The sequence below is a fragment of the Molossus molossus genome, unplaced genomic scaffold (assembly GCF_014108415.1).
Source record: "Molossus molossus isolate mMolMol1 unplaced genomic scaffold, mMolMol1.p scaffold_m16_p_8, whole genome shotgun sequence".
Taxonomy (NCBI): domain Eukaryota; kingdom Metazoa; phylum Chordata; class Mammalia; order Chiroptera; family Molossidae; genus Molossus; species Molossus molossus.
In genome coordinates, this window is record NW_023425402.1 from 47,114,393 (window position 1) to 47,258,571 (window position 144,179).

Genomic DNA, 144,179 nt, shown 5'->3' on the forward strand with positions numbered 1-144,179 from the left:
AGACCAGATGGCTTCATAGGCAAATATGACTAAACATTCAAAGAACTATTTTTCTCAAACTATTCCAAAAAACTGAAGAGTAGGGAAGGCTCCCAAACTCATTCTATGAAGCCAGCATTACCCTGATATCAAAACCAGACAAAGACACTACAAAAAAGAGAGAAAATTATAGGCCAATATTCCTCATGAACACAGATGCAAAAATCCTCAACATGCTATTAGCAAACTGAAATCACAATACATCAAAAAAATCATATACCACAATCAAGTGGAATTTATTCTCAGGATGCAAGATTGGTTCAATATCCACAAATCAATTAATATGATACATCAAAAACAATATGAAAGATAAAAATCATATAGCCGTATCAATAGATACAGAAAAAGCATTTGACAAAATCCAATATCCGGCTATGATAAAAAACTCTCAGCAAAGTGGGGATATTGTGAACATGTCTCAACATAATAAAGGCCATATAGACAAACCCACAGCTAACATCATATTCACTTGTGAAAAGCTGAAAGCTTTTGCTTTAAGATCAGGAACAAGACAAGAACGTCCACTTCTACTACTTCTATTCAACATAGTATTGGAAGTCCTGTCCACAGTAATCAGACAAGAAAACAGAAATAAAAGGCATCCAAATTGAAAAGGAAGAAGTAAAACTGTCATTATTTGCAGATGACATGATATTATATACAGAGAACCCTGAAGAATTCAACAACAACAAAAAAAAAACTATTAGAACTGGCAAATAAATTCAGTAAAGTGGCAGCATACACAATTAATATTCAGAAATCAGTTGCATTTTTTACACCAATAATGTACTATTAGAAAGAGAAAAAATTTTAAAAACCTAATTTACAATTATATATTTTAAAAAATACCTAAGAATAGCCCTGGCCCATTTGGCTCAGCGGTTAGAGCACTGGCCTGCAGTCCAGAGAGACCTGGGTTCGGTTCCCGCAAAGGGATCATACCTCAGTTGCAGTTTGTCCCCGGCCCTGGATGGGTTGTGCAGGTGGCAACCACTCGATGTGTCCCTTTCACGTCGATGTTTCTCTCTCTCTCTCTCCTCCTCTCTCTCCCTCCCACTCTATCTGAACAAAAATGGAAAAATGTCCTCAGGTGAGGATTTTTTAAAAAAATACCTAGGAATAAATTTATTAAGGAAGCAAAAGACCTGTACTCAAAAAATTATGAGACAGTGAGGAAAGATATTGAAGAAGATACAAATAAATGAAAAGCTATACTGTGCTCATGAATAGGAACATTGAGCATCATTAAAATATTTACACTTCCCAAAGCAATCTACAGATTCAATGCAATTTCTTTAGAAATACCAATAGCATTTTTCACAGAACTAGAGCAAATAATTCTAAAATGTATGTGGAATAACAACAGACCCCAAATAGGCAAAGCAGTCTTGAGAAAGAGGAACAAAGTGGAGGTATCACACTACCTGATATGAAACTATACTACAAGACTACAGTAATCAAAACAGCATGGTACTGGCATAAAAACAGACAAATAGATCAATGGAGCAGAATAGAGCCCGGAAATAAACCCATGCCTATATGGACAATTAATCTATGACAAAGGAGGCAAGAATGTACAATGGGGTAGTCTGTTCAATAAATGCTGTTAGGAAAGTGGGACAGACATGTGCAAAAAAATTAAATAAACCTCTTTCTTACACCATAAATAAAAATACATTTAAAATGGATAAAAGAGACTTCCGGCCAAGATGGCAACATAGGTAAATGCAGCACTCACCTCCTCCCACAACCACATCAAAATTTACAACTAAACTACCGAACAACCATCATTCAGAGCTGCCTGAAATCAAGCTAAATGGAAGTCCTACACCTATGAAAATAAAGAAGCAGCCGCATTGAGTCTAGTAGGAGAGGCAGAGGTGCTGAATGGCTGGTCCCACACCCACATGTGGCAGATAAAAATCAGGAGGGATAACTCAGCTGTGAAGGTCTTCCCTGAGTAGTGAGGGGTCCCCATCCCATACCAGGCCCCCAGCCAAGGGTTTCAGTCCAGAAAGAGAAATCCACATAACTTCTGGCTGTAGAAAACAGCAAGAATTGAGGCTGAGGGAGGCTGAGGGTTCTGGAGTCGCAGGCAGCTCCTCTTAAAGAATCTGCACATGGACTTTATCCAATTCACTCCCTCTGAGCTTCAGCTCAGGGACAGCAGCTTGAAAGGCACCAGAGACCTATGAGAAGTAACTGAATTGTTTGGCATCAGAGAAAGGGGCAGCTTTCTCCCATATAGAAAGGCTGGAAGAGGCCATTGTTCCTTTGGTGAGCCCTCCCCCACAGAGCCATCAGATGGGCACCATATCTGAGACTCCATCAACCTGGCTCACATTGTTTGCCCCTGTCTAGTGAGTCCCTGTGAACCCATCCCACCCAACTTTTGAGTCCACCCAAGCTGTTTCCAGTGGCTTTACTGGAATGGCGTTTTGGCTCATGCTTCAGATTTTCCTAATCTCTCTCCAACAAACAGTATCTGGCCTCAGCAAGCTTCATACCTCTCACTAAGGCCCAGCACTAGTAGTAGCCAATTTTGGTTCATAGCTTGGCCTCACTTGGGCACCTCCAAGCCCAGCACAAGGAGCAGCCATCTGCAGATTACTTTGTAGCTTACGCCTGGTGTCCCTGGGCAGAACACAGGCAGTGGTTAACCTTGGCCTGCACCTCCTGGGAGACCCAAGAGCCAGCACACCCAGTGGACACCTTCAGACCATGTCAAAGCACCACCCCCCAACCACCTGCATAAGTGACACACTTAAGGGTGGACTCAGTAGGTTCCAGAGCCCTACTGAAGTAAGGCCTGCTCAGTGTGGTGGGTCCCTGCACAATTATCCTCCAGGGTGGTTGGAAGTCAGTGGTCAGTGGTCACAGCCAGTCCTTGAAGTTAATCAGCTTCAGTAAATCCCTCCCATTGACATGCCAACAGCAATCAAGATTCAACAACAACAGGAGGGTGTACAGCCCATACAAGGGGGTGCACCTCAAGTGCCTAGCTGAGGTGATCAGGGAGGCTGTGCCACTGGACCCTACAGGACACCTACTACAATAGGCCACCCTACCAAGCCTGGGAGATGTAGCAGCTCTACCTAATACATAGAAACAAACACGGGGATGTGGACAAAATGAAGAGACAAAGAAACATGGTCCAAATGAAAGAACAGAACAAAACTCCAGAAAAAAAAAAAACTGAACAAAATGGAGATAAGCAATCTACTAGATGCAGAGTTCAAAATACTGGTTATAAGGATGCTCAAGAAACTTAGTGAGGACCTCAACAGCATAAAAAGAACCAGTCAGAAATGAAGGATGCATTAACTAAAATAAAGAATAATTTACAGGAAATAAATAATAGAGATGAAGCTGAGAATCAAATCAGTGATTTGGAATATAAGGAAGTAAAAAACACCCAATCAGAACAGCAAAAAGAAGAAAGAATTTGTAAAAATGGGAATAGTGTAAGGAGCCTCTGGGACAACTTCAAGCGTGCCAACATTCACATTATGGGTGTGCCGGAAGGAGAAAAGAGAAAGCAAGAAATTGAAAACTTATTTAAAAAACAATTACAGAAAACTTCCCTAACTTGGTGAAGGAAACAGACATACAAGTCCAGGAAGCACAGAGAGTCGCAAACAAGAGGAACCCAAAGAGGACAACACCAAAACACATTATAATTAAAATGCAGCCTTGGCCGGTTTGGCTCAGCCGTTAGAGCGTCGGCCTGTGGTCCAGAGAGAAGACCCAGGTTCGGTTCCCACTGGGGGCATGTACTTCAGTTGCAGTTTGTCCTCAGCCCTGGTTGGGTTGTGCAGGTGGCAGCCACTCAGATGTGTCCCTTTCACGTCAATGTTTCTCTCTCTCTCTCTCTCTCTTCCTCTCTCTCCCTCCCACTCTGTCTGAATAAAAAATGGAAATATGTCCTTGGGTGAGGATTAAAAAACAAAAAAGCAAAATGTTAAAGACAGAGAATCTTTTTTAAAAATTTTTATTTATTAATTGATTTTACAGAGAGAGAGCGAGAAAGGGAGACTGAATTGTTATTCCCCTTATTTATAAAATCATTGGTTGATTCTTGTATGTGCCCTGACTGGGGATCGAACCCGCAACCTTGGCACATCGGAGAGGATGCTCCAAACAGAGAATCTTAAAAGCAGCAAGAGAAAAACAGTTAGTTACCTACAAGGAAGCTCCCATGAGACTGTTAGCTGATTTATCAACAGAAATGTTGCAGGACAGAAGGGAGTGGCAAGAAATATTCCAGGTGATGAAAAGCAAGGACCTACAATCAAAATTACTCTACCCTGTAAAACTATCATTTAGAATCGAAGGACAGATAAAGAGCTTCCCAGACAAAAAAAAAGCTAACGGAGTTTATCACCACCAAACCAGAATTACATGAGACCTTAAAGATCTTTAAGAAGGAGAAGAGAAAAGAAGACAAAAATATGAATAAAATGACAATATACATATCTATTAACAATTGAATCTACAAACAAAGTGAACAAACAGGATAGAAACAGACTCATAGGTAGAGAACTTTTTGTTAGTTGCCGGATTGGAAGGGGATTGGGGTGGAGGAATGGGCAAAAAAGGTGAAGGACTAAGAAGTACAAATTGGTTGTTACAGAATAGTCATGGGGATGTGAAGTACAGCATAGAGAATATAGTCAGTAATATTCTAATAACTAGGTGTGGTGTTCGACGGGTGAGGGATTTATTGAGATGATCACATATTAAGTTATGTAATGTCTGGTCACTGGGGTGTACATCTGAAACTAATATAATGATGTATGTCAACTGTAATTGAAAATAATAAAATGATTACAAAAATCATCACATTGTATACTTTAAACATAAAAAAATAAAATGCATTGAAGACTTAAATGTAAGACCTGAAACCATAAAACTCCTAGAAAACATAAGCAGTAGACTGGACATCACTCTTAGCAATATTTTCCCCAGGCAAGGGCAACAAAAAATACACAAATGGGGCCCTGGCCGGTTTGGCTCAGTGGTTGGAGCATCGGCCTGTGGTCCAGACAGACCTGGGTTTGGTTCCCGATAAGGGCACGTACCTCGGTTGCAGTTTGTCCCCGGCTCCTTGGGGTCATGTGGGTGGCGACCACTCAATGTGTCTCTCTCACATCAATATTTCTCTCTCTCTTCTTTCCTCTCTCCCTCCTTCTCTATCTGAGGATAAATGCAAAAATGTCCTTGAGTGAGGATAAAAAAAATTAAATAAAATAAAGAATAACTTCAACTCAACAACAACAATAACAAAACAAATAACTTCATTTAAAAATGGCCAGGAGAGCCCTGACTGGTTTGGCTCAGTGATTAGAGTGTTGGTCCAAGAACCAAAGAGTCTCGGGTTTGATTCTGGTCAAGAGCATGTACTTTGGTTGAGGTTTGATCCCCAGCCCTGGTCGGGGTCACGTGGGAGGCAACCAATCGATGTTTCTCTCTCACATCAATTTCTCTCTCTCGCTCTTTCTCCCTCCCTCCCTTTCATTCTATCAAAAAATCAATGGAAAAACATCCTTGGGTGAGGATTAAAAAAAAAAAAAAATAGATTTGCACAGACATTTTTCCAAAGATGATATACAAATGGCCAACAAACATGAGAAGATACTCATCATTACTAATGAATAAAGAAATGCAAATAAAAACCACAATGAGATATCACTTTACACCCATTAGGGTGTCTGCTATCTAAAAACAAAACAGAATATAACAAGTGTTAGCGAAAATGTGAGAAAATTGGAACCCTTATGCACTGTTGGTGGTCATATGAAATGGTACAACCTCTATGGGAAACAGTATAAAGGTTCCTCAAAAAATTAAAATAGAACTACCACCCTGGCTGGTTTGGCTCAGTGGTTAGAGCATTGGCCTGCGGTCCAGAGAGACCCGGGTTCGGTTTCTGCTAAGGGCATGAACCTTAGTTGCAGTTTGTCCCCGGTCTTGGTTGGGTCATGCGGGTGGCAACCACTCGATGTGTCCCTTTTATGTCGCTGTTTCTCTCTCTCCCCCCCCCCCCATCTGAACAAAAAAGGGAAAAATGTCCTCAGGTGAGGATTAAAAAAAAAATAGAACTATTATATGATTCAGTAATTTCACTTCTAGGTATATACACAAAAGAATTGAAAGCAGGATCTCAAAGAGAGAGTTTCACACCCATGTTCACAGCAGCACTATTCACAATAGCCATGAGGTAGAAGCAATGAAAATGCCCCTTGATAGATAAATGTATAAACAAAATGTGGTATTTATATACAAGGAAATATTATTCAGCCTTAATAAGGAAGGAAATCTTGACACATGCTACAACACAGATGAACTTTGAGGACACTATGCTAAGTGAAATAAACCAGTCACAAAAAAGACAAATTCTTTGTGAGTCCACTTATACAAGGTATCTAACTAAACTGGTCAAGTTCATAGGAAGGGAAGGTAGACTGTAGTTTCTAGTGGCTGGAAGGAAGGGGAAACATTTGGAAGTTGTTTAATATATACAGTTTCAGTTTTGCAAGATAAAAAAGTTCTGGAGATCTGTTACAAAACAATATGAATATACTTAACACTGCTGAATTGCACAGGTAAAAATAGTTAAGATGATACATTTTATGTTGTGCTTTTTACTACAATTTTTTTAAAGGCAGGTTGATAGCTCCAAATAGGCCAGCTTGTACATGAGTCTGAGGAGGAGGAATTTAGTATGTGGGAGAACAGGTATAATGGTATTCCACCATGAGTTGTTATATTAGTTATAGTGAGGGAGCTGTTTGGGGCGGGGGGATTTGATCTTTTTCTTTTTCACTGAAAGTAGAATATATAGCAATGCTATGGATAAAATAAAGACTTCGATCTTTAAATGTTTATGAGAGATTAGCTCCTCATACTTAAAATAATGTCAACTATTGGAATGAATCTACTATTGTGCACTTAGAAATCAGACTATAATAAGGTGAGTGTCCCCAGCAATGTTGCTGACCTGTAATCAGGGATGATCCCCAGATTAGAAAAGCCCTTGGAAAATCCATTGGTTTCCGGGAAATTTAAGTTTTTCCTGATAGGTTCTGAAAGCCTGTCTAGTCTGTGATGCCTGCCCTTGTCCCATTGGTCTTGGTATTTTGTAGGAGGAGTGGTGGGCCATTAATATCAGCTATTCTCCAAGCAGAGTAGCAAACCTACTTTAATTTCCAAATCTGCATTTGGCTGCTATTGGATAACAACAGTAATGTCAATTTATTTGGCTGTTACTACTTCTTCAGAGGTCAAACTTATCCTATAAAGAATGGTGAACTAATAAGCTATCATCATAATGTTGTAATTTATAGCATACCTCCTACACATCAGGCACTGTCCTGGGCAATTTTCCCATTTAATGTTTACCCCTAAACTACCCTATAATAAAATAGGTATTATTCTCATTTTATAGCTGAAGCTCAAGAAATTAAGTTACTTGTCCAAGATCCAAGCGGGAGAGAGCTAGAATTTGAACCGAGATCTGCCATACACCTACGCCTACACTCTTTCCCGTACATAAAACCTCCCTAGTCATAGAGAATTACAGTGAAAGGATTGTCTGGTCTTGTGATCTTATTTCAAATTAAAAGAGGTAAAATACTCCCCTTTTCTTCTATTTTATGTATTTAATAAAGAGTAGATGGCCCAAAGTGGTCTTCCCTATTTTTTTTCTGCTTATTTCTCTTAATATGACAACCAGAAAAATATGGGTGCCTAACCAGAAAATTACTATTAGATGACATAAGGATTAGTATGGACGCTTATGTAGCAATGTATTCCTCATAGCATTGACCACCATTCTTTCTACATACAAAATCTAATAGCCTTCATTGCAAGGTTCATTTAACTACTGGATTGACAAGCACTTCAATTCCAGAATTATTAAATCGGGAGTATTGACTAGAGAATAGAAGAAAAAGTCATTTACTTATAAAATGCATGCGTATTTTTTATCTTACATTTCTCATAGCAGAAAGTACATGTATATTTATTTTTCCATAATACCTAACAAAAAGAAATGCTTATTTCCTTTAAAATACTTCAACTACTAACATCAGTACCTGAAAAGCTTTCAATATCTGTTAATACTTGGAGAAAAAAAGTTCATGTTTGTTACCATTTCTTAAGAACGAAGGCGACCTGACTTACTGTTTCTGGTGTTCATTTGCATCACGTTAGGAAGAAGGGAAAGGCAGGGGCTCCAGGAAGCTATGATGAGCCTGAATTCGGCTTAGAAGCTGCTGTGCCACAGGTCTGAATTCTGTTTCCCAGTGGAGTTTGTGATAGTTTTTTAGGTCTTGGTCAAAACTGCCATCCAGTGCTAGTTCTTCATCTGTATCAGAAAAAATAAAATTACAGCAATTATTTGAAAATATAGTCCTATTGAATAAAGTTTAATTTTTGATGGCATAAAGTCAAGACATCCTGTGTCACCCCTAATTCCAAAAAGACACAGAGTGCCGATGGTGTTAAAGGCTTTTCTCTGGTTTTGTTTATAAAGGATTTTCTATTGGATAAGTTCTTTATTTTCTTCTGTTCTTTATGAATATTTTTAAATAAGTATGTTTTAGTCCCTTAATAAAAAATAAAAAAAAGACAATAATCTCAAAAAATTCTACATGCATTGAGCTTTTATTTCAATGAATCCCTTATGTGTGTAAGTCCACATCCAGAAGTCAGATCGCAGTTGCTCAGAACAAAGTATTAATAGGTTACTTCCTTACCTGTGCATTAAAAAAGTTAATTACTTCAGTGGTTGACAGATATAAAAGGAGTCAGGAAATCTCCTGGGAAAGTAACATGGTTGAATTTGACACTTAAAACTTAACTAAAAGTCAACTTTGCTATCTTAAAGCAGCCTGGACATACTTCCTTAAAAACACAACTACCTGGCCCTGGCCGGTTTGGCTCAGCGGTTAGAGCATCATCCCGTGGACCAGAGAGTCCCAGGTTCGGTTCCCGCTAAGGGCACGTACCTCGGTTGCAGTTTGCCCCCAGCCCTGGTTGGGGTTGTGTGGGTGGCAACCAGTCAATGTATCTCTCTCACATCGATGTTTCTCTCTCTCTTCCTCCCTCTCTATCTGCAGATACATGTTAAAATGTCCTCGGGTGAGGATAAAACAAAACAAAACAAAAAAAACCACAACCACCTGTCCCTATGTTGTGATCCATAACAGTGAATAGTGGGAGACTCTGAGGATTCCAAGGAGTGTAAGAATCCCAGGTGAGTCCATGGATAATGCAGAAAAGCACTTGGGAAAAAAAAGTGCAAAATTATTTTAATTTGCTCCTTAGTCCAAAGGCATCCTGAATTCTGTAATCATAAGTATATCCATCCAAGTAGGGAGATGAATGGCCGTTGAGGTTTCTTCGCTGACCTGCCCTGTGGTTTTACTTGTTTATATTGGGCCTCACGCCCCACGGGAAGTCCTTTAGGAAAACGCACTGGCCCGCTGCTCAGAAGACTGGCCCTGCCGCGTCCCACGTCTGTGGCTGAGGCAGGCTCTCACGTGGTAACCACCAAGTTCTAAAATGACCACCAATATTGCTACTTACATAATTTGGAAACTTTCCTCATAGAGATAATGAAAATCCTAGTCCAAACGACTTCATTACTGTTTATACCAGATTTTCTACACTGAATATTTCTGTACACCCTGTGTACTTGGGCACTGTTGGTGTCTCACCCAGAACCAGATAAGGGCGCCTGGAATCCCAGTTTGGACCTTCCCCTCCTTCCTCACAACCAAGACAACAGCTGTGCAGCCGTGAGGTAAGTTCTGGGCACACACTTCAGCAGGGTTCTCCATGGAGACCCCATAAGCAAACCGGACCTCCCCACCCACAAAGTAATCAGGCCCTGAGGAGGACAGCCCTTCCCACTGGGCTACTTCTGGACAAGAGGAGGCTCAGTGGTTTCAGAGTTCTAGATCTTCCTCCCACTCACTCTTTTCCAGATTTTCTGAGCCCTCAACTTCCATTTAAAAATGAATTCTCTGGTGTTATGCCCTTCTTTCCCGAGACGCTGAGGGCTGAGGGCTGCCCTGCACCTCACAGTCCCTTCCTCTGCCCAGGGCTTTGGTTGGAGTTGGTCTGAGCAAATCTCTATTTCGGTGCTTTTTAAAAAAAATCTAATATCAAAACTGTCACTTTTCTTGAGGCTCAGCCTATTATTAGTTAACCTATACTTGGACCCTATTAATTCTAAACTGAGTTAGACAAGAGAATAGAAGAGGCCAAACGGCTACCGGCAAGAGAAAAGCAGGCTGAAATTTCAAAGTCCAGCAAACACGTTTCAATGCCACGTTACACTAGGTATTGACAATCAGAACGTGTGGCACAGAGGGGCAGTGGCTAATGCAAGAAAAACTTAGACTTTTATGATTTTCAAGTTTTTTTTTAACCACAATCTAAGAAATACATACTACATTATAACTGTATGCATATTTCTATCCAAATAAATAAATGTTGTATAATAGAATACTTATCCTTACTACATGTTATATATTGTGATAGTTTCTTTCTTTGCGACTTCATTTTTTAAAGATGCTGGTCACCGTGTGAAAAGCACCGCTTGAGAAAACCAACCCTCCCTTCCTAAGCGCCTTTGTGCACAGCACACTTCCAAATACCAGCACTCGAGGCTGCCTGTTAGAAAGGATTAAAGGACTCGAAATAATAAATTTGTCAGTGATCGTCGTGACACCGTCTCCATTACAGCTTAAGAGTCCTGTAGCACCGATAACCGCGTCTGTTCACTGCACTGTTTCCTAGCTCGCTGCTCAGCACCAGGAGGCTCCTTGAGGCTTTGGTATTGCCCCGACTATTGTCCTATAAGGCACAGTCCTCAATGCTGCAGAAGCACCTGCTGGCTCTTTGGTGTAGGCTGGACCACGTGACCCTCCAACAGGAATGCTGGGCCCCACTCCACCCCTTGTCGTACAGCCCAGATGCTAAGTCCTATGTACCTTATAATGAACATAAAAACCTAGTGTGTCTTACATTCACAGTAATAACCTGCACGCACTGACTGCCCATTGCTGGCTCCCCTGAGAGACGCTCACGTAGACTAGTGTGCCGGGCACACCACTGCAAACGTCAAGGTGAACACACTGCTAATGAGTTCATAAGAAGTGATTGTAATACATTAGGAAGTTTTGGACAACATTCTTTTTTTAAAAAAATCTTCACCTGAGGATATTTTAACACTTATCTTCAGATAGAGTGGAAGGGAAAGAAAGAGAGAGAGAAAGAAAGAAACATCAATGTGAGAGAGACACACTGATTGGTGGCCTCCTGCACAACCCTGACCAGGGGCAGGGACCGAACCGCAGCCCCGGTAAGTGCCCTTGACCAGAATCGAACCCAGGACTCTTTGGTCCACAGGTCGACGGTCTAACCGCTGAGCCAAACCGACCAGGGCAACAATATTCTTTTTAAACCACTTTCCAAAAATACTGTCAACATCCCGGTGTCCCAGCCACGTTGCTGATCACTACTTTATCCTGTTTTTCCCCCGTCACCTATCAAGAAAAAGCTGGGTAACATATTACTTCATGGGTTGCTTTGCCATTATTTCTAAAAACAGGGCTCTGTTATTAAACAGCTCACCCTGTTTTCAAAATGGCCTGCTTGGTAGCTGTCTTTGCAAAAGAATTGAAATTCATATACTGTCGATCACATAGCATTTCACGTGCTACCACCCTGTCGGAAGTAAGGGTCTGAGGCCAACGCTGCAGAGAGAAGAGCCAGGAAGCAGCCCGGATCCCAGGGTTCCTAAGGAGGACTTGTGATCACGTGAGAAGTCCTGACACTGTGCTGGTCACTTGGCTTCCTTATAGGCTGTGTTTACTTTTGTTATCCGTGCCACAGCCCCTTCCACAGGGTGGGGTAAGGGGATAATGGAACAGCAGAGAAACAGGGAGCTAGATGTTTATTTTCTGATGGAAAGTCCTGGCTTTCCTACACTGTGACCTTAGGCAAGTCACTTACCCCTTTTAGACCTACTTTCCTCATCTGTCACGGAGCTGATGACCTCAGAGAGGTCTTATGAAGCTAGAAGGAATATGCTTTTAAAAGAATACAGCACTATTAAAACAAAGGTACCGCCAATGTGAGTCGATCCACAAGCATCTATCAAGAACCGACTTTGCACGAGGCAATACCCTTTCCCTAAAGTGGCTCAGTTGGACTGGGGAAATAAGATAAAAGATACAAAACAATAGCAAAGGAGAAGTCACGCAGCTCATGACTCATCACTATATAAGTGCAGATTTCCGATGATTAGACAGGGGGCTTGAAAAGCTATACGAGGAGGGTGGGCAAGGACCGGCAGCTCTGTCAGGGATGCACGCTAAGGTGCAGAGGCCGGGGAGGCCAAGCAGGAGCCCGACCTGCCGGGAAGGCTGAGGGTGGGGAGGAGTAGGCAGCAGGCCCACCGTCACAGTGCCTGCTGGGTGTGCTGCCCCTGCTGAGGAGCCAGCCATGCCCACGCCCCCTTCTAAGCTCTCCTTGTGCCCGATGGCCCCACCATCCTCTTTACTTAGGACTGATTGCCCCAGACCTGGTGCCAAAGGAAGCCGCAGAGAGCCTGCGGCCGAGGCAGCTGCTGCCGAAGGCACAAAGCCCTGCAGCCCAGGAGTGACTCTCGGACCCAATCACACCTTCTCCCCAAATGGGAGACCGAAAGGTGCGCCAACAACAGAGGAAACACACGCTGAGCACAGTAGAAGCGGCCTCGGGTAGTTGAAGCCCTGACCGAACAGGAGCCTAGAGGGAACAAGGGGGAGAAAGGACTTTCTCCACCACAGAAGAGGCAGAGCGGAGCGGGGCCCCAGCAGAGTGCGCGAGGACACCTGATGCGGGGGCCCTCCTGCGACCACCTCCCGCTGACCCCTGGCAGACTTTGGGCTCTGTCTGGTTTCCTGGCTTCCTTTCTCTGTGCATCCTCCCCTGAAACTCCTTCAGGAACCAGGACACAGGTTCTGAACCCTGGCTGCATAGCAGACTCACCTGTGGGACTTTTAAAAGTGGGATTCACGACCTCACACCAGAGCTCCTGAATCAGAATTCCTGGGGGTGGGGCAGGGCAGTGCGTTTCTTCCTTTTTTATTATATCAAACATTAGAAATTTTACTATTTTTTTAAAAAAGAGTTTAAAACAAAGGACCAAGTTTCAAGTTAGAAGAAAAGTAAGGTAGTGAATTCACTGATAGTTTGTTTATCCTTAGTAATTAAACAGCTAAAAATTTTAATTAATCAGTTCTTCCTAGTTATAACTTTAATCAATCACCTAAATCCCATCTCCTGTTTTTTCAAATAAAGTTGTTATATATATATATATATATAAATCCCATCTCCTGTTTTTTCAAATAAAGTTGTTATATATATATATATATACTATATTAAGAGATTTATTTTAAGAAGTTGACTTGTGATTGTTTAGAATGAAAAATACAAAATCCATAAGTCTGGCCGGCAATCTCAAAACTCAGGAAAGAGTAGATGGAGTCTTGGGTCCAAAATTTTTAGGTAGCCTGGCAGGTTGAAAACTTGGTGAAAATTGACAAATGTAGTCTTGAGTAAGAATTTCATTGGGAAACCTCAATCTTTGCTCTTAAGGCCTTCATCTGATTGGATGAGATCAACTCACATCGTCAAAGCTAATCTTTTTTAAATTTTTTTATTAATTTATTTTTGTTACATATGTTTCTCCTGTTTTCCCCATTGACACCCTACACTGCTGGTGGGTATGCAGACTGGTGCAGCCACTATGGAAAACACTATGGTGTTTCCTCAAAAAATTAAAAATTGAACTGCCATTTGACCCAGTGATCCCACTTCTAGGAATATACCCTAAGAGGCCTGAAACACCAATCAGAAAGAATATATGTACTCCCATGTTCATAGCAGCACTATTTACAATAGCTAAGATCTGGAATCAGCTCAAATGTCCATCAGTAGACGAATGGATAACAAAGCTGTGGTACATATACACAATGGAGTACTATGCAGCTGTGAGAAGGAAAGACCTCTTATCCTTTGAGATAACATGGAGGGATCTGGAGAGTATTATCCTAAGTGAAACAAGCCAAGCAGAGAAAGACAAATATCACATGATCTCACTTATTTGTGGAATATAATGAACATGACAGTCTGAGGAACAGGGTAAACCCAGAGATGTGGAAGTGGGGTACAGACTGACAACCCTCAGAAGAGGGGGTGGGGGGAGGGAAGAGATAAACCACAGAACATATATGCATGTACGCATAACCGATGGACATGGTCAGTGTGTTTCTTCAATTCTGCAGCTGATCCGTGTCTGCCACAGGGGACCTGAATGAAGGCGAGCTGAGTGTGCCTTCTGCTCCTGGTACCCACGTGAAAGTTTCCCTAGCGTTTCCAGAGCAGACTGTGAACCTCAATGGTTTAAAACCATGCACATTTTCCCCTCCTTTCACACACACAAAATTACATTTATCGGAAAAAGCAAATTTCCCATCAACCTAGCAAACCTTCCCGTTCTGAGTTCCTGGTTAAGACCAGGCCGCTACACTTAGGGTTTAGGAAGCGCTTCCACCACCACATTTTGAGGGCTTGCCACGTGTCAGGCCCCCTATCCAGCTCTTTCTACACGTCAGCTGGTTTATCACCCTGACAGCCCTGCAGCGTGGACACCAATGGCCCATCTTAGAGATGAGAGACTATAAGCTGAGGGGGCTAAAACCTCCCTTGCAAGTGCTCATCCAGGCACTTACACTGCGAACTGACTGCGCCTCTGGGTCTTCCCTGTGTGCTCTCAGGATGTCTGTTTGTTCCTTGAGCTGGGCAGCGATGATCAGGTCCCCATTTTAGAGATGAAAAGACCGGTTCTGAGAGATTCTCTTATCAAATGACGCCACCTGAACCCCAGCTTCCGAGCAAACGGCACCCTGCCACAAGCCCTTGCTGACGCAAAACGGTGGCTGGGCACGGTAGGTACTTCTGCATTCGGGGGAAATGGTGACTGAAAACTCTCATTATCTGCTCCCAGTCACTGTTGTTAGCCCTAGCCCAGGATGCAAACGATTACTCTAAAGCTTTTAAAATGAAAGAAGCTATCCTCTTTCCTCTGGTTTGTATCAGGGATTTCCCACCTTCCAAGGTACGGACCACACTGAAATATCAAATAGTTTCACGGCCCTAAACAGATGCAGACCAATAAAGCTCGGGGTTCTCCGGTGATAATGAACACAGCTGCTAATTAAAATGTGTAGATTCACTTAAAAGCATTACGTAGTCCAGAGTAGCTTTTAACCATGTTTTCTCAATTACAACAATGTGTACTGTACACACTTTTAAACAACAGCATCTTGTATTTATGAAACCTATAGAAAATGCAAAAAAGAAAAGAAAAAGCCACAGAAGAAATCATGCTAGTACCCAATGAATTAAAAGTTTGTGTGCCCCCATTGTAAATAGCATTCAGCCTCTTTCAGATATTTCTAAATTATAATCATCTCTAACAGGCTGTTGTTTTAGAAATATGGCCACCCAAACACATACCAATATTTATCCATACAAGGCATAGAAAAAAGATTGATCTCACTTTGATAATACACAGATTCACAGTGAGGAGGCTTACCTAAAAATGATGACAGCAGCACCAAGAGAGTGTTGGTGTCTTCATCTCCAAAACAAGATGAAGCGTTAGTGATATTTTCACTGAAGTTCCATAATGTTTTGCACACTAAGCAGGCCAGCTGCCAGTCGGTAGGACCGAAATCTCTTAAACAAGCCACTAACCTGAGTTAATGAAAGGCAAATTGAGAAGTTACTAGGTCAGAGTCTCTAACTTTCATATTTTTATCACAATAATGATTATCCTTTGGTAATATTTAATATGTAATGTGTATAATTCAGCGATTATTTAACATATTTTCATAGTTACAAAATCACAATAATCTACTCCTGAATTATTTTAAGTGTCCAGAGGGACCTACATCTCCTCTTCAGCCCTCACTAGGCTTTTCCAAATGTTGAAATACCTCCATCCTGGAGGAATGCCGAGAGGGACCTAAACTCCCTGGAAAACCATGTCCTCTGAATCCTGAGAGAGTCAGAACTCCATGCCTCGAAGCTTACTTTTTAATGCCGCCTCCTTCTTTTAGGATGGCACGCTTGTCTTTCTCCACAGTGAGATTCAGGAGAACACCGCAGGCAGAAAAGCAGACATCCTGATGCTTCGCATCCAGCAGCGCAATCATGAACTTGTGTACTGCGGACAGAGAACAGACGTGCACAGTGAGCGCGGGGTTCTCAGCTGTATCGCATCCCCCTGATTTAAAGGGAAAGGGCAAAGGGGAAATGGGGAGTTGCTTGCAAAACTGAAAACCCGACTAGGGGATTTAACCCAGCAGTGGGCTCCCCAACACCCACCCCATGGAGAACCTGCTCCCCACTCTGCAGGTCCTCTGTGCCCAGGTCTTGCTGTATCTGACCCGGAGAGCAGCTACCTCTCCTAGGCGGTGGCAGAGTCCCTGCCACCTCCAGCCACACAGGTGACATTCTGAACATGTCAAGGATCTTTGGAACCTCCAGCAGCAGCAAGCCGTGGCCAGTCATCTCACCCCAGCAGAGATAACTCTTCCCAGTTTGCTGCTGTGCTTGTTTTTCTCTGCGTATTATCTACATTTTCTATTGTCAACATGGATAATTAGGTGTTTGTGGAAGAAAAAGAGGTGCTGTAATAAACTACAAACTCCTACTGCAAACTGCAGGTCTTAGTGGGCAGTCAGTCATACCCCAGGCCTAGAATTTCTTTACTAAAAGGTTTTTAAGCCAGCCCTGTCCATTGTTCTTACACATCGAGGTCAACACACCTTTGAGGTGCCGGATGAAAAACCCCTCGAAAGACTAACCACCTTTAAGAAAGCAAATAACCTTGTAATCCAGGCCCCACTTGTTTCTCCACCCTCATGTCATTCTCCTTAATTTCAAATGCATAAGGAAACTGCAAATTATTGTTCTCAGGAGTATTTGAGATCTTGCTCGCCAGTATATGTCGTCAGTTTGGCCCAAATAAGCTCATCAAAATTCTCTAGAGGTTTGGACATCTCTTACTCAAACATATGTTTAGTTATTTTTCTTACATGAAATATTTGAGACATACAGAGGATGGTTAGCATACACTCTTGTGTATCTGCCACCCAGTTTAAGAAAGGTGTGAATTTGCAAAGGAGGATGGAGATCAGATGCATTCAAAAGAAAAAGGACTACTGTATATATGACATTTTCTTTTTCAAGAAATAAACATTACAGATCCAATTTGATATCTAGGCATTCCGTTCCCTCCAAATATAACTTCTGTCTTAAATGTGGAGTTTATCAGTTCCAAATACCATTTATACCTTATACTGTTATTACATTACATAAACAATACCCAAGATTGTTTTGCATGTTGCAAAACTTGCCTTGTTGGCATTATTCTTATTATACCCCCCTTTCACTAATGTTTTTGCTTTTAGATTATAAGTGGTTGAGGATGATCCATGTTGATCCATGAACCTCTAGTTCACTTATTTTCACTGCTGTCCAACATTATGTGGCACGAATATACCATAATGTATTATCCTCTTGCCTGTTGATTAAGTTGTTTCCATTTTTTGCTATTACAAGCAGGACTATAATGGACATCCTAGTACATGAAGGAGACTGTCTCTTGAGTCTATTCCCACGGACAGAAATGAGAGGATAGATAACTTGTTTCATACATTCTCCCTCTCCCTCTCCCCCGCCCCCCATCTCAGAAGTCAGAAGACCTCTAAGGAGGCAGAGGGAACGGAGAACACCGCCTAGTCCATCTTGGCTCCTGAGCTGACATCCTCACATACGGACGATGGAACAGAATGTAAAACACTCACTCGTCCCAAAGCGGAAACAAGTATCACATTGTCATGACCCAAGCTCCCAGATTGCCCCCTGTTTACTGGCACGAAGTGTATGCTTATGAATGTAAGTGTCATTAACTCACTGTTCTTCTGCACAATGAAATTGCAGATGTCATGGTCCTGGGAGAGATTTCCAAAAACACGCACAGCCTCCAGAATTCCATCCATGTTGTCACTCCCAAGAAGCTTTAAAAGCACTGGTTTTGGTGACCAGAGAGATCAAGTCAGTGAATTTAAGTTTTGATTTAAAGGCTGTTAGAAACCAATATCATAGCTCAATAATCATAGTAAATACTGACACTGATAACTGCTACTGATCATTCAAAAATTAAAAACGATAATAAAATACAAACTGGAGGGGACTTTGGCAAGAACTAAGAAGCTAACTTTTCCACATAGTTTAATTTCTCAGGATCAAATCAGGCTCTTAGATATTTGTGCCAGGAAATCGGAAAATGTGAATGCTTCTAGGACAGTGTTTAGTTAGTAAAGATCAAAACCTTAAATAAACATGCATCTACCCAAATCCAACTCTCAACCTTACATTCAGCAATATGTAGCTTTTGGTCTTGAATGATAGAATTCTTCACTTGGTAGTAAGATAAGTTGTTGATTGTTGCTATCGTGTTGATCACCAGCTCCTCACAAGCATCAATTGACTTGTATTCTGAAACAAAGTAAGGGTGTCACAGACTCATAGTAGGGACAGGAACAATGCCATCCTCACTGCGGCAACAATCCCAGCTGCAGCAGGGACGCGCTGTTGTCCTGGGCAAGGTCTGTGCAAGGGCACCGACTCCCTGCTGCTTGCTGCTTTATCTCCATGGCTCTTCCTGCAGGGAAATGCACCAAATGCAGGGCCCACTCCTGCCCAGGGTTTAGAACACTCTCGGCTCCATCCCTCCAGCCAGGGTTCTGGAGAAGCTGGGCTGACCCAGGCCCTGTGTCTGTAGTAAAGCAAAGGTGCCAACACACCAGTGAGCGCAGCTGTCTCTAATCCCCCCGGTTTATCCTGACCATAAACACTCAGCATCTGGTCACTTCTCACCTGCTCTGCTACCTTCTAGCCCATCTCTCAGTCCCTAATTGGCTTCTTTTCATCCACCTCTGCCTCCCTCAGCCTATCCTCAGCATGGTGATCCTTTAAAAGTTAGTCAGATGATGTCATTGGTCTCACTTGGCCCCCAGGCCTCCCTGGGCTGCCCCAGTCCTAACTTCTCTGGCCTCACTGTGGTATTCAGATGACAAATGTCGCTTAGGCTTTGATGACGGTGGAGATGGAGCACAGTGGACAGACAGAAAAACCGGGAGGACAATGGACAGTATGTGGTAAAGACTAGATTGGGGGCTGGGGGAGAGGAATCACTCAGTATGATCCCCGGGTTTCTGGATTACATAACTCGATGGACAGTGATCACATTCTCTGAATTAAGGTCATGGGAAGAGGGTCCAGTTGGGAGAAAGGTCATGAGTTCGGCTCTAGATACATTGAAGTGCCCACACTGGGTGAGGGGTAGGACAGTTGGATACATAGCCTGGCAGTCAGGGTAAAGTCACACTGGTTACACTGAACTAGTCACAGTAACTTGAACAAGCCTCTGCCTCTCACCTCCGACCCAGCACATCCTCCACCCCCCACCCCTGCTCCGGAACCACCTCAGCGCCTGCACACACTTGGGACCTTGCTTGGTTAAGAAGTGCCTTCTACCTCTTGTATGAAACCAAACTTCGTCGGGGAGGAAGAGGGGAGCTGGGAGCTGCGCGGGGGGCTGGGCTAGCTCTTATGTTCTCTGATCTCATTCCTTTTGGCCTTCTCTTCGTGAAAGGTAACTGCCTTTTTGCTGCTTACTCCAGTCAAAGGAAGATTCAGTCGTTCACATGCTACAGAAAACACATACTTATTCTTTCTTTCTCCAAGTACTCATGGAGCGTCTGCCATGCACTGACCCCCATGCTGGCCTCTGTGGGTGGGAGGACCCTGGCTGAAGGACCCGTATGTGTTTTAGGATGTGACGGAGTTACTTGTTAGGTTTTGGACTTTCTTGGGACCTGATGACCATTTCTTTTTTCCCATTTCTCCCTTTGGAATGAGAATGTCTAACCTGTGCCTGTCCCAGTCACTGTGTTTTTGAAGCACGTAACTTGCCTGGTTTTACAGACTTATGGCAGGACAGAAATTTTTTCTCAGGATAAGTCGTACCTCAAGTCACGCAATATCAGATTTAGATGATACGATATTTAAATGAGATTATGGACCTTGGACTTTAGAGTTGATACTGGAATGAGTTAAAATTTGGGGGGCTGTTGAGAAGGAATGAATGTATTTTGCATGTGAAAGGACATGAATTTGGGGGTAGTAGGAGCAGAGTATGATTGACTGAATTGTGTCCACTCCCCTAAATCCATCTATTAAAGCCCTAACCTCCAATGGGATCGTATTTGGAGACAGGGGATTTAGCAACCAATTAAAGTTAAATGAGGTCATAGGGGTAGAGCCCTATCAGATAGGACTGGTGGAGTTATATGAAGAGGAAGAGAGAGGTCATTCTCTCTCCCCATGTGCACACATCAAAGAAAGGCCCCGTGAACACATAGCCACGTGCAAGCCAGGAGGGGGGCTCTCACCCCCAACCACACAGGCCAGCACCCTGATCTTGGGCTTCAAGACTCCAGAACTCTGAGAAATAAATTTCTGTTTTTTAATCCAACCAGTCTGTGACATTTTGTTATGGCAGCTTGAGCTGACTAATACAGGGGGAAAGATAGCACCTAAATTACTGTGGGCTGTCATTATAGACCATGTAACAGCCTAAAAAATAAAAAGATAAACTTTAACCATGTGGACTAACCATGGAAAAACTTGGGATTTTAAACTATTTGTGGTTATTTTGGCCAATCTTTGGTAATTTGATTGGTGTACTTTTCAAATATTGTGATGTAATTCACATACCATAAAATTCATCCTGTTAAAGTGGGTTTTAGCAACAATATGTGTTACTATTTTTTCATTTTTTAAAAAATCTGGATTTCCTTTGAGGCAGTTCTGAACAGAAGAGGAGTCTCGTTCACAGGGCTGAGAGGTCGCATTAAAGTGAGCTAATGAAACCCTCAGCACACCCAACCCACTGGGGACAGCTGCCGCCTGTGCATGCTGCCGGCGGAGGGTCTTACCCAGCGTGGCAAGGAGCAGGCCCACCACCTGCGGGCTGGCGGCCAGGGCCGGCCCGATGCCCGGGTGGATGGCCAGGTTGGCAAGCACGCGGGTCAGCTTGATGAGCACGTCCTCCCCCTGGGCCTGCGGCTTCTGCGGCGTGGGCTGCTCATCTCCTCCACCTGCTGGCCTCCTGGGATGCAGGTCCAGTCTGTAGAACGTGTGGAATAATGACAGCAGAGCTGGGATGCTCCCCTTCTCCTTGAAAAACTGTTCACGAGCCTGGTTATTTTTTGCGGTCAGGTTGCCAAGAATGAAAACAATACGAACGACTAAGTCCTGCAAATCGATGAAAGACAACGAGTCACAAGTGCACATTGGCTGGGACAAACTGTTGGGAAGAGTACAATATTTCATTTATTCACGAGTTAATTAATAGTAAGATGGGACACATCTGGCTTCGACTAACTTGTACAGGATTTGATTCCCAGATTGATGCAGATCGACAGAGGCCATTAAAGCATTTGGCAGCTTTGAAAGAAGACAAACTGATTGATGCTATTAGAAGGTCTATTAACTTCAGATCCTTCCTCTGAAATTCTGGCTGGCCTTTTTCTTTTTTTTCCCAGGGACCAATTAGTTGAGTGGGATACTATTACTAAGATCAATGTGTTATGTAATCTAAGTTTTGATAATGACAGGTTTCTGGAGCATCCAAATCTTTTCCTGAAAGGTCACATCCTGCAGAAGCAGGTTGTGTTTCTAACCATCAGGCAGTAACGACTGGTCAGACTGTGTTACAGCGGGGTGTTACCTGGGCACTGCTGGCGTTTGGGGCTGGGTAATTCTTTGCCTTATGTTTAGCAGCATTCTTGGTCTTACTTCTAGGTGCCCATAGCACCTCTCGGATGCCACAGCCAAAAATGTCTAAATGACCACTGGGGACCACCCCTTCCTCCAGTTGAGAACCACTGCCTTATATCTGTGCGCTGCTTTATTTTTTTTTAACTCATCTTTTTTGTTGAATGTATTACAGATGTCCCTCTCTTTTTCCCCCACTGACCCCTCTTCCCCAACCCTGCCCCCTCCTGCCTTCCCCACACTGTTGTCGGTGTCCATTGGTTATGCATATATGCATAGAAGTTCTTTGGTTTATCTCATCCCGCCCTCCCCCGCCCCTTCCCTTCGAGGTTCATCAGTCTAACAACCAATTTGTACTTCTTAATTCCTTTATCTTTCTCATCCATACCTCCAGCCCCTGCCCATCTGGCAAGCAACAAAAAGTTCTCTGTATCTAGGAGTCTCTTTCTGTTCTGCTTGCTCACTTTGTTTGTAGATTCCATTGCTGACAGATGCACACTCATTTGTGCATTACTTTAAAGCAGGACTATACCTGTCTTGACCTGGGCAGTGGGTACGTGGCTGACATCTTTCCAACTATTTGCTAATTGGGACATATGTGTTTCATGAAGCTTTCTGTATATATGATATATTTCCTAATAAACAAATAAATGCTTCTAAAAACCCCAAGATGAGCCCTGGCAAGTTTGGCTCAGCGGTTAGAGCGTCGGCCTGCGGTCCAGAGAGACTTGGGTTTGGTTCCCGCTAAGGGCACGTACCTCAGTTGCAGTTTGTCCCTGGCCCTTGTTGGGGTCATGCAGGAGGCAGCCACTCGATGTGTCCCTTTCACGTCGATGTTTCTCTCTCTCTCTCCCTCCCACTCTACCTGAACAAAAATGGAAAAATGTCCTCTGGTGAGGATAAAAATAAATAAATAATACCCCAAGATGAGAACATTTTACAAGTAAACCAGATACAGAAACAATTATTCGTAATTCGACAACAGATATGAGTATGGTTGGCCTTATGTCCGTTCGGTGGTGAAGGAGGTCCTGGCAGGGGGAGACTTGAAAGGAAAACTTACAACCGGCTTGGCTGCTAATACCTATTGTGCCGGGTGCTGTGCGACTTTCCAGACAAGAGACAGGCGTGGGGAAGTGTCGGGTCACACGGCCAGTGGGCATGGAGACGATTACCCAGGTCTGGAGTCCTTTCTACATCCATGCCCTCCTTCCCACACGTTTGTCACTTAATAATTTCTTCCTTGGACTTGCCTTCTTTCAGAACAGTTATGGAATTATCTCCTTTTGAAATGCAAATATGTCAGGGAGGGATCCCAATACACCTTTGTTTATCAGATTAGTAATTAGCAGCAGCCTTAAGGAAAAGGGACACGCGGCAGAGGGCTGGGCTGTCGGTAAGAGCAGGTTTCCTTAGGGATCATCATTCTTCAGAACACAAATGACGTCTACCCACTACCACAGGTGGTCTAATCTGGGGAGACTAAGTGCCGCTTTCCTTTGACAAATTCCCTCGGGCCCTCCCACTCCTAAGATTCTTTGATTCCAACATCTCTGTGGCCCTAACACAGCCCTGATCAATACGACGGCCTGGGAAGGAGGAACTGGAGGCTCCAAAGCAGAAAGAGTTAACACTGCTGGAATACCTCTCTCCCTGCCTACAGAGAGAAAGGAGGGGGTGGTTCCTGGCAGCGCTGATGCCAACTGCGGGATGGCATGCGACATCCGCGAATGGGGACAGCAGATTGCGCCGTCAGCAGCAACAAACTTTCAGCAACTGCTATGCTTACTGTTTCTGTCCCCGTTCTCAGGGCTGGCTAGAGCTCCCTCTCCCCCTCCCCCTCCTCCAATAGATTCTCCGCGAATCAAGGGAGCGCAGAACAGGCCAAAATAGAAGCAGTCTCAAGGAGGTTGGCAGGAGCAGTGTTTCCTTTTCTCCAAGCCAGCACTTGTCTCGACTCATCTGGAATCCTGAAAGCGGAGGCTGAGCAGGCGGGGGCTGCGGGCCGAGCTCCCCCGCGGGCCCTGCCCGTGCACAGAGCTGCGCGGGGACCGTGCTATGGAGAGGTCACTTATTGTTCCACAGCCACAATTCATCTCAAGTCTCCAGAACATCACTTAATTAAAATCCTCTAAAGACTTGAAAACCTGGACAAAGGCCCTAATCACTAATGTGCAGAGACCACCAATTCTACAGCAGAAAGCTCCATGTGCAATTCTCTCTTGAGTACAGATTCTCTCCTCTGTTCTTGGGTAATCTCAGAGAGCCACATATAAATCAACAGTACAGTTTTATAGCATTTCATTAAATTTAACACAAAGTTACATATCATAGCTATGAAACAGCGAAATGAAGATGAATCAGGAGAGATAATTTTTTTTTTTTTTTTAAAGAAGGCAGTCTAGTATAACCAGTTCATATTAACTTTCTAATTTTGCTTAAAATGGGATCAGCCTAGCAACAGCTACGGCCAACCAGAGCTCAAACAGTGAGAAGCCTGACCTCAACCGTGTGCTCCAGTATAGCCCGTGGGATGTTCTCTTTGCTTTCACATATGTTGTGCCCTAATGAGTAAGCATTACTCAATCTGAATGAGCTCCATGGGGCTGTAAATAAAATCACTTTAACTGGAACAAAACAAGGAGCAGGACACTGCTGAGCAGAATGGTCTATGCCAAGTTCTAGCCGTAGTGGTAGTGGTTATTAAATGTCACTTTCCACATGAGACAGATTGGCCTGCAGTCAATAAAGGAGATTCCCCCTTACTCAGAGATCTGGAAACGGAGGCTTTAAGGGGTCACTGATCCCAAATCCATCACAGGTGAAGAGAAGAGGCAGGACTTAGATGGGTCCCACAGCCACGTCAGCCCCTCTCTTCACTTCTAGTGACCATCAGCTCCCCAACCTGCCAGACTCAGACCTGGGGACATTTTTGATTCCTCCCTGTCTCACCAACCAGTCACCAAGTTCCCTCCATTTTATCACCTCAAAAACCTCCTCCAACTCCCTCCTTCCTATGTTCACTCTGGTTAACCTGTGGGGAGACTCTTGTCAGAGACCCACGGCGGGCTCCTCCCTGTGCAATCAACATTAACATCACTTCTTGAAGCACAGCTCTTACGTCATCCCGTTGCTCAAAACATCCACTGACTATCAAATGTCAAAGCCGGTATCTAATGTACCATCTGGCCCCATGCGACCGCTTCTGCATTACCTCATGCTGCTCCCCGCCCACCACCAGCCACAGTGAACACATTTCTCCCTGACTCCCACACCCTTCCTATCGTACCTGAAAATAACTGATGTGCAAAATGTTGACCATGGGAAGAAGCCACCTTGTGCTGTCACGGAAAGAATCAAGTCTGCTCAGCAGACTTCACTTAGGAGAGGACTACTTCCAAGTAAAGAAAAACATTTTAGAAAGATTTTCAAGAATGAGTTGAAATTGAAGAAGTTGTAAACGTGCTTCAATTTGGAACCTTTTCCTAACCAGAAAATTAAATTTATCCACGTGCCATGTTTAAAACTTGGTTGGTGACTTCTCGTGCAGCCTGGATCTGAGAGCTGAGTCAGGGTTTGCAACTTGCAACATTGACCCAACGTCCCACCCTCATTCAAAACCCCAACATGAAGACCAGAAGGCCAGAGAGATGCACCATCTAGAAGCCACTACTGTAAAAATGCTAATTAACCCGAGAGCACTGGAAATGGGTCAACAGTTCGCACAAGTGCTGACCATACACAGTAGAAGCATTTGAGTTGTTGGAGACTCAAAACCCAGAATCCAGTAGACAATCATTTAAAAACCCGAAGAGATTACACCTGATGCCTCCATCCATCTATTCATTGCGTCAGCAATCATTAATGAGCAACCACTATCCCTGCGATTTTCAACTGATGTGTCACAACAAATTTTTAAAACATGCAATACCTGACTATTAGCCGGGGGCACTGACCTCTTTACCTTTAGATCATCAAATTAAATAAATGACAACAGCCACCATAGCAATAGTCGTCTGGTGTGAATGAATCAAAATTTTATCTTTTCTGGGGGGGGGGGGGGGTCAGGGTGGCAAAAAGTATATTTTTTGTGTGCCACAGAATTTTAGTAATTAATTTATGTGTGCCGTGAGATGAAAAAGGTTGAAAATCGCTGCACTATATGCTTCTGAATGTGGTTATCGCTCAAGGAACCAGGGCGATGCTAGAACTCCACTGTGTTCCATTCTTGAAGCCAGCAGACATAAATCAGGCATTGGGCTCCGTGCTGAGTGGGGGAAGAGCCGGTTCCACAAGGGCAAAGCAGCAGGAGCTGGAAAGAATGAACAAGCCGAGGCCTTACTGCGCTGCCCGCCGGCCCGGTCAGGGGTGCAGACCAAGGCCAGGGCGAGAAAAGGGAGCGAGCTCAGCCAAATGCTTTCGGCACCCCCTGGGAATGTGCCTGCAGAGGGCCTGGGAAGAGAGCCACAGGGCACACTCCTGCCAGGCGGGAGGCTGAGGGGAGCCCGAGCCAAGTTGCCATATAAAGGCTCCAGGGTTAGGGGTGGAGGGGCCTCCCTAACCAATCCTCACTGGGCCCAAAGAGGAAGGAGGGGAGAGAGAGGTCATGTTATCTCTGGACGGCTGCACAGCTAGACAAATGGCAGAGGCCGTGTGCTTTCAGCCCACCTGGCCAGACATTCCAGGCCTGGTCTTCAGCACCACGGTCCCGAGCTCCGGGTCAGATGGTGCTCACATGGCAGGGACAGCACTGAAGAGAAGTCTGAATGGAGTGGGGGAGGCATGACTTTCCAAGCAGCACCGGCAAGGACATGTCCGGCGACTCCCGGACAGGGCTGTGCAGGCTCTGAGGCTGGCCTTGCATCTAGACGTTTGTTCTAACCCACCTCCCCCAAAACTAGCCATTTCTAAATGCGGAGAGGGTTGGACAGGCAGTTGTTCAATGGACACGGATGATAGGAATATAGATAAAGGGTATTATTATTTCTTTTTTTGGACTATGACCTCTGCAAACATATTGCCATTCTTAAAAGTCATATTTGAGGCATTGTACCAGATAGCCTGCCTGGTAGATATTTACAGAAGAAATGGGAAAAATCCCTTTATGTTCTTTCAAAAAACAAACCCAAACGTATTTTGCTGAGATGCTAAACGCAGCCAAACCGCCGTCAGAGGCACCTCCGGAGGCGGGCTCTGCCCTGCACGGCTGCTCTGGCCGCTCATCCCGCTCTCTCGGCCCATCTGTTTCACATTTGGTTCGTACCGAACAGTTTCCACCGTGAAGCATACAGTGCGTGCATATTTCTTAAATGCAATGTGCTATTCAACTGAATTTTGGTCCATGTTTTTAATAGACACTTTACCTAGTGCTAAAGTTTAGCTTTCAAACTGCATTAAGACCATTGGAATGTTTTATTTCTGTCTCACTTTCTGTGTGTATGGAAACTGGAGTTGTTAGCTGTACCACGGATCTCGGACAAGTTAATCTCATAGACAAAAAGCCAAAGATGTTTCCCTCGTCCTCCCTGAGGAAGCCCTTTGTCAGGGCGGGGAGGAGTGGATTCCTTTCCTCTGAGACTGCTGATGAACCAAACCCCTGGCTCGTCCCGTGGCCGTCCTACACAGACGGGCCCGGGCCCTGCGCAAAGACGGGTGGTGTCAACCTCCCCGTGTTTTATTTGAAATGAACTCATGTCCCTCAGATGTATTTGTTGCAAACTTACAAAGTTTAGATATTGGCATATACTGAACTTTCTCGAAGCAGGGCATCTGCAGAAATATGTTGTGATTATTTTAAAACAAAAGTTGGTGGCACTGGCCGGTGTGGCTCAGTTGGTTGGAGCATTGTTTCATGCACCAAAAGGTCGACAGTTTGATTCCTGGTTAGGGCACATGCCAGGGTTGTGTGTTCGATCCCCTGTTGGGTCACATAAGGGAGGCAACCGATCAATGTTTCTCTTTCGCTTCGATGTTTTTCTCTTTCTCTCCCTCTCCCTTCCTCTCTCTCTAAAAGCAATACAAACATATCCTGAGGCAAAGATTTAAAAAAATAAAAATAATAAAATAAAATAAAAGTTGGTGGTTATTTCACTAGCAAATCAACAACTCATGGCTGGTCTAGCCAACTTGAGGTAAATGACCCTCGGCAGGCCGCTCCGAGGGTCCCACAGGAGAGGCCCTGTGCGCACCTCTCCTGAGTGGCCCACTGACCAGTGCCTGAAATCACTGTGGTGGCTGTCAGCGCATAATCAATGTAATCAGTGGGTTTGGTCCCTGGATCACCTGTTTTGACACAAGTCTGGTGGAACAAAATTTACGAAAGGGTCTATGGCACATCCCATTTTCTCTAGCTGAAAAGGCACCCCGCAGCTGCTCATGCAAAAAGCAAAGGCTTGTGGCTGTCACCACTTACTGGGGAAACTGACACCAACACCTGGAATGGCTAACTTGGTTCCTGTTCTTGGCGATTCACTTCCAGCCACACGCCTGTAGAGAAAGACTGACTCTGTGTGGCTGATTTGATTAATCACTTTAAAATCTCTTGAGGTTTTGTAGAAAATCCTCTGCTGTCAATATTGGAGAAAATTTGTTTTAAGGAACCACCTTCATTTATACCATAAGTTCTCAAACCTACTGTTCACTTAAATCACTTGAAGAGCCTCTTCGGAATAGTTTCTTGGGCTCCCTCCCAGACTCGAACCAGAATCTCCTGGGTGGAGCCTGAGAACCTGTATTTTTAAAGCTCCCCAGGTGATTCCGGTGATAAGCCACTGATTTAAATCAAGAAAGAATTAGAAATCTCACCACTTTAATAGCTATTGTTTGTATAATATTGCTTTATAAGAATAATCCAAATCTATATTCCATGTAAATAATTCTCAGAACAGATTTTAGAAAGTTAAAATGAAAATCTTAGAGACTGTTTAAAAAGACCCATTCGGATATGCTGAAGTCAGACTTGACCTTGACAAGAGATGAATGATGAATATGTATAATGTCAACAACAACAAAAAACAGGAAAAAATTTTTGTTTTTGGCATTTTCTCATGTAAATTCTTTTTTTTTTCTTTCTTTTAATAGGAAGCAACAGAAGATAGTGGAATAAATATTCTACTTCTCCCAGCAGCCAGCAGCCCTGGTTCCAAGCAAGATTTTCCCATTGCTGGACTGTGGCAGCGGCTGGTCAGTTTCCTGCCAAGCTCCTCACCCCGATGGTGAGATCACTTAAAGAGGTATGTGTAAGGTATTTCATTTATTACTAGAGAGGGGTTTCTTGTCTCTCTCTTTCTCTTTCTTAGGTATCTGCTTCTGTTCTTTGAAAATATAGTTAGCCATAAACATGATTTAACTGAAAAGTGAGCCTCAGAAAAATGAAATCTCTGCTGATCCCAAATGTAGTCTTCAGGCTTTTTGAGACAGAAGCAACACTAAGCCCCAGAACAAAGATAAGGTGTAAAGACTCCTTTCTGACTCTTTAATCACTTGGTGGTAGCTCTGTGTATATTAAGAGACTACAAACCTTCTAAAGTCGACGTCTATAACCCACAGTTAGTGTTGCAGAAACATTTCCTGGAGCTGAAACAAAAATAGTTATAGGAAGTGATCATTCTATTTAAAAAGTAGCTGGAGGGCTGATATATGGTTCAAAGGTCAGTTCCAAGCCTCAACTGTTCAAGTAACCCTTAGGTGTAGCCAAGTTTTTAGTCACCACAGATTCATCCACTCACATCAGATTATGGTACAGAATTTCTGGAAATTACTTTTCTTTCTAGGAAAGGGGGAAAAACAAACTGTGTTCAACTGGCCACCTGGGCCAAGGGGAATGTGAGGTTAAGATGCTGTGCTGATCTGAAGTAACTTAAAGCCCATCGCGCCTGTTTTGCTGTTACGCAAAACAGCCCGCCAATATGAAAAGTGTGGGGGAAATTATTTTTTCCTCTTCCAAACTAGGAAGAAAGTAAATATTTATGGAAGAAGTATTAGAGTACTAGAAAAAGCATTTTATAATACTTTCCTGACTTCAAAACATTTCACATACTCAAAATTCATTCTTTAAACACTTATCATGAGCCTACTATGTCAAGCATCAGCTCAGGTTTATCAAGATGTCCTTTGGGAGCTCCCAGGAGTGGGCGAGGCGGCTACACAAATGATAACCATTTGGAGAATCACAAAAGAAATATGTATTTATAAAGATCTATGGGAACTTTTGGTTAACGATTTTAGGAAGTAGTTGGGACACATAACAACTTCCTTGTAGCCTGAACAATTTCCCAGCTCTTCTAAAATAGTTTGGTTTTGAGGAAAATATAAATTTTGTATCTGTTTCCTCTTATAGACAAAAAAAACCAAAGATGGTTCAAAATGATAACATTTTATTCTTTAGTACAAGTATAGAGTCAAAGTATAATTTTAGGAAAGTTAATTAACAACACGATTCTCATACAAATATAAAATTAACACATTAAAAAATATATTATCTTGTTAATAAAGGATCCAATACAATGGTAAAGTTGGTTCCAAGAACAATCAAAGAACTGAGTGTTTATAATAATTAAAAAGAATGTTGGGATAAAATTACTAGGTTAGAAACACACCTGGCTGATAGTTTACAGCAGTGATTTTCAATCAGTGTGCGCCAAGAATTTTAAAAACATGCAATATACCTGACTATTTAGTTGGGTCTTTTCCCTTAGATCGTCAAATTAAAAAAATACCAATAGCCAACACAACAATAGTCATCCAGTGTGAATGAGTCAAATTTATACCTATTTTTATAGTCAGATTGGCAAAAAAATATATTTTTGGTGTGTCACGGAATTTTAATCAGTTTATAAGTGTCATGAGATGAAAAAGGCTGAAATCGCTGGCCTACAGGGTAATACAACCCTAACTTTTGAGGTTATCTTGTCTACCAGAGAGAAATCTACAAATGAATGTTTAATTTTATGGTGTCTGGGTTCTAATGAAGTAGTAAATAGCAAGTTTAAACACAGATACATTCTCAAGAATTAAGCCCTGTGCATTAAAACAGTGCCCCAGCATGACTCTGTCCGGACATGCAGCCTCCCCACCACACCCTATTTCTAAGTTTTGGATAATTTTTCTTAATCGCAATGAAGTGGTTGTTCAGATCACAGGCATACTGCTGAAATCTTTAGCATTGGCTGTACTAGCTAGGTGTACTAGCTACATTCAAGTCTTTAAAATGACACACTGATGAGGGAGGAAATGACTGGTCTTGAAAGGCTTCACCGACAAGTGGACATGAGAGGTACATCTTGAAATATAAATTCATTCAAGGATGAGAAGTGACAAGAGAAACTGCATCAGAGTCCCTTAGGCCTTTCTCGCTAAGGGCCTGTTCATATTCAATTTTACTTTATTTAGACTTTTTAGGTGTTACTTTTAACACATTTGGTTGTAATGTTCACCTACTAATTATAAGCAGGTAACCATAACCAAAGACAGAGGTAACAACTGTTAGAAAGGGAAGAGAGAAATCTACAGAAAAGAAGACAAAAACATTTATCAATAGACTCATGCTCCCAGTGTGGACCAAGAGCCTTTAGAGAATCAAGAAGAGGCTAAATTATTTTTAATATCTTTTGTAATAAATTTGAATATGATTTTCACCATAATGATTAAAACAAGTTTGGTGATCAAGGGGATACATTATGCATTTTCTTGATGGTTCTGAATAAACAGCATGTTACTGCACATAGTTTGCAAGGTGCTCTTTGTTCTCGGGGCCAAAATAATTTTAATAGAAACACAAAATTGCAATATAAATCAACAGAGAAAAACATGACTTTTAAATACCAGTTTTGCTTTGCAGATAACTACTGGACGTAGGTGAAAAAGCAGTTCAGTGAGAATTCAGGTAAAATTTTATGCCAATTAAACTTCAAGTCATTTAGTCTCAGGAACCAGGAAAAGCTTACTAACACTGTACCACGTTGACACCCTCATATTGGCAGGATGCCAGAGCTTCTGTCTGTTTATTAAACATGGCTTTCATTGAAGCTTCAATCAGAGAAACAAACAGTATCTACTAGTAATGCCATAAGGCTATTTATCAGTACTCGACTGATGGGTTTTCCTTCTCTTTAAAGAACAATAAGTTATGACAACTTGAAATCAAACTGTTAAAAACAAGTGCTTTCTTTCATCCACATTTGAAAATTCTAGTGCAAGGCAAAGAGGTCTTCTTCACCTACAGTCATGTAAGTCATGCACAATTAAAACGTCATAGCAAAAAAGAATAATGATGGTGAAATAAAATTACAATAAAAATCCACAACAAAATCTTTTTTTATAATCTACAATTTAATGTTACACTTAACTATCTTTTCTACCATTTTAATGTTTTCCTTAAAAAAGAAAACCAGTAGGTGTGCCTAAGCTTTTCATGGAGATAGTTCACTTGTCCAAAGATTTCAGTTCTGATAATATATTGTACCAAAATCTAAATTAATAAACGCTTAATGGACACTTACATGAAAGTAGGTTGTAAATACTTTAAGGTAGATTAATCAAATTCATTCTGTGACATGGCAAATTCTTATATCTTGAAATCTTTTAAAATATGTAACTTAGAGAAAATATAAAATGCATAGGGGAAAGCCTTTGTAAACCAAATACTCAGAATCAGAAACTTAAGTGCATATTTAAAAATAAATTTTTAGCCCTGGCCGGTTTGGCTCAGTGGTTAGGGTGTCAGTCCGCGAACCAATGAGTCCAGGGTTCAATTCCGGTCAAGGGCATGTACCTCAGTTGCATTTTGTCCCCAGCCCTGATTGGGGTCGTGTGGGTGGCAACCAATCAATGTGTCTCTCTCACATGGACATTTCTCTCTCTCTCTCTCTCTCTCCCTCCTACTCTGAAGATAAATGTAAAAAAAAATATATCCTCGGGTAAGGGTTAAAATAAATAAAAATAAAAATAAGTAAAAGTGAGTTTTTAATAATGAAATAAAACAACCCTTTAAGCAAGGTTTTATCATCTTTAAAATGTACTAGTGATATAATAAGAGCATTACACTTTCTCTGTCATTTATAACCAAAAAGAGACCTGTAATCTTTTAGTAAATTACTAATAACAGTGTAACATCTGACAGGTTTTGCCATTCCCAGCAGAAGTACTTGGTCAGGCAAAAATAAGCTCAGTGCTATTTGTGGCAAACAGAGATTATGTTTTGAGGTAGCTTTGATATCGTTAATAGAATAATAACAAACATACATGTTCTTTGTATACACTTAACCTACTTGTTAACTAATGAAACTTACGTGATTTTGAAAATTTACCACATTTGGAATGCACATATCTTTGTCTATAAAATGTCTCCTCTAAAGACATTAGAATTGTCTCTGTCTAAAGAATTGATGTCACTTTAATCATTTCTAATGATGAATAAAACTGTGCTGAGCATTATATTTTTATTAAAGGGAAATCTTTGTGAGTTTTTCCTTTATTTAAACAACTATATACATTTTTGCCCAACCCATTAAAGCCAAACTATTTCCATTAAGTACTTACCTAGAAATTTCATTTTCTAAATACAAGGTCAAAGAATTTGAGAATTTCAGTGCTAGAAGAATTTTTTGAGTATACCCAGTGTAGGGGTACCCCAAACTTCAATTTGTATCAGAAGTCCCTAGAGTTTTTGTTGAAGTGCAGATGGCCAGGCCCCTCCCCACCCATCTGACTCAGTAGGATTGGGGTAGGGTCTGGAAGTAACAAGTGCACCCACACCTCACCCCAAGGGGATTCTCATGTAGGGATCTGCAGATCACTGGGAAGAACGACCCTGTGGTAGTCCCACCCCTCCCTTTCCTAAACCAGGAAACTTCCTACCACATTGATATGTTGTTGAGGCCTTTTCTGTCTCAAACTACTACCCTCTCCAGCTCCTGCAGGTAACCCTGCCTCCTGGGGCAGCCCATTATACATCGATACATTCTATACAAGCGGCAATAGAAACCTTTACATTTAAAACATAAAGTCATTCAACAGGGGCTTACATGAACACACCGTCACAAAGACACACTGGAAAATGAAACGCATGAAGAACTGACCTGCTTCTTCTGGTATTTGTTTATCAGATTCAAAAACAAGGCATAACATCTGGAATAATTGGCCAAGGCAATACAGCAGTCGCGGTAAGTAGTAAGTTTGCTGCAGAAATGCAAAAAACAAAAACAAAAAATCTTGACTATGTACCAGGTTGTTAACAAGTCTCAGTAAATTTTTAGAAAATTTGTGTCTCACAGATCACATTCTCTGATTAGTGAAATTAAATTGGAAATCAATTTAAAAAATACATTAAAAAACATACTCTTGGAAATTCATAAACATAATTTTTGGGTCAAAGAAACATGGAAATAAAAAAAAAAGCACTTGGATATACTACAAATACTACAAAATACTACCAATCAAAATTTGTGGGATGTAGCTAAAGCAGTAGTTAGAAAAAATTATAGCCTTAAGAAGGTTAAAAAGACACGGATTGCGTTTCTAACTAAAACAGTTAGAAGAAAAATATACCCAAGGATAGTAGATAAAGGGGATTAATAAGGATAAGAACAGAAGGAATAAAAGAGAAAACAAACATATGATAAGGCAGATCAATAAATCTATTGGTTCTGCAAACAATAGAAAAAAATTGGCAAGACTGATTAAAAAAAGAGAAACATAAACAATCAAAATTAGGAATGAAAATCAACATTAACAATGAAGAGGCAGTTAAATAATATTTAATGAATTCCAGAGCCAGACTAGCTGGTTTGAATTGCAGCTCTGTGATTTTCCAGCTGTGTGACCCTGGAAGAACTACCAAACCTCTCTGTGCCTCAATTTCCTCATGTGTAAAATGAAGACAATAACAATAGTGCCTATCTTTTAAAGTTGTTATAAGGAGTAAATGAATTAGTATTTGGCAAGTGATTAGACTACTGCCTGGCATGTAGTAGGCACTATAAAATGCTTTGTTAAATAAGAAAAATAAATAAAAGGGGACACAATTAGAGATGCAACAGAGATGGAAAGGATAAGAGGATATTTGGGACAACTTTATATAGTTTGAAAACTTAGATAAAATGAGAAAATCCATATAAAAATATAAATTTTTTTGAAACTGACACAAATAGAAATCGGAAATGTGATTAGGTATGTGACCATTAGAGATTGTGACTCAGTAGTCAACCACACACACACACACACACACGAATAAAATAGCTTTTCAAGAAAACGGTAAGTTTATTTTCACAAATTCTTCTAGAAAAGGGAAAAAGCCAGAATGCTTTCCAATTTATTTTATGAGCTCACATAAACCTGACATGAAAACCAGACAAGGCCAATATGACAAAGGAACAGTACAGGTCAACCTAACTCATGACCATAAATAAAAAAAGTCCTAAACTAAATATTAGTGAAACAAACCTAGCAAAATGTAATGGTTTCACATGAGAAAATATGTTAATGTAATCAACTACATTAATGAATTTAAAAAAGAAAATCCACAGAATCAAAATAGATTGAGGGCAAGCGTTTAAGAAAATTGAGCAGCCATTAGTAGAGAAATTTTTTCCTTAACCTTCCACAGGGTATCTATAAAAACCTACAACCGATATTATTTTCAACTAGTAAAACCACAAAAAATATTTCCTATAAAGTCAGGATAAAGGCAGCAGGCGAAAAAACACTCTCTCAAAGGTACTGGGCATCTTAAGCAATGCGAGAAGGAAGAGGTGGGAATGTGGAAGAAGAGTTGTAATAATTGGGAAAATTTTTTTCTCCAAGAGAATCTATAGATAAACTCTTAAACCTAATAGTCATCAAGATCCCTGGATACTTAATAAGCAAATGTCAATACTATTCATAGACACCAGCAGCAATCTATTAAAAACAATTTTTTAAGAGATTACATTCACAACCACAGCAAAAGCCATGAAGAAATAAATCTAACAAAAAACATGCAAAATACTTTTGGAGAAAACTATGAAATGTTATTAAGAGATATGAAAGAAGATGTCATAAACATTTCTGGATGAAAGGCTCAGTATCATAAAGATGTCAGCCTCCCCCTCTCACCCCGATTACTCTACATCCTCAGTGTAGGTCCATGGAAAACCCCGAAGTTCCTATCATGGACCTTAGCTGATTCTCCAATTCCTAAGGAAGAGAAGAGAAGAATTTGGATTTTTTAAAGGAGAAAAAGAGTGATGGATTCATCTTATCTTATAGCAAGACCAATTAAATCTTGTACCAGTAAAACAGTGTGGTGCTGGTCCAAGGAGCGACCAAACGAATGTCCAGAAACAGCTACAAGTGTGTGGAAGCTTGTGTTTGATTGACTAGGCATTTAAAATCAGTGGAAAAAAGGAGGGTGTGGTCAATACCAGGTGCTGGGACAATTGACTTGCCTCGTGGAAGAAAAATATTAAACGATCCCTACATGCCACCATACATGAAAATACCCCTTTGGATTTACAGTGCTTCGGAATGGGAGTTATAAGTACATAAGTTACAGGACAAAGCTCAGGAAAGTGCCGCTACGAGACCAAAGCTGGAGTCACATTCTCAAACTGGGGTCGATTAGCAATTCAGTCTCCAGGAAGTTTTCCATTTCTTTAAACAACTACAGTACTGTAGTTCAAGAAAGGGCCAGGTCTCTTGAGAAGGATCATTACGTAAAAACACTGGCAAAGAGCAGCGAGGGAGGGAAAATAATGCATAATTTAAAGATGGTTCTGAAATTTGACATCTTGCTTTGAGGCAACCTGGATTCAGATGATTATCACCTCTGCAGTAAGGTGTGAACATGACTAGTTAATGTGGGAACCAAATTTCAGCCCATCAACAAAAATAAAATATACTTCTATTACAAATGGTCGGACTTGCTCAGCAATGGTCCCCTTTTTGAGTTAAAACCCTTAAGTTATGTTCCCAAGTATATCAGAAAGTTTGCCATGTTTTGTGATATAGTTCTGTCTCCAATAAACTAACAGCAATCTTTGTTTGTTTTTGTTAGAACACTAGAATACTCACAACTAACCAAAGAACTAAAGTGACTTACAATCGATGAGTGTAGAATCACATAAGAAATACGTAGGAAATGGAGTCATTAGTTTAAGTTGTTTATTTTAAACTTGGGCCATTAGATTTACATTTGCTGGTAGGTGACATAAGAAGCAAAAATAGGACCTTGCCAGCCACACACACAAATATCAACGATGACCTGAATCCAAGCATGGGCACTTTTGTAAGGCTACTTTGTTTCCTTGGTCTGACTACCTGAATATTCTGGCGATATTAGTGCAGACATCCTTGTCACTCATGTGCTGTCCCATTACCGTGCAGAGCTGGGGAAGGGCACTGATGCTCAGCAACTTACTTCTTGCTAGGGGTGAATCAACCAAGTTTCTCAGGGTAGCAGTCATCTAGGACAAAAGCAATGTTAGTGCCATTTTTTTAAAAACTGGAAAATATAGCAACACTAATCAACACAGCACAATTCATCCCCTAAGTTTCATTGTATCTGTTATGCATCTCCCACCAGAGAACATGGGCCTGGACACAAATAGAATAAAGAAAAACCAAGAAATGAATACAGAGAAAACCTACATTGGTTCAAAGGTAAAGAATGAAATATTCATGTTATTGGTCAATTAGTATACCAAAGCCCCAGGGTTACAGAAATCATCATCGGAGTTTGCCAGCAGCGCTAAGATCTTCAGTTGACTGCGATGTGCCACATCAATTCCCCAGATTAGAAACATCTTGTCCCAGAGTCTTATAAGTAGCGCCAAATAATGCTGTGGTCAAAGAATAGCTAAGGCCCATAGTTTTATTCATTCTCTTCTAAGAGGCAAGTATTGATTTCTTGCAAATTTGTCTTATTTTATAAAAAATGTTCAGGAAAGCTATCGAAAAGTGGAGAAGGTTTAGTAGATCCATAAAACTAACATTGCTGTTATCTAATACTTTTAATTTGCATTGCGATCTGTCCTCATAGGATGGTACAGTCAGGCTACTGGTGAAGAGAGTCAGATCAGGAGTTGGATGGCCTGGTCAAGTCCCAGCCCACCACTCACTAGCTCGGGTTGGTTTGTGAGCCTCCCAGCGCACACTGGTTTGCACAGGCGCAGTGGACGTGGTGATAATTGCCATGGCGTTGGGAGGATGCGATGAGATGAGATGTGGGAATGGCATTGCCACTGCCCACGACCTCATCCCCACCTTGGTTGTGGGACTTCACATCTAAAAGGCAGGAGAGAGATCACTGTCCTTAGAGTCAAATGATGGAGATTCGGGTCCCAAATCTCCTCCTAGTAACGCGGCTGAGACACTCACTCTTTCTCAACTTCCCCATTTCCTCATCTGTGAAAAGGTCATTATGATCCCTGCTTACTTTGCAGGGCGGTTGTTTATCTCAAATGGGAAACTTGTAACAATGCTTTTGTACACTGTAAAGCATTATGTCAATATAAAGCAGTGATTTTCAACTTTTTTCATTTCATGGCACACATAAACTAATTACTAAAATTTTGCCACACACCAAATATATATTTTTCCCAATCTGGCAAAAAAAAAAAAAGAGATAGGTATGATTTTGATTCATTCACACTGGACAGCTATTGTTGTGTTGGCTGTTGTCATTTTTAAAATTTGATAATCTAAGGAAATCTAAGTGTTCATGACTAAACAGTCAGGTGTTGTTTTAAAAATTCTTGCGGTACAGCCACTGCGCCATGGCATTCGGGTTGAAAATTGCTAATATAAAGCATCATTATAGCCACTGTTAATATACTTTAAAAAGCAGTTATTGCTCTGGCCAGTTTGGCTCAGCAATTAGAGGACCAAAGAGTCATGGGTTTGATTGCAGCCAAGGGCACGTACCTCGGTTGTGGTTCGTCCCCAGCCGTGGTCAGTGTTGTGCAGGAGGCAACCAATTGATGTGTCTCTCTCACATCGATGTTTCTCTCTCCCTCCCGCTCAATGTGAAGATAAACAGAAAAGTATCCTTGAGTGAGGATTAAAAAACTTTTAAAAATAAAAATTAAAAGCAGTTAGTATCTTTGATTAATTTTCTTTTGTAATAACAGTAACAAATAGATTTTGTTATAATGTGACTATCTTCAAAGCAGAAAAAAAAATATTTTGCTTCAAATATGTGTGTACAAGTCTTTTGGAGTCAACTGTACATCAATTCAGTAAATGCTTCCCTAAAAGCTTCAGTATCCAAAACATTGGAGGGGAAGCAAACTATGAGAGCAGTCTGCTTACCCACGGATCTACAATGTAGTCTCCTAAGCTAAGGAATGGGTCTTTGTGAAGGCCAACAAACCATTCTAGGCATCCCAGGCCATCACCACCATACAATGGAAAATTGCCATCATCTGAGCCTGGCTGTACCTGTTCTCCTTCTTCAGAGTCAGCCCAGGCACTCGGCTCTACCTGTTCTCCTTCTCCGGAGACAGCCCAGGCCCTCCAGCAAGCGCTGCTGGCTTCCGTCAATCCAAGGAATGCCCCACAAACTCTGCCACTCAGACACCGCAGGCACAGATGCCATGTGAATCCTGACCTGAACCCAGGCAGTCAGAGACTGTGGGAGACTGTGGCACACTCATTCTAACCTTGCACACAGGAACAGTTCCTGTTCCCTGGTCCCCAAGGCTCACAGACTGCCTCCTTGTACTACAGTCATCTTGCTCCCCACATCTAACGTCTAGCAGGACACTGTCAGCAGACAGGACACGTTTTCTTAAGAGCTTTTATTTCCTTGTTTCAACTTCAGTTTTTTCTCCATCAACACTTTTTTTCACCAGTTAGGAAAGATTAAGACAGTTCAAGGTGTTTTGCCCCCGAAATGCAACTTTTACAAATGGCTAAACTCAAGAGTAGAAGCACACATTCACATGTGACATGGCATTAATTTTTAAATCCCTATGCAATTACTGCACTATCACACTGTGTGGAGTGCCCATAGTTCAGTCAAATACGGTACCTGGAATATTTCCACACTTGTAGTTGTGATGCTGATAGAATGACATATGTGAAACATATGCCGCACACTTGAAAAATGCGCAGTAATAGCTCAGTATGACACCGCCATCAGCTCAGTTGCTCAAGTCCCAAACCTCAGAGACACCCCAGAATTCTGCCTTCTGCTTTCTGTCACCCTAAGCTCTGCTGGCTTTTTGTCCACTGCTCTTAAGATTATGTTTCCTGACATAATTTACAAGGTTCTATACAACCTGACTCTTATCAACCCCTCCAACTTCCTCTCATACCACATACAAACTATTTAATAGCAGGTTATTTAATATTATGTCCTATTGTCTGTCTTCTCCTCTATACTAGAAGCATCAGTGAGGGCATATACCTGTCTGTCTTTTCACCACTGTGCCCCCAGACGCAAATACAGTGCCTGGCACATAGTGGGTCCTCAATAAACATTTGTGAATGAAATGAATGGAAAGTGAATACCAACAAAGGAAAGACTTGGGTGTAAACAGAAAGTTTAGGATATGAGAAACCATGGATTGATCAATTTTTCTGAGGTAGATGCATTTTAAAATGGTTTTAAAGGAGAAGAGGAATAAAAATTAATGGATGAAAGAAAAATGGACTTCCTGGAGGGGGGCTGGTCCTCTGTGTATTCTTTACTCTGTCTCATTCAGGTCTAGGCACCTAACATCTTTCTCCTTTTCTCTTGTCACATTGATTAGTCATCTGGTCTACCTCTTCGTTACATCACCAGGTTGCCAGTTCAGTTTAAGCTCACTTCACCCCTTTCCCAAACTCTACAGCTCACTAACCAGGCTTCTTCCAGTCTCTGCTTCATTGGGTTCATCTCCCCACAGTGTCTCCCTGCTACCAGAGGGAGCATCTCAAGAGCCAACCTTCCATGTTCAAAGACCTCCTCTGACCTCTGGTGGCCCATTGGGCAAAATCCCTACCCTAAAGGCTTCACTCTCTAAAGTACAATCCACCCCTCCAAGCTCATCTCCTCCTCCTCCTCCCCATGGTCCAGATTCTGTACCACACACAATGTCCTCATCCTTTCACAATTCCAAGCCTTTGGACAGACCATTGCCTCTGCCCAGAATGTCTTCCTCCATCACACTCCTGCACCCTTCCTCCAACCTGCTCACCTGCTGCTCATTTTCTGGACCAACCTCAGGCTCACTTCTCTGCAAAGATGTTTCAGCGGTCGATCACTTCCTCTTGCAGGTAAAACCATCCTATTCATCCTGCGCTGTACCCGCCACAGAACCACAGATCCTTGTTTCATGCCCCTTCTCTCCCATGATGAGCTCCTGTAGGGTACAAATCACTTCTTGCTCCTCTTACTACTTGGAGGACAATGAACATGTCCATGAAAAGCTGGCTGGATGAAGCACAAAAGAAGGGGGAGAAAGAGGAGAAAGACAGAAGAGGGGGATGAAGGAACAAGGGAGACAGAAAGGGGGGCATTTCTCCTGTAAGGAGCCTCTGGCAAGAAAGTGCCTGGATTAGCGGAGGCCTGGTGGTAAACCGGAGTTTACACCCCTGAGGGAGGAGGATCAGGAGGAGGTCGCCAGGCAGATGCAGCCATGAATCCCCCCATTTTTAGATGGTGGCTGTGAGCCACCAATCTAACTGCAGGGGTGGACGTGGGGTGAATGCTGAGCCCAGTCAAGTGGCTTTTTCTGGGAAAAATGTAAAAAGATCGGTGGGAGGAAAGTCTAGCTAAGTACTGTGGTAACAGTAGAGGCAAATTCCAAGTCAACCCACTTTACTCTTAACCTCCTTCCAACTTTTAACAGAGATAAATTTTCAGAAATCATTAATGAGCCCTGTGCTCTGTAGCAGTCTTTGTTTTCCAGCCTCCAGGAGAGCCCACCCACTGGGCGGGCAGGAGTTCACCCAAGTCCAAGCTTTATGCTTAGAGAAATGTATCTGTTTGTTTCTTAACTTTCTATTCTATTTTATAGTGTTTATAACTCTACTTGGTTATATATGTTTCTGTTTTATTGTAAATAATCTTTTATCATTATTATTATTATTATTCTGCACCCAAGGATATTTTTCCATTGATTTTCAGATAGAGTGGGAGGGAGGGAGAGAGAGAGAGAGAAACATCCATGTTAGAAAGACTCATCGATTGGTTGCCTCCCACATGACCCCGACCAGGGCTGGGGACTGAACCGCAACCGAGGTACCTGCTCTTGCCTGGTATCAACCTGTGACTCTTTGGTCCACAGGCTGACACTTTAGCAGCTGAACCAAACTGGCCAGGGCTGTATATAATCTTTTAAGCTCTCTCAAATACCTTATGACCAAAAAAAAAGTGAAAATTAGATGCCTACACAGAAGCTTGGTTAGTTTCTGCAGGATTTACTGGAACAGTCCCCAACCTCTCAGCTGTCATCTCATCAAGACTTAGCAAACTGAAATACATGCGTTTCGATTCTTATTCTTCCCATCTCCTGATGTGCAACCCCATGGGACAGCTATACTGAGTCATGAGGCAACCAGTGGGAAGAAGAAAAATGAGAAGAATGTGGAAATGATAATCCACAAAGAGGATTAATAAAATGTTAAGTGTCCTTGGTTAGTAGAAGTTATTAGATGATGTCTGGGACAAGATCTGAATTTTTGGTATATGTCAAGGAAGATACGTTCCAGGGTGCTTCTGGTTACTGATCTGCTGGGACAAGGCTGAGCTACCCGGGACAACTTCACGGTGCTCGCTTCTTCTGGGGCAGCTATGTCTCTCCATATTCCCCAGAGTCCTTGACGTAAGTGGTACTAACCCTCCTCCCCTAGTCAGATGTCCAGGTAAAAATGAGTTTGGCAAAGCTGTCCTATCTCACATTGAATTAGTTGAGCCTCAAAGTTTTCAGTCTGCAGTCCGCATTGGGAGGTCCGTTTTAAAGGGGAAAATTATAGTAAGAGGTGCTTAGATCATTTATAGAGGCTCAAACAGCATTTTAATGTAGCACAATTAGAAGGCAAAAGATTTAGCATCTATTTTTTCAAATTGATTATGGGTTCTTAAGTCTCAACTTCAAATTATGTTTTCAATGATTAAGTAATTGAAAAACCTTAGTAAACACAAGAAATTTTAAACTGTGAAGCCCTCCTGATTTAGATCAGTGGACTTAGGAATGACAACACAGGCTCGGCAGGTGTGGCCCCATCCTAGCAGTCTCTGTGTCAGCGGTTCTCAACCTGTGGGTTGCGACCCCTTTGGGGGTCGAACGACCCTTTCACAGGAGTTGCATAAAACATAACAGTAGCAAAATTACAGTTATGAAGTAGCAATGAAAATAATTTTATGGTTGGGGGTCACCACAACATGAGGAACTGTATTAAACGGTCGCGACATTAGGAAGGTTGAGAACCACTGCTCTGTGTACTGGGGTGGGGAGGGTCGGTGGGGAGGGCTGTTGGCCCACCTGAGTTTCCCATACTGCTCATTCCCCCAGTAGACGACCCTCTCTGCCCTTTGCCCTATTCATCCGCTAGAGTCCCGTTCCCAGGGAACTCACCAGATCATGCCCCAGGAGGCACGGAAGCTCACAGCTCACCATAGAACTTCTGTTTGGGTGCATCAGAAGTTCAGAAGTCTTTCTGGCTAGACCAGGAACTTCACCATTCGTTTTTATTGGAGAAATATTTTCCCAATAATAATTAAAAAAAAACACCAAAAAAACAAAAAACACATTCCTAGTGCCCAGTGATGGCACTACCGTGCATTCCAGCCATTTGCCCCAATTTAAGTTTAGAAATTACCAGTTTCAGTAATAACTGAATCTGTTCAAAATGTTAATAAAGTTTTTGTTGCATGGTAAAAAAACAAACAAACAAACAAAAAAAAACAACAACCAAAAAACAGCTTTCAAAGAAATCTTTGGAACATAATGTAATTGAAAACTGTACCATTAATAGTTTGAAAGGAATTTTTCTTCCTCTACCAAAGTTAGCATCAAGATTCAGTTTTTGTTGTTAATCCTCACCCAAGGATATTGTTCCACTGATTCTCAGATAGAGTGGAAGGGAAGGAGGGAGAAAGAAACATCAATGTGAAAGAGACACATCGGTTGGTTGCCTTCTGCGCAACACTGACCAGGGCCAGGGATTGAACCTGCAACCCAGGTGTGTGCCCTTGACCGGGAATTGAACCCTCAACTCTTTGGTCTGTGGGCTGATGCTCTAACTGTGAGCCAAACTGGCCAGGGCAAGATTCAATTTTATTTCTTTTTATACTTCGAATGCTAGTATGAAAAGGATTTGGGCAGCTACTTTTTGGTTTATAAAGCTATCTCATGCTCTTGATCTCATTTGCTCCCTAAACCAACCCCAGGAGGCTGGCAGTGAACCTCACTTTTCAGATGAGGAAACTGAAGCCCAGTACATTCACCAGTGACCAGGTAGGTGGGCATTCCGGTCTCTGACTTATTGTCTGTTGTCTTCCCCACTCCATTTGGTTGTCTCTAAAAGCATTTTATTTTCTCAATCATCTGGAATATCCATAACCAAAATCCCTCGAGCTTTATCTCAACTTAATTGCCAACTGCAAAATGTTTCACTTCCCGCTGATGATGTGAAAGGATAAACAGAGCAGCCAGAGACCACAGTGTCAAATGATTTAAGACCAAAGCCACACCATTCTCCAACCTCAATAAAACCATCTCCTTCTATTAATAAAAGCACACTCATTTTTTTTGGATGTGTGCCCAATTGAGACCACATATATGCCTATGTGGTAATCCAAGAAGTTTCATATTGTCTCATATATGATTAGGTCTGGCTGAGACAAAAGAAACCAGTGACAAGATGCTGCCATATCACAGATACCCAAAATTCCGGAGCAGTGTTACAATATATGCGTATGAAAGTAACGTTCATTCATAATCTCCGATGATGCGCGGTGCCTGACCATGGTGCCTGTTTGGCACATTCCTTCGGTGGGTGTCCTGCGTCAGCAGGAAGTGGTTCTGTCCGCCTCAAACCCTCAGTGTCCTACTTTGAGACTCTACTTAACATCTGCCTGTTTATCATTATCGTCCATTTATTGTCCCTATATCAGTTAGCTTGGTAAAATGAGGAGGTAGCTGATTCTTCTAGCTGCGGCTATTATGTGCATCGGTATAGCTGGAATTCTGAATGTCACATACACCATATAGAATGCCAGTGCAGTGAAAATAAGGAAAATGAGTCTGAAAAGGCAATGATAAGAACTACCAAATAATAACATGGATTTTCACAATGACATGTCAAAGTCAGTGATGTCTCTGTACTGCCACATTGATATGCCTACAAGGAAGAGATGAGGCTGAAGCCGATACGACAGCAATGGAAAGCAAATAGCTTTCCTAGAAACAGCAGGAGTAGGAACACTTACTTCCCACTCTTGATGTTCCTTTCTTTAGCGTCATACTGCTGGCCACTCTCCACCTCTTACTTCCTGTGGATGAGCACAGGGTGTTCTCTGGTCCTCCAGGGGCGGCAGCAGCATGTGACTAGGTGGCCAAATCTAATTTGGGGGTTCAGGATTAGAAAGCGTGCCCGCCCCAGCTTAAGTTACAATCCTTCAACCATGGTAATAACTTTCTCTCCTAGCCGGCCCCGGTCCCCCACACCACCTGCCTTAGTTTTTCTCTTATTTCCAAGGTCAAAACCCCAGGCATTACATGTTTGGGGCCTCTGAGTCTCCCCAAATCTTCAGACATGTTGTCTCTGGAGAATCGGAGGTAAAGTAGGTTGCCTTTCTAAAGTGTAGCTCCTTCCTAAGCAAGGCAAGAGTTAGGCTCTGACTGCCTAGTCTCTCATGCCAATGGGGTGAGTACTGGTTAGTTACACTACTGGGTATCCTTATAGGGATACAGAAAATTTCATAAGTAGAAAACAGCTGTCCCCTTCCCACTAACACATACCTCATTAAAAAATCAGCAAGCCTAGCCCTGATCAGTTTGGCTCAACGGGTAGAGTGTCAGCCCCCCCCACAGAAGGGTTGCAGGTTTGGTCCCCAGTCCTGGTCAGGGTCATGTGGGAGGCAGCCAATCGATGTGTCCCTCTCATCTCTCTCTCTCTCTCTCTCTCTCTCTCTCTCTCTCTCTCTCTCTTTCTCTCTCTCTCCATCCCTCTCTTCCTCCCTTCCACTTTATCTAAAAATCAATGGGAAAATATCCTTGGGTGAGGATTAACCAAAAAAATAATAAAAAAAAATTAGTGAACCTAATAGCCAATACCGGAGATTGTGACCAAAGAAAAAAATTTCATTTAATCGCAAAAACAATATGCTAATAAACAAAATAAGTCAGACATAGTGCTCTAGTTAGCTGTACTGTGCCCTATCAACGTCCTTGTCTTAGTAATGGGCTATCTTTATGTACGATGTCACCACTGGGAGAGGCTGGGCGATGGGCACACAGGACTCTCTGTACTATTTTTGCAACATCTTCTGAATCTATACTTAGTTCAAAATAAAAATTTTAAAAAGGCAGACACCAAAAAGTACACACTGTACATTCCATTTATATTAAATTCTAGAACAGCAGAGCTGATCTATGATAAAAGGGATTAGAAAAACGGTTCCCTCTAGCGGGGGTGGGTAGGAGGGGGGATTCGCTGGCCAGCGGTGGGAGGACATTTCGGAGAAATCTTCTGCCTCTTGATAGGGGTGTGGATTACATGGCTGGATGCTTTTGTCAAAACTCAGCAAACATCAGATCTGAGTATTTTACTGGATTGTAATAAATTATATACCCCAATGAAAGCAATTCGAAAATAAATGGCCTCATCTGCTGCTTCCTATTGAAGCAAATCTTCAAAAGAAATGCTTTAAAAATATTTTTTTCTGTTTACTCATCCAATCTCCAACAAAATCATCTGTATGGGTTTATAAGGAATATAATAACAGGCATATTTGCTTCCATTTTATAGGCAGGCAGTTTATTTCCTCCAAAACCCAGAGCAAGTTTCCGTGAGGGAGCAGTTGCTGCCTTGGTCCTGGGGTCCTGGTCTGGGAGGGCGGCTTCCCACAGGCAGGGTTAAGCCAGAGAACGGACGTGAACATACTTTCCAGCTTAGGTGTGCATGCTCATAACAGCTAACCACCTAACACACATTTGTTCATCTTTACATTTTAAACTATTAAATATAACTAAAGCAAAATGTAAATGACCTCAACCACGTCGGTACAATCCTTAATTACTAACATAATTTAAATCACTGCTTAATTGAGTCCCCAGACTTCAGCCAAAGGCCTCTCTCAAATCCCCCAAATTCGTGAAGCAGAGAATGACTGGCTCAGAGAACTTGGGGTTCATTGTCTACCAGAATCCTGTGCTGCCGACGTGCGACGCCCTTCGGACTTTGTTTTCTCTTCAGCGATCTTCTCCATGTAGCTTGTCAAAGCCAGGAAAACGCAAGCGGTCCAAGATTTGAAATCCATCGCTAACTCCATCATTTAATTTCTTGCGATTGATTTTTTTTTTTCTTATCAGAAGTGGCTCTTTGAAACCTTAACTTGTAGCAATTCTGATCTTGGTTTAATACATTCCTGCTGAGTACCAACTCTTTGCCTTAGCCAACTGCCCTCTGAGCCAGGCCCAGCTGGTCCCTTAGAGACCAGGGAGGCTCGGGGGGGAGCACTGCCCGTGTCAGGGCTGAGGTGCCAGCTCGGGCTGCAGGCTCGAGTCTGGGTGCTGGTGTCCCGAGCCCTGTCCCAACACCAGGACACACCAAATGGACCATCAGCACTTTGTTTTTTTAATCCTCACCCGAGGATATTTTTCCATTTATCTTCAGATAGAGAGGGAGGAAGGGGGAGAAGGAGAGAGAGAGAGAGAGAAACATCGATGTGAGAGAGACACATCTACTGGTTGCGGGGACCCGAACGGCAACCAAGGTATGAGCCCTTGACCGAAATTGAACCCTCCACTCATTGGTTCGTGGGCTGATGCTCCAACCTCTGAGCCAAAACGGCTAGGGCACCATCAGCACTTTTGTTTGTTTTTTATCTATCCTCACCCGAGGACATTTTGCATTCATCTTCAGACAGAGTGGGAGGGAGAAGGAGGGGAGGGAGAAATAGAAACATCAATGTGAGAGAGACACATTGAGTGGTTGCCACTCACAAGACCCAACTGGGGCTCGGGGACAAAGTGCAACCGAGGTACGTGCCCTTAGCGGGAACCGAACCCGGATCTCTCTGGTCCGCGCGCCGATGCTCTAACCGCTGAGCCAAACCAGCCAGGACACCATCAGCACTTTTAAAGATGATGCAGGGAAGGAGTGGAACACAGAATACAAGAGTGAATTCAGGTCAGCCAGAGTGGAGAGTTGGGCTTTGGAATTTTTAAAAGACTCAACTACATCAAACATCTTTTAATTTAAAACTACAGAGATACAGAAATCATGTAAGATATAAAGGGAGTGTGAACCATCACAACATGACCCTACCCCACCTGCCTCCTCCACTGCTCCATACAAAGTAGCAGAAAATCGCAGATGACATGATACTGATACAGAGAACCCTAAAGATTCCACCGAAAACTCCTGGAACTGAAAACAAACTCAGTAAAGTCGCAGGATACAAAATACATTTCCAGAAATCAGCTGCATTTTTATACACCGATAATGAACTATCAGAAAGGGAAACTAACATAAATAATTTTGAATGTAAACTGTAACTAAAAAAATTTAAAATAAAAGGTAGCAGAATTCCTCTTCCTGTGTGCTCTTCACAGCATTTCGAAGCTGACCAATCCTCACTTTTCAAACCTCTACTCTCTCGTACATCGCCATCCTTTCTTAACTTTCTGGTCACTTCTTTTTTCTCTTCCCATTTCCCAAACTGTGGCCATGTTCCAGTGTCTGTCCCCAGCCCTCCTCTATGCTCTTTCTATCCTCTCCCCTCGAGTACCCTCATTGTCTTTCTTAACTTCAGCTGTCACCTGCATGTTGATGACACTAAATCTGTTTCTTAGCTTTACTTTCTCTGCTAAGCATCCGCTGGCATCTCGGATTTCCTCCCAGACAGTCCCACTTGGCCATTCTGCTGGCACATTCAAGTTTTTATTAAGACTAAGTGCATTTTCCCCTTCTGTCCTCTCACCAAATCAGTTCCTTGAATAATTCTCTAATTTCTAACAATAATATCACTTTCTAAATCATCCAGGCTCAAGCTATCTGAGTCATCTCTCTTTGTTTAATTCATGCTTCTTGTCCCCAAACTCAAGCCCAAGTGAAGGAATGGAAGGAGGATGGCAAAGGGGTGGGGTGGGGGGCCAGCCCTGACCTTCCTGAGAAACCCCCACTCGGGGAAAGGAAGACCATGGCCCCGGAGATGGCTTGAGTGAGGAGGGGGCACGATTCAGATTCGACGGACCCTCGGCAGAGCCTGCTGGCTCGGAGAAGTGAAACAGGCGTGAGGGGCAACAGCAGCCACGCTGTCTGGGGTGCTGCGGGGCAGTTTTAACTTCAAAAATGTATCAGGAGCAGGGGAAGAATGTACTTGTCTAAGGACTGGATTCAAAATCAAATGGGTCAGGCTGTAAAGAACAAATGGTTGGGAATACAAAGGAATAATAAAAATATCGGAATGTTCTGGGTTTTAATAGTTACATTATATACCTATAAATGACCCAACTATAAATGTACCCAGAGACTTTCTTCAGTTACAGTAAAGCAGCTTTATACGTGATGTTCTCAAAAGATAAGAGGCCAAATGAGGTGCCAGGGGAACTTGGTGTTGGTTGTGATTATGATGTATACAGAGGGCTGTTCTCTAGTTCCCAGAAAGGGGGCAGGGTGGGGACCACACAGACTTTCTGATGGAGGGGACTGCAGCAAACCTCGGTTCCTGTGTTGTGCCTTTGGATCGTTGGCCTTTACAAATCAGAGATGAACCCTAACACCTCGTGATAACCCATTCCAGATCAATGAAGACAAATCTCTATGTCCGTCGTTGGTTGCCTCTTTGGGTCATGCCATTTATTACACTTAGGGGGCCTTGCTTTTTACCTGGCCCATGTTTCTCTCTTTCCAGGTTTCAGAGAGCTCTCTCTAAATTCTAGTATTCTGGAATTTCATGAACATGCAGTTTAATCTTGACTCTTACGATTTGACACTCACTCCTGCCTCTGGTGTAGCCAGACCGGAAGCATCAATGCTTGCACTGGGTCCCAGGTGGTGGCCTCTCAGTTCCTCTGAGCATCAGCAATCATCCTCTCAACCTTCTTAAAATGCTACGAGACACCTGACAGCTAGAACTGAATGCAGCACTGAGGCGTGGAAGCGCCATGGCTTCGTGGGAGAATAAGGCATCGGAACACTGTCACCTGCACACACGATGGCAGCTGCCTTGTCCTTCACGACCTCACTCAGCACCCAGAACGCCCCTGGCACAGAGCAGCCACTCCACCAACATTGTGTAACCAGTGTCTCTTGGTGACAGCCACACCGTGCTAAACACTTATGTATACATAAGAAAGAACACAAAGAAAACCTTCAAAACCCAACACTTCAGTATTTGTCCTCTAAGCACCATCAGCCCACATGCTGTGGAGAAACTTTTCTTTCACACCCATTCTTTGACCTCTTTCCTTTAACTCCCTGTATAATAAGATTAAAATCTAATAACTGCAGCAAAGCCCCCTAATTGGGGCTTGTGTATGTGAGATCTTAGCTCTCCAATCTGTCCGTAACCCAGGCACGTCCTCCTTCCATGACTTTTCAGCTTTTGGTCTTGATCAGTTTAACATCTTGTGCACATTCGTCTTCCTGCACGCTGCTCTCACTTGCTCCTTCCCACGAACCGACCTCTGATTGCTCCCTGCTGCTCCAGGTCCACACTCCGTAGCCTGGTATTCGAGACCCAGGACGGTAGCCTCTGAATGTCACCTGGACAGACACACTTCTTCGTCCCCCAAACTTGTCCCTTTTCCTTTGTCCAAATCCTACACAACTTTCAGGATCCAGCTTCAGGTGTTTTCCCTTCATTCACTGGCCTTCAATGTTCCTGCTTTAGGAAAACAGGATGACTCTAGCGCTCTGCCAGATGCTAGAATGTACAGTTTTATAACAGGAGGTCCCCCAAAAGTACACTGAAGCGACTGAGGCTCTCTAGGCTGAAAGTCATAAAGGACAGGAAGTCCTGGCCGTCCAAAGTTGCCGGCCTTTATCTTTTCTGACTTGCCATGTTCTCTCTGGATTACAGACCACGAGTAATTTATTTTTTCAATTAGACAATTACCAGGTTCTGAAAGCTGGTGTAAACAAACAATTCTGCATGTGGCCAGGTCTGTGTGGTTGACTGTGCACATGAGCAGGCTGGTCAAAGCCAGTCAGTGTTCCACACTCACAGAGTAGAGATTTTCATCTGCTCTTGGAGTAAAGTTCCGTTGCTTACATTGCATCATTCATATGATACAAAACAGCTTTTCTTTGTTTTAATTATACACATATGAGGGAATGTCCAGTTCAGGGGATTCTGCAAATGAAACAGACTGAACACTATCTCCTTCCCCCCAACTCTGTAAACACACATGTAGTGGCAGTGTATGTTGATGCAGATGGCACTGTGGACCACAGCAGGAGCAGGGCTCCACTTTGCTCATGGGATGAGGGTGTGGGGTGCTGACTGCTCCAGGTTGCGGACTCAGGTCGTGTGAGCCGCAGGTCCTCAGCAGGTCCAGAGGAAGGCTTTGGAGACAGTGACAGTGCCTGGTGACAGGTGGTGGGCAGTGAGGAGGAAGTAACTATAGTGCCCCGTGCCATAACACTCTAGAGGGGTACGTGGATGGCAGGAAAGGAAAGGGGCATCTGACCTAGTGAGCTGAGGCGAGAGAAAAAGTAAAAAAAAGAGAAACACAGGGAGAAAAACACTGTACCTACTGACATACCAAAGGTCCTAGTTCTTGATTTGATATATTTTTGGTCACAATAATACTCAATGCTTCTATATACCAACTGATGTTTTTTATATATTATATAGTTATATATTCTAGTATATAAAAATAAATATAAGTATAAATAAATTTATATATTTAATTTATAAACTATGTAAATATATTTATATCTATATAGTAAAACATATAATTTTATATATAAAAATAGGTTTTAAAGAGCTTTTTTAAACCAGGCTATCTATCTATGTATCCATCCACAGATATAATATCGATCTTTATATATGAGTATAGACATATAGTTTATATATAGAGATACAGAATTATAGTCTACTGTATATCTATATATACACATATGTAGAGAGAGTCTGGTTTTAAATACCTCTGTCCAATGCATTTTATATATCGACATATATAAATATTGATATTTTACCATTATGATTTATTTGATTATATAAATATATATACATGTACATACATAAATGGGTTGAAAGATTTTTTTTTTAACTAGATAAGAATTCCAGAAGCTATTGCATAAACACTGAAAACAGAGTGAATATCTCAACAGGAGGATGGCTGGTGATTTGAGGCAGAGCCTGGTCATAGACTATAATGCTGCCATTAAAAGAACAAAACAACTATAGAATTGACTCAAGGGCTTTTACTATTGTTAAAAGAGAAAAGAGAAGTACATTCCTACACTATCTTTGAAACCCTACAAGTGCATTAAAAGGTGCTGAGCACATCAGTGTGAACAGAGTTGGCTAACTCGGTGGACCAGAAGGAGAAACAAGGAGGGAAAATGATGGAAAACAAACAAAAACAACTATTAAAAATAACAGGTTCCACAATAAAATAAAAACCACAAGAATTACATAAAATTATACATATGTAAGCATATATGTGAATAAAAATGCTTGGAAGAATGGTTACTAAAATGTTACAGGGAGAAAATATCTCAGGGAGAAAATAAGAGCTGTTTTATTTTTGCACTCTTCCTTATACTTTTTTGCATTTTCACAAAAAGCATAATTATATAACCAAAATAACTATTCATTGAGAGAAAGTTTGAACAAGTCAATGGCACTGGCAGCATGAAAATCGTGTTTCTTACGTCTCCCTAGTCAAAAGATGGCACATCCAGTAGAGTCTTCAATCATTCGTGACTAAAAGAGGTTTGCACAATCTTTCTCAAAAATGGAGACAGACCACAAGTCCAAAATTAATAATCATCATAAACACTTCAAGCATCTTTATACCAGGGCCTAAATCTAATTTTTAACACACTTTCCCAAAGGCTTCAAGCGCTCTGAGTGCTTCATCAATCCTCATTAATTGACAAGCACATTTCAAACCTCATGAATTATTACATCGAAGATGCTATTATCTGACATACAAATGCTATTAAAGAGTAAAATCTCATCTCAAAAAGAATATGAGAGTTGAAGCAGCTCCAATGAAAATAATTTAACTATGAAATTTAATCTGCCACAAAAGAAGCAATAAAACTCTAACACATAACACATTTTTTTCTTCCTGCCCTGGTCACATTAAATATATTGTCTTGTTACCTTCGTTCCTGTAGTCTCGGGCCTGCGTGTCATCTACACACCCCCTCAACAACTGTCCACTCAGTATCATTAACTTTTTTTTTTTATTGTAGATATAACATTCATGACATTTGCTACCAATCATCATGAACGATCTCCGTAAAATTATAATTCTGATTGTAATGTGCAACTGTTTTGCGGAGAGGTGCTTCTTTTTCATGCCTCCAGGCCTTCTTTCTCTGCAGGGCAGTGGACAATTTGCCGGCCAGCTGTGTGGGCAGCGGGTCCATGAAAAGACATGGAATAGCCCTTCCGGGGAAATGGGCACACACAGGGAGCAGGTGGGATGGTGCCTACTGCCCTTGATCCCCAAGGACAGGCACCCCTGCCTGGCTGCAGGCAACAGGGCACCTGCTACCTGTTACATTCACCTGGCAAGTAACTGTTACTAGGTACCATGAAAACTAATTTCCCACAGCTCATCTTTTCAAGTGAAATACTTACTTGGACTAATAAGTGGCCTGAATTAGGCAAACATGCACCACATTTGTCGGTGTTCTCAGTGATTTGTTTTATCAGATTCATCAATATTTCCACAGCGCCTTTGCTGATCATTTCATGAAGAAATCCTGAATTTCCAGAAATGAATTTGATAGCCCCCATGCAGTATAGAAAAGCTTCAGTGTTAGTCTGCAGGTCTTCGCTTCTCAGGACTTCCAATAACAATTCTGTCAAAAAGATGGATTATTACAAGTGTATGATTAAAACAGCTGGAGAGAGATATATTACAGTCTGTGTGTGAACATCAAACACAATTTGTGGAATGTTTGTCAGAACCTACAGTGGAATTCTTGTCATAGGTTACTGAGTGGTATAGAGAGGAAAGCCTACTTTTAGCTGAATCTTTGTAATAGTAAAGACAGTGAAATGATGGGATTATAGTATATAAATAAGAAAGTGTTCTTTAAATGCCATTCCTTGTTGCTTACTGGCATTTACCAATCTTATTTTTGGTTACGAACATTTTGAGTTACTATAGAATAACTAATTATTAAAGTTACACTTAAACAAACCATTAAGAATATGCCAGTTGCTGTATGACTGGGAAATTAATCAAGATAGAACCTATAAAAAATCTCAGTCATAGAAAGGAATGCTTCAACTGTAACATCCACCCTTCCCCAAGTCAACTTAAAAACATCCATCCAAAAACATGCAGCTACTGGGTTTTAGGAGGCAATTCTGATGAGGCGGACAATGACTAGGTCACATTTTATTTTATTAATATCAGTGTGATCATTTGCCAGAATCTTTGTTTTTAGTCTATAATTCTCAATGAGCGGATTCAGTGTTTGACATTTCTTTCAGTACTGGGCTTGTCCCTGCCCGCTGGGTAAAAAACAAATGAAGACCATGTATCCTATGTTGCAAAAAGAGGACTCAAAATATTTTCCATGCTGTCTTCTTTTAGATCAGCAATACTGTTTCATAAAAGACTTCTATTTAGGTAACTATTAAAGCATCTTAATTATTTAAGGGCACATCAAGAATTAGACCTTATTAGCTAGGTAGTTAGAATGTAGTAAAATGTCCCTATCTACATATTTGAAACACATTTGAGATACTTTGATGTCAAATTTCTACAACAGTTATAGATGCCTTCCAAGTTTTAGTCATTCCTATATATCAAAAGACAATGTCAATTGTGGCAAATACTATTAAATATGTTTCTTTCTAACAGTAAATCCAAGATCAGGAAATAAATTTTTAAATAGGGAACACTTTGTAAAGTCATATAATGTTACTACAAGCATTAAAAAAATCACAGACAGCCTTGGCTGGTTTGGCTCAGCGGTTAGAGCATCAGCCCATGGACCAAAGAGTAGCAGGTTTGATTCCCCTCAAGGGCATGTACCTCGGTTACAGTTTGGTCCCCCGCCTTGGTCGTGCAGGAGGCAGCTGGCTGATGTGTCTTTCTCATATCTTTCTTTCTCTCTCTTCCCTCCCCCCCCCCCCCCCCCCCCCCCCCCCCCCCCGTATCTGAAGATAAATGGAAAAATATCCTCAGGTGAGGATTAAAAAAAAATAGCAGACTGCCCAGCTGGTGTGGCTCACTGGATTGAGCATTGTACCATGGACTGAGAGGTCCCGGTTCGATTCCCGGTCAGGGTACATGCCCAAGTTTTCAGACTCAATCCCCAGTAGGGGGCATGCAGGAGGCATTGATTGCAGGAGCTAATTGATGTATCTCTCTCACATTGATGTTTCTCTCTCTCCTCCTTCCTCTCTCTCTAAAAAATCAATAAAATATATTTTTTAGTCTGGCTGGTGTGGCTCAGTGTTGAGCATCAACCCATGCACCAAGAGGTCACTGGTTCGATTTCTGGTCAGGACACATGCCCAGGTTGTGGGTCTGATCCCCGGTGGGAGGCATGCCGGAGGCAGCCAAATGTTGTTCTGTCTCATCAATGTTTCTCTCTCTCTCTTTCTCTCTCACTTCCTCTCTCTGTAAAATCAATAAAAGAAAAAAAAATTTTTTTTTAAATACCAGACTATCCTCCTAGGCTCCAAAGGATATCGTAAATGGAATGTAGAAAACACAGAGAAGGACAGAGTAAAAATAGGCATTGCATAGCTTCCATATATTACTAGAAAATAAAAAAGTTCGGCTATCATTACTTGTAACTTTGCACTCAAGTGCAAGATTTGGTCAAAGGTAGCGCTGAGGGACACTCACCCAGAATGCTGTCACTTTGAATCAGAGCATCATTCTTCTCGCTTCTACTAATTTTAAATATAAGTTTGCAAACATTTAGAAGATTCTTTCTACTCACTTTAAGCTGCAGAGAAAGAAAAGCATTTCTATTGCGGAGGGAAACAAAGACATGTCATAATTTTTAACACAAACATCTAATTTTAAAAGTACAGCAAGAGTATTTTTAAAACAAAGAAAAGTTCTAAAGAAGTCAACTTACAAAAGTTTTGGCCACATAGTTGCCAACTATTTAATATAAATAATATTTAGAGTAAGCACTTTTTAATAGTAAGCATTTATTTTTACTTCATAAAGTCTCATGCTTTATGTGAGATCACTAGTTACTTTTTAAAGAATATATAAGGAAAAAGGGGAGATGATGTTGATAAATTTAATTAAATGGAGTAATTGCTTTAAAACTCAAGAGTTAAAGAAGATAGGTACCAAAATTTCAGATTAAACTACCTTACAAAACACAGTGGAGGCGAAAGATAGAAAAGAAAAGGGAAACAAACGTATGATTCCCTTTATCAGTTGTATAAAAGAAAAAAAAAGTCATTCTCCCATTAGATATTATATGTATTTATTTTTTTTAAGGCTATTTCTGGAATGCTTTGAGATAATGACAAATAATGTTCAAAGTTTAAAATTACCTTTTAAATCACACAAAAATAGTGAAGTAATTTACACATAGGGGCAGTAAGGAAGTATACATTTTAAAAAATGCACAGTATAGGAGGACTAACTAAATTAGCTGGGCATTTATCTAACGGAGAAAAAATTAAAAAGAAAAATCCTCAATGTCCAATATCCCCAAAATCCTAATGTTAGGGAATAATTTAATAAATTGTGGGACATCAATACTATTTCATAATAAGAAGTCACAAAAAGTATAATTGTGAACACTATGTTTAAAAAGAGAGACATTTATAAGCTATTATAAGATGAAAATATTACGTGCCCTCATTTCAAGAGTGTAAAATATGTTTGCAGGAATAGGGTCATCTGAACAAATAAATCTAACTGTATGAAAAGGATAGCATGTGGATCATTATTTTGTCATTAAAAACTATCTCTTGAATTATCTTTAATATTACTTATTAATGAGTTTTCAGTTAGTTTTTAAAAAGATAATGGAATTTGTCAGAGCTATTTTTAAACGCTTTGTTCTGTTTGATCCACAAATATGACTGAGCTCCGACTGCAGCTGGCCCTGCGCGGTTGGTCGTGGGAGACACGGCGATGAATGCGGTCGGCCCTGTTCGCAGGGGCGGAGGGGGCGCTATCCTCGGAGCAGCTGCTGTCTGCCCCCTGCTCTGGGCCTTTACCTGTTACCTCAGAGCCGCCCTGCCTACGAGGTGCTGTCATTCCCATTTTGCAACTGAGGAGTCTCCTCAGACAGGTCGTGTCAACTCATCTCGGGGTCACCTGGTTTCATGTTAGCAGTGCTGAACCCCAGGCCCCAGCCAGCAGCAGTGAATCCGAATCCGCATTTTAACAACCCCCAGCGGACCGTGTGCGCAGGCCAGTCCGGGAGCCCTGTTGAGGAAGCCTCAGCAAGTCCCACACTCGGCAGAATGGAGGTGCCTTCTGTTCTCAGGAAGGGAAATGGAAGTGGGACCTTAAACACGTGTTTCATGATTAGGTGTTTAAAAAATATTGTATAAGCACCCAGAAAATAAGCTAGAGAAAGTAGGAAAAAAATTCTGTATCAATGGAAAATATAATGCCCTTAATATTTGGGAATATATTTTAATCAGTCAACAACCTTCCACTACATTCTGAGACTTGGAGGTCAAAATCAAGATCCACTACTCTTTCTATGGTGGTATGTAGCATGGGTTATGTACTTAATAAAGCTTGTTGAATAAAGGAATGAATACAACTAACCTCGCCCCCACCCCCGCCCAGCCTTATACTTTTAGTGGAAAGTGGCAAAGAAAACAACAACAATAGGTGTCGGAGTTCTTCATGCAAGAAAACAACATATAACCCACAATTTCCAGGTCTGCTATGAGCTCAATTTACATTTGAAGCCAATTCTTATACCTTCTCTCTTGATAGATCTAGAATTATGACTTTGAATCATGAAGAGATAATAAAATAATAAATTATATGCAAGGAATACAGACGGCCTTACATAAAACAGCACTCTGCACCCCACTCGGCCCAGGGCCTTACTCTGGTCTGTTTCCTTCCCACAGCCCTCCTCGGCCACTTGGCACTTTCTGTGTTTACCGTCTGTCTCTCTTGCTGCAGAGCCAGCCCAGAGGGCAGGGGCCATGTTATTCACTCGTATTTCTAGTGTCAAGAGTCCCTGGCACAGAGTTGGTTCCTTTAGTGGGGTATTTTTCTTATGTTAAAAATAGTAGCCTTTTCTATTTAAAGCAAATTTGGAAAATTAAAGAGAAGTTTAAAAATTACTCATAATATTACCACTATATATAATCACTGTTGACAAACTGGTATTTCTTTTCTGTTTTTTTCCCCTTTCTAAGGTGCCAGACTTTTCCCCCCTCCTGAATATAGTCACATTCATACTGTATATATGTTTGTACGCTAAAAAAATCTTACTAAAGACTGATATATTTTTGAAAGATTTTTCAATATGAAGGTTAAAATTAAAATGATCTGACAAACCCCCACTTAACCAAAGAAATCAGAACAACTAACATTACGCTCAATGAATTTTTTAACTATAAATAATTTAGAATGTCTTGACTGTTATATTAAACTGATGGATAAAATAAATATTGGCAGAAAGAAGTTATTAAAAACCTTCTTAGTCTTGCCCTGGCTGGTTTGGCTCAGCACAGGCCCGAGGGCCAAAGAGTTGTGGGTTTGATTCTAATTAAGGGCATGTGCCTTAGTTGTTCGATCCCAGGCCCTGATCAGGGTTGCGCGGAAGGCAGTCAATCGATGTCTCTCTCTCACATCGATGTCTCTCCCCTCCCCACCTCCCTCTCTATCTGAAAATCAATGAAACATACCTTCGTATGAGGATTGAAAAAAAAAACCTTCTTAGTCCTATATATCTCTGGGGTTTTTGTTTTGGTTTGGTTTTTAATCCTCACCCGAGGATATTTTTCCACTTTTGTTCAGAGAAAGTGGGAGGGAGAGAAAGGGAGAGAGGGAGAGAAACGTCCATGTGAGAGGGACACATCAAGAAGTTGCCTCCTGCAGGACCCCAACCAGGGAGGAACCACAACTGAGGTACGTGCCCTTAACTGGAATAGAACCGAGACTCATTGGTCCGCAGGCCGACGCTCTAACTGCTGAGCCAAAGGACCAGGGCTATATCTTTAGTTTTTTATTAATTTTTTTTTTCAACAGCTTTTTAGGTAGTCTTTTTTAAATATACATAGAACCCTATCACCAAGGCCTAAGTGAAACAATCTCTTGCCTGAAACATTATAGGAGATTCAGGAGGCAGATGGGAAGTTGGACTTGATGGCCTTGAAGGTCCCTCCTGACCTCGTGTGTTTACAGTTAACCTGCGGGGACAGCCTGCCCCTCTCCGCACTCTGGAGAGCAGCCCAGCGAGTCCTGCCCTGACCAGCAGGGCAGGCAGTGGCATGCAGAGGGCTTCATCTGAACATACGTGTCATTCAGAACATGTTCACTGCCTGGCAGATCACTTAGCTTTTTGCCCTAAAATAGTTAAACTGTGCCATGTATATAATTAATTTGAATGGCATCTTTAATAACCAAGATAATACTTCCTCTGCAAAGCATTAACAAATTCATGGCATTTTCCTTCTTTCTCCTGCTCTGTGACTTACTAAGTTTTTTGGCTTGGCGTGCACAAATGTCTGGGATCAAGGTGGAAAACTAGAGGCAGTGCCTGGGCAGCTGCAGCTCCGCCCGTGGGGCCCTCCTGGGCCAGAAGGCGCCCCAAATCCAAGGCCAGAGAGGGAACTGGGCAACCAGGCTGATATCCTTTTATCTCTACTAACAACTTTTGATTGTAAGTCCTTCCTGTGGTTTATGCTCCTTTTGTTTCACTAAAGCAATTGATCAATTCTCATCGATGAAAGGGGATTCAAATACTGACACCATTATTTCAAAGAAGTGTTGCTTTCTGAGTCATATATCATGTCACACTTCTTTAAGGAGGGAGGATAGTTTAGGATGACAGCTAAACAAGGATGTAGCTGCTCCAAACAACGGCATAGGCTGTGCAGTCAGAACCTGCTGTGTGCGAGACATCACAGTAAGGAAACGGTGGGCACTCTTGCCCAGCTGTCAGTAAGTATGCTGGTGCTCACTTTCTCTGTGTGCCTGAACATTTTACATTATATAAATTATGGGGTGTTACCATAATAGCTTTTACTTTTATGAAACTGGGTAAACAAAGCTTCGTTTGTTTTAGCGGCTCTCTTAGAACATTCTACAATAATTGTGTCTTATCTTTTGGTTTCAACTGTTTATGGCTGTGACAACAAAGTGTTCCCTCAAACAATGCTATCGTGTTGTTTGAGACCGAATTTCCATGCTCTTATTTGGTGTTTGGCCTTTTCTTCTAACACCTCTCAGGAGCCTTCTATGACCACCTTCCCACGACCAACGACCAACGCAGCTGTTTCTCTCTGCGCTGCCTCGCGCAGCCCCTGGCAACTGCTTTTCATAAGCTACTCATTGAATCACATGGCAAAATCGAGCACCCAACAGCAACCGCAGGGCAGAAACCACAGCCTGCACTTCGATACTGATCTCCGGTCACATCTTTGAGCAGCTGTTCAGAATGTATTTGCCGATTGTCACATTTTTTTTTTTTAACCTAGCCACAGTTCATATGTAGGGCTCATTTGCACATTTTCTGTGTCCTCAGCTTGAGTTCCTTAGATAGTACATTCTCGTCACGTTCCGGGGTATAAGTTTCTTACCTTAATTTTTTTTCAGCATTCTAAAGGAACACACTGCATTTCTAATCATCTTGGTCTTATTTTCAAATCAAGCATTAAACAAAACGTTTGTGTGCCACAGTCTACAAGACCAGAGGAAAGAAAAACTTACTGCCAGAATAATTTTTGCCAGTTTAAGGCTGAGTGGGTCCGAACCCACATCCACTAGTTTGTACAAGGTCTTCAGGAGAGTACTTCTTCTCTTGAATTTCTTTCCCAGCATGTTTCCTTCCGCTAAAGCACCGTGCAGCTGAGCACAAGCAGCGCAGAGCGTCTCGATGCTTCTTCCTTCTGTCGGGGCGAAGAGAGGGAGGCAGCGCTTACTGACCACATTCATCTCCAAATTCCTGGCCATGTCCCCGTCTCTGATCACTCCCATCTACCCGGTTTCTTTTTCATTTTGTTGCTCCATCTCCTACAAGTTGACTTATGTACCAATCAGTCGGTCAGCTTCTCTAGCACACACAGTCTTTCCAGGAGCATATTAGCCAACAGACTCGCACCTACTTCAGTTGGTCTCCTTTATTCTAAACGCCTCCACCTCAGGGCTCTGCTCGGGCCCTGGAAGCAGACCCTTTGGGGTACAGTCTACCAGCCTAGGATGTCCTCCTTCTCCTTGTTCCCACTGCTTTGGTCTTTCCGGGCTCTGTTGATGTTCTGGCTCATCCAGAAAGGGCGCACTCTTCCACATACAAGAAATGTTACCTTGTCCTTTTATTTTCGAGGTATATATATGTATGTTGTGAGATGCGTTCAGCGCCCTCAAACAGGTGCATGTGAGTGAGTGGGAATCCTGTCTTATGTACGTTTGCATCAACAGTGCATTTTCCAGTGAGAATACTGTACTGACAACCTGTAACATAGCCTAATACATATTCACTTTCTGATATATCTGTTGATAAAAACAATGATCAATAATTTTCTGTGAGAATAACGCTCATTATCTGAGAAAAGAAGGCTCAAATGGAACAAAATCTCAAACTGTCACCACATCCACCCTGATTTTGGAGGTGGTTATGAGGAGAATAAAGAAGAGGTTCGTTAGGAAACAGGGAGACCTAGCACATTTTATTTTATCAGGAGAATTCTGAGGAAAGTGATTTTTTAAAGTGGCCGCCACACTGACAGGCACATGAGGAAGAGCAGCAGACAAGCCACGTCAGGAGACGTACACGAATCCAAGCTCCAAGGTACTCAGCTGAAAAATATCATCTCTGATAAATTCCATCGTGGAATTTAAAACTAGGAAACCAATCTTAAATAAATACCACGATGTGCTCTTAAAAGCCCACATCGAGGAAGTGCAGAAGGAAATGACTCAGGACATTTTTAGCTCTTTTCAACAACAACCTCTAAGAAAAAATTTTAAACCTCAATAGCTAAGTAACCTTCAGTGCCTTTCAGTTATGCACTTAAATAAATGAACTGATGGGAAATGACTTGGACTAACTTTAAATAAAGGGGAAAACCTGAGCTCCATTGTAAGAAACACTTTTGTTGTTTGATTCCTCTGTGACTGGCAGTTTCTTCATAAATCCGAGCCTAGTGGGTTCAGACTTCAAGGCATTTTCCTGATACTTCCCTCCACAAAACCTTCAACCTGGTGGGTTCTACTCCAAAGTACTTGTTTCAGCTTAGAGAAAATGAAAAAGGGAGGCTCAAGGGCCACATTTTAAACTGTTGATCATATTAACACTTTGCACCGGTTGGTTTGCTATCTATGCCATTTGCCTCAAAACACAACTTGAATTTAAGAGCTGTCAAGATTCTCAAGGGGCTAAATAAAGCTAGTGAGTGAACATTTGATGAATAATATAAAACAACATAGTCTCAAAATAACTACCCTCCCCTGCCCATAAGATGCTATTAATTACAAGAGGGGAAATCGTGATTTTGCGCTGGAAAAACCTGGCAGACACCACCTTCCTCAAATGCTCCAAGTTCACGTCACCAGCAAGGACCACGGCAGCATCTCCGCCCCCGATAGGATGCACTGAGGACACAGCACCACTCCCCCCACACACCTGCCCAGATGCCTAACCTGCATCTAACTGTGAAAAAATACCAGACAAACCCAATCTGTGGGGCAGTGCACAGTTAGACTGCACTCCTCAAACATGTCAAGATCATGAAAGAGACGTGACAAATCATTGGAACTTGCCATCCGCAATTTTTGTTTTCTATAAAGGAAATGATTAGGATAACTGGCAAAAACCTGAAGAAGGTGCATATAGCACTGTATGTTGGAGTCCAGATACATAACAGAATGCCCAGGGTACTTAGGGATATGGGGCATCACGTCAGCAACTTGTTCACAAAGGGTTTAACAAAGAAAGAGACAATGTGTGCGTCGGGGGTGGGTAGAGAAAAGAGCAAGAGGGGGAAGAAGGGGGAGTTAGTGAGGAAGCTGATGTGTAAAGTGTTAATGGTTGGGAAACTGGGGGAAGAGCATACAGGATTTCTTTGTACTATTCTTGCAACTTTTCTGTAAGCCTAAAATTATGTCAAAATAAAAAGTTAAAAAAAAAAAAAAGAAGAAAGACAAAGAATCTCAAAGGGTCAAGTAACCCAGCCCTGCCCACCTCTGTTGTTGTTCAGGTTCTGTGACAGACATGTCATACTTCAGAGTTTCATCCTTCCGAGATGGGAGGTTCACCCACATTTCAAACCCCAAGCTCCTGCTCACTGCTGTTGGCATCCGTGGTGGTAGAGCCCACAGACCCCTCTTGAAATCCTTCTGGCCGAAGACTTTCCAAGGGGGCCCCGCACTGCCTTCTCCCCACTGTGCTCCTTAGCGTGCTGCTTTTTCAAACTCTTTCCCAGACTAGCTGCTCTCCTCACTTGTTTCTGCACACATCTCAAATAAGGGCTGAAATTAGCCTGGCCGGCTAACAAGAGGGTGAGCATGAGTGACTCTGCGGGGGCAAAGCCACTGCATTCTTATTCCCAGGGATCTGAGCCGCAGTGGACCTTGGTGAGGATCTTGTTCACGCTCGCCTCGGCCGGAGGCGAGAAGACTCCTCGGCTGGAGGCGAGAACACTCCTCGGCCGGAGGCGAGAACACTCCTCGGCCGGAGGCGAGAACACTCCTGGGCAGAGGTTCGATGGTTCCCCACGGCCATACGCGCAGGGCTCCCACCTTAACCATGACCATGGCTAAGTACCTAGAGGGAGCTGAGCTCATCGGAGCCTTTTAGGAAGTAGGTCTTCTGCATGACTTCCCTTTATGGCCCGGCTGTTGGGGAGGACTCATTTACCCGCTTCTCCTAGGGCCTCTTCCTGTGGCTACCATGCTGGCTTTGCTTACCCAGGAGCGCTCATCCCATGACTGCTAGTGAAGGTTTAGTGTGTGCTGTGTGCCAGGCGCTGAGCTCAGCCCTGGGGCCCTGGCTGCAGTTCCACAGGAGCTTGTTTAAGCTTCAGAAATGGACCTCTCCCCCCAAGCAGCAGGGAGGAGGGGGTGGGTGGGGGCCATTCCCCTAACTCACAAGCTTCCCATAGGTCATCTCTGCAGAGACCGGCCGATCGTGGGCCTTCCCTGCTGGGCACTCCAGAGTGCAAGGGCTGGGCGCACCCCCAGACACTTCCTGTTCTGAGTGGCACCCCTGTCAGGTGTGTTCAACCCCAGGAGAGCAGGACATACACATTGGGATCTATAAAGCCAGGGGCACACCTGCCCAGGATGCCAGTCTAGACTTAGTCAAAGTTTCAGAGACCTGAATGAAATCTGTTTTATTCGTCCACTTTCTTGCTTAACCGCCACCCTAAAGAGTTCAAACCAGGATTTCCTTGGGCAGAGGAGGTGATAATTAATTTATATTCCAAAGGCAATTTTAGAAGTAGGCTCTCTTGCTACATTTAAAGTATAATTTTACTCACTAAAACTTAGGTTTACATGTGTTATTTTACTACATATAATCCTGGATAAACAGGTAGATGGCTTCATCTGTTTTGTACCATGTTTATAGAAACGATAGTCCGAGTGTACTAAAAATAACAGGGCAATGGGCACATATAAATAACCACATATATTTTTCATTTAAAACAGACACTACTTTTTTTTTATTACCTTTTTCTAATTTATGCAAAATTGGTACTATCCTTGTATTCCAAAAGACATCGTCTGCTTCCGTTTCTGTAGCCTTTTCTTGCAAGTTAGTTTTTGAAACTGCGAAAGAAATCCAGAGTCAGGGAAAGAGCATTGGAAAAGAGTTATAACTGCAGTACCATCAAAAGTCTGCTATTTATCACTAAGACTAATAAACTCTAGAATCAAATTATACTTTGCCCCCAAGCTCAACTAGCACTAAGGAGAACTACATGTCTTCCAATCAAATCACCCCAAATTACACTCAGATGAGATCCTGTAAAGACATCAGAACTTAAAACTCTGATTGGGATACTTCATAAAATCTTAAGCTTTGTAAATGTTGAATCTATTGTCAGTAAGGTAAACAGTTTTGAGTTATTTTTACTTAAACTTATCCCTCTATAATGTAGAAGAAATAGAAAACTATAGATATGTAAAGAACAAAGGCCTTGAAAATGTCCTTTTTTGTGTTTGTTTTTCTTTTTTAATTTCTTTTTTGTTGTTGTTGTTAATCCTCACCCGAGGATATTTTTTCCATTGAATTTTAGAGTGGAAGGGAGGGACTGGGAGAGAGAGAGAAAGACAGACAGAACATCGATGTGAAAGAGACACATCGATTGGTTGCCTCTCGCACGTGCCCCAACCAGGGCCAGGGATCCAACTTGTAACCCAGGTACGTGCCCCTTCCTGGGACTCGAACCCTCGACCCTTCAGTGCACAGGCCGACACTCTATCCACTGAGCCACACCACCCAGGGCTATTTTGAAAATATTTAATGAGGAGTTTCTAACACGGAAGCCTGCAGAGATTTTCTATTCTATATAAAATAAAGTGTTCACACCACTGGGGGCCAAGTGATTTTGTAGATGGTGGTGGGAAAAGCCTGAGCTTTGGGCACTGACAAATCTCAATTCAAATTCCAACTTCATTATTGATGCATCAGGTGACCAGGGGCTGGTTTCTCCTCCTTTCTGAGCCTCATCAGCAAAACGGAGATTAGACTGTTTGCTTTCAGGGTTATGCGAATTCTAAGACATGATACAGGCAAGGCTGTGAGCCCAGAGCCAGCATCTAAGAACACTCAATAAACAGGAATTTCTCTGATTGAAAGTGAACAGGTCATCATGGCTGAAGTGCATCAGGCTGTGTGATACAGCGCATCGTGAGGGTGGCAGCTGCCGGGGGATGAAGGCTGGAGAGAGCGATAGCTCCATTCATTGTGCACTTGGCAGGTGGCAGGCCTGTCTTTAATTCCTCTAACAACACGATGAGGAGGTTCCCAAACTGTCCCCATTTTGCAGATGAAGAAAGTGAGGCTCAGGGGTCTTAAGCTACCTGCCCAAGGTCAAACATCTCCACCGTCTTTGCACTTGCTGTTCTGCCCTGCCACAAATCAGCAAGCTAAAAGGTAACTTTGAGGGGAAATGCAAATCATATTATAAACTGTAAATCATGATGACATTTCAAACAGGAAATACCTCAAGATCCACGATGCTGCCCGTCTAGCTGGAGGGGCACTGCGTGCAGGGCACTGCGGAGCTCTGCTGGAGGCGTGGTCCTTGTCGCCTGTCTCAGAAGTGGCACCCAGTCTGTATCGGATCAGCAATCCGTCCCTTCCCAGGGCGGACGCGATACCATTTAAGTGATCACACAGTGGGTGCCTGGACTCTAACTATGTCACAGGATGAGTTAAAAACCTTAGGGACAATCAGAGGGTTCCACAGAGAGAGAAAGAGAGACCGAGTGCATTGAAAGGCTGTGTGGCCTATACACACTCAGGTTGTTTCAACTGAAAAGATGGACAAGCTGACCGGGGAGCCTGTTAAGAGCACAGGTTCTAGAGCCACTGTCTCGGCTTGAGTCCTGGCTCCCACCCACCAGCTGGCTGGCTGGGCAAACTGCTTCGAGTTTCTTCTGTAAAATGGGATGACAAGGATCATCTCAAGTATTGGGATTACCGGTTATTAATTTCTTTGATGTGTTCTTCTGTATTTTCCCAAACTTCTAATATACTTGTATTACTCTTTTTTTTTTTTTTTTTTATCCTCACCCGAGGATATTTTTCCATTTTTTGTACAGATAGAATGGGAGGGAGAGAGAGGAAGGGAGAGAGAGTGAGAAACATCAATATGAAGGGACACATCGAGTGACTGCCACCCGCACGACCAACCAGGGCCGGGGACAAACTGCAACCGAGGTACGTGCCCTTAGCGAGAACCAAACCCGGGTCTCTCCGGACCGCAGGCCGATGCTCTAACCGCTGAGCCAAACTGGCCAGGGCACTTGTATTACTCTTGAACAGAGATATGCAGTTACAGTTTTCCAAGCACGCGGCGACGATGCGGAGGCAGGGACGCGGTGCGCACTGCCTGCCCCGAGCCGGCCTTGCCCGTGCCCTCCGGCCACAAGCAGCCGCTCCCGGAGGCAGCGAGCCCAGGCTGGCCTTTATCACCGTCCCGGGACCGGCACAGGCGGGAAGAGCACCAGAGCAGCAAATGCAGACAAAGGGGGTGTCGACAAAGCTGTCACTGAATAGTGATGGTGCTGTCGAGAGTTTTCGTTGCAAGGTTTCACATAATCTGTCTAACCCAGAAGCAAGAATTCACCATAAAACGCATTGTTGAACTGGACAAAATCAGTTCAGATCTGTACAGGTTCACAGTTCAAAGCTTTGGGACCAGATATGGTTTGGGATGCAGAAAAATGTGAATTTCAGTAAGGCAGTGGGGTACATACACTGCATATTACACACCACCCCAAGTAGGGTCTCCTGGGCTGCTCCCCTATAGAAAACACGCGACTATTCACAGCAATGAAACAAAGACTCTGTTGGCCTCGGATCAGTACAGGTCAGGCATGATCACGGAAAGAGTCTGACAACGATCTCAGCTTTCAGAACTTTTGGTATTTCAGAGCTGATACAGTGTTGCAGACCACCACCTCAGCCTTTTGAATCATTATTTTTATGATCTGCCCTAACTTTGATAAATTACTAATATAGATTCTAGAAGTAAACATGAATATTCAAGCAGTATTAAAAAAACATAGTTGTACCCTGGCAGGTTTGGCTCAGCGGTTAGAGCGTCGGCCTGCGGTCCGGAGAGACCCGGGTTCGGTTTCCGCTAAGGGCACATACCTCGGCTGCAGTTTGTCCCCAGCCCTGGTTGGTTGTGCGGGTGGCAGCGACTAGATGTGTCCCTTTCACATCGATGTTTCTCTCTCTCTCTCTCTCCCTCCCACTCTATCTGAAAAAAATATGGAAAAATGTCCTCGGGTGAGGATAAAAAAACAAAAACAAAAAGAAACATAGTTGTTCAAATTGCCAGGTATGTGACATCTTCAAAGTCCAAATTATTTGAATAAATCAACATATATCAAGGGAAAAGCCAAACGACAACGTGAGACAAATGACTTAATCAACAAACATGTATGATGGATTTAAATTTGCTAGAAATACAAATTTCAAGTCCAGTAAATTCAAATCAGCATTTTTACCTTCTGTACAATATACTCTTTAACAGACTAGCTCTATGAGAACCCAGAACTATCAACCCGTTTCTCAGGACAAACAAAATTGGTAACGTGTTCACCCCAGGAAGAGTTGAATTATATAGGGCTGAGCCAGAAATCACAGAACAGTTTATTTAACCTTCAGAAAGAAAGGTCCTCACAGGCCCTTCTGAATGTTTCTTAGATGTGTTTCTTCTCGGAACAGAAGTTAGCCAGACACTGTCATATAAAGGTTTGCTTTAGACTGTCCTAGGGACCCCCGCGTGAGCCGCTGTCTCCAGATGTGAGCTCCAGCTGCCACATCTTCACCCCTCACAACCTCCTCCAACTCTGCTCTCCACAAAAATCCCGTTCACATACTAACTAAAAACTGAAGCATGGAATCATAGGATGACTTTTTAAGAGCCATAAAAAATAAAGTTTGTCTCAGCCTTGGGCAACACCCTAATATTTTAGAAAGCACTTTTATCTAGGTTCGCTAAATATAAAACGTATGATTCAACAGGAAACTGGGTAAGTCAAGCAGAAATTTCAGCATGTTTTGTGAAGATTTTGCTGTCTCAGTGGTTATAGTTCTTAACCACAGCTTTGAGTTCTGGACGCAAAAACTTGACACAGTGTTTATTGGCTGGTGTTTTTAGCATGTAAATGTAAAACCCTCAGCAACAATGCTGACGCAGAGATCAGTCTGTCTAAGATTTCCCCGAGTACTAAATTCCCATTGGCCACAGAAGTCATTTTAGGTATAAGAAATTAGTTTTGAAGATAATAAAAACATTTCTGGAACGTAATGTGAGTTTGGTTGCATAAAATTTCATGTATACCATAAAAGTACAAAGAATATGACAAACACCTGTATACCCAAAACTACTTTGGTCAAATATTAACCATATTTTCATCCTCTTCCTTATTTTAAAGAAGAAAAATGTTACAGATATAGTTGATGCCCTTTGCCTGGGCCCTCCACCACCTGCTGCCCCCTCCCTCTCCCTCCAAGGGTTACTAACTACCATTGGAAATCAGGTGCTTATTTTTATACACTTGACTTTACATGTTTACCACATAGATAGACCTGTATCCATAAACAATATATATCATTATTTTTGCAACTTAATTGTTCATGTAATGTTATGTGCATACTCATTTCATTCAATGTTATAAATGCAGTGTAGTTCATTTTTCTAATTGCTATATTCCATTGCATGATACATTTTGTATAATTTCTAGCCTGTGGTTTATATTGTTACATATTTTTCTCAGACAGTTTAAACACCCGGAGGGTTATCTTCATTTAGCTGATAAAGTTTCATTTAAGTGAGTAATGATTTTGAAGTAAAGTTTTGAACTCAGTAACAACGTTGATTTCAAGTTCTGAAACTTTCCAAATGCTTTTATAAAATACTTTCATTAAGATTGTAATCTACAGATGTTTGAGCTGGGATAATGGTAAGAATGGCAAGACTGTTGTGAAAATAATAAAAAGTTATAAAAATAAATGTTGGCATGTGACCAAGTTGGACAAAGTTCCTGGAGTTTGCAAACAGTGAGCCAACATCAGATATCTTCAGAACAAACATTTTTTTTCTATGAAATGGAGATGCTGAAGGCGAAGGAATGCTGGGGACCTCTAAGAACACAAGCACCTCACCTGCTTTAGTCTCCAGCCTGCTCAGGTCCGAGCTGTTGGGGCATAATGAGGCCCTGGAACGCCTCTTCCCCTGGTCCCTAGGAGGAAGAGGAATACACACAACACTCAGCACAAAGACCAAAGCGTTTCTCTTTCTGTAAGTGTCAAGAGTCAGCCAATGGTCTGAAGAAACCACAGAGCGTTGTTTATAAAGTGGGGTTTGGTAATCCAGATTTTAATCAACCTCTAATTCCCAACTAAGATTTGGCTTTTGATAACAATTCATATTTGCTTAACAAAATGAAATATAGTTACTAGAAACAACAACAAAAATAAATCCAAAGTTTATTTTGCAAATCAAAGAATTGATTAAGGATATATACCACAAGAGGTCACTGTTAGAATAAGAAAGAACTCTGGTATGCTTGATCACAAAAACCTAGCATTTATGAGCTGGGAGCAATCTCAGTGTCTCCTTCTCTCTCCAGACCAAAAAAACAAGATGTTTCCAAATTGGTCAGATGTGCCCAAGGCCACACGGTCAGATCGAGAACCCACGTCTTGTAATTTCCAATTCACTGCTCTTTCTACTACATCACAGAGTGTCCTGTTTCCATTTTCAAATTAAAGTAATATTCTCTGAAAATGTTTTATTTTAAACATAATTTAAATGTTAAAAAGTTGAAGGTAAATTCAGGCAGTCCCGAGATGACAAATATTTTGTGTTCCAAATAAAAGAGCGATGGCAAGCCAAGAGCAGGATTATATGCCTGTGTTTTTCTTAAGTTACATTTCATCTTGAGACGGTCTCTGAAGGACAGAATTTCTCTTTAGCTAGAGCTGAAACATAAAGGTATTTACTTAGAAATATCTGTACAAAATTCCAAGGCAAAAAGCGCTGAGAGAATAGTGAAAGTTTTTTTTTTTTTAATTTTATTGATCAAATACATTTGCTCTGAAAGTCATAGAGAATGTCTACACATGTGGCCAGGGTTGCCCACAAGCATAGATATGTGTTGCTCCTGCTTCTTGTGGCACGAGATGCCCAGCAGTGAATGCTCAGTGCGGGTCCTGCTTGACCTTCACTACTGCCCCGAGGATTCGCTTCTCCAAATGTCATTTTTTCCATAAATATGTCCTTTTTCTTTAACACTGGATTTTATCATATGAGAAAAAAGATCAAGCTAATCTTCTAAAAAATATCTAATTAGTCAATACTCTGAAACAATTGCTTCGTTTTTTTATATGTAAAAACACAGACCTGGTAGCAAAGTGTGCTTAGCCAATCAAACAAAGGAATGGGGATAAGATCCTTTTTGTCAACACTCGCAAAGTTGAAATGTAAATGAAGCAGATCTCAAAGAAGATAAGAAAAAGGAAATCAGCCCGGCTGCTGTGGCTCAGTGGTTGAACATCGGCCCATGCACCAAGAGGTCGCTGGTTCGATTCCTGGTCAGGGCACATGCCCAGGATGTGGGCCCAATCCCCAGTGGGGGGCATGCCGGAGGTGGCCAATCAATGTTCTCTCTCATCGATGTTTCTCTCTCTCTCTCTCCTTTCTTCTCTCTTTAAAATTAATAAAGAAAAAAAAAAAAAAGGAAATCAACCCTATGGAAAGAGAGGATAACCAAGTTTGGCAGGGTGTGGATCTGGAAGTTTCCATATTAATCACCCCTAGAAATAACAAGAAAGTGTGAGGACAACAAAGGCAAGGCTTTCTTTTCACTATTGTACTAAACAACTGTTGAAATCAAGCAAGATCGTTTTCAGCCAATGGCCTTTCAAAGCCACTGGTCTACCCTCCCTGAGGACATGGCCAGTGATGAAGTTGCCTTCCTAAATACCACATTTATGTACCCCCATTTCTGAGGTGGGGGGAAGGGGTCCTTCTTATCACACAAGCTCAACAGTGCTGGGTTATACTGGTTCCCAAGAACAGCACAGGACTGGAATTGACCAACACTGAATCTGACCGTCATGGCACATGATCGAACGAACGTGCAGGCTCTGGGCTCAAACTGCCTGGGTCCAAATTCTGGGTCCAACACTTATCAGCTAGGTGACCTTGGGCAAGTTACTTAACCTCTTAGCCTTGATTTCCTTATCTTAAAATGAGCGCAATGCCTCTATTTAGCACAGTGATTGGTACATTTGAAAAACTTAGTACTTTGTCAATATTATTTTCCTCTTTAGTTCCGAGTCAACAAACACCTAGCAAGTGCTAGGTGTTGTTATCATGATAAAGAACATATAAGGGGTTGCCCTAAAGAAGTTTAAAATCTATGAGGAACTAAAGGACCACACACACACACACACACACACACACACACACACACACACACATATCTTTAAATACGTTTTTATTGATTTTTTAGAGAGATAGGAAGGGAGAGAGAGATAGAAACATAGATGTGAGAGAGAAACATTGATTGGCTTCCTCCTGCATGTCCCATTCTGGGGATCGAGCCCACAACCCAGATATGTGTCCTGACCCAGAATCAAACCAGGACCTCTCCACCCACAGGACAATGCCCAATCCACTGAGCCACTTGGGCTGGGCAAGGGCTATATATTTTTAATGGAAAATTCCAATAAAGTACTCAGGGCAGGAGAGAATTGCATGGGGCCAGCAAGACAGGAACAGAAGGTTTCTGCTGGGTGGTACTGAAACTTTGGGTTGAGTCAATGGGCCCAATTTAATGGGCAATGAGGAGCTGTTGTGGGTTCTTATACAAGCAAGTGATGGGATTTAAAATTACGCAGTGACAAGAGTATCTAGGAGACTTGGACAGAGGTTAACAAGGACTAATCCTTTGAAGGTAAGACTAGAACTGGAGAAGAAAGAACCAATTCAAGGAATCTATAAATGAAAAGTTGACAGGATTTAGTGGTTGATTTCAGGTGGAAGAACAAACAGAAGGTAAACCTGGAGGAACAGGATAGTAGGGTTGCTACCAACAAAAATGGGGAGCTTAGGGAGCAGAACAGTTAGAGGTGTCAAGTAAGTTTGGGTTTTGCCACATTGAGTTTCTGATGAAAAATGGAGCATCTGGCCCTAGCCAGTCTGGCTCTGCAGTTTGAGCATCAGCCCACAGACTGAAAGGTCTCGGGTTTGATTCCAAGTCAAGGGAAACTGGGTTGCAGTTTCAATCCCCAGCCCAGGTTGGGGTCTTGCAGGAGGCAGCCAGTGGATGTGCCTCTCTCACGTCAATGTTTCTCTCTCTCTCTCTCCTTCCCTTTTTTTTTTTTTAACTTTTTTTTTTTTATCCTCATCCGAGGACATTTTTTGTTCAGGTACAGTGGGAGGATGAGAGAGAGAGAGAGAGAGAGAGAGAGAGAGAGAGAGAGAGAAACATCGATGTGAAAGGGGCACATCGAGTGGCTGCCACCCGCACGACCGACAAGGGCCGGGGACAAACTGCAACCAAGGTACATGCCCTTAGCGGGAACCGAACCCAGGTCTCTCGGAACCGCAGGCTGATGCTCTAACCGCTGAGCCAAACCGGCCAGGGCTCTCCTTCCCTTCTTCTCACCTTCCCACTCTACCTTCCACTCTATCTACCAAAAAAAAAAATCAATGAAAAAAATATCCTCAGGTGAGGATTAACCAACAGAAAAAAAAAAAGAGGAGAGATTCCAAAATGGTGGCAGAGTAAATGAAAGCTACATAGGCCATCTCCCAGGACCAAACTGGAATTACAACTAAAATAAAAACAAATCGTCAGGAAAAAGCAACAGAAAAGCAGCTGGGGAGGACCATATAACCAGGGACAAGAAAACAAGACACTGAATCGAGCCTGGTAGGTCGGCAGAGGTGTGAGAGAGAGGGCTGGGAGCCCATGGACAGCAGCTGTTTTAGCTGTGAGCAGCTCCCTCGGGGTTAAAATCCCAAGCCAGCTTCATAGCGCAGAGGGCCAGGTCAGAGCACTAAATTAGCTACAGCCACTGACCTTGGGCTCCGGCAGTGGGAGGGCGGACTGCACTGGAACTCTGTGGAGACACCCAGGATTTGGAGAGCTCTCAGAATTTCTGCTGAGTCACAGCCACACAGGTCAGTGGCCACCTTGCTCCTTCCCAGAGCTCTGGGGAGAAGCAGCTGCCCCTCCCTCAAAGATTTAACCCCACACAGCTGGGCCAGAGAAATGCAAACTAGAGCTCATTAACAACCAGCATCTGCCCCACCCTCTGGAAATCCTCTTACCCTGAAGACCTAAGGGAGTTTTTTATTCAGCTGAGGGCTACAACCCAAGGCTCATCAAGTAACTGAGACGAATAGACTCTAGGCTACAAGCTAGAGAATAACTGAACCTTTCCTGGGCTTGCAAATCTACCCAGGAAAGTAAGACTTGACAGTGGTATTGAACATGGGTACTCCCACGCTCATCCAAACCCAGGACAGAGAGCCACAAACAGCAGAACAACAACACCCACAGGGAAAATTTGAAAGGCTCCAAAACCCACTGAGATAGCCAAAATGGTGAAACAAAGAAACAAATCCCAAATGAAAGAACAAGAGACCTCTATTAAAGATGAGATAAATGAAAGGCAGTCAAGCAAGTTATCAGAGGTAGAGTTCACAGCCATGATCTTGAGGAATCGCAACAGCATGAATAAGGACATCAACACCATGAGTAAAGATACAGAAACATTGAAAATCAATCAAGTGGAAATGAAGAATGACATACCAGAAATAAAGAACACACTGGAAGATATAACTAGCAGAGTAGACGAAGCTGAGGAGTGGATCAGTGAATTGGAAGACAGGGTACAACAAAATCACCAATCAGAAAACCAAAAGAAAAAAAAAACAATTAAAAACCAGGAAGACAGCTTAAGAGAACTGTGGGACAACTGGAAACGTAACAACATTCACATCATAGGAGTTCCAGAAAGAGAAGAAAATGAGCAAGGGTTAGAGAACATATTTGAAGAAATAGTGACAGAAAACTTCCCTAACTTGGTGAAGGAAGAAGGCATTCAAGTTCAAGAAGCACAGAGAGCCCTAAGTAAGAAGAGTCCAAACAGGCCCACACCAAGACACAAAGTAATTAAAATGCCAAAAATTAAAGACAAAGAGAGAATCCTAAAGGCAGCAAGAGATAAGCAACAGGTTACCTACAAAGGAACACCCATAAGTCTCTCAGCTGACTTCTCAACAGAAATACTACAGGCCAGAAGGGAGTGGCATGAAGTAATCAAGGTCATGTAAAACAAGGATCTGAATCCAAGACTGTTCTACCCAGCAAGGCTATCATTCAAAATAGAAGGTCAAATAAAGTGCTTCCCAGACACAAAATGGCTAAGGGAATACATTACCACCAAACCAGCACTGCAAGACATGTTAAAAGGACTGCTGTAATTAGTAGAAGAAATAGGAAGAAAAATATAACCACACTAAACAAAAATGGCAATAAATAAGTACATATCAATAATCACCTTAAATGTAAATGGACTGAACGCCCTGATCAAAAGACACAGAGTAGCTGATTTGATGAGAAAGCATGACTCATATATATGTTGTTTACAAGACACCCACCTCACAACAAAAGACTCACATAGGTAGGCTGAAAGTGAAGGGATGAAAAAAAATCTTCCAAGCAAACGGAAAGGGAAAAAAAAAGCTGGGGTAACAATACTCATATCTGATAAAATAGATTTCAAAATGAAGGCCATAACTAGAGACAAAGAAGGCCACTTCATAATATTGAAAGGATCTATCCAACAGGAAGATATAACCTTGGTAAACATATATGCACCCAATATAGGAGTACCAAAATATATTAAAAATCTTCTGGAGAACTTCAAAGGAGAAATCAACAGCAATACAATCATAGCAGGGGACTTCAACACCCTGCTGACATCACTGGATAGATCCTCTAGACAAAAAATTAGCAAGGAAACAGAGACTCTAAATGAAGCACTAGACCAAATGGATTTAATAGGTGTCTACAGAGAATTAAACCCCAAAACTACAGAATTCACATTCTTCTCAAGTACACATGGAACATTCTCAAAGATAGACTACATGTTAGGACACAAACTAAATCTCTACAAGTTCAAGAAGATTGAAATCATATCAAGTATCTTCTCAGATCACAATGGCATGAAACTAGAAATCAATTGCAACAAGAACATACAAAGACATTGGAACACATGGAGGCTAAATAGCATGTTATTAAGCAATGAATGGGTTACCGAGGAAATCAAGGAAGAAATTAAAAACTTCCTGGAAAACAGTGAAAATGAACACACAACAACACAAAATCTATGGGATGCAGCGAAAGCAGTTCTGAGAGGGAAGTTCATAGCAATATAGGCCTATCTCAAGAAACAAGAAAAATTTCTAATTGACTATCTAACCTCACAACTTAAAGAACTAGGAAGCAAACAAACAAACAAACAAACAAAAACCCAGAGCAAGTAAAAGAAAGGAAATAGTAAAGATCAGAGCAGAAATAAACGACATAGAGACCAAAAAAAAAAAAACCCAATTCAAAAGATCAATGAAACAAAGAGCTGATTTTTCTAAAAGATAAACAAGATTAATGGACACTCAGTTAGACTCACCAAAAAACAAAGAGAGAACCTAAATACACAAAATCAGAAATGAAAAGGGAGAAGTAACAACTGACACCATAGAAATACAAAGGATCGTTAATAAATACTATGAACAATTATACGGCAAAAAATTGGACAATCTAAGTGAAATGGAAAAATTTTTAGAAACACATAGTCTCCCAAAACTGAACCGGAAGAGATAGAAAACTTGAACAGACCAATAGCACTAAGGAAATTGAAGATGTAATCAAGACTCTCCCAGCAAACAAAAGCCCAGGCCCAGATGGCTTCATGGGGGAGTTTTACCAAACATTTAAAGAAAAACTAACACCCATTTTCCTCAAACTATTTCAAAAAATTCAAGAAGAAGGTAGACTCTCAAACTCATTTAATGAGGCCAGCATAATTCTAATTCTAAAACCACAAAAAGACACTACAAAGAAAGAAAACCACAGGCCAATATCTCTGGTGAACATAAATGCCAAATTCCTGAACAAAATACTAGCAAATCAAATCCAGCAATACATTAAAAAAATTATTCACCATGACCAAGTGGGATTCATCCCAAGGGTGCAAGGCTGGTAAAATATTTGCAAATCAATAAACGTGATACACCACATAAACAAAATAAAAGATAAAAACCATATGATCATATCAATAGACACTGAAAAAGTATTCGACAAAATCCAGCACCCATTTCTGATAAAAACGCTCAGCAATGTAGGAATAAAGGGGTTATATCTCAATATAATAAAGGCCACATATGAAAGAGCTACATACAGCAGCCAACATCATACTCAATAGGCAAAAACTAAAAGCATTTCCCTTAAGAACAGAAACAAGACAAGGATGCCCACTTTCACCACTTTTTTTTACATAGTACTGGAAGTATTAACTACAGCCTTCAGACATGAAGAAAATATAAAAGGGATCCAAATTGGAAAGGAGGAAGTGAAACTGTCATTATTTGCAGATAAATAATATTATACATAGAAAATCCTAAAGACTCCATAAAAAATCTGCTAGATTTAATAAATGAATTTGGCAAGGTAGCAGGATACAAAATTAACATCAAGAAATCGATGGCATTCTTATACACCAATTATGAACTCACAGAAAGAAAAACTAAAAAAAATCCCATTTACCATCATGGCAAAAAAAATTAAGATGCCTAGGAATAAACTTAACCAATGAAGTAAAGGACCTATTTGCATAAAACTACAGGACATTGAAAAAAGAAATAGAGGAAGATATTAAAAAGTGGAAGCACATACCTTGTTCATGGATTGGAAGAATTAACATCATTAAAATGTCCATACTACCCAAAGGAAACTATAGATTCAGTGCAATCCCCATCAAAATACCAATGACATATTTCACAGAACTAGAACAAATACTTCAAAAGTCCATGTGGAACCAAAAAATACCCTGAATAGCTACAGCAATCTTGAAAAAGAAGGACAAAGTAGATGGGATCACAATACTGGATATCAGGTTATAGTACAAAGCGACTGTAATCAAAACAGCCTGGTACTGGCACAAGAACAGGCATATAGACCAGTGGAACAGAACAGGAGAACCCGGAAATTGACAAGAGACATTATGCTCAATTAATATTTGACAAAGGTGGCAAGAGCATACAGTGTAGTAAGGACAGACTCTTTAATAAATGATGTTGGGAAAATTGAACAGCTACATGCAAAAAAATGAAACTAGACCATCAACTTACACCATACACGAGAATAAACTCAAAATGGATAAAAGACTTAAATGTGACTCGTGAATCCATAAAAATCCTAGAAGAAAATGTAGGCAACAAAATTTCAGACATCATATGCAGCAGAATTTTCGCTGATACATCACTTGAGGCAACAGAAACAAAGGAAAAAATGAACACCTGGGACTACATCAAACTAAAAACTTCTGTACAGCAAAAGAAACAACCATCAAAGTGGAAAAGGAACCCACTGTATGGAAAAGCATAATTGCCAATGATACATCAGACAAGGGGTTAATTTCCAAAATATGTAGAGTGCTCATACGACTCAACAAAAGGAAGACAAAGAATCCAATTAAAAAATGGGCAGAGGACCTAAATAGACATCTCTCCAAAAAGGACATACAAATGGCCAAGAGACATATGAAGAAATGCTTAATGTCACTAATCATCAGAGAGATGCAAATTAAAACAACCGTGAGGTATCACCTCACACCTGCCAGAATGGCTGCCATCAACAAATCATCAAACAAATGCTGGAGAGGGTGTGGAGAAAAGGGGACTCTAGTACAATGCTGATGGGAATGCAGTCTGCCGCAGCCACTATAGAGAACAGTATGGCATTTCCTCAAAAAATTAAAAATTGAACTGCCATTTGATCCAGTGATCCCACTTCTAGGACTATATCCTAAGAAGCCTGAAACACCAAGCAGAAAGAACATATGTACCCCTATGTTCATAGCAGCACTATTTACAATAGCTAAGATCTGGAAACAGCCCAAGTGTTCATCAGTAGATGAGTGGATTAAAAAGCTGTGGTACATATATACAGTGGAATACTATGCAGCTGAAAGAAAGATCTCTTATCCTTTGAGATGACATGGAGGAACTTGGAGAGTATTATGCTAAATGAAATAAACCGATCAGAGAAAGACAAATACCACATGATCTCACTTATTTGTGAAATATAATGAACAAGGTGGGTTGATGAACAAAATAGACTCAGAGACATAGAAAGGAGTATGGTTCAGACTGACAAACCTCAGAGTAGGCGGGTGGCGGGGGATGGATGACATGAAGCAAAGAACTTATATGCATATATGCATAACCAATGGACATAGACAACAATGCTGGGGAGGGGGGCCGGATGGGGAGGAGAAGGGTGTAGGGGGGAAAAAGGCGAAACATCTGTAAGAAAAATAAATTGATAAAAATTGGAGAGAAAAAAAAGGAGCATCTGCAGAGGAGATGTGGAAATGAGGGAAAGCGCTCTGTTAGAGATAAAAGCAGTGCACAGGGACCAGTCATCAGAGGACGGCTCACAGACTGGCCTCGAAGATAAAGAATGTCAGATACTCATGGGGAAAGGCAGGAGGGGAACGGGAGTCCAAAGGAAGGAGAGCCATAAAATATGCTCCCATGTAGTCCAAGAATGTTGTGAAAACGAATGTGATTAACAGGTCCAAGAAGGTAAGGACTGGAGAGGAACTGTCCAGTCTGGCCAGGAGAAACCAGAAATTTTGGGTTGAGCCACTGTTCTAAAAAAGAAAATCCTCTCTTTGCTGAAGAAGAGGAGACTAGATGGCCTTCTACTCAATAGAAATAGGTCTTCCTGTAACTTCTATCCATTGGTCTTGGTTCTACTAATTGGAGCCACACAAAACAAATCTTTATCTTTCTTCTGTTTGGCAATCCTTTAAATATTTGCATTCACCATTAAAGTCACCTCCTATGACTTAAATCCCATGGTCTTTTCACTTATTAGCTGTGTGACCTTGAGTAAATTTTTTTACCTAAGGTTTGCTTTCCTCATCTGTGTACGAGGGGTTGGTAAAAAATGGTACCCCTCCATGTGAGGATTCAATGACACAATGTAGAATTCCTTAACATCGTTCCAGGAACATGGTTAAGTCCTTAAGTGTTTACTATTATCACAGCTTGCCATCATTGTTGTCATTAACAAATTCGTACAGTCCCTTCAACTGTTTCTCATTTGATAGGGTTTTGAATTTTCTTGCCGGTCTGAGTGTCAGTTTGTTTAGATCCCTTTTAAAGTCTGGAACTCGGGATTGAGTTTATGGTCTGAGGAGCAAAGAGAAGATATTCTAAATAATGCAGCCTAAAACTCTATTGGTGGTGACATCGCAATGTTGGCCAAGTCTCATCTTTTCTTACACATGCAGCTCATTCTTATTCATATTCTTCTTATTTTTTTTTTATTCTCACCCGAGGACCTTTTTCCATTTCTTGTTCAGATAGAGAGGGAGGGAGGGAGGGAGGGAGAGAGGGAGGGAGGGAGGGAGAGAGAGAGAGAAAGAGAGAGAGAGAGAGAAACATCAACATGAAAGGGACACATTGAGTGGTTGCCACCCGCAGGACCCATCCAGGGCCAGGGACAAACTGCAACCGAGCTACGTGCCCTTAGCAGGAACCGAACCCAGGTCTCTCTGGACTGCAGGTCGATGCTCTAACTGCTGAGCCAAACCGGCCAGGGCCTTATTCATATTCTTAAACTCATTCTTATTGAATTTCAGTGTTATATTTGGTAAAGTGTTCCTGCCTATCAGATGGTTTCAGATCTTGATGCAGGCATCCAATATAATTGCTCCTCTGCCCAGCTTCCTGTTCCATGTTATTAAAGGCCACAATAAACTTTTTACAATGATTTCGATGTACCAAGGATGAAACAATTCCAGAAATTATTCCTTAAAGCTATTCTGTGAAATTCTTCTTAGAGGTAGAATAACGCCATTTTATTAGTTAAGACAGCTTCATCTACAAATAACAAAAACCTAATTCTAACTGACAAACAATAAATGAAATTTATTGTCTCATTTAACCCCAAAGTCAAGTGCTAGGGTGGGTTTCAGGCATGGTGTGATCAGGGCTTTGGCTCCATCTCTTTGCAATTCTCATGGGTCTGCCCTTCCTTTGGTTTCATCTGTAATCAGGTTGGAGTTCTGAGGAAAGCAAAATGGGCTTGGCATTCCCAGGCTTCTCATCTGCAGTCCACATGTTCCAGTGTAAAAGCAAGGTCTTCATTCCCAGTTATTGACAAATCTTCTCTGAACAATCAGAACCAAACTCTGTAGCTGAGGCAAAGCCATACGCAGACTGAGTTACTAATGCCCATTCATGAATCAGTCACACTGGCAACATCTACTGCTAGATTAAATGTATACCCTCCAAAAATAATAAACATATTTTTTTAAAACTATTCTAAAGTTCAAATTTTGCTATAATTTAGACAGTTCTTCCAATTATTATTAGTCAGGTTCTTTAGTCAGGGGTCAGCAAACTTTTTCTTAAAGAGTCAGACAGTATATCTTTTACACTTTGTGCTCCAAGTGGCAAAACGGAGGTTATTACGTGGGTACTTTTTTAGCCCTGGCTGGTGTGGCTCTGGTTGGAGCATCGACCATAGACCAAAAGGTAGCAGGTTCGATTCTTGGTCAGGGCACGTACCCACATTGCAGGTTCAATCCCCAGTTGGTGGGCATACAGGAGGCAACCAATCAATATTTCTCTCTCACATCAATGTTTCTCTCTCTCTCCACCCCCTCTTCCCCTCTCTAAAATCAATAATCATTGATAAGGTGAGGATTAAAATAATAATAATAATAATCAAGGTAATAATTTTAAAATGTATAAACAACTATCAGCTCAAGGGCTGTAAAATCATAGGTGTCTGGCCAGATTTGGCTCCCTGGCTGTAGCTTGTTGATTCCTGCTTGAAAGCAATAACTAGATATTAAGAACTAAATGGAAGAATCTGAAATTAAGGGGGGGAAAGGATATATTTATTTCTATTTGGGAAAAATTACATGTAAAAATGGAAAAGGAAAATTTAAAGGATGCTTATGATAAAAACAAAACTTGGCAAATTTTGAGCTTAGCTTTTCCTCACACTAAGATGACGGCACTGCATTTTTAGAATCAGATTTAAGAGTATGGATTTAAGTCTGGTAGTAACTATTTTAGGCTATGTGGCCACATAGTCTGTCACGACTGCTCACACTCTGCCACTGTAGTGTGAAAGCAGCCACAGACAATAGGTTGATAAATGAATGTGGCTGTGTTGTAATAAAACTTTATTTACAAAAACAGGTAATAGGTTGGATTTAGTCCATAGACCTTAGTTTGCTGACCCCTGCTTTATAGTCTCTTAGATTCTTTGACTGCGATTTGGAAATGTCACCAATAAGGGGTGGTGGTCCCTTCATCATGTCTTCATAGCTGGAAGCACAGGACATACAGTCTCCAGCACTCTGCTTCAATAACATTAAAACAGAATTCTGCTTAAATAGTTACATACAAACACAAGGACATCAAAGGACATGATTTTAAAGGAATGTTCATAAGATCAAAATTTTAAGTAATTCCTCCAAGGTATCTACAAAATTCATCCATTTGTGGTCCAAGATCTTAAATGTATACATTTAAAGATTGTACACATACTCTTAGTACCTTTTTCAATAACCACTAACTTGTTATTATTCAAATTCTGTATGTATAAACTTGATCGGACATGGCTTGGTAGCTAACCATGTTAGCTTAGCTTAGTTAGGCTTTTCTTAATCCTCACCTGGGGACATTTTTTTTTTTTCATTTTTTGTTCAGATAGAGCAGGAGGGAGATGAGAGATAGAGAGAGAAACATCGACGTGAAAGGGACACATCGAGTGGCTGCCACCCGCACGACCCAACCAGGGCCAGGGACAAACTGCAACTGAGGTACGTGCCCTTAGTGGGAACTGAACCCGGGTCTCTCTGGACCGCAGGCTGATGCTCTAACCACTGAGCCAAACTGGCCAGGGCAGCTTAGTTAGGCGTAAATTCCCTTACTCCCAGTTTCATGCTTCCCTTGACCTTCGTAGCTCCGGTTTCAAGGAACCTTGTGTGAAAAACCCTTGTGACTTCTCGCTGCCGCACTACGGGAATTCAACGCAGGAGACAGTGCGGTGACCGCCCTCTTCCACAGTGTGTTACTGTGCAAACTGATTCCACCTTCTGCTTCCATCCCCAGAGCCCTCGTGTGGTACCCCAGCTCACACATCACCACCTCCCACCACCCCTGCCGCAACTGCTTCCCCACGGCCACCTCGGTCCCGGGCTCCCCCTTCTCCAAACACCCACTGTGGCCAGAGTCACTCGTCCACTGCAAACCTCTCAGTTGCCCCCTGTAGCCTCAGGATGCCCCCTCCTGCTACCCCAGGCCACCTGCCTTCCTTTGAACCTGCTACCAACAAGTCAAATCCCCCATTCATTTGTGCTGCTCCTTTAGCAAAGTACACAGCACTTCCCCCTATTGCAAATCAGCCTTGGGAGGCATCTCGAAACCCAAACCCCAGGAAAACGTCCATGATCTTCAGTCAGAGGGACGTGCCCTCACCTCTGCATGCCAGGACCTTTCTCTCAGTTCTCCTTTCCTTCCTCGTGCGTTAGAGAAATTACTGAACAGTGCTTCAAAAACGTTTGTGCACATGCAAGTCACCTGGGTATGCTGTAAAAATGCAGGTACTAATTCTGCAGGTTTGGGTGGGGCCTGAGATTCTGCATTTCTAACAAGCTCCCAGGTGATGTTGCTGCTGCTCTTCCAGGGACCACTCCTGAGCAGCCAAGCCAGATGTTTGTAAGCTCCTCATGGACAAGGTCCATTTCTCTGTCTCCCAAGAAATGCTTACCACATGAAAACAGTCGAATAAGATGGGAATCTACCAAATCACTCTGGCCAATGCATCTTTTCCAAATTAAAACAGTTTCTCAGCTACATTACCCTTAATTTCTTTTTTTTTAATCCTCACCCAAGGATATTCTTCCATTTATCTTCAGACAGACGGGGACAGAGGGAGAGAGAGAGAAATATCAATGTGAGAAACACATCAACTGGTTGCCTCCCGCACGACCCCGACCAGGGCCGGGGATAAACTGCAATTGAGGTACGTGCTCTTGACTGGAATCTAACCCACGACTCTTTGATCTGTGGGCCGAAGCTCTAACCACTGAGAAAACCGGCCAGGGCTACCCTTAACTTCTTAACAGAATAATGAGTTCATTATTTTTGAAAAAAATGATATATTTATTTATTATTTTTTTTAGGGCCAGGCAATATAAGAAAGTACAAAGAAAATTATTAAAAAAATCATTCAGGATCCCACCATCCCAAAATTTTGTTAATATGTAGTAAACACCATTCCAGACATATTTTGCATATATTCAGATAAAAAGATAAAAGAACAGAAATGTAACTGGGAAGAAGGGTAGGTAGAGGATACACATAAGTGGGATCACAATACATGTCATTGTAATTTAAAAGTATTCAGAATAAATTTTACTTGAATTTAACAGAGAAACAGAAATTGAGGTGAAACTGAAGGAATTGTAGAACTTCAGATGAATGGGTCTTCCCAAAAGATTTTAGTTTCTAAAAGATTTCTCTAAAGTTAAGGAAAAAAAAAATAATGAAAACCATTAGGATGCTGAAATCATTATTTTTAAACAATGCATTCCAATTTCAGACTGTAGCCACTGAAAAATCTATTCCCTATTATGAAGTAATTAGTACTCATACTTCCTCCCAAGTACCAATTCTGATCATTTATGTTACTATGACATCATCAAGGTTTCTGTTCCACAGACATCATTATCAAAGTTGTTTAGTTTTAATTCAATATGAAAACAAAGTCAATACTCACCACAAATGCTTTTACCATAGCTTCTTCATTTCTGAGCTTTGGATTTTGACTCATCATTTAGTTGTCTAAGAGCTTTCTAGAAAGTGCCTGAGTACCATAGTGCCCGAGTTCATTCACATTTGGAAATGTCTCTTGCCATTTTACTGAAGGACAACATGGCTGGCAATACAGCGGTTGGGTTATCTTACATTTAGGACTTCATAGACACTACTGTCTTCTGGCACTGAGGGACGCTTTCACACAGCCAGGGCAGCCGGCCTTTTTCTCCTTTTATGTGACTTGCTTGTTCAGCCTGGAAGGCCAGAGGAGACCGTCTTCCACTTATTCCCCCAATCAACAATTACTAATTGAGTGTGTATTATGTACTAGTGCTGAGCACTGTTGGAACTGTATTAGTATGGATTGTTCCATATCGAATTTCGTTGTGACACAATATGTCCATAAGAGCTTCAGATTCAAATCTTTATTTCAGAAAGTTGTCTTCTATTATGTCTGAATATTTTTCTGGTTCTTTTGGTTCTGATCTCTTCCATTCTCGGTAGGTTGTTGTAAACACCAAGTGAGTTAATATATGTAAGTCACTTGGGAGAGTGCCTGGCACTCCAAAGGAAGAGGAGGAGGGGGAGGGAGGAGGGGGAGGGGAAGAAGGAGGGAGGGAGGGGAGGAGGGGGAGGGGGAGGAGGGGGAGGGGGAGGGAGGGGGAGGGGGAGGGAGGAGCAGGGGAGGATTCTCTCCTTCAGGAATATAAGTGCCTTGCCTCCCACATTTCAATGTCTCTAGTCATTTTCCTATCTTCTTAGTTATTTCTCTCCTAATGATTTCCTCTAGTTTGTCCATTAAGTCCTGTTGCCTTTTTAGCTATTTTTATTCTAATTTTTCATTTCTAATATGGCTTTCCTCTCCACATTTATATACTTTGATTTTCATTTCTTTTCGGAGAACTGCAAGCATACTTCTCATTTCTTTATGTGGGCTTATAATCTCTAACTTGAATCCTTATAATCCAAAGAAGAGCTCTTCCCTGCCCCCCCCCCCCTCGTTTTTAATTAAAAAAGGATCAATAACATTATCTATCATCTCTTTGACGCTATGCAAAACTGTCAACGCTTTCCTTGTTTTGGGAGAGTAATCCCTTTTGGGATCCATTTTCTTCATCTGTCTTTTGCTAAGTTCTTTACATGTCTTTACTCAAGTCCCATGTTAACTATTGTCCTAATACTATTTGTCTTTAAATAGGGCCATATATTTGCTGAATAATGAAAAGAATCCACAGAAGAAGAGAAAGAAGGAAGAAGAGAGAGAAAGAAAGGAGAAGGAACATATTGGCTTAAAACCGAGGAGTGGTGGCCTCAGGCACAGCTGATCTAAGGGTTTATGTAACATCCTTGAACTTGGTCACTCTCTCCATTCTGTTTGTTTATACATTACTTCCCTCTCAGAGTCACCCTCCACAAGGCAATGAAATGGCCACTGTTGGCTCCAAGACAACATCATCTTTATAGCTTGTGAACTTGGAGAAAGAGTGCTTTCCCCAAAGGTTTTGGCAAAAGTACTAGGGAAGAATTCCATTGGCCTGGCTTGGATCATGCGCCCAGCTCTGAACCAACTGCTATGGCTGGTGAGTTGGAAAATTCCGATTAGCCGGCTCTAGGGAACACAGGACAGCCCTCCTCCAAACATGGACTGAGCAGGATTTACTGTATACTGCAAGACAGCTTACTTCCCAAAGGGGAGGGGGTGAAACCCATTATGCAGTGTGAAGTTTGCTTCACGTTTTGTAGTTTGGGGTTGGAACCATTTTGTTTGTTTCCCTGATGACATTTACTTCTCTGTTTTTTATTCTTTGTTACTTTGATAGGGTTTCTGCAGAATGCCTTTACTTTGTCATCTTTAACCAGAAGCCCTCTTTTCTTATTTTTGACTCCAACAATACTAACAGCACTTGGTAGTTCAAATATAAGTCTATCAAGCCTTATTAATCATTCCACAACCCACGGTGGGCAGTTATTTCTATTTTACAGATTAAAAGACTGAGCCTCCCAAAGTGTGAAGAGACTTACTAAACAGCATACAGCTAACTCAAGTGGCTGAGAGAATAACCAACTCCAGGGATTCTGGCTCCCAGCAAAGAATTCTTGACTCTACAATTGACTGATCCTGGCCTTTCCTCCTAAACATTACATTTCCAAACCACAACAGTTTGAACTGCATTTACACAGAAAGCCATAAAAGGCTTTAGAGCAGATATATAAAGGATTTCAGCAGATTGAACCACTGGATGGACAGATGGACACATGGACGGAGATTTATACACAGACAGGGGTGGGCAAAAGGAGATTTACAGTTGTGAGTTTATGAGAGAGTTAATAAAGCTATTGTAATAACATAATCTGCATAATCTTTTTCCAAACGAACAGCTATTAACCTACGTTTGCCCACCCCTGTATACATACTTTAACGAAAGCTGTTTTCAATCCATACAGCAACACAAAGTAAGAGAAAATGGAGTGTTGCTAAGGAGCGAGCCTGCCAAACTTGAAAGGAATCCTTAAACGGACACAGAGACTGTTGTAACTGGCACACTGTTTGAAGACAATAATTCGTGCAGTGTTTGAGTGTGTGGCCTCTTTTGGAAAGTTACACAGCTCCCCAAGATCTTGTCTGAGATGATACCTTGCTGAGAAAATCCTTTTCCATCACAGCCAACATAAAGTTAAACTCCAGTCCCTCTGTGTCTGAGTTATCCGTATTCTAAAATAGGGGTGCACAAATCAATGCAGTTTTCCTGAAAGAAGCTGCTCCTGCCCTGGCCAGTTTGGCTCAGCGGCTGGAGTGTCGACCTGCAGACCAGAGAGTCCCGGGTTCGGTTCCCACTAGGGGCATGTACCAAAAAAAAAAAAGAAACTGCTCCTTTCTCTCAGCATGAAGGTGGCTGCTCCTACACTGGACACACATGTGAGGACCCCGCACAGGAGCACGTCCTCACTTCCTCCATCCCCTTCGCACCATCTGCGCATGCTCCCCTCAACCCACGGTCATCTCCTGCCGCTTCCTTTCCTGGTTATTCATTCCCTTCCCTCTCTTCTGCACGCCCAGCTCACTGCCAAGACTCTTCATTTCACAGTTTATGGGCTAAAGATGAAAAAACAATGTTAATTGAGGGTAAGGCTTCAGCATCAAAACTGGGAATACTCCATTGCATAGCAAAGATCATTTCTTGGAATTATTCACTTAAATGTTTACAAGAAACGATTATCAAGTGTCTCAGATTGATTCACAAATGTAATTAATGAAAGAATTGCTAATAGTTTCCATTTGTTGGTTTGTTTTAATCCTACTGTATAAAAGTTTTTTTTGGCACCTCAACAAAATCCTATCCGATGATTAAAGGAGCTAAAGGTTCATAAAGCAAAAATGTTATTGGAAGTTAAACTTGCCAGGGTGTACTTGCAAACCCAACTCAGTCACAGTCACCACATGATGCAAAAGCCATGCTAACAAAACAAAGAGAAAACAATGAACAATTAGTGCCAACACCTCATCATCTTAGACGGTCAGTAAGAAGTGCGTCCAGTCCCTAATTGATTTCTTCTTTGCTGTTTGTGGAATAAAATATGTCACTGAAAGTGCCTTTGCTGTCCCAGACTGAGGAAGACATAATGAACTCTGGCTGGCCAGATTATGCTGCGACATCTGAAGGTTTGCAAAAAAAACAAAAATAAAAATAAAATACAACAGCTCTTGTCTGGTTTTCCCTAGTCAACTTTAATTACTGTGAGGCTGGGTGCAGCGGGATAACTGTTTCCTGTCCGCTTCAGTGCTGAAAGGAACACAAGCCCCCGCTGCCTTTTATGTTTACACTCTGAGGTCTGCAGCCTGTTCTTACTCACCCACTGGAAAAGATTTGTTGCAATGGCCAGTTTGATGTTTTGTGCTCGACTCCCAAAGTCCCAATTTGAAGTTTGTTCTCGTCCACTTAAGGAGACATTTCATTTTTCCTTTAATTTAAAAAAATGTTCTGAATGCAAAGCGACATGACAAGGACTACGAGGTTGCCTAACATAAGTCCCGCGTGTGCGACACTCTTTGGGCTGTGTCAGTGGACAAGGTCAGCTCAGCTAAACGAACCAGCTGCCAGCCAGTCAGTTCAGGGTAAAGTTTTAAGCACGTAACGTGTACAAACCAAAGGCAGGCTTGACATCTGAAGTGAGGGTAACAAGTACTTGGTCTTGAAATGGTGCATGGAATTTAATCTTGTTAGGCAAATTTGAACTGGGCAGTTGTCCATAATGACCCAATGGAAAGTCATAGAAAAATATCTTTGGGTGACACTGTCCAGCCCAAGATGTTCTGCCTATCTGAGCATCATTACTGGCTGGGACTGGAAAACAGAGCCTGCTCCCACCCTGGCCCCCGTGGTTCAAGGCTGCCTTAGGAAAACACCAGCAAAAGAATCCACGGGATCCATACAGTGAACATTTCTTCATAAATCCTTAACATGGTAGAAAATTTGCTCCTCATTTTTCTGGGTAAGCCCTGGAAAGCCGTGTCTAGGAACACAGTATGAACTTGTTCCCAGACAGGTGGGAGAGGGGTGGGGAAGATGAAGGTGTTGGCGAGAATTTGGGTGCAAAATGTCCCATCTAGGAACACGGTATGAAATAAAGTAATTCTCAGTCATTCATTTTATGAGGGATGAGCAGAGAGATGTCATAGAAACAGAAATCCCCAGGACTCTCCTGCTTTAACCATTAGTTTGCAAAATAAACATTTTAATCCAAGTTTCTACTGGAGAATAAAATAAATTAAGTATCTACTCTTCTGTGGAGTTAACAATAGTGAAGCAACCCAAAGGGAGAAAACAAGAGATTCCGGGCCAGGCAAGAATCCCAAATAACAAACAGAATGATCAGTCGTCACTCAAGGGCAGGCTAGAACGGTCCAACTAAAGCAAAGACTTTATTCTGACAGTCCTATGAAAGCAGTGTTTTGGCAAGTGTGAACAGATGTTTTCCCAAGGATCAAATGGGGAATGATGTAAAATCAGCTCCATTTAGCTGTGAGAAGAAATCTTTCCTAGTCATCTATCGTTAACTTAAAAGTTGCTTTATATAAAAGATAAAATGCAAATCAACCATCTACATATGATAGAGAACAAACTGGTAAATGACATTGTTATCCTCACCAGAAAATCAAATGAAAAGAATACTGACCCTCCGCTTCTGAGATGAGATGGCAAGGATGTTGCCCCTTTGCACATTTCTGGCTCCTTGATTTCACTGAAGCCTCCATCATAAGTTAGCTGAAGTGGGTGACTCTTGAAGTGGCCAATGGCCTTTGATTCTGTTAAATAAATCCCATTGACTTTCACCACAGAGTCCCCCATCCTAACTGTTTCTTTGGATTCCACTGTCTTCTTTCCTGTAATAACCAAGGAAGTGTTCTGTCAAAGCATTTCTTATTTTTGGAATCACTATCTTTGAATATTGTTTCAATCGAAGAATGTACACAATTTAAAAAGTATATATTGCTTAGAATTATGGATAAAACCTTCCTGAACATATAAGACTTCACCACTATTTTAGGCTTGGCATCATCAATTCAGCAGGTAAAAATGAATAGAATCTTATTTCTATTAGTTTGGAGTCTACCTAAGCCTTAGGTCCTAATGCAAACACTTAAATTTAGGCTTATGAACTACTTAATTCCATGTATATACTCTGCATCCCATAACAGTTACTCCTATTCCTAAATTTGATCCTGTTAGTAATTTTTGCTTAAAAACATATTTATTGAGTGCCCCCTGATGCCAGGAACTGTGCCAGGCACTTAGGGTGTATCAGTGACCAACAAAGACCGCTGACCTCACAGGGCTTACATCCGAACAGGTGTAAATAGACAATAAGTAATGCACCGTAACAAATCAGGTGGATAAGATAAGTGCTATGCAAAAGAGCAAGAGCAGAAAAGTAGAGAAGGGCAAGGGGACTGGGAATGGGGCAGGTAGCAATTTTGAGCAGTGTGGCCTTGGTAGACCCTTAAAGGGGGTGAGCACCTGACCAGCAGACGCGGAGGAGCAGTACTGCCAGCAGGGGGATTGCAGAGGTGGAGGCCCTAAGGCAGGAGAGTGCCCGCCATGCTGAGGAACAGCAGGAGTGGAGTGTGAGGGGCAGGAGAGGAGAAAAGGCAACCAGAGAGGCCGGGGCTTGGTGGTGGAGGCTGGCAGACCATTACTAGGTGATGTACAGAGGGGTGCACTGAAAACCCTACAAGGCTTTCTAAAGGGGGATTAGACAGAGTTGCAAAATGATGTCCATACCCTGCACTGAAATGCCTATCTTGTTGCAGAACCTGACTTACAATACGGCACTGCTTCTTAATTAGCAGCTGGCATTAGGAATAGTTTATCCATGATGCTGCTACTATGCTCTCGTCTGTGATAAAATATTTTTTCCAAGGGAAAGGGCGGATGAGCTTCATATAGAAAAATACTGTTTTGCAACCTTTTTCCAAAACAACTCAAGGTTTCCTTTTCTGCACTTGAACCAACAAACCAATAAAAACCAACAACAAAACCACCTAGTCTACTCCTCCGACCAAACTCCTCGCTTCCGAAACACTGAGTTTTAAAGCTGAAAGACACCTGAGATTAGCCAGTCTAACCTTCACTTTTCAGATGAGAAAACAGAGAACTGAGAAGGTTAAGTGCCTAGTTTAAGGTAACAGAGGAAGTTCGGGGAGAGCAGGACTATACAGTGGGAAGAGAGGCGGCCTTGCATTTCAGATTTGGGGTTGTGAACAGGCTGTGACTTGGGCAGGCCACTCAACGTTTCTCCCACCTTCCTCAGTGGTCCCCACCTCTTGGGGATGTGGTGAGAATTAAACGATATGGCCTAGTGACTTAAATGGTGCCAGCATACTCAACACCTAGAAGTTACTGTCGTTATTAATGAAACGCAAGAATCCCGACCGCGGTCCAGGGCTCTCTCCATGGCACCATGCTACCTCAAACATCTTTACTACTGAATCACAAAGCATCTGCAGCCTGTGCCTATATTTTAGCATTTGTTTCTTTCATTCATTCAGTCCATAAATAGTTATTCAGCACCTGCTGCTGTGGGCCAGGTGCTGTTCCGGTGCCGGTGGTCCAGTGGTGAACAAGAAGTCCCGGGGTCACGGGCCCCGGTTCTAGAAGGGGACACACACCCACACTCACGGGTGACGGAGCTGCAGCCCCTTTCTCTGCACAGTCTCCGGGGTGAGCTCTCAGTTACGGCTGCAGGGAGGAGTGCCGGCTCAGTCCCGCTCCGGGGAGTGCTGCCGTGACACTGGGCGTGGGCCATGATGCTTGCCCGTCTCGGGCAGATCCCTGCAGCACACTGTGCTCTCTGCAATGGGTCTCGGGCAAGCCGCAAAAGGACTCTACAACCAGTAGCATTGCCATGCAGGAGCAGTTCTGTTCTACAGAGATTTCTTTAGCACCTACTATATACCAGACCCTGTTCTAGGCTCTCGGGCTACAATTAGAGAAAATGTCTTTACCTACCGAAGTCACTCAGTCTAGTAGGGGAGACCAAGAAGCAGACGTGGGTACAGACAGAAGTGCACCGGTCCGAGCCAGGTGAGGATGCTGGAGCGAACGGGAAATCCTGAGGGGCTGGGAGTTGGTTGGGGCAAGATTTGTAGAGGAGGTAGAGCCTGCGAAGTTTTGAAGGGTTAGCAGGAGGCAGAAAGGAATTCTGAGAAGAAGGCACCAAAGCCTTGCATCCACGCCAGCTTCGTGTGTGCAAGCTGGACAGTCAAGCAGGCCCCTGCTGAGAAGGGCCCCTACTGGTTTCATGCTTTGCTGTTGCCATCTTGAAATTCTGAATTATGTTTGAACAAAGAACTCTGCATTCTCATTTTGCACTAGGGAGAACCAATTATACAGCAGGTCCTGCAGGAGGCTGAAGTAGCGGGGGGTGGGGGGTGCAGGGAAAAGCCAGGAGTCCCACATTGCTGGTGCACAGCCTGTGGGGTGGGGAGGCAGGGGAGAGTGTGGAGGAGGCCTGGAAAGTGAGGCTGGGGCCCGAGCACAAGGAGCTGCACAGCAAGGAGCAGGGACGTCATCCCCAAGGCCAGGAGTCAGCTAACTACCAATCCTGGCCTGCCTCCCGCTCGGCATGGCCTGCAAGCTGAGAATGTTTTTTTTTTTATCCTCACCCGAGGAATTTTTCCATTTTTTGTACAGATAGAGTGGGAGGGAGAGAGAGGAAGGGAGAGAGAGAGAAACATCGACGTGAAAGGGACACATCGAGTGGCTGCCACCCGCACGACCAACCAGGGCCGGGGACAAACTGCAACCGAAGTACGTGCCCTTAGCGGGAACCGAACCTGGGTCTCTCCAGACCGCAGGCCGACGCTCTAACCGCTGAGCCAAACTGGCCAGGGCTGAGAATGGTTTTTATATTTTTTAATTGTTGGGGGTAAAAATCAAAAGACAAAACATATTTTGTAACATGATAATTATATGAAATTCAGATTCCGCTGGCCATAAATCAATCGATGGTTGCTTCCCGCTACGATGGCAGGGCTGAACAGAGACTGTTCGGCCTGCAAGGTCTGAAATATTTACTATCTGGCCCTTCGCAGAAAAAGTCTGCCAACTTCTGTGCTAGGTCAGTGTTTTCCAAACTGTGTTCCCCAAAAGACAGATCTCACAGCCAACTAGATTTGTGAAACGCTGGGTTGAATGAAAACTAAACAGGTTTCTTTACCAGATGGCTTTACCAACCCTTTAAATATGTTCAAGTGTATTGCGACTCTCCGAGAGGGAGAGAAAGTAGGCAGACTTATTTCAGCACTGAACCCCTTTTCCAAGGAAAAGCTATTAATATTTAGCTACAAGTTCCCTGGAACTCAGTTTGGCAAACACTCCTTTAGGCACAGGGGGCCCTCTGGAGGGCTTTTAGCAAGAAGATGACGCAATCTGATTTTTGTTTGCTTCCTGACCTCTTGTCCCTTACGGCACACACAGAAAATGATTTTTCACAGTCCAATCAGATAAAGGGATAAGGCCACTACTCAAAGCCATGTCTGGTTGGGAGGTTGGCTTCCCAAGACTTTGCTGGCTGCTCCAAGGGCTGAGCGTCCTTGGCTTGACCCGCCTGACCCGCTTGCAGCCCGTGCAGGGGCCGAGGAAGACGGGCGGGCTGGAAGACCAGGGACAGGCAAGCGGTGGGAAAGGAGAACACAGACCTCGGAAGTACTCAGAAAGCCCGTTTATGAAGCTGTGGAGGGCGAGGTGATGGCAGAGATGAGAGGGTGGAGACTGCACGGAGTTCTCTGTCTGGCTTGAACAACCGGGGTGGGTCAGCAACACTGCCCCCTCTAGCCAAAACCCTACCTGGAACACAGAGCAATTAACGCCTGGGCCTATGAAGATGACTACACACATCTCTTCCTCTTTCATTTTCTTAAATCAGAAATTCCGAACCTGTCACCCCACCCCTAGTCCTGCCTGTGGCAGTGTCAGCTGCAAATGACTTCACACCAAAGGGAGGGACACACCTCTGTCTCCATGCACACAGTTGCCTTTGCAATTACCCAATAAGGGATCCTTCTCTAAACAACAGAGACTGCAACAAGCCCAGGGAGCCGGGCTTGACAATGATTGCACGGCGGGAGCGCCACAATATATTTAATTGGGCAATGTGCGCTTTTAAAATGATAATGACTTTTTACTGCCATTGTTTCCTGAGTGCTGACACAGACCTCAGGGATGATGGAAGTGGTGGAGTGGGGCAATGGCAAACAGGGTGGATAAAAGAACCGCAGCAAAGACTTGCTTCGGTGCAGCTTGGAGGCGTGAAGGTGGCCTTAGTGCTGGGACACGACACCTCCCAGAGCATAGCTAGGGTGCCGTGGCCAAGGGCCGGGAGGCCCAGGAGGGAAGGAGCAAAGCCATGAGGGAAGCAGAGAAGATGAGGCTGGTGGATGACATGTCTACCTCTTCAGTCACCTTCACAGGACATGCAGAGCTCAGCAAGCGGCAGGGTTCTCAGCGTGAGTTACCAAGAGTTAAATGCATTAAGCACGGATGCGCATTCAGGTTCAGAAGCAAAACCATCTAATGAACAGCTGTTTAGTAACGCACATCAGTTCTGTCATCCTGTTCATAAGAAGCAACCCTGTTCCTATCTGCGTCTGACCTCACCCCCAACCTTGGGCTCCAGATCCCACCCCTCTCACCTTGTCAAGGACTCACTCCTGCAGCTACCAATCCTTTTGGTGAACTGGTCTGACCTGGGCCCCAGTGCAGAACTCTGAAAGTTCCTCGGGTGATTGTAATGTGCAGCTACTGTCGAGAAACATAAGTTGGATGACATTTCTCCCTTGCTTAAAACCAGCCCTGGCTTTTCACTGCAAGCAGAAGAAAGTCCGGGCCGTTTCTCCCTGGCCCTGCAGGGCCCTTGACTCAGCCCCCTCCACTGGCCTTCGGGTCCTCCGCCGCGGAGACTGCTCCCACCTCGGGCCTGCTGTCCCTTCAGTGTGGCTACCTTCTGCTCATCATTCACATTTCAACGCAGGTGCCACCTCCCCGGGGCACCTCCCAGAGCCATGGGCGAATGCAGAATCCTCCTGCTGGACACTCGCCATCCCTCCATCTTGCATCTCTTCTTCACAGCACTGTCAGAACTCAAACTATCTTATTTGTTTGGACAAATAAGATGGACAGGAACTGTCCATCTCCCCTCAATGGATTGTAAGTTCTTTGAGGACAGGACTCTGGTGGCCTAAAATGGTGCCTGGCACTTAGTAGGGACACAGATTGGGACATCAAGGTAAAGCAAGTTGCCTAATTACATCCAGTTGTCCCTCCATATCTGTACGTTCTGCATCTGCAGATTCAACCAAACTCGGATCCAAAATATTCAGAAAAAAATGTTACATTGTTGCTGATGTTGTACTACATTATTAAGTCTATGACTGTTGCATCTACAGACCTTTTTCTTGTCATTATTCCCTAAACAATACAGTAGAACAACTATTTGCATAGCACTTACATTGTACTTATTGTCTATTAGAAGTAATCCAGACATGATTTAAAGCATACATGAGGATTGCACAGGTATATGCAAATACTATGCCCCTTATATAAGGGACTTGAGCACGTGTGAATTTTGGTATCTGCACGGGGTTCCTAGAACCAATCCCCCACTGACACTGAGGGACGACTGTACTCATTACAGCTTCACTGTGTGACACACACACCCTGGGCTGCCTGTCTTCTCCTTTCTCCCTCTTCAGCTATGTCAGGGATCACTATGGACCACAGGAACCAGACCGGAAGACGAGTGGAGTGGGCTGGGAGACATGGGGACAGCAGATCACACCCTGAGCTACAGAGGGTGCATGCATCCAGCTCCAATCATTCCTGTGGGGGCTCCGCAGAAAGGGCGACCAGAGACCTTTAGATTTTTCCTAAGAAGTAATAAATATGGACTCTTTGTTGAGATCTACATTTAAATGTTGGTGAATAAAATAAAATGCTTGTGTGTGAAATAAGTAGGACGCTCAGGTGGCACCTGCAACCTCTGGCATCCGCCCTCAGATGATCTCCGCTGTGACCACCGACCCACCCTCTTCCTCGGTGCTTAGGCCGAGGGCGGGCTCTGCCAGCCCCTGGCAGGTGGTTTCTCAACTGTTCTGACTACATACAGTAATAATAAATTTATAATACAATTTAATATAAATGTACTATATGATAAACTTATAATATGGCCCTGAACACACATGTATGTGCCTGAAGTAAAGTCTCTTGAAGCAATACTTACCCTTATTGTCTGCAGTGTACCCTGATATTGTCTATTATTTTTTTAAAATGCTGGCGTGATCCACTAAATTGTCATCCCAATAATGGGGCACATTCTCTGCAGTTTGTAAAACTCTTAGCATGCTCTGGACAGGGTACGATTCCAACTGTTGGGGCCGCTCCTCAGAATTCCAGGTTTTTAGTCTCTCTGTTCCTAGGTTTAGATACCCTGCCAGCAATTCTGACAGTAGGAAAAGCCCCATTCAAGGTTTGTTTATATTTTCCCACAGGATCAGATAGGTATTTTCAAAGACTCTAGCTTAGTGTACATTCTATGAATCTTAAATATGACTAATGAAATTAACAACTCCTTAAACTCTAATTTAAAAATCATTTATCCAATATTGATAAACTCATTCATTAGAAAATACTTACCCTAATATTCTTTTTCTACCAGGTAATGGTTTTTTTGAAAACTGTGATATTTATGTATTCTTTGAAAACACCCAGAAAAATATTTGAACAATATTTCTTACCCAGCTTTTGCACCATATTAACTAAGTCTTAGTTAATGTAAAAATCATGTGGGGTTTGAAAAAATTATACAAAAATAGCTTTTGCGTGTAGATTCAAGAGACATGCCTGCCCCCAGGTTTTAAAGATCATTACTTGGCCTTACGCTCGGCGGGAGTGAGGGTCCTGTCCGGCAGCAGAGCCGCCTGGGAGGCCGCCCTGAATAAACGTGCCCGGGCACTGCTTATTCTTCTCATCTTCGCGGGGTCCACCGGGGGTCTGGGAAGGGAAAGGCAGGGATCCTCCTCTGTGGTGGGAGGTGCCGGAACTTTTGGTTTCTGGAAAGAGATTTTTTATTTTATTTTATTTTATTTTTTTATCCTCACCCGAGGACACTTTTTCATTCTTTGTTCAGATAGAGCAGGAGGGAGAGAGAGAAAGAGGGAAACATCGATGTGAAAGGGACACATCGAGTGGCTGCCACCCGCAAGACCAACCAGGGCCGGGGACAAACTGCAACCGAGGTACATGCCCTTAGCGGGAACCGAACCCAGGTCTCTCCGGACCACAGGCCGACGCTCTAACCGCTGAGCCAAACCGGCCAGGGCTGGAAAGAGATTTTTTAAATGACTGGCATGAGTTTCTGTGTCTCAAATAAGACTAGCACCCTGGAGCTGGCCCTGGCACTTCCAGATGGGCACAGACAGGGCTTTCTGCCTGGCTTCATCCCAGCCCCTGGACTCTGGTCTCACTGGCCCATCTACTTTAATGCTCTATAGATAACGCTTTTTCATTGCTTTTGTCAAATATAGTGTATTAAATACTCTACTGTCCTGCTCAGCGTATTTTAAAAACCCACAGTTTATGCTGGCAAACAGTTATCTGTATAAGAAACTAAAGAATGTGTTAGAGTATACTCAACATGCTTTGCAAATTATTGTGTTCAGTTCAACTCAGAAAACATTGGGCACCTATGTGATATGTGTCAAGAACTATGTGGAACCTAAATACCACCATTACACATTTGGGACTCCACAAAGTACTTTTTTAATGATATAAAATTTTAAAAAAATTAAAATCACAAAACATAAGAGCAAGAAGTTGTCTTGGACTTATGATATAAACATGCTTTATATTCTGTATCTCCAGAATTCAATGCTGATAGCCTTAGAAAAGAAATATTACTGGCAAAATTCCAATTCCTTAAAGACTTTTGAAAATACCTGCATGGAGCCCTGTACCACCCAGAGCACCCTCTGGTCTCACCTCCGGGTGGCAGTGGCCTCTGACCCAGGGTGAGAACCTCACAGAGGCCTCAACTCCCACTTTTAGTGTTGCCTGGTGGTCGATGCTCTCTCCCTCCAACATTGACCATTATCTGTCTGTGAAAGAGCAAACTTTTTGCAGCAAGTAGTTTTTAGCTCTCTAACCAAAAATAATCGAGTTTGAGTTCCTCAAGTCACTTATATAATATGTGAAATGAGTGACTCTCAATCCAACAGGTTAATCAACACATTTTTAAAACAATCCAGTGTGGCCTGGCCGGTGGGGCTCAGTGATTGAGCATCAACCCACACACCAAGAGGTCGCCAGTTCAATTCCCGGTCAGGGCACATGCCCAGGTTGTGGGCCTGATTCCCAGTGGGGGACACGCAGGAGGCAGCCAATTGATGTTTCTCTCTCTCGCCCTCTCCTTTCCTCTCTCTCTAAAATCAATTAAAAAAAATGTTTTTAAATAAAACAATCCAGTGTAAAATTCAAGTCAGATAATTAGGAAAAAATGTGCAAAGTCATGTATCATATATGACACATAATATTAAACACATGTTTTCTCATATACATTAAGAAAATATTGGCCTCCATATTAGAGTTCTTTCCAAGAAATTGCTTATTTCAATAACGATGACATTTTTCAAAATATTTTTGTTTTCTTTTTCAGTTATAGTTGACATTCAATATTATTTTATATTAGTTTCAGGTGTACTCAAAATATTTTTATACCCTCTTGTTCATTTGAAATCGGTTCATAAACCACATAAAAATTAGTTATGACTTTAGAAACATATTCTTCTAAACATAGTTAGAAAAATGGTGAACAAAATCATTAGCATGATATAGAGGAGGAGTAAGTGACTTTGAGATCAGCCTGGTCTGGATGGTGGAATCCACTTCCCAGTGAGGTGAACTTGGGCAGGTCATGTACTTCTCTGAACTTGCCCAGCTATCAGCTAGAGACAGTAGTCCCCTTCTTGCAGGGACACTGCCATCCATTCAATCCGTGTTACGGAGGCTCGAGAAATCTAACTCCCTTTCCTGTGTGACTTACTCTTTATTTACCGAATTTGGTCCCAAAGTTACTTTTAAGTCTCAAAGCCAAGGCCCCAGCCGGTGACACAACTTGCTGGGGAAAAGATCCTGAATTCAGAGGCGTCTATTCTGAAGAAGACAACACTCATTTGTCTGTATAAATTCTGCTATATTTGTTTGATAAATAGACACTTTACTTTTTATTCTCCCTAATTTGTTGCAAAATATTCATTAGCATGTGACGTAGGCCATGAAGCTAATAATAACAACAGCAGCAAAAAAGCTAAGAGTATAAATCAGGAAAATAGGTGCATCCGGTATAATAATGGAAGACAAGATACATTAGGATAATTTCAATATGAATGTAGATACGAGTTTTTCTTATCTCAAAATGTCTGTAGTCTGCAGGTACCTTGAATATGAAACAAAGATCAAGAAGTCTGCCAAATAATAGTAATGAAGATAAAAGTAAAGGTTTTCCCTTATAGCCCTGACCAGTTTGGCTCAGCAGTTGGAGCGTCGGCCTGTGGACCAGAGAGTCCAGGGTTTGGTTCCCGCTAGGGGCACATACCAAAAAAAAAAAAAAAAAAAAAATATATATATATATATATATATATATATATATATATATATATTTTCCTTTACACATGCCTTAACTGTTATAAATACTTTGGGTGCTAAATAAAAGATCTTATAAAAAGGGAACATATAATTTTACAAAGCTAATTTTTACCCAAAAGAGAATAATTGAATTATCTCTGGATGGCAAGATAAAGCCCCTTACGTGCTCCTCGATAGAAGGAGTTCTATATGATAGAACTCATATATGTACAACATTTTTAATTCTTCACGACTAAATAAGCCATCAATTTCTATCATGCCAGGTTCTACAAAATGGTCTTCACTTTGTGGAGTAAAATGGCATTTATAAAACAGAATGGTAAAACTTTCTTCTTACACAATGCATGTCCTTTTAGAATTCAGAGACTGTTTCAAGTGAGTTTCAATCTTCAGTTGAGAACCTTCCTCCCTCATATGTATATTTTTCCTTTTAAATATGTTTTTATTGGTTTTTTAGAGAGAGGAAGGGAGAGAGAGAGAAACATCAATTAGCTGCCTCCTGCGTGCTCCCTATTGGGGATCAAGCCCACAACCCATGCCAGGAATCAAACCAGTGACCTCTTAGTGCATGAGGGTGCTCACTCCACTAAGCCACACCAGCCAGGCCCCCATGTTTTGTGTCATGACACTAAGCAGGGATTCAAGTACAGTCAAGGACACTGGAAAGTCCGAATTTAAGAATTATTCTGGTTGATAACACTGCTAGAGTCCATTGAAGACTAAAAGACTATTTTCCTATATCAAGCTAATCAAAGAAGACAAAATTCCTCGAGCTTTTAAGGGATCTGGCTGGCCCTGACTCTCCTCCCAGCACGTGGGCCTTGACTGTTTTTGACCTGGCTCCTTGGGATCACCAGATGGGAAGGCAGGGTCTCCCCTATTCTACATGTAGACTGGGAAAAGGACTCTAAGACACCTCACCCCAGAAAGTTGCTATGATTTAATTTGTAAAACAGAACACACACACACTAAAAGATCTCTTGGAAGTAGAAAGCAAATATTAAAAATTCCCCCAAACATACAACCTTTGGATGTGCCATTGTATGTGCATCTCTATGACCACGGTTCTCTGGGCTCCTGTCACTTCCAGCAGGTGACTCACTGCAGTAATGTCAGTGAAAGAAAAACACGGTTTTGACATTCTTACTCTGCCTTCTCTTACCCTGATCTCCTCTGTCCTCTAGGGATATGTGGGCTTCTAAGTCCCCGTCTTTTTATTTTATTTCATTTTATTTTTTTTCCTTTATTGATTTTAGAGAGAGAAGAAGGGAGAGGGAGAGAACATCGACCGGCCGCCTCCTGCATGCCCCCCACTGGGGATCGGGCCCACAGCCCGGGCCTGTGCCCTGACTGGGAATCGAACTGGCGACCTCTTGGTGCATGGGCCGATGCTCAACCACCGAGCCACATCGGCTGGACTATCTTTTTAAAATATATTAAATTTAGTTTTACTTGTCAAATACTTAGAGCTTGGTTTATATAAAATATAAAGATAATGGGTCAAACTACTCTGTGCTGTGAGAAGTCAGGACAGGTGTCACCGTGGGGAGACAGTGTCTGAAGTGCTGTAATAACCTATTTTTTTTTCCTGAACATTGGTTACTGAGTGTGTTGAATCTGTGTAAATTTATCACGCTGTGCTCTTAGGATCTGTGTCTTTTCTGTATGTCAATAACAAGTTTAATAAAAATACTTGGAGCTTAAACAACGAGGCTTTGTAAGGTTAGGAGACATGGGGAGAATCCTGTTTTGACAGTGATAATGAAGACAGACAACATTTCCTATGTGTTCACATGGTCACAGTGCTTTCCCTGCTTCGTACACTCCAAAGCATGAGAGCAGCTGCTCCTGCACAGAAGTCTGAACACCAGCTAACCAGAGCTGCAGAAGGAAGACAGGGGTAATTACACCACACAGTGGCCCCAGCCTCAGCTGCTGGGGAAGGCGGAGAGCTGCTAAGAAGGAAAAAATATGTACCTGGGCATTCCTACTTAGCAGGTAGATGCAAATGTTAATGGAAGACTAAATTGCAGGGTTCCTCTGTCTTACAAGATTGTATGTTCTAATGGGAACCTCGGTGAGCCAGTCAGACCAGCCGGCCAAGGCCTGAGTGGTCAGGACCAGGAGCATCAGCTTTTCATTCTCTGAAGCTCGGGTCATTTCTGAGAGCAGGCAGCCCACAGACAGATCTGAGGGAGAAACAGAGAGGAGAAGGGTCCGTGTACAAATGCAGAGTTGAGTTGATTTGTTAAATGTAGGAGCTGGAATGAGTTGCTCTCTGGGTCCCTCTTCCCTGTCTGACTATTGGTTGAGGAATTATCAGAAGGTAAACTAGCCTGAGAAAATGTCCTAGATGCAAAAAGTACTGAAACTCGCCCTGGCCGGTTTGGCTCAGCAGTTAGAGCGTCGGCCCATGGACCAATGAGTAGCAGGTTCAATTCCGGCCAAGGGCACGTACCTCGGGTGAGGTACCTCGGTTGAAGTTTGTCCCTGGCCCTGGTCGGGGTTGTGCAGGAGGCAACCGGTCAGTGTGTCTCTCTCACATCGATGTTTCTCTCCCTCTCTCTCTATCTGAGTATAAGTAGAAAAATATCCTTGAGTGGGGATTAAAAAAAAAGAAAAAAGTACTTAAACACAGTTAGTTAGATCTTTACAAATTCAGCAAATTTGTGCTCTAACTATTAGATACCCTACTCCCATCTCCCCCTTTACTCTGTCTCCTTTATCCCCTTCCCTCTCCTCCCACCTATTTCCACTTAACTCCTCACGTTGTCCGTTTAGTGGTACCAGAGACGAAGGGTTCACTGAAGGGGAAGCAGAAAGGAGGGAAGGAGGAAAGGAGGCAGAAGGGCAGGCACTATGAGGCCACTTTCAGAATTTTGTGACTGGGAGTTCCAAACTTCATTGTTTAAAATGCAATATACTTAAGACCCTTACATATTCCACTATAACAAAAATATTTCAAACTAAAGGGGGTATTTAACTTAACATGGGTATTTCTTAGCCCATTTTTACTTTGTACACAGCACCCAACCATTCTGCAGGAAGGAAATTGAATAGCAATGACCCTAAACAGAGGCAAATGCCAACATTATCTTTGTCCAACACCCAATCCTACAGTGTCAGCACTGTGCCAGTTTGATAAGGACCAGGTCAACCAGGTCAAGGTGGGGGAGCTGTTGGAGATTTAAAATATGATAGCAGAAATTTAAAAAAAAAACTTCAATAAAAGAATTGGAAAATAAATATCTTCTAAAAACAAACAAACAAAAAAGATGAGAAAATAGGAAAACTAAAGTGCCAGCCCAGGGAATCCCACATCCAAATACTAATAAATTCCAGAAAGAGCAAACAGAACAAAAAAGAGGGAGGACATATCAAAATAATTCAAGGGCATTTCCCAGAGCTGAAGGGCACAAGATTTCTCATTGAAAGTGTCCAGCATGATGGATGAAAATGGACTAACACAAAGGCCCATTACTGTATCATAAAGTTTCAGAACACTGGGAACAAAGAAAAATCCTACATACTTCCAGAGAAAAAAACAGCAAAGTCTCAAATAATTTATTTCCTATACACCCTTTCTTAAGAAGTTATTGGAGGGAGTGCTCCACCAAACAAGAGTAAATCAAGAAAAAGAAGGACTTTGGTTACAGGAGACAAGACCTCCAGCGCCGGAGGGAGAAGCCAGCTGGGTGCCAGATGCCCAGGGCAAGAGGTCCAGGTAGGAGGGTGGAAAATTCTCCAAGGAGGTGAATCAACAGACTACCTCATGTGCCTGAATATATGAAGGTGATTTAGAGCACTGGGGAAGCGTTTGGGGTTAAAATAGTAATAAGACAAACCTAAAAAAGCAAGGCAATTGTTAATGCCAGGGAAAACAAAAAGCGCTGAAGAGAAGAAGAAGTAATCATCATTAATCATCACTAGTTCAAGGCTCAGCTGTAAACAGGGTTTAAATAATCAGAGAAAAGGGATCTAACCAAAATTATGATGTATCTACGCTGGGAGTAGCAGTGGGGACAGAGAGAGTGAATGTGTTGTGAGGAGGAGTGGGAGGACAGACAAGGGTTAAATGTTCATCTTCCTTACTGGGAATTCATTCGATAATTCCTCAAGCTCCTAAGTCAGAACCAGCAAGACGCTATTTAGAAATTTGGATGTAAATACAAAAAAAAAAAAAAAAATATGCCAAAAGAATCTAACGTGAGAGCCACTGGGGAGGGGAGAATGAAGAATAAGGGGATAGGAGACTGCCGGTGGTGTGTTGATAGCAAATCTTTGACTCTTTATGTACATGTATTTATTTGTATATAACTATTAAAAATAAAATAATATATATGCATAACTTTTTTGAATTAAAAAAATACTATGAAACATTTTGTTTGCCAGGTCACTCGGTATTTCTAAAATTCTTCATTATTTAACTACCAGTAAATAGAAATGTTTTACTAGATACTAACCATTATATTTGAAAAAGTATGAAAGAGTTTGCTTCTATATTAAATTTTTTTTTTTATTGAATGCTTTTATGTGCCAGGCTCTATGCTAAGGACTTTACTTGTAGTATCTCATTTAGTCTTCAAAGCAACACTAAGAACCCAGGTACTGTTTTTATCTCTGCATACAAGTTATTTGTGGATATATAATTTGCAAATATTTTCCACCAGTCTATAGTTTGTTTTTTTCATTTTATTTACAATATCTTTACTAGAGCAAAGATTTAAAATTTTTTAGGTCTAATTTATCAATTTTTCTTTTTTTTAATTATTATTTTATTTTTGTACAGATGTTTCTCCTTTTTTTCCCCATTGACACCCCCCCACCAATCCATCCCTGGCTTTGTTGTCCGTGTCCATTGGTTATGCTTCTATATTAAATTATTAGTACATTTAAGACCCAGAAACATGGAAGTAGGGCACAGACTGACATCCCTCAGAAGAGGGGGTGGGGGTGGGAGGGAAGAGATAAACCACAGAACTTATATGCATGTATGCATGACCAATGGACACGGACAATAAAGCTGGGGATGGGGCGGGGGGGATGGGGAGGGGGTGCCAATGGGGTAAAAAAGGAGAAACATTTGTAACAAAAAAAAATTAAAAATTAAAAAAAAAATTATTAGTACATTTAGATCTATGTGATCATTTTCTTAGCATATATAAGTGCTGATTCCAAGTTTTGGGGGCAATTCCATTTCACAGCACTCGTGATGTTAGAAAGTACTCACAAGCTCCAGAGGGCTGAGACGTGTGCCAGAAATGGGCCTGGAATCGGATGACTCAAAACTGGACGCGTGGAGGCTAGCACAGGAGACGGAACAGAAATATTAGTTTGTGGAGAACTGTTTCTTTCATTTCTATATATATATGAGTTAATTCTAGCCCAAAACAAAAGCCTTCAATGCATTAAGTCTTGAGGAAGAAGAAGCTTTAACAAATCATAGTACTTAAATCATTTTATTAATAAGTCTTTTCATTGCTTTTAGGAGAATTAAAAATATTGAAAAATGGAAAGAAGAAATGTATATAATGATTGTTTTAAAGCCTTTGTTCATACTGCTTTATAAAGTAGAAATTATTGACCATTGCAAACCAACTTCTTAGACCCAAAGTCTGGAATTATCTTTGGGTGTCCTGAACAGATACAAGAGGTATAATTGGTAAAATTAGCAGAAGTCGAAGGGGAAAGGTCTGGTGGCTTACATATCTGAATGTACAGGCAAGAGAAATATCATGTACCTGAAGGAGGAAGGGGGTCTATTTTCTGGTGCCCTTGAAGATGCAGGTCCAAATAGTTTTCTTTGGTTTTCCTGTGGTGTAAATGGTCTTTGGGTCCCAACTGTTCTTAATGCATTTCGTGCTTCACTTATGATTTCTGCACTGGTCTTCTGCTTGGCCACTGAAGGTCGATAAAACGGATCCAGCTTCTCTAACTTTTTATCATTTGGAGATAGCATCTTTCCTTTTAAAGTAAACTGTTCTTCAGCTAGACACCAAATCCTACAAATATATGGTACAAAATATCAACTATTTTCATCAGTAGTTTAGAAAGGAGTGCTTAAATCCATCCATATGTGCTTAAACCACCCCTCTATATTAAACTTGAAACAACGATAAATAAATTTGCATTAAAAATCTAGCAGGCAGTTATAGTTAGACAATCAGGGTGGGAGAAGAGCTTTCAAAGATATAGGTTGATGGGCACACTTGTGCCTATGGGAACACATGTGATTGAGGAAAGTGATGTGCAGGAAAGAGACCCGGAATGAAAGCTAAAACTGGAAAGAAACAGGACAAGTCATGAAAGAAGATGGACTACCCCACCCCAAATACGGGGCAGGGGGGTGGAGTTCTGTTAAAATTTTAAACTAAAGTTTCCTTTTATTTCCTACTGCCCCTCACAAATGTTAAATTTAGATAAACAGGGTCCATTTCCAAACTATACTTGCTTTTTTTTTTTAAATATTGATTTTAGAGAGAGAGAGGGGTAGGAAGAGGGAAAGAGATAGAAACATTGATGAGAGAGAACATCAATTGGCCACCTCCTGCATGCCCCCCACTGAGGGTCTGGTCCACAGCCTGGGCATGTGGTGACCTCTTGATGCATGGGTCGATGCTCAACCACTGAGCCACACTGGCGGGCTATATTTGCTTTTATAAATATAATTTGTAAACTCAGAGAAAGGTTCAACCCCACATTTGCCAATATATTTGAATGGATTGATTCACATCACTTTCAACATGAAACAGTGCCCTCGATGAACAAATGCCAAATATCAGTATCAAAAGATCCCTTCCCAGACCACCTAACCTCAGTTACAGTTCAAGTCATACCCAGGAGCCTGGAGAATGCAGATCCTTCTTAAATGCCGGTATGTCCCATGGAGACCTGGTTAACTTGGCAAGACACCTCTGACAGCTCTAAACTTTAAATAGTCAAGATTTTCAAAACTTAATTCTAATTAGTATAGATCATTAGGTATTCAGTAAAAACAAAAACAAAACAACTCTAATTCCCTGAAAACGTTATAACTCTAGGGAGACAGAGGTCTGGAAGTTATTCATATGGTTTAGCTGCCCAATTTTATTTTTTAATTTTTTTTTTTTATCCTCACCCGAGGACATTTTTCCATTTTTTGTACAGGTAGAGTGGGAGGGAGAGAGAGGAACAGAGAGAGAGAGAGAAACATCGATGTGAAAGGAACACATCGAGCGGCTGCCACCCGCACAACCAACCAGGGCCGGGGACAAACTGCAACCGAGGCACGTGCCCTTAGCGGGAACCGAACCCGGGTCTCTCAGGACCGCAGGCCGATGCTCTAACCGCTGAGCCAAACCGGCCAGGGCGAGCTGCCCAATTTTAGAATAATCTACCAAAAACAAAAAAACTGGCGACATGCCAAAGGAAGCTAAAAAGACTCCATTTCCATAAGCAGAATCCACAGGTGATTTCTCAGACAAAGATTTACCATTTCGTGATTTTATACATTAAGTTGTTACAACCGACAACCAGAACACTTGCTTAGTTCCACTCAGGCCTCCTAAGAGTTTTTTGTGGAAAAGAGTATGATGAAAACTACAAACAATATGCCATTCCTTTCATATGCAAAGGCCAGGTGTTGAGGTAAACAGTTCAAAAAAAGTACTAGATAAGCAATGCTATTCTAGGAATTGTTGAAGTAGGAGTTTGAATTTAAGCCAAGTCTCCAAAATTACTTTAAACTAAAACAACTAACAGAATATATGACAGGCCTGATACATTTTACTTCTAATATGATATGACATGATTGGCTCTTTATTAAAAAATATTCAATGATAATTATCAAAATGTGTATAAAGTATGTTAAATACACATGTGGATTATTTTTATTTTTTTTATCCTCACCCGAGGATATTTTTCCATTTTTTGTACAGATAGAGTGGGAGGGAGAGAGAAGAAGGGAGAGAGAGAGAAACATCGACGTGAAGGGACACATCGAGTGGCTGCCACCCGCACGACCAACCAGGGCCGGGGACAAACTGCAACCGAAATACGTGCCCTTAGCGGGAACCGAACCCGGGTCTCTCCGGACCGCAGGCCGACGCTCTAACCGCTGAGCCAAACTGGCCAGGGCACATGTGGATTATTTTTAGATGCATAATAATATAAATTCATTCCCACAATATCTAACTTAAGTGGCCATGATAGGTTTGTTTTTGGTTGTTGCTTTTTAAAGTTTGTTTTTTTTTCCTCACTGATTTTGAGAGAGAGAGCAAGGGAGAGGGACCTAGAGAGAGAAACATCAGTATGAAAGCAGAACATCATGGGCTGCCTCCGGCACTCCCCGACCAGGGATCGAGCCCACAACCTGGACCTGTGCCCTGATGAGAAATCCAACTGGTAACCTTTTGGTGCATGGGATGACGTTCAACCCACTGAGCCACACAGGCCAGGGCAGGTTTGTTGGTTTTTGAAAGGCCCGCTGCTGTAAGAAATTACACCACTCAGTGAGAACAGCTTCAGTACAATGAACAAGTTTCTTCCAGAACCCAAATCATGTTTGTGACTCACATGTCACTAACAAGTCTAGCCATGTCCAACGGTATCTGACAAACCTAATGAAGACGAGAGAAAGGGCTCTGGGTGAGTAATACTGGACCATCATTCCTGACTAATGCATCATTCCTCCCTGGCTGTATTAGTTTGCAACGAAAACTTTACTCAAGTCAAATTCTAGGAAGTCTGTAAATGATTTGGGCATGCAGGAGTTCAGACTGACTAAATAGTGATGGACACAATGCAAATAATGGACTTGAAAATTTTTTGTGTCTCTCAATTTTTACCACAAATTATAACACAACTTTCTCACCTTTCCTCTCTCTTCCCCTCAAATCTCACTTCAATGGTTATATTGTAAAGAACTGTTTTAATAATGTTGGATCTGCACAGTCAATCTATTATTATATTAATATTAGTTATTATTAACTAAATCAAACATGGAAATGTTCAATAACACAAGAGAACTGAGTTAGAAGTGGGTTTTTGGGAGGGGGGAGATTTTTTTCTTTATTTGTTAAATTAAACGTTCTTATCATAGATGGTTTTTGCCAACTTAAAAAACAATTACTCAGAATTTAAAAGCTTGCCTCTTTATGCCTTCACTGGTTTGGCTCAGCAGTTAGAGCATTGGCCCTCAGACCAGAGTCTCAGGTTCAATTCCAGTCAAGAGCACATACCTCAGTTGAGGTTTGTTCCCGGCCCTGGCAGGGGTCATGTGGGAGGCGAACAGTCGGTGTGTGTCTCTCACATCTATGTTTCTCTCTCTCTCTCTCTCTCTCTTTCTCTGTCTCTCTTCTCTCCCCCTCCCTCCCACTCTACATGAAGATAAATGGAAAAATATCCTTGGGTGAGGATTTAAAAAAAAAAAGCTTGCCTCTTTATAGTAAAGTATCACATCATACTATCACAGAAATTTTAACTTATAAAAATTCTCCTGACAACTGGAACAAATCCATTCAGCTAGAACTGATGAACTGTTTCCTATGTGCAAAGCCCTCTGCTTGGATCTCTGGGAAAACGGATGGGAATAAATCCTAGCTTCACTCTCGGGCAAGAAGGACCACTAATGCTAGTTAAACATTTATTTTAATACCAAGCACTGTGTTAAGTACTCTCAGTACATCATCTCATTTAATCCCCATAATAATTCTGTGAGGCAGACAGAGTCTTAAGCAATAGCAAAAAAAAAGCTATGATTTATGCCCAGAGATGAAATTCAAACTATTACCTGCTAGATGGGGTGGTAGGAGGTGGGGCACTCAGAGGCCTTGGGGCTGCAGCTATCTACACACCAATACAGAGACATGCCAGTATTTTTACAACTGGAGTGGACTTCTTGGTGTGTACCAGCTGCGTATCAACCCTATTTGTATCCAAATGATTTTAATGCAAGGTAGAAACTGATGGGGTAATTTAAAAAATTAAACCTCCATGTGATTACAAAAGGGGCGGGGACTTCTGATTGGGAGAAGGTAGACTTCTTGGAGGAGATGACACTTGTTCTGGGTACTGGAAAAATGGGCTGAATTTAAATAAGTGGCAATGGCTGACATTGGGGTTGGCATAAAGAAGGAATTTCCAGCAAAGTCAGTGAGTGAGCCAAGGCAGAGTGCCAAGAACATATAGGGTGTGTGCCGGATAAGAAGGAGCTCTGGAAACGAAGACTGGAGTGGGACTAGAGAGAGAACTGAATGGCAGGCCAAGAAATTAAATAAAAGCTGATGGTAAAATGAAAAGATTTTAAGGCATGATGTGATCTGGTAGGGGCTGGCAGGATGGAAAGAAGGGAAAAAACTACAAAGGACAAAATGAAACAGTTCTTATATAATCACTCAGCAAACTCTTAAGAGGTCCTCATGAAAGCTTTCCTGGACATGCCTCCCGCCCTCCCGGCCTCAGTTAGGTGCCTGTCCTCCATACTCCCCAATGTCCCAGTTGGTCTCTGTCAGTACACCTCCCACTGTGCCTGGAGAACTGGTGTTGTCCCACCAGACTCAGAGCCTCAGCTCTTTGTGTGAGGCACAGCTGAAGGTCAACAATTGCTTATAATCGCTGGACTCCATTTTCAAATGGAGCTGAGCTAGGAAATATCCAGACGGAGGCTGCATGGCTACCTTAGCTGGAGACATTTGTAACAGTGGATTAGAAAAGCATATTGGACTTCATTTTAAATGGCATCTGATTCTTGATGAGATAAAATGTATACCATTTTTCCTTTCTTGCCTTCATTTGAGTCACCAGCATGAAGTAAGACTCAATAAATGTTGTGATCAGTGGATGAATTATTGAAAGCCTAAAATACAGGAGTGAAGGTGAAATAACGGGAAGAAGAGAGATATGAATCAGTGAGGAGCACCAAGAGCTCCTCTAGAGAATGAATACCATCAGTAGTAAGAAATTCGAAACTGGAGACTGTTTTAAACAAAATATTTCTGATTGCTTGGTAGAAAAGTTCTGAGTCATTATTTATAAGTTTATACCTAATTATGAAGACGTGTCTTCACCTTTGTGGCTAAAAATCACCTGAATCAGAGCCTTCTTGCTAAATGCAACACAGCAAATATCAAGATGTTCGCAACAGGGAAAAGACTGGCCATTTCCATATTATTTTCCCTGCAAATGAAATACTCAGGACCCTTACCTGATTTTGAATTACTTTTGTGTTAATATGAGCATCCAAAGAGGCAGTGGTTCAGTGCTTAGATGCTGGAGTAAGGGTTCAAATACTCTGACAATTCACAGCTATGTAATCTAGGGCAGGGCATCTAACATCTCTAAGCCTCAATTTCTTCATCTACAAAATAAGTGTAATAATAGCAATTGCCTCATTGAATTATTTTGAAAATTAAATGACATCATTCACATAAAGTGCTTTAGCATGTGCCTGGTCCTTAAAAAACATTAACTACTATCCCAGAGCTATGTGATAAAAGAATACAACAAAAATTTCTCCCATGGGTAAAAAACTGCATTTAAAAAAACAAAACAAAAAAACAAATTGCAAAAGAAAAGAAATAACATTTGCTTGTGTTTTCATACATTTTTATAAATTTTGAATTTAGATGAGGAGTATTTTCCTTTATGAACAAAGATTTTTATTAAGTATTTTATTTAATATCAGTTATGCTGAGTCAACAACTAATCAGAATTTAATAGATTCACAAAATAGGATTCAGATAGAGTGGTACTTGCTTTTCTATCAAGTTAAAGTGATTCCAAATCAGGGTGAGATGGAAGACGTGCTATGTACTTGTGGGAATGAATGATATTTTAATGCATATGGTTACACGTACACTTGTTTATTTACCAAAGCTCTATCTGTTGCATAGAGGAGCCCAGGTACAATTTGTGTGACCTTGGCCAAGTCACTGCCTGCCTAGACTAAGCCCCTTAGTCTATCACACTCTCATTCAACAAATATTAATTACTTTCTGTTACATACCAAGCACTTGGCTAAATGCTCAGTGAATAGATATAAAGACAGCCGGGCCCAACCGCGCGAATATGCAAGGCACTCTCATCACCTCTCCCTCCCTCCTCCCCCAGGAACAAAAAGGAGGACGACAACCGGAGGGGGTCCCTGGTGAACCGCTGGACGCCTCACCTCCCACCTCCCACAGGGAGAGCGGCTCCCCCATCCCAGCAATGCCCCCTCCTCCACCAGTCCAGGCGCAGCAGCATCTTCACCCGCGCGTCCGCCCCACCGGGCCAGCCAACGTCTCCATGGCGACCGTACACAAACTACCTACCCAGGACGCCTGCTGCTGAGCCAGGTCACTGGTGGGCAATCCCGAGGAGCGGGCCAGGGAACGAGTTGGGAGTGGGCGCAGGAAAGGGGGCTCCTAGCCAGACCAAAGCACCTGTGATTAGCGGGAGGCAGTTACAGCGGCAGGGCTTCAATTCATTTTCCAAGTTCCCGCAAGGCAGCGGCCGCGGAGAAGGAGCAGGCGGGGCGGGGCAAAACCAGGCGAGTTGCGGGCAGGGAGGTTCCCCCCTCCCCCCGCCACTGGGTCACTGGGCCGGCGCCCCTCCCACCAACGCATGCGTAGAAATACTGAGGCGTGGGAGTGGGAGGAGCCTGGGCAAGGGCTGGAGGCGGGGAGTGCGAGGATCCCTTGATGAGAGAGAAAGGGTGAGGGCTCCGCGGGACCAACCCCGGAGGGAAGGCGTCTACTTGCAGCAGTTTACCGAGAATCACATTTCAGGAGCCCCTGTGAGACTGCAGCGCCTCTGTGAAATAACAGTGAGAAGGATAGCTGCTCAGTGCTTAGGGGTTGGAGGATTGAGGCCTTCAACTAGTTATTTAACCTCTCAGTCTGTAAAATGGAGGGAAATAATAGTACCAAGCCAGGTCTTGTGGTGGCGAAGACTGAGTGAGAAAATAAATTTAAAACGTGATGCATGTGGGCCCTGGATGGTTCGCTCAGCCACAGAGCCCCAGTTTGGTTCCCGCTAAGGGCACGCGCCTTGGTTGCAGTTTGTCCCCAGCCCCGGTTGGGGTCGTGTGCGCGGCAACCACGGATGTATCTCTCATGTTGATGTTTCTCTCTCTTTTCCTCCCGCTCTCCCTCCTGCTCTATCTCAAGATAAAAATGCAAACAACAACAACAACAAAAGTTATGTGTGTGGCAATCAAGGAAATGCAAAACTGTTGCTATGATTGAGCCCTTGCCTTTGTGCAGTACTTCAGAGATCACGAGGGGTGTTACACTGCGTATTATCCTTTTGAGCACCCCTGCCACTCTGAGCTGGCCGTCTTGACATCCGCATTCATAAGAGACAAAATAGGGGCCGGCCCCAGGTCTAATGAGTGACAATTTAGACTCGCTTCTCGGCCTCCCAATGGCAGTCATTTTTCATTTTTACTGCATCATCACAGTTGATTGGCAAAAAGAACCCCACTTATATATTTCTGGTTTAAATTCTGTTTTCTCCTATTAGCGCATTCAGCAACACTTTACAGTGTTAAACACTAGTGAGACTATAATCACTCTCCACTCGGGTTTCCACCACATCTTACAAATTTGGGGATTTTTCAGCTGAAGTGTTGTTGTCAGCATTGGAAAAATGCCACATCCCTTGGTGCTAAGTATATGGTAAAGAATAATTAAATTGAAAATATTTTTGAGCACACACTAAGTGTTAAGGCATTGTGCTGGGTGGGAAATGATACTAACTTGAACTAAAGGAAAGTCAGTATTTTTCACAGCACTCAACAGGATTTCGAACGTAACAGACAATGCATAATTATTAGTTGATTGGATAATTTGAGGGCCTGAAACAAAGTATTTGTGTTCTTCAGGGTTGAAGTCTTTTTTCCAGTGACTCAACATGAATTATCCCATCAACTCCCTTTTACTGGTCCCCGGACTCCATTGTGCAAAGAGACATTAGCCCATTTAATATAAAACCATAACTAGTATTTTGAATTCACAAGTTGTGAGTATGATCAAAATGGAACTTCATGTCCTTTTTAAATATACTCAGTGTTGTTATCTTCTCTGCCCCTGGATGGAAAGTTGGGTAGACATTTCTATTTTCTGCTCATTTTTAGAAAACCGATAGTCCTATATGGTAACTAAGTGTCAACCACAGCTTTATTCCAAAATTATAATATTGGGTAAACAAATGCTGCAAACTTCATTTGACAGTAGGGCTTCTGCTGCTTCTCCCACATTCCAGCTTAAGGTGTGTAACTGACTTTCCCAGCAGGGGTGCAGTGGCTTAGGCTCCCCACTCCCCAGTCACTGAGGTGGGCAGGAAGTGGGGAGAGGGGAAGCCAGGAGCACTTCCTCCTGGAGTTGATTGGCTTGGGGCTTGCTGTGCCTGGCCCATGGTTAAAGCAATTCATGTGGGTCTTTCCTGTTTCCTTCAGAAGTTTCCCATTAATGAGGACCTCCCTCCCTGAGACTCTTTAGCTGAGTGGAGCACTATTCCACAGTTGCTTTCAACTCCTTCCCTGCCCTAGAAACCCAGGGTTCCCTAGAGCCCCTTTAAATGGGTCCCAAGCCATGGCCGATTTGGCTCAGCGGTTAAAGCGTTGGCCCACAGACCAAGAGAGTCCCAGGTTCGGTTCCCGCTAAGGGCATGTACCTTGGTTGCAGTTTGTCCCCGGCCCCCGTTGGGGTCGTATGGGTGGCAACCAGTCCATGTGTCTCTCTCACATCAATATTTCTCTCTCTCTCTTCCCCACTCTCTCCCTCCCGCTCTATCTGAAGATAAATGCAAAAAATGTCCTCAGGTGAGGATTAAAAAAATAAAAATAAAAAAAATGTGTCCCAAGATGACCTCTTGTCTGGTCCAAGGGGAACCCCACACATCTCTTGACTGAGTGACTCTGAGACTCTAGGCCCATCCCCATGCAGCCTCCTCCATGCTATCACGGGAACCCAGGACAGCCGGGCTGCAGTCCCCTGGACCACCTAACTGCAGTCTCTGGCAGGCCCCCCGGGAAGCCCCTCTCAACAGGTTTGAGATAAATGTGGTGGCATCCCCACACTCCTCTCTAAAGAAATGTCCTCACACATTCTCCCACTTCGCCCTCTGACTCCTTACTTTTAGCCTCAGCCTGGACCCTCAGGTCCAGGGAGTCTACGTTTCTTTGTAACTTGCTCTGTGGAGACTTTGCCTCACCTTCCCTTTGGAACTGATGATTTACAATCACCATTGCAACTGAAACCTTAGTTTAAACACCTGTTGTACAGCCCGTTACTAACTGTGCTCTTGCACCCTAGGATCTTGGTCTAAAATAGACCTCGCAAGCACACTACTGGGACCTGCAGCTAGCCAGCCCAGCCGGCCAGGAAATGTCTGCCAGGCAAGCTAGAACAACCGAAAAGAATGACGAGGGCAGAATGATAGGAAGCAATTATTTAAAGCAATAAAGCTGCCCCATTTACTACACTGAAGGACACAATATGGGAAAATATTGAGGCTATGATATTAGTGGTCTATTATGTTGACCTGGCTATTCCTCCATGGTTACTTAACGGCTATTTAACAGAATATAATAGTTAAGCTTGTAAGTGGAATTCTTTTAGGAACAAATTGTTGACTTTTTGTATACCTTAAAGAGAAAAACAAACTATTGTAAATATGACATTTATAAAACACTATATAATTTCCAAATTGCTTTTATTTGGAGCATTTTATTTTATTGTTTTGTTTGGGGTTTATTGTAAGCCTGAGACATAGTTAGCCCAGAGATTATTATCCCAATTTGAAAACTGAGGTTCAGAGGGGATAGTGATCTGCTCACAGTCACAGGTAGGAAAGTGATCCGAGACCTGGTATTTTCGATGCCCAAGTCCAGTGTGCTATCTGCTATTGTACATGTGTAAATACGGTTTTTTTCTGGCTGGGGCCTCTCATTCACAGCATTGAGAGGTCCTTCCTAGGCTGCTGAATGTGTTAAAGTATTCTCTTAATTTTCTTCTCTCACTTATCTCAGAGTATGTCCTGTGTGGGGCTACAGGGACCAAGAACTTAAGAATCAAAATGCCTGCTGGATTTCTGGATTTTGAGTCAAGGTGAAAATTATATAGATGGTAGAATAGGTAATGATATAATCTTACACACTCTAAGATGCAAACATATAACAAAATGATGACCTCATAGATACTCTAATTCATATGATCTCCCAGTGTATTTTATAATTTACATTACAGTTTACATGACACACACCTCATATTTAATATCTAAAGCTTATTTTGATTTATACATTAGATACATTCTTGAAAAGATGCAGTTTAAATAAATACTTCTTTAATGCCTACAATTTCCCCAATGATTTTTATAACCATAACAGACACATAACTCACAGGGGGGAAAACTGCTTCTGGCATAGAATAAAAATCACCAATTTAGAATTCTCATTTCACTTCAAAACACTTTGCGCTTTTGTAAATATGGAATCTCGGTTGATGCTTTAATTATATTTAACACATAATATCTTCAAGGAGTTCATCAAATTGATAGCCTGTGCCATCTTTGCATACAAATTTAAAGGTGCGAATACATTAAAATTCAACTTGGTGGAAATTTACAATGCAATGAAAATTAACTAACTTCATGGAACTGGATAGACAGAAGACTGTGGAATGGTCCTAAAACTTATTGGCTGCAAAAGATTACATGAAAAGTCTCTATTTAATGGGGCTTAGCTGTTACCTGTACACCTGAAATATTACTTTTCCTTTAAACACATTATCCCTCCCACAGCATTTCCACCACCCCAGGCCCGTTCTCCATGAGCAGCCAAGTCAAGTGTTGCTAGGGATGCTGATGAATAAGGGTCCACTTAATTACCAGTTGATTACAAAGTCTCTAACTCCTAGTATCTCACTGGAGGAGAGGGAGTTTTAGTTTTCAGGGACTGAGTCAGTAGGAGTCTTAACTTTGAACTGCTTCATCTTAAAGAACTGCTGCCATGCCTCTTGTCTGTTGAAAGAGACCATCAGAAACCCCTCGTCCTCGTCAAGCTCACTGGTGAGACATTACTAAGTGAGCATGCCTGTATCTTTTGGCAGCTTTGGACTGCAAATAACAAAATACCCCACCTCAAATAGCTTAAGTACCAAGGACATTTATGATTTTGTTTAACAGTGAATCTCCAGGCAGGCTGTTTCAGGGTTGGCCCTGTAGCACAGGGACAGCATAAGAAGTGTCTGCCGGTCACGCTTTCCTAGGTGGTCAGCAGACGGCGGTGCAGCACTACCTGTGCATTCTTATATGACAGTGTTTCAAAGCAGGGAAGAGAGAGAAGTGGCAGGGCCCTCTTCATATACATTTCTTTGCACAGGGGAAAAAAAATAATTTTCACAATTTCAGCTGTGTTCTCCTTGCATCTCAATGGCCAGAATTGTGCCGCATGCCCAGTCCCTGCCAGAGGGGAATGGAATTACTATTACTGTGATTGACTTAGAGCAATCAAGTTTCAACCCCGGGGGTTTGGGAGAGAAGCCCATCTTCTCTGAGCATTTTGCCACCACAACTTGAACCAAACTGGAGTCTGTTTAGCAGGAAGAAGGGGCAATGGCTGTTGGGAAGATGCTAATGATGTCTACTACATTGGTCTGGGTATCTCCTGATAATCAAGAGATCTTGAAGGTTGCTTGTTATGACTGGACAAGAGAACCGAGAGAGTCATGTCCTACTAGACAGGGTGCTCTGGTTTGGTGCTACCTGCTGAGGTAAGGCCATGGTTCTCACTGCTGCTCAGTCCTGCCTGCCCAGACCCACCCGATGCTCTGATTCAGCTGCAGGGGAGCCGTGCCCGGGAGAATGGCTTCAGCCTGTTTAGAGTTGGGAGGAAGCTGTAATGTGCAGCCGCCAGCATGGAGGACCCCAGCCCTCATCAAGGCCAGAGCTCCCCTGTCTGAGGACCTCAGTCAGGTCCCAACAGGAAGCAGAGATGTAAAAAGAATCCTAAGCTTTCAAAGCAGAAGGAATAAAGAGGCGTCTATGCATGACCCAGAGATGAGTCTCCCAGACTCATGATGATATCCCTGGATGTCCCTCCCTCCTGTTCACATGCCATCTTGGACACTTCACATCTTCTCTCCAACTGGCCCCTCCAACCTCCTTATTCTCCTCCTACTCCAAGTCCACCCTGCACCCAATAACCAAAGTGACTGCCACAGACCTCAGTCCTGGATGAGCCCATCTCTGTTCACAAGCTCTCGATGTATGCCCACTGACCACCAAATCAAACCCCAGATCCTCTGAGATCTGTCCTGTACTAACTATAAGACTTTACTATGATAACTAGGATTTACTTGAGGGTTATAACAGGCCCTGTGCTAATTACTTCGACTTTAAATCGGCAAATCTTTCAACCCTAAAGTCCTCCTGTTATTCTCATTTTAGATGCAAGAAAATTGAGGTTTAGTTTCTTCATTTGCCCAGGTCACACAGTTGGTAAAAATGGTAAATCTAGGATTCAAGCCCAGCTAGTCTGACTCCGGAGGCCACACTCCTACTCACACCACGTGCTCGGCCAAACTGACTGCCATTCCCTGGACACCCCTGCATCTCCCCTCCTCTGCACCTTGACTTTGGATAGCCCCTCCCCCTTAGAAAGCCTGGGCACTCAGCAAAGATGTTTCTGCAGCACTGGGAGAATTGCAAGGAGGAACTTACCATGAGGTAGTCCACAGGAGAAACAAAGATGAAATGTATCTGCCCAATCGCCGCTGCGTCCTGTTTTCCATTGGTCAAGTTCATAGTGGATCTAGTTGGGACACTTTCGTAGCTTTCTCTACAATGTTCCATGGCCCAGGAAGAAGAGCAGAAATGGTGTGAAGGGGGGTGAGCAGGACTGGGGATGGCCCAGAGGACACAGTCTGAAGGAGCAGGCTACAGATCTGGGTTGATGGGGAAGTAAAGGGAGGGGTGAGGGTGCTGGTCTGTGAGGTCTGGGAGAGGCTGCAGGACAGAGGTTACAAGAGGGCCCAAAGCAAATGAGATGGTTTGAGGGAGGGAACTGAGAATGCCCGATGGTAGACAGAGCTCTGGACTGGAAGTCGGGAGCCCTTAATCCATGTGCTGCTTCTGCCACTCTGGCTGTGTGCCTGGGAGCATGTCAATTAATAGCTGTAGTTTTCTCACCTGTGAGATGATGAGGTTGAACGAAATGACCCTCCAGGTATAGCCAAGCTCTAGAATTCTATGGGAGGGGGTTGTAGACAGAAAGGGGGCGGAGGGTTAGAGATTTTGGAGGTGGTTCAGTTGTGAGAGCCAGGTAATGAGGTCCAAGGTGTGGCCTGGCTGGCCACTGGCTGGAGAAAGACAGGGTGGTCGGAGAGGCCCAAGAAGGCCAGAGGAAGGCCTGATGGAGAGGGAGGGAGCAGAGGAGAGAAAACCTCGCCTGTCAGTAGTTCGTTCCTCAAGACCTCGTGCTGTGCTAACAACAGCTGTGCACAGGTGCGCCCACAGGACCTGGTGGCCCCAGAGAAGTCTGCAACCCCGAGGACCTGCGGCTCCAGGAGAGAGAAGCCTCTGCGTTCCCTTGGGTGATGATAGCAGTGAGTTGCCTGCAAAAGGAACCCCAAAAATAGCCTGGACCTGTGGGGTGAGACGGGGCACCCAGGCCACTTACTTTGCTACTTCTTGGGGCTCTCAAATTCAGATTTTTTTTTTTTTTTACAAATGATATGTCTGTGTACTGTTGAGTGATCATGAAATGTAGAGTCCAGCTTCAGGTTTAAATATTCAGACAGAAGAAATCCTAGCAGGTCCCAAATCTAGCTGAAAGTATCAGGGCTTCAAATACTGATATCTTTAAGAGCGAAAGATGTCCAGCACAGGTGTTCATTGAATGAGAATGGCCATACAATCCTTCATGCTACTCAGATAAAAGGTATTACTAAATAGGGTCTACAGTATTTTCTACAGTGGCAAAAGTAATAGTCACAAAAAAATGAAAACCTCATGATAAGCACTTTTCTACTTGCAAAGTACATTTCTTCATTGGAACTCAGAACGCTTTGCGTTTCACAGAACTGAACGCACAGACGACACACCTGTGAAACAGGGCGTCTGAATATGGTGATGGATTGTGTCCGAGTCCCTGTCCTGGATGTCCGTGCTGGATGGCTCTGCCATAAGTCACCGTGAAGGAAACCTGCAACATATACTTGGGACCTCTCTACATTATTTTTTACAACTGTGGGACTCAACCATGGTCTCAAAATAAAAAGTTTAAAATAAACCACTTGACTCTCTCACTTCCTATTTCATTTCTGCAAGGTTCATAGATAAAAAGTTGTGATGCAGACACAGAGGAAATATCAACTGGGACACAAGCAGGATGACTATCCCATGAAGCAGTCTGGATAAAACAATTTCTGTCTGAAATGTGAAAACCAGAGGACTGGCCTTAGCTGACCGAGAAAAGTGAGTTTCAGCACTGGGTCTCGGGGACATTACTCTCTCCTGGCTCTTTCTAAGTTCACACCCAGAGATTGCAGAAATGCACAGGGTGTCCATCACCGCCATTTTAGAAATTTTATTGTGAAGTTTTAGCTTTACTGGGGTATAAAATAACTTTTTTTTTTTTTTTTTTTTTTTCAGTGTCTCTGTTCTTATCGGGGTATGAAAAGAAACAGGAACTTCTCAATTTTGCAACCATTTTGATGTTGAGAGCTCAAACTCCAGGGAAGGACTTCTTGGGCTTAGACAGCAGTGTTCAAAGCAGCTCATTTTCTGTCAGCAGTGGAGACCCCCTGCCTCCTCCAGGCGCCTGCTGCTCTCTGACCCTGGCTGCAGCTGCTCCAGGTCCCCCCCATCCCACCTCCACTGCCCTATGATTAAGCTGCAGGGGCCGAGACCTCGGCCAACCACGACACACCACCTTCTATTTCGGCCTCGCACCCACATTATAAAGCTCTGCCGGGCTTTGCACTAAGTGGCTTAAGTTCTTAAGAAGCCATGTGACTGCATCTTGTACCAGCTGGTCTCCTCGAACAGCTCCAGACAAAGCAGTTGTCCAGCCAGGACCTACCTGAGGTCGCGGTCAGCTGTGAGGAAAACTCATCCTGAAAGGAACAGCATCATCTCATGCTCCCCAAGCACTCAGCACAGGAGTCCTCTGCCCAGACACACTCCTCGCTTTCAGGAATCTCACCAAGAAGAAGGATTAATGCCTTTGTAGCAAATTTTAAAAGATGCCCCAAACCATCTCTTGGTTGTGTTTTTTATTTTTGTGGTATAGTATACTTCTTGTTCACTTGGTCACAGACAGGAGAACCCCAGGAAGAAAATGGAAATGCTAAGCTAATGGAGTGGTGAGCTCCTGAGGTCAGAGACCTTGCTCACCTCTGGGTATGCGGCTCAAAACAAGAACGGAAGCGGGAACATACAGACAGATGGCAACAGGTATTTGTTAAAGATGAACACGTGAGTGTGGCCTTGAGACCATGATATTCAGGGTCAGGGCATCGAGGTGTGCGACCTTACACAGCGGATGTCTCCCCACTGACCGTCCCCCCGGCTCGGGCCAGTCATTGCGGGGAGTGCCTGTGGCTGTGCCACCTCCGCTCCCACCACCCCAGGGCCCCTGGCGGCTCAGCTCTGGCGGCTCTTCCTTCAGGAGCTGGGGTCTGCCACCCTCCGCCCTGCTGCCACCCTGGGGTGGAGCAGGCTCTCTTAATTCGGCCTGCATTTTGTCCCTGGGCCCTGAGGCGGGCTGCCGGGGTCTCACGCAGCCGTTCACAGCACACCCCGGGCTTCTCCTAAACCTCCCTCTCTGGTCAACCAGTCCAAGGTCTGGCTAAGGGTCAGCCTCTCCTCCATCCCTCTCATTTTCTCGTCTCTCCATTTTTTCCTCTCAGCACCAACACACTCCTCCCTTTCCTGTCAGCACAAGCCAGAAGGTCTTTGCAAATCAGCTCCTGCAAACTGGCACTGCAGGGTCACCGGCCCCAGACCCACAGTCAGCAGAGGCCTGGAAAGAACTGCAGGAAAGAGCTCAAGGCCAGGAGCCCGAGGTCAAGCATCGTATCTCTCTCTCCTCCAACCGCGCTGTGACGGGGAGCAACCCTGGCAGCCCCTGCGCCTGTCTCTGGGTCTGTGAAATCAAGTGGGTGCTGGCAGCCTCTGCGCCATGAGAGAGAGCAAAGTGCAGACAAGAGGCCCAGGAAGGAGACCAACAGGTGGGGTCAGTGCTTGGCCAGGAAAAGCAGGTGCGAGCCTCTGGCCGGAAGGAAGCTGCCCTCCCCAGAAGCTAAGAGGGAGCGTGTGGGGCACAGGGGTAAAAGCCACCACGTAAAAGTCACCCCACAGGTCCTGGGGCTTCTGCTGGTCCAAGAGCAGAGGTGGCACCTTTTTTTTTTAATCCTCACCCGAGGACATTTTTCCATTTTTTATTCAGACAGAGCAGGAGGAAGAGAGAGGAAGAGAGAGAGAGAGAGAGAAACATCGACGTGAAAGGGACACATCGAGTGGTTGCCACCCGCACGACCCAACCAGGGCCGGGGACAAACTGCAACCTAGGTACGTGCCCTTAGCGGGAACCGAACCCGGGTCTCTCTGGACCACAGGCCGACGCTCTAACCGCTGAGCCAAACCGGCCAGGGCATTTTTTCCCTCTATTGATTTTAGAGAAAGAGGAAAGGAGAGGGAGAGAGAGAAACATCAATGAGAGAGAACATCGATGGGTGCCTCCTGCATGCCCCACACTGGGCACATGCCCCCCCTGGGAATCACTTTGTGTGTTCCTCTAGGATGGCTGGCCACACTCCTTGTTCAGACCCACACTGTTTTTTCTAGCTTGTGATTTTGGTGTCATATCTAAGAATCCATTTCCAAATCCAAGGTCGTGACGATTTTTCTCCTATTTTCTTCTAAGACTTTTATGGTTTTAGTTCTTATATTTAGAAGTCTCATTTTAAGTAAAATCTTATATATGGTGTAAGGAATGGTCATCCTTCATCCTTTTGCATGTGGCTATCCAGCTATCTCAGCTACTGAAGAGGGGAGAGAGACTTTTTTTAGGCGTATTACCTTGTGTCACTTAAATATCCTCTGATCCAGGGGCAGGGTAACCTGAGTAGAGTTTTTCAGGAAAAGGGTCCGTAAGATCCTGAGCATATCAGAAGTGACAGCACCCAGGTTGTAATGCTCCGAGGAAACAAAGCCTGCCCCTCCTCTGAGACCAACGTAGGCACCCACCTGAAGCTGGCGGGGGATGGGAGTAGTGGGGGAAGGTGGCTTGGGGGCAGAAACAAGGTCAAATTTTGTGGAGGCAGCAGCAATGGTAGCTTGAGGCCACCAGGGGGCAGAGCAGAGGGTACCAAGTCGGGGCACATTAAATAGCCACCACCATGCAGTTTTTATCCAGAGGGACCCCTGCTAGGGAAAGAAAATATTTAGGGGACTTGGGTTACAGCATTTCTTTGGTGGGTTCTGGAAGCCAAAAACTATTTTTGTTACTTTTTGCTTGTCCCCTCCCCAAGAGTTACAATTATTTTCCCTTTTCAAAACATGCTTCAAATAGGAACATTCTGTTTTTCAGGACCCTGGCTTTCTGTGAGAAGTTCTACACTAACATTTAAAATTAAGCCATGTTCACCAAAATGTAAATTTCTTTTAATGGCCAATTTTTAAAAAAGCAACTGCTTATGTTTGTAGCAGAGAAATAAGAGAAAAAAGGAGGAGTAATTTATTTGAAAAACAGCAGTTTTATTTTTGGGAAGGGATGTCACAGAGAACCAAAGTATTTCTGTAATATTAATCTATTTTGAATTTTCTAAATGTCAGTAATGCTGTTTACATTTACTGCCACAAATTCAGTGAACATTTTTCATTATACACTAAGCAGAAAATTTGGAATTAAATGTTCAGCAATGTTCAAACAAATGAAGAAATCCCCTCCCCCAGGCCATCCTTTGACATAACTAGGACAATCCAATATAATAACCCTCTAAAAGGATTAATTCTGCCTCAAACCAGCTCCCGAAAAAGATCACATGGCACTTTCTGAAACATTCTTGATAATGTGCACATCTTTATTACATTTGCAGTCCGTGAGCCTGGTGTGAACTCTGTCTTGGAACATTCTATGACAATTCAGAATGAGGGAATCTTCATGATCAGAATTGTAGAAAAACCTAAATAATAATCAACATATACAAAATAAAAGAGCAATGAGTTTCCATGTTGCTTCTATGAAATTAATAAAGTATTTAAAACCTACTTGTTGTTAGCAATGGTGTAGTGAAACCGGTGTCCACACATACATTGCCGATGACAATGTAAAACCACTATGTTAGGCAAAACCATTCAAAATATGTATATGATTCAGTGATTTGCATTACCCAAAAGAATGGCAATGTTTTATGACTATTTAATACAAAATTGACATAAGAACATTGGTAAGCTGGAAGCCTCCTAACTATCTGGTGGGGGTGATCTGTGGTTAGGTAAAATACGTTGCACCCACTTAATAAATCTAAAGGCACAGTTGACACATTGAGATACCAAACAGTGGAATGTTGAGAGGCACAGTAGCTCTGTTAAGCCAGGGGGAGGGGCAGAATTGTAAGTGCAGTTGTTCCTTCTGTTATCGAAAGTGTCATTAATGTTGCCATAATTTTTGTTGTTGTTTAATAAAAATGTTAACTACATTGCAGGGAGGGTATATTATCCTTGTCAGAGGATACAAAATCAAGTTTATATAGCATCTTAATTTTTTTTAACCTTTTTATTTATGCTTGGCTTGGCTAGACTGGTCTGTGATTTCTTCCGCCTAGCATTGAGTTGTGTCTACCCGTTAGGCCAGAAGGGAACATTCTCAGGGTGTGAAGCCATGTGGTGGAAACCCTGAAGGAGAGAGACAGTAGAGCAAATTTCCAGCCCAAGGAAGGTAGTAGAGACAGGAAGTCAAGTTCAGCAGCAGGGTGCAATTGTTCACATTTTATTGTTCGTGAGTGGGTACACCCCACAGATACAGCCCCCCAGTGCTTTGCAATGCCAACTACCTGCTGTAGTAGACACAGTTTTGCCTACCCCACAACCATTCTTTACTTCTTCCTTGCAGAGTTCCTGGTAATGAACAATACAACCCACTCAAGCTACATAGTTTAAGCCAGAAAGGAATATATTAGTGGGCTCACAGGATCCCCAGGGAGGATGGAAGATCAGGCTTGAAGGCTACATATCCTGGAACAATACCCAAATTATACCACCAAACTGCTTCCATGGAGACCAGTGGCCATGGCTGCCTATAACACTGTTGCTGTGCACAGGATGCTACCACTCAGCTATCTCTGAAAACCAGACTGTTTTCCTGCAGTGATCCTCCACCTTCACTGGAAGATGGATTCTGCCTGGCACCGAATTCCTCGAGTCCGAATTCAAGTCTTATGCAGGTCTGTCTGATGGATGGCAATCGGATAACACGCCTGCTGACTGGGAAGGGCGCTCTGCTCCTGTCTTGGATAGGGCAGGGCTTATACTGTGGGACATTTCTCAAATATAGGGAGCCACAGATATGACTAATGTCCACAAAACTTCATCCAACTTTGACCTGTTGCCCATTTTATTCTTTGTAAGCGTGAGCTTTGGGGAAGGCTGGCCCCATTCACTGCTATTGTGATTAAGCCAGTTGGGGAAACTCCCTTTTCCTTGATGGTAACTAGCCATGGAAGGCACAGGACCCAGTTCTGATCAATGAGGCATGAAGAGACATCTGTTGAGGGACTACTGAGAAAGGTTTCTTAGTTCTTAAAAAGAGACCCTAGGATACAAGAATCCTTTTGTTCGGCCTCTGGAGGGTGGTGTGTGGGGATTGGAAGTTTGGAGCAGCAGCAACCACCCGGTGACGGACACACTTAAAATGGCAGAGCAAAATGATAAAATGAATCAGGTCCTTGATAACATTCCTAACCACTGACTCAACCAACCATCCATTCTCAGGATTCGTTGTTAAGTAAAAAATAATTTTCTGTAATGTTTGAGCCCACTGAGGAGAGGTGTTCCTTGCAGCCCAGAGCTACCAAATCTGTGTCCAGTGTTGCAAGGGTGGTTGAGATAAATAGGAACAGAAGACATTGTCATCTCCTTGGGCTCGAAGAGCCTGAGAGTGTATCAGTGAAAATAAAATGGATGGGTAAACTTGGGTCACGTTAGGAAAGTCCCTTCTGCACAGATTTCCCCCTCCGAAGTGGGCCCAGCCTCCATTCCCTCTCTGCAGTGACACCCCCTTCTTTTGTGGAATTTTATTTACTCCATCATGGCCCGTCATTGGAGACACCCCGCCCTATCACTGAGAAGGCTAATGGAGTTCCTGGAGGTTCTTTCTGGCCGAAACATCCCGTCACCCTCCAAATAGCCAGAGGCAGGTTCCAGACCAAAACTCAATCAGTCTCTTTCTCTGAAGACTTGACTTCTCCAACCAAGTAACTCAAGGACAGAAAATAGCCGTGGCTGTTCATTCATTCCAGAAAACTCCCCGTCCACCTGGCTGGGACCCCTGAGTCTGTCCTGCTGCCTGGTTGCCCAAAACTGCCCTGGAGGAATTTCTGTTCTGTTCTAAAAACACCGTGTCCCCAGGAAAGAGATTTCAAAACCTTCCCCAGTAGCCCAGCCAAAGACATTCCAATGTGAAAGTTTACATACTTGAAGAAAATCCAAATTAGAACCTTATGAAAAGTCAGATCTACAGCTTCACCTCTTCCTCTAAGGATTGCTTCAGTAAATGTATACTGAAATGTTCTTTATACAAGAAATCCACCCCATTTCTTCTTCTGGCTTCCCACCCCAAACTGGGTTTTTAAATTATGAAATAAAAAGGCTGGCATAAAACAAGTGGATAAAATTAAACTCATCAAGAAGTTTATAGATGAATCAACTGTTCGTGAAACATTTACACTTATATATTTCCCCGATCTTTACTTGTTGGGTACTTGAGGACAATTATTTTAAATATTTTGAAAAGCATTTAATTTCCCAGAACTGTAATAGTGACTACATGTGACATCATCCAAGGGCAAGAGAAATAATCATTGAATATGGGGAGGAAAAACAAAACTATCCCATCTCTTCATTTAGAATATTTTTTACTTAGATAAAAATTTTAAATTGTGCTGAAATACACATAACATAAAATTTAATATCCTAACCATCTTTAAGAGTATAATTCAGAGGAATTATTAAAAAACAGACCATTTAATGTTTTGGGTTTATCAAATATATTCTCATACAATTTTCTAATAAAATCAGAACTCTTGAGTATGTTCTCTGAGGAAATGTTAGTGATAAAGCTCATTACAGAGACAGCATTACAGTGATGACCTCTCTTCTATTTTTAAACATTGAAACAAATGAAAATGATCCAAGAAATAAAGAGAAGCACATTTTTGATACAAGCTACTTAATTTTCCATTTTTAACCTCTAGCTAATTAAAAATACTAGGTAATGTTCAGTGGGTCTTGCTATATTCAAAAGGAATTATATGTCAACTATTTTATTTTTTAAACTTTTATTATGGAACATTGCCAATGCATACAAAGTGAATAGAGCAGAATGAACCCCCATGTACCCAACCCCCACTTCCACAATTAATATTCTACCATTCTCATTTCATCTGCATCTTCCCATCCCCACACCAAATTATTATAATTTTTACTTTAGGATAATTTCTACACAAATTAAAACATACAAATGACAATGGTACAATTTAAACAAACGAATACTCCGAAGTAACCTACACTCCTATCATAATATAGAACATTTCCATCTCCCCAGAAAGGTCCCTCATGTCTCTTCCTTGTTATCTCCATTCAGGCCACCGTTTTGATTTTTGTCACTTTTGATTATTTTTGCCTGTTCTAGAAATTCACATAAATGGAGCCATACTCTTTTAAATCTGCCTTCTTTCAGTCCACATAATGTTTGTGACGTTCATCCGTGTTGTTGAGTGATTCCTTCTTTATCATTGCTGAGTAGTATTCCATTGTGATAATACTGGTTCTTATAAAGGAAGAACCATTGCTAAATGGGTCTCACTATCTGGTTGATGGACACTGAGTTTCTTTCCAGGTTTTGGCTGTTATGGGGGGGGGCTGTTATGAATATTCTTGTAGAAGCATTTTTTTATGGATATATGCTTTCATTTTTCTTCAATAGAGCCTAGGAATGGAACTGCTAAGTCAAAGTATAGCTCTATGTTAATTGTATGACATGATCAAGCCATTTTCAAAACTGCTTGTATACATCAGTATTATATAATAACATATGAGAATTTCAGTTACCCCACAACCTTGCTAACATTTAGCTTTAACAATCTTTTAAATTTAAGTTATTCTTTTTTTTTTTATCCTCATCCGAGGATATTTTTTCCATTTTTTGTTCAGATAGAGTGGGAGGGAGAGAGAGGAAGAGAGAGAAAGAGAGAAACATCGACGTGAAAGGGACACATTGAGTGGCTGCCACCCGCACGACCAACCAGGGCTGGGGACAAACTGCAACTGAGGTACACGCCCTTAGCGGGAACCGAACCCTGGTCTCTCTGGACCGCAGGCTGACGCTCTAACCGCTGAGCCAAACCGGCCAGGGCTAAATTTAAGTTATTCTGATGGCTCTGTAGTGGTATCTCATTGTGGTTTTAGTTTTCATTGCCTTGAGGACTAATGAGATTGCGCTCTTTTTCATATGTTGTTAGGTGTGTGTTTTCACTTGTGAAATGTATGTTCAAGTATTTTGTCTTTTTAAATAAATTTGGTTGTTCTTTTTTTTTTATTCTGGAGTTGTGGGAGTTCTTTCATATTCCGATACAAGATCTTTGTCAGATACACGTTCAGTGAATATTTTCTAGTCTGTGCTTTGTCTACTCATTTTATTAATGTGTTTTGACAAGCAGAATATTTGATAAAGACTAATTTTTTGTTGTTGTTGTTAATCCTCAGCTGAAGATATTTTGGTTTTGAGAGAGGGTAGAAGAAAGGGAGGTGGGAGCCAGTGAGAAAGAGGGAAACAGCAATGTGAGAGAGACTCATCGATTGGTTGCCTCCTGCACGCACCCAGACTGGGGCTGGGCATCAAACCTGTGACCTTTCCGTGTACAGGATGACACTAACCACTGGACCACATGGGCTCGGGTTGATGAAGACTAATCTAATAATTATTTTCCTTTTTGTTATTACTTTGTGTGACTGAGCAATTTTTGCCAAATTCAAGGATGTAAAGATATTATCCTGTGTTTTCTTATACATGCTTTGTGGTTTTAGCTTTTATGTTTTTATCTATAGTCCATCTCAAAACAACTTTTGTGTATTATGTGAGGTCAAGGTTCATTTTTAAAATGTGCACATCCAGTTTTGCCAGCACCATTTTGAAAATTCTTTCCCTTTCCCACTAAATTACATTGGGGTCTTAGTGAAAAATCAATAGACTGTATCAATGGTGCTCTGTCTCAGATTCTATTTTGTTTCGTTGATTGTTGAGCCTATCTGTACGCCAATGCCACACTGCTCTTATTACGGTAGCTTTACAGTCTGTGTCTTTTACAGCGGCTGTGTTGGAGTCCTAGAGCTGCTGCGGCACGTTACCGCAAACTTACCAACTTAAAAACAACCAATTAATTACCTTAGACTTCTGGAGATCAGAAGTGTGAGGTGAGTGTTCAGGGGCTAAAATCAAGGCGTGGTTGGGGCTGGTTCCTCTGGAGGCCCCAGAGGAAAATCCATTTCCTGCCTCTTTTAACTTCTAAAGGCCGTGTGCATTCATTGTCCCAGGCCGGGTCACTGCAGCCTGCCTCTGACATCCAGCGCCGCTCTACTGTGATACTACTGCCCTCTAAGAAGCACCCTCAGAGTCTTCCTGCCAAGGATTGTTTTGTTAAGAATTTTGTATCTTATATTCTTGAAGTATTTTGATCTTTAATTTTCTTTTCTGTTAATAATGCATTTGTCAGATTTCGTTATCAGGGTTAACGCTGGCCTCATAAACAAAGATTTGAGGGATTTATTTTTCCTCTGCTTCATAAAAGATTTTTGTATACAGTTGGTCCTACTCTCCAGAACCTATGTATATGTTACCTTATTTGGCCAGAGACTTTGCAGATGAATTAAGGATGTTGAGATAGGAGAATATCCTGGGTTACTCGAGCAGAATTCCCCTGCTGCCCTTAAGCTGCACACAGACTGAGAAATTATCTAAAGCAAAAAAAGCTGCTGCAAATGGCGATCGCACCCTAGTAGATTGTCTAGTTTTTCTTAGCCTTGGGTTATTCTTCAGTGCTTTCTAACAGCCATTTCTATTACAATTTTTCTCCAGATAGAATTATTATTTGGGAAGGCTTGTCTAACTGAAGTACTCTGTCACTGTTGGCTATTATTTTAAAATATTTAAAAAGTTGTGGTACATTTACACGATGGAATACTACTCAGCCATTAAAAAGAAGGAAATCTTATCTTTTGCGACAGCATGGATGGATCTGGAGAGGATTATGCCAAGTGAAGTAAGCCAGTCAGAGAAAGACAAGTACCATATGATTTCACTCATATGTAGAATTTAATGAACAAACAAGCCAACTGGAGACAGACTCATGGATACAGAGACCAGACTGACAGCTCGGTGAGAAGGGTGAAGGGGTTAAGCAAAAAAAAAAAAAGACTATGGACCCAGACAAAAGTATGGTGATTGCCAGGGGGAAGGAGGGGTGGGGAAGGGGGAAGGTGAAGGGGAGATAAATGGTGATGAAAGGAGACTTGACTTGGGGTGGTGAACACACAATATAATATACAGATGATGTATTATAGAACTGTACACCTGAAACCTATATAATTTGTTAACCAGTGTCACCCCAATACATTCAATAAAAATAAAAAATAAAATATGTTCAAAATATTGGAAATTATATATTGAGAAGCTTAAAATTACCCAGATGCTCACATCTAGAACCTAGCTGTACATAGGACAACGTAAAGCATAATTTGGGCCTCAGTACAAAAAAAAAGTGCACAGAATCTACACATCTTCCCCAGGTGCTGTCCCTTGACAACTGCTGCTGACAGTTTTGCTCCATTGGCAAGTGACGTGGGATAAAGCAGTCTGTGGCTGGTGGCATGGGCCATTTAACTCTTGAGGGGTGAGCAGTGAGTACCCCACATCCAACCCTTGGTACAACTAGTCTCCCATCAGGCGTATGGCCGTCATTATGAGACAACACAAAGAGAAATGGCTTCTGTGGAGGTTGGACCGGGGAATGATACGCGAGCAGACACTGTGTACTGTCCGGAAACAGCAACTGCAGGCCGGGTGGGAAGTAAGGTGCTTTTAAGGACATACAATTTCAAGCATGAAACGAGTGAGAACCAAGTTTACATTTGACAAAAGAGGGAGGGTGAGTGATGGAATTCCTGGTACTTCCATGTCCAAATTTCCTAAAATAACTTCTCTATCGTTGTTCCCCTTTATAAATTAAGATCGAGGTTTAGAGAGGTAACTGGCTGGCTTCAGTGAGTCCAACATGCCTCACACACCACCAGCGCAATAATGTACATTTTTAGAAGTTAGAGGTCAAGTTGCTAAACCCTTTGCCTTTGATGGACGACAAAGTGGTCACTAAAGACGTGCAAGAGACACATTGTTTTAAAAATCTTTAACTCTGCTCTGCACACACTCAGAATCTATTAATCAATCAATCCTCCCGTCAGTTAATTAGAGTTTTAAGTGGGTTAAAAAGCCACTCTTAAAAAAAAAAATAAAACCTATTCCTGGGAGGCTGATATATCAGTCACGCACATCATTGTATTAATTATTTTACTTACGTGGCTTTCCTCCTCACGGCTCTTGGAGAGAGAAATGTGTCCTATTTTTGTTCCCTTTGGAAAGGAGTGGGAGCCAACTGTGGAGCAGGGGCACCCGCAGAGGACCCGGGGGAGGGGGCGGAGTAGGGCTGCAGCACTTGTGAATATCAGCATTTCTGGAAAGCAGAAAGAGGAAAGATGCCAACTGTCAAGAATGTTTGAAAGACTCTTTGGCCTCCCTGGACTTTTCCAGGGTCTTTGTGGGAGCAACTCTGACCACTGTGCCCACAGCTGAAAATGCTTCATGTGTGGTGCTGCCCTGGAGAACAAGCTCTTCTTCTGACGCCTCCCTCACGAAGGGCCCCGCTGGCCTCGTGAAAAGAATTCGTTCTGCAATATGTACAAATACCCAATCAGTATGTTGTACACTGAAACTGATATAATATGTCAATTATATCTCATTAAGAAATTAACTCTCAAAAAAAGGCAGGGCGGGGCGGCATTGTGCTTACCACAGGCTGAACCGAGGGCTCTCTGTTCCCTACGGTTTCCAACACAGGGCTCATCACAACAGGTGCCGGGTTCCTGGTAAACAGAGCCACCGAGAGGCAGGGCGCAGCGCCTGGCAGGCAGACGCTAAGGAACTAGGTTTTACTTTGAACGCATTGTGAAATTTGCAGTCAGCTGTGTTCACTTCTTCGCTTTGGTCCCAGGAAACTCGGATCCAAATGCAGAAGTTGCTGACATTTCTATGTACTAACTTTATCCTTGTCGCTGTCTTACTATCCCGCCTTTATTTTATTTTTGCCCATCGCTGTGTGTTTAGTTTTTGTTTGATATATGGTGTAGATTTGCCTAAGGACAACTCAGCTCTGTTTGGGAGTAAGGCAGGGAAATAAGCAAGGCCTCTTCGGATCATCTTTGAACAGCCCGCGTGTGTCCCGTTGTTTGGCCAGAACTGTTTGGTATCCGTTGTCGAACGAGTTACAGAGCTGCCACGAGCCTGACTTTAAGTAGGAAAAGAATGTTTAAATGTGCCCTGTGGTCTTCTGCCCATTTCAATGCTGAGTCTCCTTTGTTTTTTTTGTTTTTGTTTTTGTTTTCCATTCCTTCCTACCCAGACCAAATTGCTCTGCTAGCCTTTTTATAAATTCTGATTTAAATCTCTCTCCAGGTTTACAAATGATATCAACTATCTTCTTACTTGAGGAAAGTTAAAATTGGAGAAAATAAGGAAAATTGATGAAATGTACTCCATTTTGATAAAGTAAAGTTTTTTTGATGATTACATTGAAAACTGGGCTTATCTGTTGGGCTGTGGCGTTCCCACGCCCTGGCGTACACGAGTGCACAGGCAACTTCCGTGAGTGGTTCAGGCGCAACTCTCTCAATGACGTCATCATTAAAAATTTCTGACCCATCATTAATCAACATACATTTATCAAGGGTTTAAGATATTATTCTCAGCGCCCAAGGAATTGCAGATTATGTAGCCCCAGTTCTTGCCTCCAAGAGCCCACTGTGTGGCTTTGGGAGGTGGTGTGTGTGGAGAGGTAGACAGAAAGATGAGTAAATACATCTATTGCAAGATAAAATGAGTGAGACGCCATGAAGAAGGATGAACATTTGTGAGTGCAGACGAGGGTCTGGTTTGGGGGCCCAGCCGGGCACTGGCTTTATGGAAGCAGGCTGTTCCCATGTGGGGGGCAGGGAGAAAGAACCAGTGAGCCCATGAGGCTCCTGCCATGGAGGTCCTGCGTTCAGGGTGACTCAGTGTTGCAGTAAGGGGTGGGGGCACTGAAGATCTACAACTGGAAAGGAGTTAATTTCATTTCATTCAGACACCAGGTTAGGTTTTGTGGTGGCTTGTGACAAAACCACAAAACTGTTTTCCAAAAGAGAAGTGGAATGAAAAGTCGAAGTCCCAACTTACACTCCTGCGAGCTATTCAGGAACTCTACCTTCTTCAGCTTCCGTGGCCTTGTTTTGATATTTCCAAGGTACATATAGCTTGACTCGTGGGGAGAGGTAACCAGAAGTTAAACAGCACGTTTGGGAGGGCAGTTCCTGTTAGCCAAGCAACATGACATTTTAACCTCCCTTCTTTCATTTGGATTGCCCGGGTCCGCCTCCAAGAAGGGTGCTGACATTTTAATAGTATCATTACACAAACGCTTCCTTTGATTTTACCGAATTTCCCCTCTGACTTGCAGCCTCACTGACAGGACCAAGTTCCTCGTCAAGAACAGCCCTCGAATTACATTGCTTCCTTCACCTCTCCAGCCCCTCAAGTTAAGGAAATGAGAGGTTTCTATTATCTCCTTTTGGTTTTTATTCTCCAGTCAAATCTTCTGCTCTTGATAGATTACTGATGCAGCATTTCAAGTTCCCAGGGCGCCTGCATGGCTTGCCTATAAAATATGCCTCTATTAGCAAAAGGAATCATTTCCATGACATTTCCTCGGCAGGCGTTTAATTAGGGGAGGGAAAAATAACAGAGGCGGAGAGGGGAGATAAGGTATAGAAACTAAGTCCAGGAAGTATCATAATGTGTGTATCCAGGAGTCTCAGGGTCACAGACAGGCGAGGCGGGAACGGGCGCGAGGAGACAAAGGAGGTGGTCTGTCTGTAGGTAGGGAAGTGAACATGAGAGACTGAAAGAGAGGCACAAGTTCTTCCTCTCTTTTCCTTGGCTCTTTTGGGCCATGCCCCAGCCTGCTGGGCTACCCTGGTTGGAGGCACAGAGGCCTCTCAGGCCGTGGCTCCCTATCCCTGGGCTTCCTAAGGGCCAGGCATCGCCACAGGCCTGGACCATTCTGCTTTCTTCTGCTCACCAGCTTTCCTACCTCCGGGAGCACTTACCGACTTGGGGCTGTTACCCTGGAAATGGACACCTGCCCTACCTACTGAGACCTAAAACCTTGTCAAGGAGAGAAAAAGCTTTTTATTCCAGTTAATCATAGAAAGCTTAAAACACAAAGCCTGACAGGGCAACCCTCTTGGTGAATAACTGGTGAATATCCTTTCCTACAGCCAAAGATGACCACGGGGAACTGGAGACTCACCTAGGGGTGTGCTACTGAGTGAGGAGGGCGGGAGAGAGAGGGAAAAGGAGGGAGGGAAGAGAGGAGGGAGGGTGAAAGAGGGGAGAGAAGAAGCGTTTGGAAAATAGACAGCCTGCGACAGAAGAGAGACCTGGGAGGCATCATGGTTTTGGGGAGTCACCCTGTTACCTTCAATGGCCCCAAGGCAGAACAAACTGTACCTGGGGTTGGCCCAAGGACCGCAGCGCTGGGTCACATGACCCCCTTGCTTTGTTACATAAATCACCCATTTGTTCTGGCTGGCAGTGTTCAGATGGGGGCGTCTCAACTGGTCTTCCAGCCCGGCAGTGCCGTGAGGGCTGACCCTGCACCGTGAAGGGCTTGGGTCTCGGCACCGCCGCGGCTGCTTCATGCGGGGACCACGGCGCCAGGGCCCCCGCTCGGCTCTTCATCTTGGTTTTGCCACAGAAGGAGCTAGTGTACCAGACATGCAAGCAGATTTCCATTTCCTTCACCATTTCCTGAGAGAGACACTATAACCAGTCTCGTATTTGCCAACACTGCAGACCTGCTTGCTGTGTTCAGCCACGTCCGTGCAAGCTGACTTCAAGCCCAGAGAAGAAACGACCCCCTTTATTGTAATGTCGACCAATTACTGCACGGATTGACTTCATCCCCAAAAGACTGTGTAATTAAGGTAACATACAATTTGCTATTTTTAAAATTTATTGGCCAGAGAGTGGTATTTCAATCATTGAAACATTAAGAAACAGAAAAAGCAGAAACTGGGCACACGCCCACGTCAGGATAGGGCAGAGGGGGCAGGGGCAGGACGAGAATTCTCAGGGAGCAATCCCACCACTTCCTGCTTCCCCAGTCAAAAATTCTGCTTTCTTCTGCACACCAGTTTTCCTACCTCAGAACAGGAATGTGTGCTTTACTGGAAACCTCAGTATCACTGCAGACCTGTGAGGTGTGTATTGTCCTCCTGGTTAGGCAACAGCCAAGGCCCTGGCCTGAAGCCACACCACTGTGAAGTATAATGCTGGGGATGAAGCCAGGACTGTGAGACTGTGGAGCCCACACTTCTGACCACAGTGCACACCCCAGGATCTCCCTTGTTCCCCCAGGGCCTGAGGAGGCAGCATAACCATCTCTGGGAGAAGACTAGCCCCCCCCCCCCCACCACCACCACCACCACTGCCAGGATGTTTAGGGCACCTGCAGAGGGAGGCTCAGCCTTGCATCTTGAATATCATTTTACTCCTCTGAGCCAGGAGATTTGCCAGGGTCCTAATGTAGCTGGGGGCAAAGTAACCCAGCAGACAAGGCTGGAGGGGAAGCAGCCTGGCTGGGGCCTATGGGGAGAAGGTGTCAGGAACTCAGAGGTGTCTGTGATTTATTGATGACAGCCATTTGAGCAGGTGTGAGGTGATAGCTCATTGTGGTTTTAATTTGCATTTCTTTGATGATTAGTGATGTTGAGCATCTTATTCATGTTTATTGGCCATCTGTATATCCTCTTTGGAGAAGTGTCTATTCAGGTCCTTTGTCCATTTTTTAATTGGATTTTTGGGGTTTTTTTTTGTGATGAGTTTTATAAGTTCTTTATAAATTTGGGATAATAACCCCTTATCAGATATATCATTGCCAAATATGTTCTCCCATTCAGTTGGTTGTCTTTTTATTTGATTGATAGTTTCCCTTGCTGAGCAAAAATTTTCAGTTTGATGTAGTCCCATTTGTTTATTTTTTCTTTTGTTTCCCTTGCCCAAGGAGATACATCAGAAAAAATATTGCTACGAGAAATGTCCGAGATTTTACTGCCTATGTTCTGTTGTAGGATTTTTATGGTTTTGAGTCTTAAAGTCTTTGATCCATTTTGAGTTTATTCTTGTGTATGGTGTAAGAAGGTGGTCTAATTTCATGTTTTTGCATCTATCTGTCCAATTTTCCCAACACCATGTATTGAATAGACTATCTTTACCCCCTTGTATGTTTTTGCCTCCTTTTTTGAATATTACTTGACCATAAAGTCATGGGATTATTCCTGGACTCTTTATTTTGTTTCATTTATCGATAAGTCTTTTTTTAATGCCAATACCATGCTGTTTTGAGTACCATGGCCTTGTAGTATAGTTTGATATCAGGTAGTGTGATACCTTCAACTTTGTTCTTCTTTCTCAAGATTGCTGTGACTCTTTAGGATCTATTGTGGTTCCATATAAATTTTTGAGATATTTGTTCTAGTTCTGTGAAATATGCCTTTGGTATCTGGATAAAAATCGCATCAAATTTATAGATTGCTTTGGGTAGTGTGGACATTTTAATGATATTAAGTCTTTTTTAAAAATCCTCACTCATCTTCATTGATTTTTAGAGAAAGTGGAAGGGAGGGAGGGAGTAAAGGGACAGAGAGGGAGAGAGAGAAGGATAGGGATGGAGGAGGGAGGGAGAAAGGGAAAGAGAGTGAGAGAGAGAGAGAGAGAGAGAGAGAGAGAGAGATGTGAGAGGGACACATTGATAGGTTGCCTCCTGTACATGTCCCAAATAGGGCCAGGGATCAAATCTACAAACCCAGGTACATGCCCTTGACCAGGAATCGAACCCATGACCCTTTGGTGCACGGGCCAACACTCTAGCTACTGAGCTACACTAACCAGGGCTCTGCTATCTTGTCTTTTATTGGAGCATTTAAGCCATTTACATATAAAGTGATTATTGATGAGTATGTATTTATTGCCATTTTATTCTTTTAACTATGCTTCTCTGTTGTCCTTCTTTTCTTCTTCTCTACTTCTTCTTTTTCTTCTTCTTCCTCTTTCTCTTCTTCCTTCTTCTTACATCCTTTACCATTCTTATAATACTGGTTTGGTAGTAACAGACTCCTTTAGCTTTTTATTGTCTGGGAAGCTCTTTATTTCTCCTTCAATTTTATAGCCTTGCTGGGTAAAGTACTCTTGATAGTAGGACCTAGCTTTTCATCACTTTGAATATTTCATGCCAATCCCCTCTGATATGAAACGTTTCTGTTGAAAAATTAGCTAACAGTTTTAAGGGAGCTTCCTTGTAATTAACTAACTGTCTTTCTCTTAATGCTTTTAAGATTTGTCTTTAACTTTTGCCATTTTAATTATGATTTGTCTTCGTGTGGGCCTTTTGGGGTTCATCTTGTTTGGGACTCTCTGTGCTTCCTGAACTTGTGTGTCTTTTCCTTTCACCAATTTAGGGAAGTTTGCAGTCATTATTTCTTCAAATACATTCTTGATTTCTTGCTCTCCCTCTTCTCCTGCTGGTACCCCTATGATGCAGATCTGTTATGCTTCATGTTATCCTAAAGTGCCCTTAAATAATCCTCATTTTTAAACAATTAATTTTTCTTTTTGCTGCTCTAAATGGGTGTTTTCTGTTACCTTGTCTTCCATATCGCTGATTTGATCCTCTGCTTTACCCAACCTGCTGTTTATTCCTTCTTGGGTATTCTTAATTATCAGATATTGTAGTCTTCATTTCTGACTGGTTCTTTTTTTATGGTTTCTATGTCCCTTTTAATGCTTGCAAACTCTTTGTTGGAGTTCTTATTAAGTTCCTTGCTGTTCTTTTTTTTTTTTAATCAAATTTTGAAATAAACTTTACAATGCTAATTAACCTTTCCCACTGTTTGGCATTATCCTAATCCCTGTGCTCTGTATTTCCCCCAAAACAAATCATACTGTTTGCCTATTGATTGGCTGTAATTCAAACCTTTTACAGCCTATTAAATCACACCAGATCAACTAGGTTGTTTTCACAAAGTCAGTGTATTAAACAAACATTGTTGTTCCTTCTTGTCTATCAGTCTCAGAGATGGGGAAGAGTTCCCTGTGGGGTGTTGTGGACATCAGAGATGAGCATAGTTAAGGTTCCAGGCTAAATTTACCCTCCTAGCTGGTTGTTATTCAAGCAACTAAGTGTGGGCTTACCCAGCTGTATTTTAAGCTGAGCCCCAAATTTTCCTCTGTTTGGTTTTATGTTCTGCAAGATTTTGGTTTAATTATCAAAATTATAAAATATTTTCTTGTGGGCTTTCAAGTGAATAAGTTCAACCAGAGAGAGTGAGGACAAATTGCCTAGCATGGGCATGGACATTTGTGATTTGAAAGGACCTGCCCAGCCAGTGAAGGACATTCTCTGACCACCCCAGTTAATTGTCTGAGACCCAGAAAGAAGGAAGGTCATGATTACTAATTTGCTTATTTAGAAAGCTTACTGTTTTTATGTCCTTTATTCCTCAACAAAACTGAAATTTGTTAAAAAGCTTACTGTGCAGAAGCACTTTCAAAATTTGCAAAACTCTATGCTTAAGTACAAAACAGTATACATAGTATGCTACCATCTATGTAGGAAAATAGAAAATATATGTTTGTATATGCAAATCATATTTCTAGAAACAGTCATAAGAACCTGGCAATGCTGGTTGCTTCTAGAGAGAAAAACTGAAGGACATAGGCTTGTGCTAGAATTATTTGCTATGTGCATAGATTACTTACATTTTTATGACTCAAAAGTGTTTTATTTGGATAGTGCATCTGTACACTGATGTGTAAAATCATGGCTTCATTATTCCATTATTAACCACAGTGGTTTGTAACATAGCAACTTCCAACTCAGAAACTCTAGGGAAAAGCAAGCAAAAAGCCACAAATGTGTGAGCACATATCCACATTGAGTTCGTAGTGTGCACATGTGCACACACACTGATACACTTCATATTTTCAGCACATAATTGCAGCAGTGTAGTTTTAAAAATAGAGTACTGAATTAAAAGGGTGGAAGCAAGTACACTAAAATGTTAATAGTCGTTACTTCTGCATGGGGGGAATATAGGTCATTGCTATTTTCTTCATATTTGTGTATGTTTAAAATTTTTCAACCCAAAGTTTTCTCTTAAAAATAGATCCTAACCCTGTGCTTTTATTTTTTTTAGTTCTGGATTTATTTATTTATTTATTTATATTTTTTATTTTTTTGGTTTCCGCCTCTTTTTTTATTATTAATTTATTTTGTTACAGTTGTTTCTCCCCCTCCCCCGCAGACATCCTCCTCCCTATTCTGCCCCTTGCCAAGCATTGTTGTCTATGTCCATTGGTTATGCATACATGCATATAAGTTTTTTGGTTTATCTCATCCCTCCCCCTTGCCCCCCTCCTCTGAGGTTTGTCAGTCTGAACCATACTCCTTTCTATATCTCTGGGTCTGTTTTTTTCATCAGCTTTTTCTGTTCATTATATTCCACAAATAAGTGAGATCATGTGGTATTTGTCTTTCTCTGATTGGCTTATTTTTCTTAGCCAATCTCCAGGTCCCTCCATGTCATCTCAAAGGATAACCGATCTTTCTTTCTTATAGCTGCATAATGTTCCATTGTGTATATGTACCACAGCTTTTTATCCACTCCTCTATTGATGACACTTGGGCTGCTTCCAGATCTTAGTTACTGTAAATAGTGCTGCTATGAACATAGGGGTACATATATTCCTTGTGATTGGTGTTTCAGGCTTCTTAGGGTACATTCCTAGAAGTGGAATCATTGGGTCAAATGGCAGTTCAATTTTTAATTGTTTGAGGAAACACCATATTGTTTTCCATAGTGGCTGCACCAGTCTGCATTCCCACCAGCAGTATATTAGAGTCCCCTGTTCTCTACACCCTCGCCGCACTTGTTGTTTGATGATTTGTTGATGGCAGCCATTCTGGCAGGTGTGAAGTGTTACCTCACAGTCATTTTTATTTGCATCTCTCTGATGATTAGTGACCTTGAGCATTTTTTCATATGTCTCTTGGCTATCTAGTTAGGTCCTCTGCCAACTAACCCTGTGTTTTTAAAAAGCAATAGCTTATACAGGAAGATGGTAAAGGAATCACATAGCAGCAATTCTGCACATTTTATATTCAGCCTCTTATAAGAAATATTGGGAATTCTTCTCATTTTCACTTACAGTCATTTGTCCCATAACAACATTTTGGTCAATGATGGACCGCATATACGATAATGGTCCCACAAGATTATAATGGAGCTGAAAAACTCCTATTGCTTAGTGACACTGAGCCATTGTAACATCAGCGTGCAGTGCACTAACTCACGTGTTTGTGGTGTTGCTGGTGTAAACAAACCCACTGTGCTGCCAGTCCTACCCAAGTATAGCATGTATAGTTGTGTATAGTACATAATACTTGATAATGATAATAAGCAACTATGTTACTGGTTTATGTATTTACTATATTACACTTTTCATAGTTACTTTAGAGTGTGCTCTTTCTACTTATATTTAAAAAGTTCACTGTAAAACAGTATCCGTGTTCCATCAGCAGCGGCCTCATACATCTCATGTTTGCCACCTCTCTTGATGACATCATTTCTCTTGTGCTTGATTTAAACGCATGTTGTTTTGTACAGCAACATGCTGTGCAGGCGTGTAGCCTGGGAGCAGCTATACCATAGAGCCTCAGTGTGTGGTAGGCTATCCCATCTAGGTTTGTGTATGATGTTCACACATGATGAAACTGCCTATGCATTTCTCAGAACCCATTCCCATGTTAGAAGGCATATGACTGTATTTGACATCATTAATCAATGACTCATATCTGTTCATGTCTCATCCTTAGATAAGCTCATTTCAGCTCAACAAATGCTTATGGAATGAATATCGTGGGCCTGCAATGGGCTGGGTGCTAGGGGTACTAAGATGAATGAGACCCGCCATAGCTCTATTCATGTGGGAAATTATTATCCTTTCTCTATGAGTTTTTTGAGGCAAGAAAACTTTTGCATTGACTCAAAGTTTCAAGTAAAATACTTCTCAATCATCAGCATTGCATGTAGCCGAGGGCTTGTGTCCTCCTTCTGAACTCTTCCTACACAGGATTATTATTTCTGGTCCTTTGCTGGAAAGAAGGAGGCTGGACAGGATGACCTTCAAAGGCCGTAAGTTTTCCTCTTTTGTTGGTCTAGCCCTATTCAACAGCACAATACCAAGACCAAGTGATGGCATGGTAAAGAAAAGATAACAGTAATCCTGGAAGCTAACAATCAAATTTCTTAATAAACTAACAATAGTATCTTCTACGTTCTTCAGCATTTTAACCTCCTTGACCAGTTATGAATCCAAGGTCAGTGTATTGTCTGTCAGTAACTCACTTTAAACTGTATGTAGAATGGGACTAACCAACAAAAGGAAATTGATAAATACTGACTGAGGAAGAGGCGGGCACAGGTGAGAGAGGAAGGTTGATAAGAGCCATTGGAAGAAGAGAAAAGTGCTTGGAGGCAGGGAGGGGACCTCAGGGCCTCCAAGGGGGACCCTGGCTCCACAGAAAGAGCTTCTGTTTTGCAGTGTCCCCACTGAGGCTGTCTGGAAGCCCTGTTGGAACCTGTCTTCACCTTGGCCAAATGCTGGCCTTCACAGAGCCAGGCCAACTCAGGAACACTCAACCTGACTTTGGAATCATTGGTGAAGTAGGAATGTAGAAGTAGAAGGTAGAAAAATCACTCTGAGTCACTTGGGTTGTTTGTTTATTGTTTACCTGCACCATAGAGACTTTTGACCCCGACCTTTAACACACCCAACCCTGGGCCAATCCCTCCATCCATTAGTTTTCAGATGGAAAACAGGGCATCATCTATTGCTGGAGCAAACCATTTACTGACAATTGGCTCCACATCAAATCCACACTTTGTAATCTGACTTGGCCCTCAGGGCTGTTCAGAAGTCACCTACTCAACCTACAAACTCCCTCTCCTCATGGTAAACATTTCCTCCCCTACATCCTCTGTTTTGACCCCTTCTCTCTCAAGGAGCGACCCCCTCTCCTCTTCTACTAGGGGAGGAGCCATCTGCTGTGTTTTTGCTTCCTCAGTTTCCCTTCTTTGTATTCGAAATTGGTCATTTCTTTTGTTTTGTCCCTGACAGACTCTAGGATGACTCCCAATAATTCCTGCCTCCTGGTATTCAGACCCTGTGGAATCTCCTCTCCTTGAGTGTGGGAGGAACCTGTGACCTATTTCTAATCAACAGAATATGGCAAAGGTGATGTCACTCCTGTGATCATATAACATAAGATTATAACTTTCATCTTGCTAGCAGACTTCCTCTATCAACTCTCTCCGTTTCTGGCTTTGATGAAATAACCTACCATATGGCGAGTCCCACATGGCAAGAAACATGGGGAAGACTCCAGCCTCCAGCCGGCAGGGGAGTGAGACCCTTAGTCTGATAGCATGCAAGAAACTGAGTACTGCCAACAACCAGAGAGTGTGAAAGTGGATTCTTCCCCCATTCAAGCCTCAGCTGAGACCCAAGCCCTGACCAGCACTTTGCTGCCTCATAAGAGACCTTGAAACAGAGGACCCACTAAGCCATGCCCAGATTCCTGACCTACTATTCGCCCAGTCATCCAGATGAGAAACTATGATGAATTACACTTGTGTTAACATGTGATTATTATTATTATTAATTATCATTATTAAAATATTACATGGTCATTATAAAAAGTTTATTAAGTAAATAAATGCAGTAGAAAATGAAAGTTACCCATAACCTCACATTGAAGAGAGAACAGTATTTTGAACAAAACAAAAACAGACTCATAGAAACAGAAAGTAAAGGTATTGTTGCCCGCAGGGAGGAGTGGGGTGATGGGTGGAAAAGGTAAAGGGGAATATAGTCAATAATATTGTGATAAGTTTGCATGGTGACAGATGATTACTGGAATTAGAGGGGTGATCACACTGTAAGGTATAAAAATGTC

At 42.4% G+C, this 144,179-nt stretch overlaps 1 protein-coding gene across 1 annotated transcript; it reads right to left on the bottom strand.

Annotated features, from left to right (window-relative positions):
* Positions 1–8,249: 8,249 nt before the first annotated feature.
* ARMC2 (armadillo repeat containing 2) lies at positions 8,250–113,021 on the bottom strand. Its single transcript, XM_036247742.1, has 18 exons — positions 112,959–113,021; positions 106,299–106,559; positions 105,788–105,860; positions 97,796–97,967; positions 90,536–90,743; positions 70,375–70,451; positions 65,196–65,294; positions 61,239–61,414; positions 56,205–56,307; positions 53,972–54,195; positions 37,309–37,454; positions 34,092–34,191; positions 21,174–21,492; positions 18,547–18,669; positions 18,086–18,199; positions 16,198–16,330; positions 15,698–15,858; positions 8,250–8,407 (listed from the first exon to the last, which is right to left on the bottom strand). The coding sequence occupies exons 2-18, from the start codon at positions 106,514–106,516 to the stop codon at positions 8,250–8,252; spliced, it is 2,604 nt and encodes an 867-aa protein (XP_036103635.1). The 5' UTR covers positions 106,517–106,559; positions 112,959–113,021.
* Positions 113,022–144,179: the final 31,158 nt, after the last annotated feature.

What these genes read in the sequence shown, in the direction of transcription:
- ARMC2 (XM_036247742.1), bottom strand. Translation starts at nt 106,516, where the DNA reads ATGCTATCTCCAAATGATAAAAAGTTAGAGAAGCTGGATCCGTTTTAT. An exon ending in GACCCTCACTCCCGCCGAGC is followed by an intron (nt 90,744 to 97,795) that starts GTAAGGCCAAGT and finishes TGGTTATTACAG; the next exon opens with GAAAGAAGACAGTGGAATCC. An exon ending in CCTGCTCCTTGCCACGCTGG is followed by an intron (nt 18,670 to 21,173) that starts GTAAGACCCTCC and finishes ACTTTGTTTCAG; the next exon opens with AATACAAGTCAATTGATGCT.